The 144,179-nt window shown below is 36.4% G+C and overlaps 1 protein-coding gene across 1 annotated transcript; it reads right to left on the bottom strand.

Moving 5' to 3' along the window:
* Positions 1–45,502: 45,502 nt before the first annotated feature.
* On the bottom strand, positions 45,503–139,279 carry ST8SIA4 (ST8 alpha-N-acetyl-neuraminide alpha-2,8-sialyltransferase 4). The gene is made up of 5 exons (XM_008513820.2): positions 138,375–139,279; positions 131,920–132,051; positions 122,953–123,210; positions 97,092–97,385; positions 45,503–49,823 (listed from the first exon to the last, which is right to left on the bottom strand). The coding sequence occupies exons 1-5, from the start codon at positions 138,485–138,487 to the stop codon at positions 49,541–49,543; spliced, it is 1,080 nt and encodes a 359-aa protein (XP_008512042.1). The 5' UTR covers positions 138,488–139,279; the 3' UTR covers positions 45,503–49,540.
* Between the last annotated feature and the right edge of the window lie 4,900 nt (positions 139,280–144,179).

Raw genomic sequence — 144,179 nt, 5'->3', positions numbered from 1 at the left:
GTTGCAGCAATCGGAAACCATTGAGATACAGGCTAGAGATGGATCTAGATAGAGGACAGAAGTCCCTGACACTGGGGAAGTGGTTAGGGAGACATAGGTACAGAAATAAGTTGGGATGAGGCAGTTGGTAAAATGCATAACTAAAGCCTCCTTATTTTAACCATCTTAGGAGAGGAGTGTTAGTTTACCCAAGCAGTTTTGCTTTTCAAGCAGTAATGGGTGACCCAGTGAAAGATACTGAATTAAACATACTACAGGGATGGTTTGAGTTAGATCTTCTTCTTCGGGACCAGTATGGTTCTTAGATGGCACACAGAACTCTACCATGGCTTTGGATTGCATTTATGGAAATTTTCTAAATCTCCTAGTGCTGGGACACGGGGAGGGAGGAAGTAGAGACAGGCGCAGAAAGTGGGCAGCAGTGCTATTCGGCTATTCAGGCTGGCACCCAGAGCCTGAAATGGGAAATGTGTGGGCTCTGAACCTATTTTTTCTCTTCCGGATGCTTTCTGACCCTCTACTTCCATATCAGCCCAGTAGGGTTGAACACATGCCCCAAGGAGATCCAGGATTTGTGCATAAGAGTTCATATTTCTCCTTGACCAGGCTGCTGCCCGGAGAGGAAATCCTGGGAGGCAGATCATTCTCCCTCTCCAGCACAACATTTCTTTTATGGAAGTGCTTGAGATCAGGGCACCAGAATGGTGCTAACACACTAATTTAGCGTGAGTCCCATTCACCTTACACAAAGCATAGAGATACTTCAAATGCACTGATTGAATGAAAATAAATATCTAAAACAAACAGACAAAAACTTAAGGAAAAAACCACCTCTATCATTCATTGTAAATCTTCATCAATAAATTATTATATTTCCACTGGATCTGTTAATTTTGTAATACATTTCAAGGTTAAATTGTTGGTAAATTCCTAGACTCTGCAAAAAATATTCACCTGAGGGAGACTCTGCTGGGCACCGTGATGAAATGCTGGGGCTGTGAGTGCAGCTGCAGAACTCTTAGAAGCTGAAACCTGGGGGCTATTTTTCCGGACCAGCAACTCTCCTTAAATGCATTGTAACTGGGCAGGAGTTACACTTAGTACTACGGTAAGTTAAGCATCTGCTAGGATGTCTCACAGTTTTTTCCCATAAAGAGATGGTTTGTGACACTATGTTTTGAATTGAAATTTGAATTGAAAAAAACACGTTTGATGTTGCCCTGAAATATATTTCAAGGTTACTATGACCACGTGTTTTATGTATTTGTTTCTTTTTATTTTATCTATATCATTTATTACATATGTCCAGAATTTATGCTAACAAGATTTAGAGAGCTTTGATTTTTTTCCTCTGGAAAAAAATAAAAGGCTTGAATAGAAGATTGAAGCAAAAAAAAAGAATCTGTGAAGGCAAGGGTGATGGAGTCAGCTATAAGCAGTATCAGGATGCTCAAAGGTGGTCCATCAAGACTGCCTCTGGCCCAAAGTGATGATGTGCACCTGGGGAACTTTCCATGGGTTCTGTACTTTAATCTTATTCACGTGGCCCTAATACGGAGGCCATAATGTGTCCTATAAGACTAGACAAAGGACCTGGGTTTTTGAAGCATTAATACAGACCCACCCAAATCACAGACTCTTTCAGCCGGAAGAGTATAGAGAACCCATTTCTGCTAAGTAACATTTCAAGAATCAGATGAGGTCGAGTTTCTGCCACATAACCATATAGCCTAAACACGGGTCATGCAAATAAGCTTTGTTCTGGTTCTGGCCACAGTTCACATGGTGAGTGGTTTGAGGGAATTTTGACATAGTTGAAACATCCAGGCATAAGTTATTTTTATTCAGATGTAAGTAGAATCAACCGCTCTAAGAAAAATAGACCTTAGCTGTCAAAAAAATTACAGGCTATAAGTTGCAGAATAATATTAATTCTATGTTGCATTATATGTCTCCCTGAAAATATATTTTAATGCATACCAATATTCGTCTCATAACCGCCTTAGGCATTAGTTTTATTTACCTGGCTCTCATAAGCATTTCAATTTGTAGCAACCAGGTCATAACCAGGTCAGCTGGGTAAAGAAGTCAAACCCATATGAAGTATAAGCGAAGTAGTTGGGGGTGAATGCTTAGTACTCCAAAACATGGATTATTACAGGTTGAATGAGTAAGATGCAGTAAAGAGTTAAACTTATGGGTAATTTAGTTCTGTTGGTACTATATTCTAAGAAATGTTGGAAATAAGGAAAGTTAAAGGCTGAAATATTAATGATATTATACTTTTACATATATTGCCCACTCTTAATTATCTTGACTAAAAAGGTATTTTTTTCTACTACATCAGAAAGTATCATTGTCATCTAGCAACATGATCAAAAATTAATTTTAGAGGCACAACTAAACCAAGCTGTGCTGTAGCTAAAATCGTGGAATGGAAGGAATCGGACACGTATCAGGGAAAAGGGTAAAAGCTCCATAATTTTTCAAGTAAAGCAGTCAGTTCAATTAAATATCACTTAAAGGGCTTTCTTTTGAGACGAGCTTCTTTATCTTTAACCTGACCTTCTCCCTGAGCATTTGTGTTTAAATTGTTTATTGATACCATGTATGATAAAGGTCACAGCTAGTAAATATGCTCTACTTCACATTATACATCATGCAGGTCTAATGTTTCTGACCGAATCCCAAAGGAATGAATGTTAGTCACAGAGCTCAGCATTAGGAAAATAATTGGATTTGTCTGCTATGCAATAGAAAATGATTTGAAGGACAAAGAGGGCTAATAGTTTGAAAGGCCAAGTCAGAAAGAGAGTCGGTTTTGAGAGTGTTTGATTCCCCCCCCGCACCCCGATTGTGCCATGCATCTACAGAATGTTATGTGAAATACGTGGGCAAAGATCTTAAGTCAAGAAAAGGAGAATCTTCACAGTTTTGTCTCAATTTTATGGATATTTTAGACAAATTCATTTCAACAGAGGAAAGAGAGAAGGGAAGATGGAGTGACTGTCCTTAAATGGACTGAATATGTCATTTCTTCATTTTATTTTGCAAGTAGCATAACTACTTCTGGATCCATGGCCCTGTCAAAAGGATAAAAGAAGGACCAGCCTATCAGTATAAAGTTTAGTTGGGACTGTGTGGCTTCATGGAAAAATAGAGTTAACGGTTGCAAACTTACCAGGTTAAAATCAGAGAACCATTTGATTTTCCAGGATATTACAAACTTGAGTCATTTTTTATCAGCTTCTAAAATGTTTTCAGCATACACTATGCTCCAAGCACAATTCTAAGCATCTTACCAGTGTTCTCTTAATCTGTTCAAAAACCCAAAGAGGGAGGTGAAATAATATCCCTATTTTATGGAGGAGAAGCCTAGGTCCAGAGTCTAAGTAGTTTCCCAAGATCACACAGCTAGTGGCAGGCACAGGATTTGAATTCAGAGCCTCGGGCCAGGTGCCTTCCTCGCTGGGTTTCTGATCCCCATGTCTAGTACTCATCATTTCTCAGTGCTACATCTAGAATGCCTGAGAAACACTTCCATTCTCAAAAGTCCTGTAATTAATATTGCTAGAGCTGGAATCAGTCTTTAGAGGCGTTCATAAATACTTCTAAAGTAAGGAGAGAAGTCTGCTCCTCACTCCTTGTTTTACCAGTGGAGAAACAGGCCTCACTATGTCACAGTAAGGTTAATGACAGAGAAGGAACTAGGACCCAGGACCCAACCCATGTCTTAGGACCCACAGTGGTCCCTACTCTTTATCAACTGATATTTCTTGATGGTTTCCTATTTTCAAGGCAGTGTGCCAATATAATTTGCTTCATCTCATCCATTTCCTCTCAAAACACCATGCATATCTTCAGACAAACTTTACGCACTTTAATGATTTATTGGAAATCTTCTCTTCATCAAAAAATAGGAGCCAAATTTTTAGCTCTTTCTTTTTCAGAGCAGTCATCATAGTGGGCACATGGTAAATGTAGGTGGACTGAGTGCAAAGTCTTCGGAAGGAGACATGCAAGGCAGCCTGACACACACATCTTTGCTCTCACCTCGCTCTGAAGAGCTTACAGTAATTGAGCTGAGATTCAGCTTGATCCTCCCTCTTTGAATCCATTTTCTTACCTTCTTCCCACTCCACCCTCATTTTCCCAAAAATGATAAAATGTATCCAGGGTGACTTTTCCATGTTTTAAACATTTCTCAAAATAATCTTAGGAACATAATCATCATAAGACCCCTATTGCCCCAATTTGTTTGTGATTATTGTTATAGTATTATATAGTTTCCCACATCCCCTAATAGAATAGAAACACTCCAGAAACTTGTTTTGATAACATTACAGCATTTTATAAATATGCTACACAATTGAGGAGCCTAGATAGACTCGTAGGTCTTCTTCGACAGTAAAATATCTATTTGCACTATTGACTTTTCCTTGACTTGTTTGTATCTTGAGGAATAATAGCCTGAAGGCTAGGGCTGAAATGCATTCATTTTAGTAACTAAAAAACATAGTGAATGAATTTTGACCTTAAAATATAAAGTAATAACAGCAATGTGAAGAAAGCATGTCCTTATTGTTAGTGGAAAAATTATATTGATGTAAGTATTAAAAGGTAAGATATATTTTTTACTCAAGATTTTCTTTAAACATCAACCTTTTTGAAAACAATCTTAAAGGTGCCCTTTGGAATTTCTTTGTTATTCTCTTTGTTACCTTTACAAGGTTCTTTCAGAAAGTACCAATTTTATTTTAAAGTTTTAATCAATATTTCACAGAGTGAAATCTTTTTCTTTGACACAATGAGTTATCAAAGCATTTTTTCTTCCCGAGGCAGCAGCTTTGAGCTGTGACTGACAATAGATCTTGTGGATACTGTCCATGTCGAGATTAGATCAGACACCATGGGGATTCATTTTCATGTTTGTAACTCTTAAATCAGCATAAGCAATACACAAATTCCTCCATTCTAAAGGTGAGTTTTTCCTCAGTGGAATGACTATTGCTGATCATATTTGATTTTCATTATTTCAAAAACAACATACAGCTACACAGCTGGAAATTGTGTCTGGCTGTATACTTATCTGACTATTTCCTTCTCTTTGAAAGTAGTCGTCTCCAAAATCACAGTAAAATTTTCCCCTTAAGATATTGTCTACAGTTTAAATAGCATCACTTTAAATAGCATATGCAATTAAATCTTTCGGGTAAAAAATTAGTCCTCTTTCAACACAAACTCCTCTTATATTCAAAAAAGAAGGAGCAAAGGATGGACTACCAGCTGTTCCTGAATGCGGAAGTGACATCTTGGGGCTAAGTTTAAACCTGAAAATAATTTCTATCAGTCTTTCTCTCTGTCGCTGTCTCTCTCTTTTTCCGTGTATTTTATTAGCTGTTTTCTAGTTGTTTTTGTGCCAATAGAAGGGTTTTCTCCATTAAGACACTGAGCAGGGTTATGGTACACTGGCTGAACGTGGTCTGACATTAGACTTTTAGGGGCTTGAATCCTGTCTCTGCCACTTACTAGCTGTGTGATGTTGGACAAGTCACTTAAGTTCTTTGAATTTCGTATTCCTCACATGTAACAGGGCCTTACTCATTGGCCAGGCAGAAGGATTTCATGATTTAATCCATGTATGCACCTAACCCTGTTCTTGACCCACGATGTGTGTTTATACATATTATCGTCATTGTTATTTATGTGGTAAGTCTGATGTTTACAGAGAGAAAAACATTTGCCTAAAAATGACTCATACTTAATTAAGAAAGGAAGAAGAATTTATTTTCCCCAAATTTCCCCTCATTTTATGTCTTTGAATATTTTACCAGCTTTTTTCCAATGAGATCTAAGAAGTAAAATGATGTCGCTTTTCAAGAGTAGAAAGCAAATGGGGTGTAACTAATATGGCCTTCTGGGGGTAACATTTTAAACATGGATTTTCTTAAGCAGTCAATATTCTTTCAATATTAGATAACTTCAGATTTTTTATGATTTCAATGTTCTGTGACCAGCAAATCAGGAGTCTTAAAGAAAAATGCTGAAGCTGGTAGGTTCCAAGAAAAACATGCAGTTGTGCAATGAGGGAAATTTGCTTCTGATCCAGCTTATACAGCTTTAGGCTCTGTTAAGGGAGGTAGTGGCTGTCTCGGTTACTGATGACCATCTGGATGCTTCCTTGCCTTATAAGAATTGGGTAAGTAGAAGATGAAGTCATTTTCTAAAGCTTGGCACATTGCCCTGCACTCTCTCCACTCTGGCCATTCAGACGGTGGGCACATATGACCAAAAAAGGAAGTGTGATGCTGACGTGAAAAATGGGGTTAATGAACCACGAAGATGCATAATACAAACAAAGCCATTTCAGCAAAGTAGAGTTTGCATCTTTTGCTCCATAAACAATGAGCATACACTCCAGAAATTAGCCAGCTTTTAAAATTTTAATTGCTTTGAAATGTTAAGTGGATTGTAGGTATTTACTTCCCTGTTGAAAGCTGAAGGGAAGTTAATCATCAACAGAACTTCTTGGACAGGAAATTTTTCTACATCCAGTAAATTCTCACACATGGAAAATGTTCATATATGATTTTAGTATTTTTAACTAAGGTCTAAATCATTCTTTTATATAATCCTATATTTAAGCCATTCTATGCTGTAATTTTCTGTACAATAATTCCGAAAATATTCAGGGAGCTGGTATCCTAACTACATGAATGACAGAAATATATATATATACATATATATATATAATTTTTTTTTTTTTGAGGAAGATTAGCCCTGAGCTAACATCTGTTGCCAATCCTCCGCTTTTTGTTGAGGAAGGCTGGCCCTGAGCTAACATCTGTGTCCATCTTCTTGTACTTTACATGTGGATGCCTGCCACAGCATGGCTTGACAAGCAGTGAGTAGGTCCACACCTGGGATCTCAACTGGTGAACCCCGGGCCACTGAATTGGATCACGTGAACTTAACCACTGCACCACCAGGCTGGCCCTGACAGAAATATATTTTTAAAGAGAAAAGTATATAATATAATTATTTGGAGAATTAAATGCTTATGGTGAAGGACTGAAAGAGTGTCTTAAGTAAGATCCCCTTCTACTCTTTGGCTAGAATTATTCCTAGAACTTCTCTTCTATGGGAATTGTTATATCCAAAGTCACACTTTCATTTTCAGAATGAAAGTTTTTCTTTAAGGATGTGCAAGTGGATTAGAGAATGGCCCTCTTTGAGTTCTAAAGTCCTCTAAAAGAATGGTTTATTCCTGGCATGCATAACCACCCCCAGGTGAAAAACAGCCACTTGTCCAGGTAGGTTAATCCAGATGAGCTCCATTCAAACAGAAGTTTCCTGTTTGATCCTAAGTGAATTACCTGAAGACAAGCTTCCAAGTCAGTGGTAGTCAGAAATTAGATTAAAACAAACAAACAGAAAACAACCTCTCTACTGTTTTGCCCTCAACCTCATCTGTCTGGAGAGTATGTTTCTAACTCACACAGTGTAAGATGAGTAAGGCGACATCCTTTCATGGGGACCACATGCAAGTTTATGCCACACGGGCAGGTGCCCACAAAGGTGAACAATTGCCCTCACTCTGTGATGCTCAAGTGTAACTACCATTCTCCATCTGCAAATCCTCTGTCTCCCTGTGGTGCCTGGTCACAGAGAAATGTTACTAAAGCTTGGAATGTAACTGCTTGTAATAGAGTCGCCCTGGAATAAACTGAGAAGCTTTTTATCCTCCTCCCTGGCAGGCATATCACATCTTCTTAGTCCAGGAGTAACTATCTTTGAACCACCGTCCATCAGCTCCTAAAAACGGAAAAAAGAAAATATGACCCATGGATTTAGCTTACATTATGAATCATGTTGGTAAAACATGATCTGTGTCTCCAGTCCAAAAAGCTATTTAAAAAATATTTAGAATAAATTACTAAGGGAAACTATAAATGTATAAAATTGTTGAATATTCTTTTTGAAAGAGTATTACAATTTTATCTTTGAAAGAAAGGAGACTTTCAGAAATAAGAAAGTATCTGATAAAGAATTTTTTTCTGTGGATAGTTTTTAGGGGTTCCTGGTGTGGAACACGTGTTGAAGCGTGTGAGTAACTTCTCTGTGTGAACATACAATGATGTTGCTGTTGGTTTGGGAAAGGATGGATTGCTATAGTTCCGCAAAGTTATGTTTTATGTCTTCGTGAAATAAAATTTGAAAAGCCAGTGGCTCTTATTTTTGTACATATGCTTGAAATTGTGTTGTGATATGCTACATTAAAGGAATCTTGTATATTCAATAATACTTAATCATATATGGAAGATTCATGTGTGTAACGTATGTATCTTGGTAGCTTCCCTTTCTCAATATTTTTTTAAGACATGTACACCCCTGAGTGTTTGTGCTAATTCCCTAGTGATAAAACCTGGTAAAAGTTATTTAAAAATGCTAATGTCTGTGTAAAAAATGAGCCCAGGTAACTTTTAATTGGTTTGGAGATATTGGACTTTTTTAGATTTTTGTATGAAAACTGTGATTGGAGTGCATTGCCCTTCCCTGGATGCCTGTGTCACTAGCCAGCGTTGCTGATAATCATCTACCGGGGAACGATTGCCTTGTGCTTGTCCACTCTCAGGCCTTCAGTGACATTTATAAACACCTATGATTTTGCCCTTCTGTTCACTCTGAGGGCAGGACTCTGACTCCCTTGTTTACCAGTTTATACCCTAGAGACTCACATAGTTCCTGGCATGTAGTAGGTTCTCAAAGCCTATTTTTGAGTGAGTGAGAGAAAGATGAGTGCCACCCTGGCAGCTGATCCCTGAGAAGCCTACACGTCCACCAAACTATGAAGAGGGCGCTGAGATGAATTTCCTGCTATGCTTGCAGCAGCTCCATCCGCCAGGCCTCAAGTTCCTTCACTGTCATCCAAGATGGAATCCTGATCGTCTCTCTTCTGCCAGATTCTCAGCGGACACAGTTTTGTACTCCCTTAGCGTGACACATCCTTTTCCAGCTTCTAAACTCTCTTCTATGGCTTCTGAAATCTATAGTCTATGGTTAACAAACCCTCATCAAATCACAATCACTGTCTAACCAAAGAAAGTTAACTTTACTTGTTTCCTTTAATTGACAATGCCTTTCCCCTTAAACCATTATTTTACCTTTCAGACAAAGGAGTGCATTGTCCCACACCCCACTTCCCTCAGTGTTGGGACGTGGGTGGATTGGACATTCTCTTCATTTCCCACTTGCAGATAAATACTCCTCCATTCTCATGGAAAAATCTGCATCTGTGGTCATAGATATACTGTAAAAGATTATGTAAGCATATTAATGGTGCAAATCTCCACATGATTAGATTTTTATTTTCTTTTATCTGTAATTTTCTTCACTGTTTGAATTTTTAATAATATGCATGTATTATTTTGCCCCCCAAAAGCTACTTTTTTGCTTATGTTTGTCATTTTATTGAGATGTAATTACACATAAAACATTGTGTAAGTTTAAGGAGTACGTGCTGAATTGATACACTTATATATTGCAAAATGATTACACCATTAGCTAATGCTTCCATCAAGTCACATAATGACCATTTCTTTTTTGTGGTGAGAACACTTAAGATCTACTCTCTTAGTATCTTTCAAGTATGTAATACAGTATTGTTAACTATAATCAAAATACTGTACTTAGATCTCCAGAATTTATTCATCTTATAAGTGGAAGTTTGTACCCTTTGGCCAATATCGCCCATTTCCCCATCCCCCAGACCCTAGTAACCACCACTATGCTCTGCGTTTCTGAGAGTTCAACTTTTTAAGATTCCACATATAAGTGAGATCATACAGTATTTGTACCTTTCTGTCTGACATTTCACTCAGCATAATGTTCTCAAGTTTCACCCATGTTGTTACAAATGGCAGAATTTCCTCTTTTTTTAATGGCTAAATAATATTGCATTAATGCAATAATATTGCATAATATTATACCACATCTTTTATATCCATTTATTACTTGATAGATGCTTAGGGTGCTTCCACATCTTGGCTATTGTGCATAATGCTGCAGTGAACAGGAGAATGCAGACATCTCTTTGAGATCCTGTGCTCATTTCCTTTGGATATAGACCCAGAAGTGGGATTGCTGGATCACATGGTAGTTCTATTTTTAGTTTTTTGAAAACTAGTGGATGCACCAATTTACATTCCCACCAACCGTGCACAAGGGTTCCCTTTTCTCCATATCCCCATCAATACTTGTTACCTCTTGTCTTTTTTTCTTTTTGTTTGAGGTAACATTTGTTTATAACATTATATAGGTTTCCGGTGTACAATATTGTAATTTGACATCTGTATATACTACAGCATGCTCACCACCAAATTCTAGTTTCCATCCCTCACCAGACTATTGGCCTACTTTACTCATTTTGTTCTCCTCCCACCCCCTCTCCCCTCTGGTAGCTACCAATCTGTTGTCTACTTCTATGAACTTGTTTTTGTTTTGTTTTTAGTATTCGACACATGGGTGAACTCATATGGTATGTGTCTTTCTCCATCTGACTTATTTCACTAACTGTACTATTCTCAGGATGATAACCGTTCTAACAGGTGTGAGGTGATATCTCATTGTGGCTTGATTTGCACTTCCTGATGCTTCATGATGACTAGTACCTTTTCACGTTCCTGTTGGCCATTTGTATGTCTTCTTGGGAAAAATGTTTATTCTGTTCCTCTGCCCATTATTTATGTTTGTTTTTTTCTAGTGAGTTATATGAGGTCTTTATACATTTTAGATATTAACCCCTCATCAGGTCTATGATTGGTAAATATTTTCTCCCATCCCATAAGTTGCCTTTTAATTTGTTGATTGCTTCTTTTGCTGTGCAGAATCTTTTTAGTTTGATGTAGTCCCAGTTGTTAACTTTTGCTTTTGTTGCCTGTGCTTTTTGTGTCGTATCCAAAAATCATTGCCCAGGAGCTTTTATTCCTATGTTTTCTTCAAGGAATTTTACAGTTTCAATCTTATGTTTAAGTGTTTAATCCATTTCAAGTAAGTTTTTGTGAGAGATATAAGATAGAGGTCCAATTTCACTCTTTTACATGTGGTTATCCAGTTTTCCCAAGATCATTTATTGAAGATACTGTCCTTTCCCCATTGAATATTCTTGGATCCCTTGTCAAATGTTAGTTGGCTACATAAGAGAGGATTTATTTCTAGGTTCTCTATTCTGTTCCATTGGTCTCTGTGTCTTTTTTTGTGCCTGGACCATAATGTATTGATTACTATGGCTTTGTAGCATCGTTTGAAATCAGAAAGTATGATATCTCTGAAGCCAAATACCTGAAGGTTATTGTAAATATTCCACTATAACATAGTTATCCTCTGACCTTTTTCCCAACCCAGACACAGATGAAAAGAAGTTAATAAATAACCTTAGTCCCATTTAGATATATTCATTGAATCCAAATGCTTGCTTCATGGCCCACAAGTAAATATAGCTTGCTGTCTTGTATTCTTCTCTAACCAAAGGGGTGACTCAGGGGTCACAAGGATTTTTGAGCTTGTTTTGCAAAGGAAAAAGATGCCTTTAAGGAAGTTATAACCACCAGATGACCAGACCCCAGCTGCCACTGACATCAAGAAGTCTGGTTGCTCAAAGGTCTTTTCTGGAGTGAAAGAAACATGGGTTCCTCTCTGTTTCCTCAAACTCCTCCTCTAAAGCCATTCAGCCCTATAAAGATGCCCTGCTTCCTTCTTTTGTTAAGGCAGATCTGAGAGAACCTATTCTTCTGCCTTCTCCTTTTGGCTAATTTGAATAAACCTTTCTCTACCTCGAAGCACTGTCTCAGTGATTGGCTTACTGCCAGATCAGGCACAGATCTTAGATTGAGAAGTTCAGTATCACCTCCAGCTTTGTTGTTCTTTCACAGGGTTGCTTTCCTGGGGGTTTGCCTGTGGCTGCACAATCTCCCTCAGACACAGTGCACTGCAGTGGAGGTCAGTGATAGGGGTTGGGCTGGGGGCATGCAGGTGCACAGTGACCAAGGCAGGGAGCAGGCCAGTGACAGAAGACAGGGCCTGATCTGCGGCCACAAGCAACTGTGGGGGTCCTCACTGTTGGCCTGCTCTCCTGTGGCTGCACAATCCCCCCACCCCTTTCCACTGCACACTACAGTGGAAGCCAGGGATGGGCCTCACGCCAGTGGTGTGCAAGTGTACAGTTGGCAGGGCTAGCCCCGAGTGTGCACAGGACAGTGGGGGTCAACCATAGGGGTCTAGGTTGGCGTCTTACAGTGCCTTACACTTGCACAGTCACAGAGGTCTAAGCTGATGGCCAGTGTAGTTCCAGCTCTGGCGGGGGCAGGGAGGAGGGATGGGGAGGGACTCAGGTGTCTGACATCTGCGAATGCGAATCCCTGTGGTGTGAGAGCTGGTGAAGTCTGCAGGGTGTCTGTGACAGCTGTGCTGGCCCTTGGTTCCTTCCTCAGTGGTGAAAGCCGCTGGGTTTATCTGCAGAAGATGTCACGGTGAACCACACTCACTCCTACTGTGTGGCTGCTATTGGTAGCCTCTGCTTTTCTTCCTTGTTCCTAGCTTCTTTTATAAGTCTCAGATTTGCTAGTCTGGGTAGAATAAAACGAAAGAGGGCCCTGAAAAGCTGGACAAGCTGGTCGCTCACCTCTTTCCTGGTGAGGAGATCCCATGCTATCTGGGAAGCACCTTCTTGGCACTAAGCAATGCCAGCTTAGGAGATGGGATGATGCTGGCAAAATGATGCTGTCTTCCTTCTCTTCTTATGCAATTATTCTCCGGGCTTTTGCTCCAGTGTGTTGCAAAAATTTCTTAAGTGTACTCCAGAGTTTGGCCAGAGCAATTTTTGCTCATGGATAGCTACCTAATTGTTGACTTTTGTTGGGAGAGGGAGGCTGAGGTCTCCTATGTTTCCATTTTGGTGACGTCACTCTCAAAAGAGCTGTTTGGAAATAAAAGAATTTTCAGACTATTTCTAGCTTATGCTTTTCCATTATACTATCTTTTACCTCTTCACTATTTTGCCTTGCCACCAGTTATCACAACTCCTTGAGGACTCTAGAACCTGGATTACCATATTCCTTGCTATCTCTGTTTCTAACATTATGGTAGATAACTTTAGTAGCCATATGGAAGATCCAATTAATATTCTAGTTTTACAATCCTTAAACTTCTCAATGATATTCATCTCCGTTCTACTCCTGTCACAAATTTTCTAGGACCAAAGATCTCATCACCTGAACTTTTTCTCTGAAATCCTAAATTGAAATACTGCATGACTTAGTACAATCTTCTCCCTTTCTATCTTTCTTACTCAGTGTTCATTGTAAAACCTGATCTTTGATTCCATCAAGACATCCAGATGTTTTTTCTCTAGTCTGTCTGGCCAAACCTTTCTACAGCACGAAAATCTGCAGCCATGTTATCTGAGTTAGGGTCCCAGATATTCTGATGATCTTCTATTATCATAATTATTGGTAGTATTATGTTTATACAGTTATATTCATTGCCTAATACTTCAACCTGTCATTTCCCAACATATTCAATTCTTTTACTCTATTTTCTCCATCATACCACCTGGAAAAGCTTCATCCTGGATCGGTCCCATTATTCATTCTCTATCTCTACAAAGAAGCTGCTTAAAGCTGATGAAGGCATTGCACTATCAAGTAGATGAGTATCAATATTAATTATGATCCCTACATTACCTGGGACCTAATAATGCTGAGGAACCCTACTCTACTTTCTCTGACACTGGCTTCAGCAATAGTTTCAATGTTCTTCTCTTTTTCATAAACTATAATCCTACCATATCTGAATATCATGTAGTATCTCCATTTATTTGAATTTATATTTGCGTAAGTGCTGGTGTTTGTGAATTCATATGTGTTATATATGGTTATGTACATGCTTGTGTGTGGGTTTCTATGTATGTAGTTCAGTTTGTATGTTTGTGAGATATTCCTGTGTGTGTGTTGCTATGGTATCATCTTAAACTTTAGAGAGAAATAGTAGCTATCAACTTACGCCACCAAGCTTATAAACCTGGCAGTATCCATACTCTTTCTTCTTTCATCTTGTCCCACTATGAGAGTTCATCCTACTGCTAAGATGAATCCCTCCATTTCAGCACGGAATCTCATTACTTTCTTTCCCTCAGGAGCCCCATCTTACACAAAGTTCCTAAGGAATTCTATTCCTTTAGGTAATTAACAGGTACAATATAAGAAAAAAATGCTCTTTGATCAAATTAGTTTGGGAAAATATTGGGGTACATAAAATCAAACAGATCTGCCACAAATTCATAGGGATTTTATTAAAATGCCATTATATATAATGAATGTCCCAAAGGGGAACAGTTTCATGTAGTATTACCCAGATGTAGAATGTGAATCAAGGAACATTATCACAAGAATATTACCACCCCACCCCTGCTCTTCAGCCTCTCCATTTCCACTGCCATGTTGACATTTCCCGGTCTTTTTAATACAAAATAACAAATGGTGTGCCAACTTGCTTCTCTGTCAGCAGGCTTCTCTTTCCACTTACAGTCAAATTCCACAAAAGAGTTATGACTCTCACTGTTATAACAACCTTCCTCAATCTGCCTTTATCTCCACTACTCGGGTCCCCAGTGACACTGCAATACCTTAGTTAGAGTCTTCCACTTGCTGAGTGTAATGAACAGTTTCAGGTCCATATTTACCTCCCAGTACCTGATGATGCTGTTGAACACCCTCAGTTTTGTAAAACATTCCTTTCCCTTGAATTTTTTGCCTGCCTTCCACTCCTCGATAAGCTTGAGCAATTCTTCCTTCTATTCTTACACCGTACGAGAGTGTTCCTTGGGCTTATATTGCAGGAGATCTTCTCTCCTCCAGTTAGACGCTTTTTATTTCAGATAACCCATTATTTTCCAAGGCTTTACATAGCCCCATGTGTGTCGATTTCCTAGTTTGTATCTTTAGCACAGAACCTTCTTCTCAGCTCTAGATCCATATATACAACTACCTACCAACTGCTCCCACTTGAGTGACTCTTAGATACATTATGTTCAACAACTTCAAGATTTATATCATCGTTCCTTAGCTCCAAACTATTTTTTCTTCTAGTTTCCTTATGAAAAACATACTAGCCCACAAGTCAGCCACCAGGGTATTCTTGATTTCTCCACCTCCCCTCTCTCTTCACCCTGAACAATCAATTTCAAATTCCTATTGAATCTACTTCTGATTTATTTCTCAAGTCCATTATGCATTTCAATTCCTACTACCAATCCCCTAGTCCAAACCATTGTCAAGGACAAGTAGATTTCTACACACCCTAAACTTGGCTCATCCTCCCTTGGTTTGGCCCTTGAAGATTCATTCTTAACTTCATTATCCTGGTTAAAATTCTTAAATAATTTCCCGTTGTAATTGCAAAACAGTGGCCTCAGGATCCTGGAAATTAATTAGCTATCCCTTATTACTAAAATTTAGGTTGTCTATTGGATGCCAATAATTGTCTGAATAGAGAAAACTTCAAAGAGAATAGTTATCTTTATCATGAAAACACACAAAAAATCAAATACATACTTTCATTCTTTTAAATATTTTAAAATTAAATACCATTAAACCAAATGTTGTTTAGCCAAGATGCAGTACTAGGGCAATGATGCTGTAGTAATATTCTCCTGTAATGGGAGTGGGGGGAATAACAGCCCTGATTGTCGGGGAGAATCATTTTACAGAGGAGAGGACTGTTCTCCTCCTTCCCTTGCCCAGTGAAGAGAACACATAGATATTACTGGCTTTTCTAATGGTTCACAGTAGATAATGGAAGAAATAAAATCTCTGAAATGTCTGGTTACCCATTTGCCTGCAGTGGCAGCCATAGTGACGGTCTGGACCAAATAGCAGAAGACATATGGAATTTAATTGGTTGAAAACATAGCCAGTTATTTATTGAGCAGATGGTGGCTTGGATCCTTGTTCATTATATTTTAACAATAACTTTATAGATCAACATACTCAGTTTCCGCTGAAGACAACTTTTAAAACTTTAAAGGCCTAAATGGTAATCTGCTCACTTTTATGCTATTCATCAAGATTATAACATTTCTCTATGGGTGGACTCATTGGTTTTAAATCTCTGGATGAACTCTCAGGGAAGGCAAGACTCATTCCCAACATCTGTGGTCTCATTCACAGTAACTTGAAAAATTATGATCCTTTTTGTCTCATGCCCTCATCAGAAATAGTTCCATTAGAAGTAAGAGAGGAAACTACACTTTAAGTTCCAGCTTGAACCTTACGTACTCTGTTAGGGTTCCCCAATGATGTCCCCAAAACAGGCAATCATGCCTCCCACTGTACCACCATCCTTTATAGTTCTCACTCTCTTTTTTTTCCTTTAATCACAGGACTGAGATTATTTACCTATCTTGCTTCTCCATTAGTATATGATTTTCTTAAGGAGATGTATTCTTCACAGGAAGAAATGTGATATATTCTTATCATTTGTATATCCAGAATCTAGCACAGTAAATGACCGTACTAGACACCAAATAATGCTTTTGAATTCAATAATTATGCAAAAGTTTTGCATAATCCTTATTACCATCTCTAATAGTAAAATGTTGCTTACTTGTTAATGTTTTCTTGGACTATTGGAAATTTTCTTTTTAAAGGTTGAAACTTTCTAGAGCTTACCAGATTAGTTGAATTTGTGGCTGTTTTTTTTTTCTGGTGTTAAAAATAATACATAGTGTTCATTCACTCAAATCCCCATATACACTTAAAGAGCAAGCACCTGTGCCATATCAGGCACTGTTCTGGGTACAGGGGATCCGGTGTGAGCATGACTGATGAAAGTCCTGCTCCCATATAACTTACCTTCTGGTGGAGAATAAATAATAAGCAAATAAATTTAAAACTACATAATATAATGTCAGTTAATGATAAGTTGTAAGAAGAAAAATAAAGCAAGGCAATGTGATAGAGAAAGAGTGCTGTTGTACATTAGGATGATCATGAAAAGTGTTCTTTGATGGGGTGGAGAGGCTGTTAATGAATTTGTTCAGAAATAGGCAAATACATAGGAAAAACAGATATGGGAGCAGACTTTAAACAGACTAGGAGAAATGTGTTTGATACAACTTTTATTTTGGTAGCTTCCTAGGGCAATAGTAGACAAGCACCCAACAAACAACCCCCTCTCCCCAAAAAACACAAACACACGTGATGGATGTCACATAATTTTGCTTAATATAAAAATTTAGACTTTTATAGGAATAAGTTTATGAGCAAGTGTGATTATTTATATAGCCTTTCAATAGTCTCTGGTTTGCAGCATTTAGCTATAGAAAAATAAAGCCTTCTCTGACAAGACATTATGGCATTTCAAGATTCCTCTCTGCTACCACCTCCAACAAAAACCCTGTATGATTTACTATTATCAGTTATAATTCCATTAAAAAAATACATTTCTGTGTTCTGAAATGGCAGCATATGTTCGAATATTTGATTCACCAAAAGAGGTACATATTAATTCACAGGCAGTAACTCTAAGTTACTTTTTAGTTATTGTAGTCAAACAGCATGGGTGTCCTTGGACAAAATAACAAAGAAATCAGCAAACCAGAAAAGAAACTCTTTCTAATACAGAGGGAAAAATAATAGACATTGTTTGACTTTTTCCTTAATATAGATTATAATTTGGCTTTGGAGAGCCTCATTAATAAAGTATTTTTGCAGACAAGTTAGAAAGGTGATTTTCTGTAAATCATTGGAAAAATAAAAAATGAATGCTATAACTATGGCTTCCATCCATGCATTATATCATCTATAAGCTCAGGGAAGCAAGAACTGATTAGGGCTCCTCTACACGGGTCATTAGTTAAGCAGAAAGCATGTGGCTAGGAAAGTCATTTGCTATTTTTTTCTGGTAGAATGTTTTCTTAATGCCTGGTACAACCTAGGTGACAAAATGGGAGCAATTTTGACTTTCATTTTATAAAAAAGGAAAACAAGAAAGGCCTTAAGAGCTGTCATTTAAAAAAATTTTTTTAAGCCCACAGTTATTCAGAAAGTTTTTACCATAATTATTAAATAGAAAGAGGAATCCATTAGCTAACAAAGAGATGGGATAAATCCAAACTGATTACTGCATAAATACAATTTACCTTAAATCCCGAAAGAACAAAGGCAATTTTGCTAGATGAACTACCCTCTCTCTCAGGACTATTTTTTTAATTGCTTCTTGTTTCACAGATAAATAGCGTCAAATAAAAAAACCATAGATTTGCTTATTAGATGTCACAATTGTGAAACAATGTGTTTAAAATTGAAACGGAATCTTATTAGTTGTACTAAAGTTCCATGCACACTTCTTACAGAAAAGTGTTTACTAGATTCTGAGGACATATTTCTTTTTCTTAACTTTTATGTAAAATTTCTTTTAGCATAATTCTAGTGAATTCAGTTCATGTCAGAGCAATAAATCTATATTAAGTACTTACTCTTTATAAAGCACGATGCTAGATAAGATGTGGGATATGAAGATACTAAGACTTGACAGCTGGCCTCTAAGGGATCAGAATCTAGTGTGGGAGAAAGAAGTTTAGAGCAATTAACCATAAAGTAAGACATCGTGTATTAAGTGCTGTAATATAGAAGCTATGTGACAGGAGAGCAGAACAAAAGGAAGAATTAATTCTGACTAGGAGAGGGAAAAGATTCCTGAAAGTGATTTTGAGCCAATTCTTTTTGAAAAGCTCAGATTTTGATAGGTAAAGGAAAGAAGAAAACTTGGAGACCTACAGGAGTTAATGCATACGATGAGAGGAGCATAGAGTCTTCCGGAGGTTAGGACGCTGAGAGCCAGGGAGGAGGTAGCAGGAGTTGAGGCTGGAAGGTGAGGTTGAAGTTAGTTCATGTAGGACTTTGGACACAAATCTAGAGTATGGGCTCTATCATTTAAGTACTAGGAATCCACAACAGGTTTCTAAGCCCGGTAGAGCACAATCTGGCCTGTGTTTGGGAAGGTCAACTTGGTGGCCAAGAAAGTAATAGCTTGCAGAGGCAACAAATTCAAGTTAAAGAGTTCATTTAACAAATGATTAACACCATAGCAGGAGAATGTGTGGAGTAGAATCACATCACAGCTGTGGCCAGGAAAACATAAAGGAAGGGACAAATTGCCAGAATCAGTGACATGGGATCTGGTGGGATATATGGAGTGAGGAACAAAGGTCAAAAATGATTGTGGATACTGCGAGCATAATGATGCATTTAAACAAGATATAGACTGAGAAGGTTTGGCAAAGTCAAGGTAAAAAATGTATTTTTTTTTTAATATAGCAAGTACTTAAAAATTTGCTAGAAGTTAGAACGTTCCTGATGTCAGAGATCCTAAAGATCATCTAATCCAGTGGCTCTTGACTCTGGCTGAACCATAGAGTCAAATGAGGAGCAATTTTTTAAAAATCCTGATATCTGTATCCCCACTGCAAGAGATTTAGATTTCAGTGGTCTAACCAGGTGTTCTTTTCTTTTATCATTTTTTTAAAATTCCCCAAGTGATGAGAGTACACAGCCAGGTTTGAAATCTCTAAAATAATCTATCTCCTTTAATTTAAAAAGATATTCTCATATTCAATGAGATTTCAATCCTTTTGAAAGGCTTTAATTTCTTTCATCTTTAACCAGATTATGCTGCTGGTTCTTTTCCCCACTTATCTGATTTCATTTCCTCTCCTCTCTCTCTGTTCTTTTCATACATTTGTCCAACGAGTCCAATCAGTAAAGCCCAGATATTGTTTAAGAATTTGGAATTCAAAAATGGCTGGAACATGCCTCCTGCTTATATTAAATGTGTTTTCAGTGGTCACACTTATGGCTTTAACCACCGCATCTTTACGCTTAACTCTTAAACTATGTCCCTAGTCCAGATCTCTCCTACTTCCCAGCACTACAATTCCAATTTGCTTTCTAGATGTCTCATCCTGGATGCCCTACTGTCACCACACATTCAATATTTCTAGATTAAAAGTTACTTTCCCTCCAAATTGTCATCACTAGTTCCACAAATATGTAATGAGCATCTAACATATGTCTCGTTCATGCAAAACCATCCATCTCCTCATTCAAATTTAACTTCCAGAGTCATCTTTGCCTGCCACTTCTGTTGTGAGGATCCCACCAAGGCTATTCACGGTGCCATGTACAGCACAGGATTGTTACCAATTAACATTTCCTGAGGTCTTTTTAGAGGAAACAAGATCCTCAATTCAGGATCACTTTCATCTTTTTTTTCTTCATTTCTCACTCCCCCACCTACATCTAGACATCTAAACTGGAAGAATTTTTCTCTAGTCTGGAAGGTATGGCATCCTCCTCTTCCCTAATTTGATATTTTTCCCTCAAAGGTACAATTTATAATGTGATATTTTCCTCAAACATTGTATTACTAAACTTAGGTTTAAGGATACACAAAAACCAGAGACTGGCTGTTTCTTTCTTTTCCTCAAATCCCATCATGTGATGATGAACTCACTATTTCGTTTGGAAGATTAGGTGGAAGTAACAGGAGGGAAAAAATTCTGCAAATAACGCACTCTTCCCAGCTGTATTTTAATCTCTTTGTGCTTTGCTTCCTCATTAATAATATAATGATAGTTGCACCTATCCATCATGGTTATTAAAAGATTAATAAGAAAAATGAATAGACGACACTTGTTAACTCATCATTATTATTCTTTCTGATGGTCAAAGACTTCACCTTTGACATCTAGTTAACTGGTGCTATTTGTCACCAAAAAAAACAGTCAAAGAATATGAATATTTAGGGAAAAAATGTTATGAGTAGAGCTGCTACACGGATCATCACCAAAAAGCATCTCCTGCAATATTAGTGAATGGTGGTCTTTTTGGGGCTGAGTGGCAGGTGATTCTGGGCAACTAGATCTTCCAAAGCAATCCTGGAGGACTGGTCAGATGTTTGATTAATTGCTGTTTTTGAAGCAGAAGGAAGAGTATCACAAAACCATGAACAAACACCAGACTTCCAAATAAGCTCAAATCCAGCACAGCTCCCTGCCAGCCAAGGTGCTCAGCTGTAAACTGGAGGCACTTACTTGCTTTCTAAAGTCATCAAAGAGCTTAGCCGACCAGCAAATGATAACAATAAACAGCTAACCATGCATGAAACAAGAAATCAGAATTTTCTACTTGTATGCATGCTTAAGCTAGGAGAGATGCCAGTCAATGAGCTTAAAAAAAAAAAAAAAGGCCGAGGCAACTGCAAGATGGTATTTAGAATCTCCATCAAGACCTAGGGAAACGTGCCCAGTGCTTTCCATGGTGGAGGGAAGCTATGGCTGTTGGAGGCTCTGGGAAATAAGCTTCCTGCAATAAGCAGGGCCCCCTAAAGCAGATTCTAGCTGTTAAGTGGGGTAGAAGTGCCTTTGTTTGGTCAGGCAGAGACTTCCCTGCTGTGCTCCTGTTGGGATTTTTCATGCAAATTACAGTTGCCTGGGTTCAACTGCTTCCCTTGGCAAAGGGATTCTGAGGGCCTCACTTCTGACATTCTAAGTGCCCAGCTGAGTAGAGAGGACCACGAGGCACTGGAGAAGAGGCACCTCACTCACCTGGGGAGGCAGGACGGAGTGCGGCTCCTAGCTCCTCCAGATTCTGCGTTTAGCTCACAGTTCAATTATTTACTGAAAGTGAGGAAGAAAATCATGTGTTTTAGCCCTTGATTAAAGAGAAGATAATGTTTTGTTAGAAAAGTCAGCTGCAGAGATTCCGTCTGAACGTGGCTGCTGCTGCCGCTGAAAGGTTTTGATTTGGCTAATCACAGAGGTCTTTCTCGAATACTAACTAAGGATTCCAAGCAGAACAAATTCATTCCTGATGAAGTCTTGCAGCTGACAACGTGGAATAATTTGAATCACAGACCTGTAAAATTTGATCAGGATGGAATTAACTCTCCCGAAGTGCCTTGGCAACTCTATTTTCACCAAGGCATTGCAGAGACAGTGGGTAGCCAACGAAGGGCCATTTGCATCTACCATCTCGCTCAATGTCCTGCTGTCAAGAGGGATTGTGAGGGTCATGCCATAGAGAATATGCTTGCTTGACTAGGTCAAACTTAAAGATACAGTACAACACTCACACATTGTCTTCATTCCCATTTATGGCTCCATCATTTACAAAGGTGTCCAGACCTTTTTAGGATCCATTAATGCCAGGAACACCTCTTGGAGTGATGGTACTTTTACATTTATTGCCATCTGTGTAAAATATAATTTCTTCTTATTCCTCCTACACTTTATATCTCATACAGTTTAAAGAGTACTAAGTACATGGAGACAAAATTGGAAACTAGCGTAAAAGCATCTTCCCCAACCTTGAACTACACTGACCCCACAGTAGAAATTTTTTTTAAATGGCCTTGATGAAATATGTTGAATAATTCACTTCTGTTCTCAGAGCTTGCCGGTCAGGCAGTATTAGCCTGGCCTTCTGAGCTCAGGGTGGGAGTGAGGGGATGGAGCCAAAGAGGGGACAGTGACTCCTCAAGTTCCAGTTTAGTGGTTGTGAATTCTGCTGTTGGAAAAGAAGCAATTTGTACCAAGGCATTTCTTTTGTGTTTGCAAGAATATGTTAGAAATCAGTATTAGAACATTTTACTACAAAAAGGTGGAACAGCTGAAAAGATTCTTTTTATGTTTCATGTTATGGCCTGCTACTTTGACCTGCAGTGGCACCTACATTTCGTAGGCATTTGGTGATTCCAACACCAGGGGCCCAAGCACGTGTGGTTTGGACCCACTCATTTTGCAGCAGAAAGCAAGGGTATAACACTGCTGTATTTTCCTTTTTTGTCTCTTTCTCTTTCTTTTAAACTTTTTTTTTAACCTTGAAAACCCAATGATGAGACAGTCCAAAATGAAGTTTGAGATAGTGCTAGAAGATGACAGTCCGGGTAGGAAGGCACCAGTTACTGGAGAAGAGAAAAGAACAAGTACGAACAGCACTGTTGCTAATGATGCAACTAGACTGAAGCCGGAAGGACGTCTCGTAGCTGAAGTGTTCAATGGTGAAAGAAACGTCTGATGCTGTACCACATAAACAATTGAAATGCGAAATGTCAGAAGCACGAGCCAAGGTGAACTGGAAATTGTAAAGCGAGAAGTAGAAAGTTTAAATATCACAGTGCTTGGTGTTAGCAAACTAAAATGAACTGGAATGGGATGCATTCAGTCAGACAACTACAAAGTGTTCTACTCTGGAAATGACAAACTCAGAAGAAATGGAGCGGCTCTATATCAGGCAAGACATAGCACAGGGAGTTAGGGGCTCTCGTGCAAGGTCTGACCAAATTACATCAATCAGACTTCTGAGAAAACCTAACACAACCATCATCCAAGTCTGTGCTCCAACTATAGGTGCTGAAGAAGATGAGATTGAAAGATTTTACACAAGTATCCAAGAAGAAATTGATCATACACCAAAAGAAGACATGCTGATAACTATAGGTGACTGGAACACAGAGGTAGGAAATAGAGCGAAATCAAACATCACTGGAAAATTTGAACTAGGGGTCAGAAACGAAGCAGGAGACTGGCTCATGAATTTCTGCAAAGCCAGCAATCTGTCCATTGCAGAAACATGCTTCAAGCAACTGAACAGACAACTGTATACATAGATGTCACCAGATGGCCAATATAGAAATGAAATAGACTATGTAATTGGAAGCAGGAGATGGAGAAGCTATATTTTCTCTGCCAAAACAAGACCAGGAGCAGATTGTGGTACAGACCATGAACTGTTCATATCAAATATCAGAATAAAGCTGAAGAAGAGCACTAAAAGAATTGTCATGACAAAATATAAGGTAAACAACATTCCAGATGAATTTAAAGTCCACGTAAAAAACAGGTTTACATTGTTAAACTTAATTGACCAAGAACCAGAACAATGTACTGAAACCAGAAATATTATTAAAGAAGAATGTGAACGGAAAATGCCTGAAGTAAAAAGAAAAGAAAAATCAAAATGGATGACAGAAGAAACACCAAAAATTGTTAAGGACAGGTGAGAAGTGAAAGTAAAAAGTGACAAAAGTAGGGTTAGAATCCTGAACACTGTTTTTCAGCCACTATCATGTAGAGATAAACAGAACTACTATAATAACCAATCAAAGAGATAGAAGAAAACAATAAAATGGAGGAACAAGAAGTTTCTTCCAGAAGATTCAAGAAATCAAAGGGAAATTTAAAACTAGACTAGGAATGCTGGGTGACAAACAGGGAAGCACATCATCTGATCTGATGGGGAAAGTAAAGGAAAGGGGGAAACAGTATTCTGAAGATCTATACAGAAGAGACAAAAGGATGATAGATTCCTTTGAAGAAGATTCCTATGAGGAGGAACCACAATTCTAGAAAGGGAAGTGAAAGCTGCCCTGAAAATACTGGGAAGAAATAAGTTACCAGGGGTAGATGGGGTATTAGAAGAATTATTTGAAGCCACAGAGACTGAATCTGTCAAAATCCTAACAAGAATACACTAACAAACACGGAAAATAAAACAATGGCCTACAGACTAGAAACACTCAGTATATGTCTCAATCTCCAAGAAAGGAGATGCCAAGGAGTACAGTAACTATAGGACCATGCTCTAATTTCCCATGCTAAGTAAAGTGATGCTCAAGGTGCTGCAACACAGGGTTTTACCTTATATGGAGCAAGAAATGCCTGATGTCCAGGGTGGATTTCAAAAAGGGAGAGGCTCATGAGATCTAATTGCAATTTTTCGCTGGCTATTGGAGTGCTCCAAAGAATTTCAGAGGAAAGTTAGCCTGTTTTATAGACTACAGTAAAGGTTTTGACTGCGTGGATCATGAAAAGCTCTGGGCTACTCTGAAAGAAATGGGCGGACCTCGGCACTTGATTGTCCTGATGCGTAACCTGCAATGTGGACAAGGAGCCACTGTTGGGACAGAATATGCAGAGACAGAATGGTTTCCTACAGGCAAAGGTGGCGGACAAGCAGGGATTTTTATCTCCCTATCTCTTTAATCTGTACATAGAGCATATCATACAAAAAACTGGGCTAGACTCAGAAGAAGGAGGAAGGAAAACGAGTGAAAGAAATATCAACAATCTAAGATATGCAGATGATGCCATCTTACTGGCAGAAAGCAGCAATGACTTGAAACAATTTCTGCTGAAAGTGAAAGAAGAAAGTGCCAAAGCAGGACTACATTTGAACATCAAGAAGACAAGAATTATGACCACAGGGGCCAGCCTGGTGGCCGAGTGGTTAACATCACACGCTCTGCTTCGGCAGCCCAGGGTTTCTCTGGTTCGGATCCTGGTAGTGGACATGGCACAGCTTGTCAGGTCATGCTGAGGTGGCGTGCCACATAGCACAACCAGAGTCACTCACAACTACAATATACAACTGTGCAGTAGGGGAGAAGAAGAAAAAAAAAAAGAAGAAGAAAATTGGCAACAGTTGTTAGCTCAGGTGCCAATCTACAAAAAACATCATGACCACGGATCTACCTAGCTTTAACATGGACAAGGAAGACACTGAAATTGTTAAAGATTTTGTCTACCTTGGTTCAGTCATCAATTTAAATGGAGACTGCAGCCAAGAAATCAAGAGAAGACTGACACTTGGAAGGGCAACAATGAAGGAATTAGGAAAGATCATCAAGTGCAAGGGAGTGTAGTTAGAGACTAAGGCTGAGGTTATCCACACCCTCATATGCCCAATTACTATGTGTAGATGTGAAAGCTGGCCAGTAAGGAAGGCTAACAGAAAAAAAAATGGATTCATATAACATATGGCATTGGAAGGGATCTCTATGGATAACCTGGACTGCCAGAAAGATAAGCAAGTGGGTCCTAGAGCAAATTAAGCCTAATTATTGCTGGAGGCAAAAACGATAAGACTGAGGCTGTCCCACTTTGGGCATATCACGAGAAGGCAGGATTCTTTGGAAAAGACAATAATGCTGGGAAAAGTAGAAGGCAGCAGGAAAAGAGGAAGAGCAAAATGAGATGGACTGACTCCATAAAGGAAGTCACAGGCATGAGTCTACAGGAGCTGAGTAGGGCCGTTGAGGATGGGACAGTGTGGACACCACTCATTCGTAGAGTCGCCAGGAGTTGGAGCTGACTTGATAGCATGTAACAACTGCTACTTTTCCTCTTAGATATAAGGCACGATGAGGGAAGTTTCCGAGAAAGATATATTGGGCACAGGTAAGCAAATTTTAAAAGATGTATATGTGATGTGGTGAGGGTTCAGGATAACAGTTGTTTGCAAAGGAAAGGAAGATGGAAAAAGGAGTATCCAAGACAGATAGTGTAACAACAAATTACTGAGATTCAGAGGAATGAGGTACATAGGAGATTTCAGAGGACTGGAAGGTGAAGATGATCCAAGAAAATCCAGTATAAAAACTGCTGAATTTTTGCAACAAACATATTATATTTTATTGATTGGTCTTAAAATTTGCTAATGAGTGATAACAAGGGTAACATTCTTACTAGAACCAGGAGTCAAGCGCTTGACCTCATAGCAACGAACAGGCTTTCAGTTCCAGTTACTTCTCCAGTAGGATGACTTCTGCGTGTTCCCTGAGGCATGCAGAATGACACTGTGGGCTAAGGCACAGGCCGAAGGGTGCTGAAGCCTGTGAGTTTGATGTTTACTTACAAATGCGTATGAGAGTGGTCATGCTTACTGTTTAAAACATTCTCTAAATTCGAAGAGAATTCTTTTTAAACTGAGCTTTGCTTTTCTAACGTGCTGCAAACATTTCCAGGGTGGAAGTCTGCTTTTCTTTTGGTTAGGTTACAATCCATTCAGAGATAAGCATAGTGATGAGGAAATTCGTCAACTCATGTGACATATTTTCTTTTCATATTCATACTTATGTCACCCTATTTTTGAAGATGGAATGACCTAAGTAAAAAAATACAGTCTTTTCCCTATCACAACTCTATCCTATGGCTTAAGTTATTTTTAAAAAAACCTCTACTTGAATATAATTTTATATACACACATGTATATACATTTTATGTATATATGTTTATATATGCATATATAAGCGAACCATGTTTATATATATACAGGTATATATACATGTGGTTGTATATAACCATTTATATGTGTGAAATATAAGACTCATATACAGAAGATGCTGAATGAAGAAGCGTTTGTTCTGAGTCACATCATACTAGAATACAAAATGGAAGTCTGTATCCCTGTTGAATCCTATGTCAGCATTGATTTAAGGGAGAGAAGAATTCTTTTAATAAGTTTGGAAGAAATTTTTGCATGTGGTTATACTTAACAAATCACAATTTTTCTTTGCTTCAATTTGTTTAAAAATAAACTGTGGAAAAATGCACTGAAAATAAAAAGCTTCTTTAGGCAAATTGGAAGGCATTCCAAGTGCTATTCATATAAAATGATAGGCCCATTTTGTCTCTGATTTACTGGAACAATTATGACAAGTCACTTGATATCTCCGTGGGTTTAGAATATCCAGCTGGGAATGCAGATACTAATCTTGATGTAACTCAGAGAATTGTTCACATCTATCACTAATATCATGTATGTTTATAACATTTTCACATAAACATTATAATGGCAAAATTAAAAAGAGAATATTTTATTTTTCTGATATTCTCATGTTGAACCCAGAGATATAGAAATATTGATTATTAGAAAGATTTTAGATCCTTCAGAAAACGGTCAGTAAATGTTTTAAGAAATATCTATAGACTTTACAAATTCCTAGCAAATTGACTCTAGCCTCCATCACCACCTTCAGTCATGATAAAATTGCCAGTTTCATGGGATATATCTCGTCTCTTTAGTTTCTCTGTGGTTCTTGTAACCGATCACAGGCCCTTTCTTAAAACTTTCTTCCTTCAATCCCTGTGAAGTTGTACTTGTTTCTCCCATGACTCATACCTTCTTCATTTCCTGTTACAGCTCCTCTTCCCCATTCTGCTACATAAATGGGGCCTCTGCCAAGATTCTGGTCTCTTTCTACACTTTCCCCCTCATATTTTTCATATACTCTCATGGTTTCAAATTAGACTACTAAGTTGAAAATTTCTTAACCCATTTCCTTAGCAACAGACCTCTCTTATGGTTCCAGTTCCAATTTCAGACTCTCCTCCTTAACACCAATGCCCTCTCTAATTGAAACCTCTAGGCTCCAGATCAATTCATTCAATGCATTCAACTGACTCCTTACTAGTTCCATCTTAAAATCAAAAAAATCTATAGCAATTCAACTTATCACCCAAAAAGCTCTGGATTTACCACTCTCTCAATCTGATCCTTTTCTGGTGTTCTTTCCTCAATGAATTGTATCACCCTCCATCTTGTTTCACAAACCAGAAACATGGGAATTATCTTTGACTCAGCCCCATATACAACACAGTCCAATCATCATTGTTGATTTAATCACAGCTACCATTGTCTTTCCCCATGCTACCACCATAACCTCCTGTTTTCTGCACATAAGCACTTTTTCTTCTCTACTCTGTTTTCTTTACTGCAACTAGAATCAAGCCTCATTTCCATTCTCTTCATTTATCTGAAATTTTATCCATTCTTAAAATCTCAGCTTATAGTTCACTTTTTCTTCAAACTGTCCCATGATTCCCACCAACCCTTGGATTTTATTTTAGATTTTAAAGTAGAAATATGATGGCAAGCTCTGTGCTTTGATTACACACATTTCACAGATGTGGGATCTAAGGCTCAAAAGAGAAATGATATACCCAAAGTCATCTAACTATTTGGTAACAGAGCAGGACTTTGAAACCTGGATTATGTGACTCAAAATTCATCCTTGTCTACAATACCACTTCCCTCAATGGTCAGTCTTTTCTCTAACATATTAGTGTTACTAATATGATACTTCTATCGTGCTTCCAATCTTTCATATTTCCACCTAAAGTAGAAAGTTCTTGAGAGACGGACCATCACTGCATTCACTCACTTAACAAATACTTGTCAATTATGTACCCAGCACAACATGAGGACCTAGGAACACAGTGCTGATATGTCAGATTTTAGCCTGTCTCCAGCATAAAACACAGTGTTTCAGGGGATCTTCTGAAACCGTCATCTATGGTCTTTTACAGACTCTCAACCACCGACAGTCCTTCCTCCCTCTGAGTGACCTCTGACTTTTCCAGCCCCAACTACTGTCCTTTCCTGTTTTGAGGCTACTGTGTAAGTGAGGCCTATAGAGTGAGCACAGCTAACTCATGAGTGAGTGTGACCTTAGGAGTCAAATTTCCTGACATTGAGTTCCTGCTTCACTCTTCACTCATGTAACCTCAGATTCCTCATCAGTAAGATGAGGTGACATTAATACTAAAGACTAAATAAAGTCATTTACAGAAAGCTCTTAGCAGGACACATAGCACAGAGTAAGCTTTCACTAAATGGAAAGAAATTATGTTCTTTTTATTGTCTTAAAAAAATAGCTTGCAGATGATTTAAAAGTTCTATTTGTGTATGGTTTTCACACAGAGTGGTGGGTTTTGTGTTAATTGCCTATCATTATCTCAAAAACCCCTGGGGGTTTATAATGTAATCTGGGAGGAGATAGAAAGTGCCGCAACAAGATGATGTTTAGACCGAGTTTTGAGTGACGAGCAAGAAGATGTTAAAGAGATAGGGGACTGAGAGTAGAAAGAGAATGAATAGGATGTGGAGGTGAGAGTGAGTTTGGCTCTGTTTAGGAATTAATCTTAGAAATTTGTGTATGGATTTCTAGAAGAGGGAACAAACTGAGATGGAAAAGTTACTTGGGAACAGATAATGGAGGGTTTTGCCAAGCAGGTTAAGGAGTCTTGAATTATGTCAGAAGATTGACGGCATTATAAATAAGGAGTAGAAAATCAGCTTTGTCTTTGGATCTGCCCCTGTGTGAGAATGGAGTAGTAGGGTCAGGGAGACCAGACAAAGGATCCTGTAGTTGATCCTGTAGGTGAAAGATGAGAATATCTCAGACTATAACGGCAAAGGATTGGAGAGAAATCTATGTATTCAAGAGGTGTTTAGAGTTATAACCAACAACATTTGATTATGTGTAGGGAATGAAGAAAATAGATGACTACATTTTGGCTTTAGTACTTGGATGGATGATGATGCCACTTGTTAAGACAGGAAACATCATAAGAAAAAAATGGGTAGAAATGGGGGGAAATGTTTAGCTTTTAGTGTGTTACACTTGCCAATAAGCAGTTGTTGTCTGAGTCTGGAGGTGGGGAGATAAGTCTGGGCTGAAAGATCAGCTGAGAGATATTGGTATAGGGAGGCCACCGAAGCCATGAGAAGAGAGGAGAGTAGACAGTGGGAGAAGAGATGAGGATTGCAGCTCACCTGTATTTAGTGACTTACACAGGACCCCTCATGTGTGGTTGATATTCAACAAGTCCAAAATTGATTAAGATTTGATTAAAAAAGAAGAATATAACCTTCTAATTTTGAGAGTCTTCTCAGTGCAAAGATAGACTTCTGCAAATTAAAATTTTTAAAGTTTGGTATTAGCTTTCAATTTGATTTGGTCTGTCACTGCCAGGTAGTAGTGGCTGGCGATGGCCTGACTTCCTGCCATAGCTTTAAGGGAAGAGCACTGAGGCTCCTTGCCTGTGGCCTGGGACACAAGAGCCTAGCAACAGCTCCCTCCAGGAGTGGCTGTTCAGAGAAAAATCTGTCCTCTTAAAAGTAATAAGCTTCTAATAGGCTTATTATTTAAACCTTAATAAGAACTTCATGAATAAATGGGCACCCAAGAAAAATCTATTTTGCTTTTGGCTACTGGAGTCATAACGGAAGAAAAGCAGAAAGAAGAAATAATTCAAGATTCATGGAAAGCAGAGGAAAATTAAATTGTGTAGACAGAAATGACAAGGTAACTAGGTCCCTCAGACTTGAAACACAATGTTAATCCTAGCCTTTGAGGCTACTCATATTTTAGTGATCTTGATGCCATCATCATCACAACAAATATTTACTTAATTGGAATCCAAAGTTTCATTGCACACCAATTTTAATCAAAAATCATATTACCTGCATATTAACATCTTTTAAAATATTAGGAACAAATTAATATTTAAATGGTGTCAGGTTTTATGTGCTGTCCCCGGAAATGTGCGGCCTATGGATTATCCCAGCAGAATCACACCCTTCCTGTGCAATTGTGTCCTTTCTGATCTGATTCTACGCAGCAGAGGAGCTCCTTCAAGGAATGCTCTGTCCCTAAGCATGGCTAAGCACCTCCTGAAGGCAGCTTTACCTCACTGAGCCACCTCTTCGGGATCCCTCTGTGCTGCTTAACATTTTAAGGATTTCTGTGAATTGCTGAAACAAATTTATCTTCGATGTAGATGTGCTTATCTAGGACTTACCTCTTGTAGTAAAATGCACCCCCTACCTATGCCTGCCCTCCTTTTCTAATGATTCACAGAACCACTTAGCATCCAGCCAGGGATGGCTGAACAGCTTGATTAAATTTAACCTTCTCCACTCGCCTGAAACTGGCAGATCTCCCCTTAAAACCTCCTGGAGCTCCCCTGAAACTAAGACTCTCAGGGGCACTGAAGTATAGCTTTGAAGTGATAGGTGACATTCTGCTGCTTATTGTGTTTTCATACAATGCAGCCCTTGACCATGTTGTCACTTCACATGAAGGGACTCAGATGGAGAGCAAGTTGACTTTTGCTGTCTCCTCAGAAATGAACAGGGGAGCTCTCTTTGGGAGAGTGAGATCTTGAATTTTCTAACTGGATTGAGCAATACTTCACCTGGCTGCAAACTACCATATGCTGCACGCTCTGCAATTGCCTTTAAACTTGCTAAATGCATTAGAGACTGAGAACCAGCAGTAGGAAAAATGTGGTAGATGAAATGAAATCTTTTTCACACTGCCCCTTTTATTATTACGTTATAAAAACCAAGGCTCAAAATAGATGGAGGTAGATTTATCTTTTAATGAAAATCGCCAGGAGGTTTGAAGTCAAATATTCTTATCTTTTTCTCACGTCTCCAGCGCAGGGCTCCTTTGCAGTGCTGACCTTGCAGTCTGGTCCTAGAGGGAGCTACAATGAGATTGTGGACTGACTTCCTTCAGAAGGGACTTTTAAAAGAGACAATGAAGCCCGCATGCTTCCTTTTAGGCTCCATTGTCCAAGGTTGTGCCTGTCAGCTTTTCTGGAAAGCGAAGTTCAGGGGCATTGTGTGCAGCAGACAGGAGCAAGTTCTCAGGACATTGTTAGCAGGCTGGCCTCAGCTGTTCAAGAGGTGACTGCAGCGCCTACAGGCTTCAGCGGGTACCCGAACTGCAGGCTGGAGGCTGGGCGGGTTTATACCACTGGGTCCTTTTGTCCCTTCCCGCGGCGGGGGCACTGCCCAGAGCAGCTGAGGAATACCAGCCAGGCTCCTCAGCACTCGGCAGGGCAAACGCCTTTTCCTACTGTCATTGCAGCCTCATGAGCCCTGAAATGGGCTCTCAGAAACCTGATTAGTACAAGAGTGATTTTCCCACTTGTTTCCTGTCTTGAGTTTTTCTTCTTACGTAAACCAGTGGGGAAATAATTTTATGCTTCTCTTTGTTTTTAGTTCCTTTGTGCCTGAATTGCAAAGTTCATAACAAAGAAGAGGTCAGGTGTTGGTGCTGGGAGGGATGAAAGCAGAGGCAAGAAGCAGAAGTAGGCAAGGGAATGGCATTTAGGGGAAGATTGTCGTCAGTCAGCGTTTCCACAAATATCTGTAAAAAGATCACACTGGGGAAATACAGTAATGAGAATTTAATGTCAAAATGATTGTAATTTTATGCCTAAATACACTCAACATGACAAAGAATTCTCTTAATCTTAATTAGAAATAGGTGGGGGCATTGTAATTTTTTCCCACAAACTGTATATCTCCTGGAACTAATCACCTTCCAAGAGCAATAGATAATAGAAAAACACGATTGCATCATATGTTCTGGAGAACGTAAACAGCATCCCACTGATTTCTTAACTCCCTGAACTGGAGCAGCATCTCAATCTAGCTGGTAGTAATTAAAATGCCATATATCTATCTATCCGAATGGAAGCTTTTACATTTTACGTCTGTTACTGTACAGTCACCTTGCTATGAATGAATTCCATGTGCAAATGGCAAAGCAAGCCTGAAGAACTGATTCGCGTAAGTACTTTTCCATGTATTAACCCTGAATGAAAGTCTCAATGAAATTCTGTGCTGCTTAACATTTTAAGGATTTCTGTGAATTGCTGAAACAAATTTATCTTCGATGTAGATGTGCTTATCTAGGACTTACCTCTTGTAGTAAAATGCACCCCCTACCTATGCCTGCCCTCCTTTTCTAATGATTCACAGAACCACTTAGCATCCAGCCAGGGATGGCTGAACAGCTTGATTAAATTTAACCTTCTCCACTCGCCTGAAACTGGCAGATCTCCCCTTAAAACCTCCTGGAGCTCCCCTGAAACTAAGCATTGTTAAAGAGATTTCTCAGAAAATGAAAAATAAATTTTTCTTTCCTCCTCTCACTTAATTTTTTCCTATTCTAAGACACACTCCAACTTAAATTCAATTGGCTCCTGAAAATTATGTTCATAACTGGATCTGATTGAAAAAGTTTACTTTATCCACATTAGTGAAAAATATATAAAGATCTTTTAATAGTGAAAACTTATAAACTAGAATAATAAAATTAAAGCTGGAAAAGAAAAAAGCCGAAACCATCCGTGTGGGCACAGGTTTTAGTACGTGTGTAAGTTGGTGTGAAATGAGCACCCTGTCCTCCAATCTGAGCAACACACCTGTGCCCTGTCCTTTAGGAGAAGGCCTATGAGACAAAGTTAGAAGACTCCCATGTCTTAGATACAATTAGAGGAACATATCTGACACCATGGATGAAGAAAAATTAGACATTTTTAAGGAAAACAAACTCTATTTTGTCTTACTTGCGCGGTGAAGTTCTGTAACTGACATCACAAAGTCTATATTTACTGTTTGTTGTTTTGTTTTATAGGGTGACCCATGATAATCCAAATTGACTAGTGGTACCACAAGGTTGTTGAGAATGTTTGACACAGAGGAGGCATCTTATAACCCTTTATTAAAAGAGTGAGCAAGTAAATGAATGATAGCTTGAATTTAATTTATGATTATGGTGTGAGAAATTTATGAAAATGTGAAAGATGAGCTCAACATTTTTAAATGTACAGCTTTAGATACTTTTTTTAATGAATACTCAATGTTCCACTGAATTCTAATATACAAAATTATGAATTTTAGTCATAAATAACGGGTTTGTTGAATTACACATAGGATATTTTCCCACGTTAGTCTCTTTATTGGCAATCAAAATTACAGATGTGAATATCATGGTAACCCTGAATCTGTACATATTTTTTAAATGTTTCTTTTCTTCAAAAACTGTTTTTTGAGCATCTACAATGTGCCAGAGACTGCGTAAATGCTGAGAATAAAGCAATGAATAATAGAAACTAGCCTTTCTGCCTTCTTAAGGTAACATTCTAGTAAATGGAAGTAGATCATAAGTAAGAAGTAAGTAACATAGATAACAGATAGTGATGAATGTTGGGGAAACAGAGCAGGAAAGGAAGATGGGTATAAATTTAATATAATGTAATTAGGAAAGGCCCACTGAGAACGTGACATTTGGGAAAAGAACAAAAGATGGACTGAGTCATGGAGATATCCAGGAGTGGAGGGAACACTAAGGACAGCGTATGGTAGAGTAAAGCCTCTGAGGCAGAAGAAAGAGTGACACTTCAGAAGAGCAGCAAGGAGGCCAGTGCGGCCGGAGTAGCGTGAAGAGGAACATGGTAGTATGCGAGGGGTCAGTGCCGCAGGTCATGGAGGGCCACTGTTAGGTCTGACTTTATGTCTGAATGAGATGGGGAGGTAGGTACTTCACCCTTAAATTTCCACTGCTTGGATACATAAATGTTATCTGAGCATCAAGATTCATTTGTCAGTTACTCCTTTGGAACATGAATTCAAAACAAGGTTAATCCCCAAGACTTCAGCTTTCTGAGTCAGGAGGAAGGGTTTGATTGTACTTTGTCACATAATTGTCCATATTGTGAAGACTTACAGGAGCATGAACGTTTGATGAAGCGCACTGGAATTAAAGCAATGTAGACCCAGTAAATTGGACCCAGAAGACCTACATGTATTTCCCATACTGACGATCATCTTGAAAATCTCAAGACAGGCTTCTTGGTGCAGTGGGCTGATAACAAGGGTGGAGTAAAGTGGGTGGGAGCCAATGCCCATGTGTCCAGGCCTTCTTCCCAGAGCCAGAATCAGGCTGGACACCTGGTGTCTGATTCTTCAGGAAAGTCTGGTGACCAAGGGGAGGAAGCACTTGCTTGGCAGTGACAACTCAGAACAAAGAGAGCAGCACTTCCTTCCCACTGAGCCCTGGAGTCTGACTTTAGAACAAGACGTGGCCAGGGGCACCTGTGTCCTGGCACAGCTACAAGGTCAATATGGAAAAGCACTTTTCAGCCTCAAAAGGGGTCCACAACACCTCCCCTTCAGATGAAATGATAAGCATTCTAGACCATTTGTTGGTTGTTTCTAATTTTTTAAATTTGTACTTGAAAATAAAGTAATTTAGATTTAAACACATGGTGAAACACTTTCTAGCCCTTCAGACAGAAAGCACAGAGTGTTTGTGGTCTGAGTGTGATGGCCAGTGCCAGGTTACTCAATAGGAAGATAATCAGCATGAAAAGGACACAATTTTAGGAATTTGATAATTGATTTTAAAAATATAAATCCATCTTGGAGATTTAATTTATTTTCTTACAATTATTTTGCTACATTGTAGCATCATAGTGTTTCTATTTTTGATACTATATGGAAGGACACTATAAATTTTTGGGGTTAAGTTCTCTAAAGAATTTACTTCTTGCCTGGCTGGAGATAACTTATATTACTCTCTCAAGCTGCAAAGATCTTTCTTTGCAGATAACCTGATCAGGTTAACATATATAATGCTTCTCAATAAGATATTTTGAGATTCTGCTGAGCAAATTTTGGTTTGCAGCAATTTGCGGCATGAGAACAAGCTAATACTGCCTAAAAGAAATAGTTAAGCAACTTGTCTTGAAAATACAAATGTGACAGAAAGGATCAGGTCAACACTAACGGATGATTAATAATTAACTCATTTTTACATTATTTGTATACTTATTATTTATTAAATATCAAACACTACAGTGAGAAGATAATTTCAAACTTCAAGCATTTTCATTGTTAATTACCATCTTTTTGTAAAATTAAATACATCCTCAACTGTAAGATTCTATAATTGTAGGTGAAATTCAAACAAAACAAATCTTTCAATTAATCTATAAACATTACCAATGCTAAATAGCACTCTGACTTTAGAGATGTTAGAATATTAAAATATGTGCACCTAGGAATCAATGGAAAACAGTAATTAAATAATTTATCCAACTAAAAATATCACAGGCCTACCATGTGCCAGGTACTGTGAGAGGCACCTTAGCCACAATAGACAGGACTGATACAATGCAATCTCTGTCCCCAAGCAGTTAACAGTTTTGCAAAGTAGAGAGAAAACTAAATAAGTGATAGTGATAAAGTGAGATGGCACTTTTGATATGGGAAATGTAGATTAATGTTTGATCTGAGACCCAAATGCTAAATAAATGCTAGCCAGAGAATATGTAGTGGGAAGGGGGTCAGGAAGGGTGTTCTAGCTAAAAGTAATAGACCAGAGGGGGTAAAAAAAAAGGATGGTGCTGGAAAACTTGAGTATGGCTGGAACATACTGTTTGGCTCATAAAGTTTAGTGTCAAGAAATGCAATTAAAGAGACAAAAAGAGACAAGTTATTAAAGGGTTGAAAAGCGAAGAGTAATAGAAAACTATATTTAGATGTGTGATAGCCATCATTTAATACAGTCAGGGTCCTCGGCACAGTAAGTACATCTTCTCCTTGAGATGCCCTGTTTCCTTCGGAGTGAATGAAATTAAATGTTTGTGGTAAGGAAGATGTTTTCCTGGAGGATTAACCTGTAATTAACAGAACTCTTTGACCTGAGACGTACAGGTGTGCAGTGTGCACTCAGAGCACATCTTGACGCATGCAGAGAAACTTTGGTTTTGCATCTTGAAAGCTGCAGGCAGGATCTTGTCTGAAAATTATTCTTTCACCTGAGTATTCCGACAGGACTTTGAAATGTACATTCACACAATAGAACACTAAATAGGAATGAAAGTGAACCAAATAGTGCTATGTGCATCAACATCAATATAGCCCATAAATATCATGCTAACAGAAAAATTTAGTGTTAAAATGATACATAACGTATGATTCTACTTTCCTTGAGCTTAAACCATGCATAATAAACTACATATCATTTAATCATATAAACATGTGGTAAAATTATCATGGAAAATCAATTGTTCTATATTCTATTTTATTATGAATATATGTTGATATATATGTTAAAGTTTCTATAACTTATTTGTTATGAGAAAGTCATGCCTTTGCAACATTTCTAATATCTAACATCCTCAGTGCATGGTACATTACAAATTCTTCTCACCATTAAAATTGTTTTCTATCAATGATCATATCTTAGCATGTCTAAGTGTCAGACTCTATGTGGTATCATAACTCTCTCCAGTTAACAGATAACTTGAAAATCACAGATTTCACAGCAAATAAATGAGGGAGAAAGGACTAGACCAGGTCTTTTTGTCTGTAGCCCTGAGCTCCTGCCTGCATAGACATATCCACCTTACGTAACACCTGCAGTCTATCAAAGAAAGAATGTCTTGAGTTGTGCTCTCTGAGTCAATAGTCATTGGCTCTATACTGCCACTGAACACTTTAAAAGTGATTCAGGGAAATCTAGGAATTCAATATTTTGGAAGGAGTCAACCTATGTGCCCTTGATTTCTTTTTCCCAATCAAGGCACTGATTTTGATAAAACAAGCTTCCTTGGTTGAGAGTTTTATCTGCTTCAGAGCTGGGCTATTCAGATGATTAAGTTTTAGGCCTGGTCCTCAGCTTTCTCTGCTTTCCCACTTCAGAGGAAGAATGTATCTCTGTGAACTCCCAGGGAGTCTCTTTATTTATCTTTCATATGGCTTTTCAACTGCCTTGTAATTAGCGATAGCTTTTTATTATGTTTTTCTAGGGCATCAGTTATGGTGCTTAGTAATAGCCACTCAATCCTATTGTCCTTAAAATTACTATAGGGGAAACCCTACACCTGTTATATGGCATTGGTTTACTATCTGAATTCACTGAGTGAGGATCAGGCCTATGAGAGTCTAGGGTGCACACATAAGTTACACAAATAGGTGGTTCAGAATTACATATCAACTACTTATATGAAACCATTGTTTATCCCTCAGCTCACACCTATGGCCTCCTAGGGGGTTCCGTAGGACCAAGTGACGGAGAGGGCAAATTCAAGTCTGGTTCTCAGATGGGTCAGCTTAATAAATTGATGTAAGCTGAAAATGTACACTTGCTGTAATTCAGCTCAGTCCAGGTGTAGTCCTATAAGACAGTGGTGAGAGGAAATCCTCCTAGTGAGCAGAGCTGGGCGTAGCATCCTTGGTCATTCACTTTGTATCAAAGTGGCAAATGGTTTGACTATTTGGATAGGGACCTAGACAGACAAAGATAGGAAGACAGAAAAAAGGAAATCTGGAGCATTATATGTAGATGGATTTGAGAAAAGGCACAAAGTTTGTGGATTATTGTGTGTCTCACATTAAAGTCTAACATAGACAGAAAGCCTCTATCGCAGAAGAGAAGTTCAACCACCAGGTGGACAAGATTGCCCATCCTGCCAATGTCAATCAGCTCATTTCTCAGCCAGCACAGTGTTGATAAAATGGACCTTTGAACAGGTTGACCCCGGTGGTTGAAATGGAGCTATGCATGGGCCTAGTAGTGTGGGTTCCCTCTCACTAAGGTAGATTAGCTATTGTCACTGCTGAATGTACAACCTGTCAGTGACAGAAACCAATGTGGGCCCTCAATATGGTACCAACTCAAGTTGAACAATTTGGAGGCGTGTTGAAATGATACGAGGTGAAATTCTTGGACCCTTTCAAATTAGACCCTTTCAACTCTGGAGGAAGCAGCAACTTAACCTTGCCAAAATTAACATAATTCTGGATATGGATTTGCTTTCCTACACACAGTGTTTCTTCCAACCTTACCATCCAGTCTCTTAGAAATCCTTAATTCGTTGGAATGGATCCTGCAAATTTCCTCAAACTAACAAAACAATTTTACAGCAAACATGGTGAGGCAATGGGTGCACTACCATTACCATGGAATCTATTTGTCTCACTACACACTTTATCACCACAAAGGGCTAACCTGTTATAATAATAGAATGACCTCTTACCTGCTCAGTAAAATGACAAGTTCAGAGCCAAGACACCACGCAGGTGGTATGCTGTCATTTAAGATGCATAATATCCATTAAACTAAAGGCCATTATATGGTGCTGGGTCGCTAATATCTAGAATATCAGGCCCATAACCAAGTAATAAAAGTACCATTGGCTCCTCTTCCCATTATTCTTGTCAATCCATTTTGGAAATTTGTATTTCCTGCACTCACAATTTAGACTCTGTTAGATTATAAGTCTTGATTTCTAATGGGGGAATGTTTCTTCCAGGGGACACAATAAAGATCTCACTGAACTTGAAGCTAAGATTACCACCTCATCAGATTGGGCTGCTCATTCCAGTGAGCCAATAGGCAAGGCAATGAGTTATCATACTTTCAGGAGTATTTGACACTAATCAAGACAGAGTTAGATTTGATACTATACGATGGAGAAAGAAGCGAGTATATCTGGGACCCAGAAGATTCACTTGGTATCTCTTGGTGCTTTAGTGCCCAGAAATAAATGTTAGTAGACAATTAGAGCAATTAAGGTCGATCAGGGACAACTCAACTAAGTGCTCAGACTCCTTGAAAATTTAAGTCACTTCTTAGTCAAGAATCCCACACTAGTTGAAGTGAGGGGCCTCTTAAGAAAGAAGGAGATGATGAATACCAGTTGTGACTTGAGATGATTTACAGATGGTGGGACTATAGTTGCCAAACTAACCCCTTTTATATAAACTCTTCTGTAAAGTTGACAGCCATCTAACAATTTGGAGAGTTGCTTATGGACTGGAATTAATGGAGGGCACAAGCTTATTCAAGTGGTGCACTAGAAGGACTATATTAAACACCCTGTCCACTACCCCATGTCTTTTCTGTCTCACCTCCCATTCCAGTCACTGATGCAGCAAACAATATGGTGCAGACTGTACCTCAAGTCAACTATGCATTGCCTTTCTCGTGTACTGCTTGGGTTCTTTGGCATATGCTTTGGGACATCTGTGGGAGCTAGCTCAGAACTCACATGTGCAACCCAGAAGTTCAGGGAGTTTATGACTCATAGGAAAACTCTCAGTGGGGAACAGGGTCTGGTGGGTAATTGCTTCCTCTTTACATCCCTTGAATCCTGAGATCCTTATCATAAATTTCCTCAGATAGTCCAAGTGAGATTGAGCACTCAGTATCCATAGAAGCAGTCAATTTAAAAACATACCTTTATATAGGTTTTCTCTCCTTTCCTGTTATGCTTTCTCTATGTCTTAGTCCATTCAGCCTGCTGTAACCAAATATAACAGGCTAGGTGGCTTATAAACAACATTTATTTCTCACAGTTCCGGAAACTGGAAAGTCGAAGACAAAAGCACCAGCAGATTTGGTGTCAGATGAGGGCCTGCTTCTTGGTTCAAAGACAGCTATCTTCTTGCTGTGCCATCACATGGTGTAGAGGATGAGGGAGCTCTCTGGGGTCTCTTCTGGAAGAGCTCTAATCTCATTCACAATGGCTCCGCTTTCATGACCTCCCAAAAGCCCCACCTCCAAATGCTATCACATTGGGGATCAAGTTTCAATATGTGAATTTTGGAGGGACCCAAACACCTGGTTTATAGCACCCTGGTTCCTCACTCTGCTTCTTGCAGGCATTTGCGCCAATAGACTATTTGCCTTAAAATTCCTATAAGCTCTGTTTTAAAGAGAACCTACACTATGAATATGACATGAATGTACACATTTTTCTATAAATAGATTCCTTAATTTTATTATTATCTCCACATGTCCATATATCTGCCAGTTTACAAAGCATCAGAATAGATAAGATCTCTGGAAATGGGGAGATAAAAAAAGACTGAAGAAAAGTTGTACAGAAACACGTTTTAGACAAAAGAAGGAGCCTACAGAGGAGAGAGAAGCATGGTTATTGAATGAGAAGTAATATGAGAAGACTCACGTTCTACGTCTTGGAAAGTTTGGGTAGGCAGATTTTCAAATTCTGGGAGTATCCCAAAATCAAACTTAAAAGTCGTGATAATTCAGAAACGTGTATTAGGGTGACAGAAATAAATCCTTTTTAAAAGTCATTACTTGAAAGGAAGTACAAGACATTTTCTTTGATGGTTCATTCCTTCAAGCTAGAAATGCAAAGTAAATATTAAGATAGAGATATTTGGGAGTGGAGGGTCTTGTATAATGGATAATTTCAGTAGGTCTGCAGCCACTTGGTCTTGGTGTAAGTGCTTGGTTTAGGGTGGACTTCAGTTTTCTTTAAATTTGTAATTCAACAATGGTCCTGGGGAAGAATGGTCAAGAGAGGGAGTGGAAATTGCGTAATTTCCATAAGCAGAGATTTTGAGTATTTCAGTTTTTTAGGGTGATGGTTTCTGAAACTCTGCTGTTTAACTTACTACTACTACTATTAATAATACAAACGCAGCTAGTTTCTGTTCTTGGGGTCTTCTGGGTTAATGAACTATTGCTTGTCTCGATTTTGCCACCTGACTACAAACTATGCTTGGTGTAGCCTGCATCTTCTGCCCGGCTTCCTCTCTGCTGCCCTAACTCCCTGGGCTCTCTAGGAAAGGAATACTTGTCACCATAGGATATGAGTCTTTATTTCCTTGTAAGTCTCTTCCATCTAAATTTTGAAAACCAAGAGGAAAGACACACCTCATGTTTAGTAGACTGCTTAGTAGATAGTATTGATAAATGCTGGATAAATGTAATCATTTTACAAAATGAAGTATTTTTAGATTTTACGCACCATCAAGATTTGAAAATATACATATTAAATGAATTTATAAATTCACATAATAAAAACACGCCATCAGTGTCTGTTGAATTAAGTAAAATTACCCATAAATGAATGCCTAGTATATTGATAAAAAGTGAGACTGAGAACTATGAATACAGAGAATTATTATAACAACTCACGAGAACAGTAACAATTCAAACAATGACCAGAGAAAAGCCAAGAGTATAGTATACTTATATTTCTTTTACTAAGCCTATGTTTTACATTTGAAGAGCTCAACAAATAAGGTCTTAAAGTAAAATAAAGGCTCTTATTTTAAAAAGGAGAAATCTTGGGGCTGACCCAGTGGAGCAGCAGTTAAGTGCACACGTTCCGCTTTGGCAGCCTGAGGTTCGCCGGTTTGGATCCCGGGTGCGGACATGGCACCGCTTGGCAAGCCATGCTGTGGCAGGCGTCCCACATTTAAAGTAGAGGAAGATGGGCATGGATGTTAGCTCAGGGCCAGTCTTCCTCAGCAACAAGAGGAGGATTGGCAGCAGATGTTAGCTCAGGGCTAATCTTTCTCAAAAAAAAAAAAAAGGAAAAATCTTGACTTAGTAGAAGAGTGTTCAGAAACACTTCTACATATATGCACATGGTGAACATCAAACAGTGGAGCCTACATCTACCCTGTTAATTGTTCTGTACTTGAGAGACAAATGATTTATTTGAACACAATAACCTTATGCCCAATCACGGAGATCAACTAACATAGACTCCAAAGCAGAACGATTCCAGTGGTAGCTATCTTTCCAGGAAAACATCTGCTACCAGCCGAGTGTGTTTACATTTTGGCAGCACGGGCAGATGTGCTCGTAGACAGCCCATCTGTGTGGTGACGGGAGGCTGGAGCTAAGGAAGCTGCGCTGGACAGACAGCAGAGATCTTAATGTAATATACTGAGTTATTCTAGAAAATGCAAAGTAGCACTTCATAGCATTTTTATTTTCTTCCTGTGCTGTTAATGCCTTAAAGCTAATTTGTGTGCATTGCCTAGAATGAGCACTAAAGCTTAGGTTTGGGACTGCTCTTAGGAATGTAGCCAGGGTATGATTAATATTTTAGAAAAGAGTAATGATTGATGTAAAAATTAATATAAAAAGTTTAGAGAATAAACAGATATATGGGCTTAAATATTTTCATATTTGAAAATATTATTAAAATATTTTGATCTATGAGAAAAGAAAACACTGAAGAAAGTAAGCATCAACCTGTCTAACTGAAGCTCTCACTTGTTCTCTTCTCTTGTATTGTTTGTTATATTCAGAAGTTTATTCAAAGTAGGTTCTGTAGAACATAATTTCATACTTAATACAAGTTATATATAAAATTATCTATGACTTTTGAAACCATTGAAATTTCTTTCTCTATGCAAGATTTCTCAGATCTTTTTCTGTTAATGTATTTTCTGAATCTCTAAGGGAAAGGTACATGGAATTGTCACTCACGGAGCACACTTTTGTGGAGCATGTCCTGGACTAGCATTTTCTGATGTTTACTTGGGAAATTCTACTTTGGTAACCGAGTCAGAAATCAGCAATCTGGAGGCAAGAAAATTTTAAAAAGAGATATTTATATTGGCATTCAATTCTTCCCAATAATTTATTTATCGAGATTCCAGAAATTGAGCAATCGAAAGACTGAAATCTATCTTTCAAGAATGGATCAAATCATAATTTTATTCTTATATCTGAGATTATGCTTTTGCTTTCATGGGCTTGTGCACGATGAAGCTAGTATAAAGTGGAAAACGTTAAGCTGCCCCCTTAATTTAGAGATTGGGTTACTCTCATTCCCAGGAAAAAAGGGAAACCAATTTAAAAGAAATCAATATAAAATGGATAAACTTAGCCATCTGCAGAAGTTCAACCTTAAGATATTTCTGTAAATAGTTACTAATGGAGATGAATGAAACATCCAAATTCAATCAAAATGTTTGTATAGGAACCTTATAATTAGACTTTAAAATAGCTGTAATGTAATACATTTTGTATTACTTCAAGTCAGATTCTAACATAAGAGTAATCCAGCTTACATGAAAAAAATATCTGAAGAATCTGGAGCAAGAATTGGCAGTGTTTATGCAGCACCAGCCAGGGGGACTGCCACAGCCCTGGAAGGAGCAGATCTCGTCATTAAAGATGATTGTTCTAATTGGGGGCAGGGGTTATTAGACTGTTTCAAAGTCTAAATTATATATCCCTCCTATATACTTACCTATATTTTTGATCTGTGCTCATTAAAAGTAATTTATTTGCAAAGTTAACTTTCCCAGGGAACTTCTTGCCAATTAAAGAGGCGACATCAAAATGTGATGGTTAAGACAGTGGACATTGAAGTCAGACAGACCAGTAGGGTTCAAATCCTGGTGCTCTCATTTCTGAGCCGAGTGACATTTAGCAAGTTACATAACCTCTCATTTAATCTCATCTGTAAAGCCAGAATATTTTCAGTACCATCTCATAGGCTCATATGAGGTCTGATTATATCCCAAGAATAGATGGGAATGACCATATACATCTTCGACAGCAAAAAGTAATTATGCAAATATAAATATGATCTATATTTGTTAACCTTTGTTAGTGGGTTCACTGTTGGTCTCTAGCAAATGTTTCAAAATCACAGAATGGTAAAAGTGACCTCATGGAAATAGAGTTAATAATTTCTGGAGAAAATAGTGCAGAGTCTGAAAAGATAGACTAGCCACTTATAGAAAGCCATGAAAGAAGATTTAAACATGCAGTTTTTCAGAATCATCTCCTAGAAGATGAACTGCGAACAGTAGTAGCAAGTGAATGCAATAGCAGTTGAAATCACAAGTCAAAGGGCAGCCATAAAAATGTGCAGTGTGTAAGGAGCGATTGGCCTCTGCAGACATGATGCTAGAGTGACCCACTGACAGCGGTCAGTAGGAATATAAATTGGATATAAATGACTGTAACTTGTGTAACACTCCATCCTCTCAACCACAAACAGAATGCACCACACAAAAATTGTTAAGGATTTCCCAATGTTCACGGGGCTTTTGACAATGCTCAGATTCCCATGCATACACTTTAAAATAAATGGTTTGCCAAATCGCCAATGACAAGGGCTGAGAGGCAGGGATGACAAAAGCACTAGCTAAAGCTTGTTAAAAACAATCACCTTATATTGATATATAAATTGGAACCGAGGGTTTGAATATAAGAGAGAAGAGAAAAATTGAAAAAAAAACAGAGATTTAATTTATTTTACAAATGATAAAACAGCAACACCCAATTGCTATACATAAACAATAGGGGAACAGTGTTGGACAGCATGAACTTGACAGAATAAACCTCAGTTTTCAATTCCACAAATGATATAAGAAATACTCAGTAGCAATTATTCTGTGCAGCAGCGCTAGCTCTGTAAACTTTTTTTTTCCTGCTATATACATTTGAAACACTTGTGCTTTTGCCTACACAAAGAAACAGTATTTATTGAAAGGTGCTACTTCAATGGGAGACACAGGGCCTGGAGCCACAATCTGAAAACTAATTCAAATACATTGCCAGCTTGAAGACTTTTTTTTAAAAAATTTTCTTTTTTTTTTAAGATTTGGACAAACTAGACCCTTATTGTAACTCTAGGTATGAACAACATACAATTCGGTTATAAAGCAGATCTCTCTTAAAGCAGGTTAGTAACTGAAGTCTCAAAAGAACTTTATTCTAAAGTGGTCTTCTCTCCAGAGCGCTTCAGACAGCAGCCCCTGAAGATGTTGGCGTCACACAAATCTAGCGTGTGTATATTACAGACTCAGTGTGTATACACACAGATACACATATATAACATTATATATATGCATCACACACGTCTATTTGTACTATATAGGTATATCTATAGCACATATATAATAAAATATCTATTTCTAGGTGGGCTTTATTTGGATTTCCTTTCATCAAATATGAACAATAACCCTCTTTCACTCAATTTTTAAACATTGGTATATTGATAATGTCTCATGGGGAAACTTTCAAACTTGTAGAGGAAACAGCTAACTGTACATCACTCCTCCTACACCCTTCCACAATTATAGATACTCCCAACAACAACCACACGAAAACAACTCCTTTATGAACCAAATACCACATTGTGTGCATTATGACTAACTGGCTCAATTAGAAATAAATTACTTTGTTCACCCTTTTCCTGTGTAGTAGCTTAATAACTAGTTGGTATGTACACTACCCATAGCATTATTTAAATAAATTGCTTCTGTAAGCATATATGTAGAAATTCCCATTAGCAATTGATATACATTTCATATGATATACAATGCATAAAGACATTTGAATGCCCAGCACTTTCTTTCAGATAGAAAAACTTCCACAGTAATTTCATCAGTCCTGTGGGCTGAATCATCAGATTTGCCCAGAAAAATCTGTTACTGATTCATTTTTTTATTCCGGCAACTTAATATTAAGCATGGAACAGGCTGGGTAATAATGATGAAAACGTTTCCATGGCCTATTCATGTCAACAGCACAGTAGCAAACATGTTCTCTAAAGGACAGGAATATTTCACAACCAGCTGCCTGAGCATTGCCAGGTACAGGGTTAAATGGTGAAAAAGAAATAAAAAATTAAAGCTCTGAACATATGATAGTCTCAAAAGAAAACACTCCAGATATTTCAAGTATGTATTTATAATTTGATTTTATCATGATCTCTTTGCACCTTTATTGGTTAAATCTCAATTCTTTTTCTCATTCTGCTGTTAGCCTTTGCTGACCTCCTTGCGCTAGCTTTGTCAGAAGACCACAGCGGATTGTGAAGGGGGAGTGTGGATGGAAAGGTATACTGCAGGGAATGAAATGGTCTTGTACAGTGTGTCTTCTTTGAACGCTAAATGCCTTTAATTGAATTCAGTCTTGAGTATTGAAAGTTCCCTGAGATGAACAAAAGTAGTCTCAGTCGATACTGAAGCCCTTTTTATATGCTGAACATTTTCAGAACTGGGCAACGTATTTAGAAAACACAAAGCATTGGGTAACAAAGCAATGGGAAGCTAAAAAGGCACTACTCAATGCATCTACGAGATAGACATCAACGCACGGAACAGTGAATGGCAGTGATGCTTTTGCTGTGGCCTTAAAATTGTTTAAATGCATTTGTTGAAAATGCAGTAAAAATGTCAAGGTACCTTGCTGCTGCTTTTTAAGACATAGTTTGAATGAATTCTGAGATGGATTTTACCTAAAAGAATTTACTTGTGACTTCAAAATATCTATTGAATTCAAATGAAAGACTCTTCAAACAACTGATCTGCAAGTAGTTGAATTTAAGATTCTATAAATCACCTACTTTTGATTTGTTAAGTAAATCAGACTTTTCAACTTTACATTCAAAACATGTACCTAATTCTTTGAAAATTTCCAATAGATAAGAGGTTAATGATAAAAGTTCATCATGTTCTATTTATTTTTAGCTAGGCATCTCCTTTATGCATTCTATTTTGTTTTCTTAGAGACACATGAATTATAAGAAAATATAGTCGTCTGTATCCCAAGGTTCTACTGTATTTTTAAAAATAATGCCAAATATTATTAATATACTGAGAACTGCACTACTGTGAATATCCTTTTCCATGATAATATGTATATACTCCATGCTATTTATTCTTTTTTCAGACTGTCTTTCCTAAGAAACAAAATGTACATACTCCCCATGCCATTTCTTCTTTCCTCAGACTGCCTTCCCTAAGAAACAAGAAGTCACCTAAGTGGTTTCAGGCCAAGAGTAGAAGTGGGAACACAGTGCTTCTGCTTTCTAAAGAAACAATTTACCGTCAGAATTACCTACCAGTGTAGTACAAGTTACCAGAAAACTGGCTTATTAGTCAATTCTGTTACTTGTTAAAATTTTAAAATCATTTTATTAATAATTCCATGTGCTTCTTTGAAAACACATTCACGTGATAATGTGAATAAATTTAACCACAGAAAAAATATTGATCAATTTAATCCATTTGAAGTGCAAAGTATTGACACACAATTTCATTGTTAAACCTCTTAAAATTGATCATCTCTGTTATAGAAACAATACTCTCTTCATCTTGTTATTTCTGCACTAAGACAACAACAATAATATAAAGAGCATGCCGATATTTTCATTTGAATAAAGGGGGATATCAAAGAACTGGCAGTCACATTTCAGCCCTATGAGTCAAACATTTATTCTAAGGGGAAAAATGGTTCCACTAAATTATCATGAAGTGTAAAAGCTGGGGAAGTCTTCCTTCAAATAAAAATAAAGTTTGAGTTTGGAAAATTTAAGATATCTAGAGACAGCTTTTACATTAGTAACATAATAACATATTAATATATTCTTTTTATGAAAGGAGAATGGTTTGTTGTGTAGTATAATCTTTGGTACCAAAAGTACATTTTTTTCTGCGCACTTTACCATCTCAGAGGACATAGAACATCTTTCCTTTAGAAGGGTTCAAGATTACTGAATGGTATGGTTTAGCTGGTACCTTCTACACCATTGGAAAAAAATCTGGAGGTTTACAGCCGTGCAAAACAAAACTTTTTTTACAAAGTCATTGTGTGTGATTGCACCTTAAAAAATATAAGAACTTTAAAAATGATTACTTGAAGGTTATCTCATTCATATTTATCTCAGAAAGGATTTCTAAGCAGCCCAATACCCAAACCAAAAGAGATTCCAGAAGACAAACAAAAATAGAAAGCAAAACATAAAATTCATGATCAGACTCAAGAGTCCTGACTGAAGGCATTTACTTGAGTTGTTCAATCTTATGAATTTCACTGCTCAAACTTATTTCCATCTTGATTTCTGTGGACAAGGATGGTTTGATTTCCCCAAGGGCTGAGTTGTGTTCCTGGGTTCCTCTTCTAATGTGCTTGGCGTTGCAGTGGCAGCCCAACAGTGATGAACACATTTGCTTCGTTAACTAATGGCGAGTGCATTGTTGGATCTTGTAAACACTACTGATTATACATTCAAACTGTGTTCTCAGTGGAAGTGGCACTTACTAGGACCCTTGAAGTCAAAATATTTGATTTTTAGAGCACTTTGCAGGTATTTCATCAGCTGGTAGTGGATTTGTCATGAACGTCCTTTATCACCTTTCAGATAATTCGTGGATGTTGAAACCGAGTCTTGTTTTGGATCCTATTTTCAAATCTTAGGAAGCATCTTCAGAAAAGAAGTGCATATTCAGTTTGTTTGTATGGTTTCCAATGTGCTTTATTGCTTTACACACTTTCCTGTTGTCAGTTTCAGAGCTCCTCTATTATGTAGCACATTTAATGTTTTGAATTCTAGTGGCATTCTGTGAGGACTTGCATTGGAAAAGTACCTATATTTTAAGTCATCATAGTAATGATATTTGACGGCTTTTCCATTCAAATCCTTAGGGAATGGCCAGAATCCATAAAGGTGAATTTCGTCACAGAATCTTGTGGCGAGTGTATACATGAGGAGACCTGTGCTGGGTCTTTTGATGGGAACTTTGTTTGTCAGCCAGTACCTAGAAGAAAAAACACACACACAGAAGAGTTTAGAGAAATATACAAGATAACCCATAGCAAATATACTATATAGAATTAAAGTAGATGAAATTTGAAAAGTATCTTTATGAATAATAATCCAAAAAATGCTGAAGGAATAATATACTTCTTAAGAATTTAGAAATTTAATGTATTTATTTTATTTTTTTATCTTTTATTTTCTTGCTTATTTTAGAGGTCATATAAATAGCCAACGGACCTGAAATGTAGATAAATATTACTGTGGAATCTCGTATTCAAAATGATTTAGCAATAAACATTTATATAAAATAGAGAGTAGAATCTTCTCAGAAAGGTTAAATGTGACCAGAAAAGTCACAGTAATTGGGCAGTGAGTAAATGTTTCTCCGAGAAAAAGAGAATTTGAAACTATGCCTATAGATTTTCAAAATCTCTAATGTTTCAAGTAAAAATCTAAACAAATTAATGTTTTGCCTGCATTATAATAACTGACTCATTCAACTTCAATTGTCCAAGTCACATTTTCCTAAAGCTAATTGAAAATATTGCCTCAACCCACAGAAGAACCACATTAAACAAATAACATATATTCGTTAACAGTTCACCACTTACGCAGCTTAACATTTTAATGGGTACAATACATTCCAATGCTGATAAATATTTTATATTATTCACTTTCAAAGGCAATAAAACACTCCAAAATGTTCAGATGCATCATTGTTGCCAAACTCTGTTCACCTGAATATCATGCAAAGTCACAGGTTTTAATCACTATGGGGCTTTCCGATACTTCTTGGCATATTCATTTTCTTATATGGAAACAGCTAAAAGAGGAAGGGTGTGGATTTTCTTTTACTTTCAAAGTTGTATAATTATAAATAGAATAAAGTTAATAAATTGCTTGTTTCTTAATTTTGTTTTTATTATTATCTCATATTAGGAAATTATATACCCTGCTATCCAAATGTAAGGGGAAGACTATTAAATTATGGGCATTGCTGTATTTAAACACTTGCCTTAGATTTTATATAACATTATTTTTTTATCTTTAAAAAATGGTTTATAAAGCTTTCCAAGAGAGATCAAATACATCCAGACTATTGAATACGAAAAATCAAAATTTTATTTTATTTCATTTGGTTAAAGAAATATTGAATTTTCAAACCTCACTACAAATACGCAAAACAGTGAAAATATACTCAGCCATTATCATTCCTCTTTTTTTCTTCTTTTTTTCTCCCTTCTTTGAACCAAGATTGACCTTTCAAACTTTCTGTTTTTCTCATTGGGCAAAGGCCACGTGCTGAATGTCTTGAACAATGTGAAATGCATCATGGACCTTTTGTTATCACAAATGTTTTGAGAAGGCCTATTCTCAGTAAAGAAGATTTGCAAGGAATTTTCAGAGAAGAACATCTGAGAATTTTCTGTCAACCCGAAGGTAGCCGAATGAGTAAAGACCGTAGCACACATATTGTTAACATCATGAAGAAACCACAGACATTGATTCCGCGTAAGGAGCAGAGTTAAACTAGTTTGAAGGCGTAGAAGAGACTGGAATACAGCCTGGAGCTCTCAGCTTTGAGAAAGCAGGTGTTCTAAACATGAAATGATTATTATAGAAAATGAAGGTTTTGTGATTGTGATTTGTGTGTGGTTACATGTCAGTTGATGAAGTTGGTTAGTTTAAAAAAACGCATTTATTTGTGCATTTTTTAAAGTGGGTGAGGCAAGTTCAAACTGAGTCAAAAAAATGATTACTTCCATCAGGGAATGTCAATGATTGGGAATAGTTTGGCAGTATGAAGGTGATTCTGAATTATCTTATTCCTAAAGTGAGAAAAAAAAATAGCTAGCATAAAATAATATAATGCTATATTATTTGTATGGGGCTCCAAGTTCACATTACATGTGACTTGAAGATCACATTATCAATAAACGCTTTCCATTTCCTAATTCTGGACATATTTTCTGGAAATCCACTGAATTATGGTCATTTATAGACAAAATATCAAAGGAACTTCCATATATAACACAAATAGGCAACTGTAGTATTAGAAAGAAAAGCTAAAGGCGAAATTATTGGGCTGAATGTTTCAAAATAGTATGGGAGATGTACAATCACTCATTTTTTCATCCGGGCACCATATGAGATATCACAAACAGAAAATCAGTGAGGTCATCTTCTTATCCTCAAGTACCTGACATCTACAAGGGAGCAAGCGAATGAGCCTGATAGAGACATCAGCACATCCAGAAGAAAATGATAGAAGAATATAATTATTGGGACAATTCCTGACTCTGTCATGTGACTTCAGGGATGATTTTATGGAGGAGATAAATTTGTGAATTTTTTAATAGGGAGGATATACTTAGGATATAAATTAATTAATATTAGTAGAAATAGTGTTTTGAAAACTAAACTCTGATCACAGAGCATTCTATTTGAGAATAATTGGTAGAGAGGTTTTAGGAACTTGTATTCTTTTAATCTACGGCTAAAATACCAGTAGTAATAAACTTTGCTTTAGAAATGTTAACAGAAGAATAAATTAAGCTTTGTGATATCTGGCTTGTAACAATTCAAACGATTTCAAAGAAAAATAAACTACCCATTTGTCAGGACAATTTTGAAGAAAAAGCACAAAATAAACGCCATTTATCTTATTGATTTCTAAAAAGCGTTACAGGAAAATAGACCCTAACAAATGGCATTGATATGTAACAGATAAATTGAAACAAAACCTTAGAGCAGGTCAAGAACTAAGGTTACAACTGAAAACATTCTGTGAAATTAAAAAACACTGGAGCTGATGCAAATGCAATCAGCAAGAGTTTAATATGTGCTTATTATAAATCTAGTGTGCTCGAAATTGTATAGGGCAACCTAAATTACTGAGATTCAGTATCTGCTCAGGAACACATGTGAAAAGGACAAAATGGACAGAAGGACAAAAATGGATTTTATTTTTAAATCCTACTGGCATAATCAGTTAGATAATATCTGTCACCTTTACAAGGCCAGAGTATAATTTTAAAATCCATATCTGAAAGTATCCACTTAAATACAAGCTGACATTTAAAAACTACAAATTTCTTGTGAGGCATTTATCAAAAATATATAGAATATTAACTTGTGTTTAATCCTAATTAGGAAAAAATTGAATTGAAAATAATTCGTTGATAAAATAATGAACTATTCATACACTAACTCAGTACAAGCCGTTCTAATTTTTATCTCAAATTCATATCTACTGTAGTAAAATTTAGGAATGTTTTCAATCAGCAAATAATCTAGTTTCCACAGATGTATTTCTTTTTATAGAAATTGGTTATTTTAATTATAAAATCAATGTGGTCTCCCTATAGAAAATTTGAAGAAAAAAGAAAGGAATGAAGAAGAAAAATATTACCTACAATCCAACCACATAGATAATTATTGTTATAATGTGCTGCTTTCTTTTATTTTCCTGGCTGTTTTGGATCTGACTATATGTAACAATCATTCATAGACATATATAGACTCTTTTTTCATCAGTTAGGCTAAGCTTTATTTCAGATTCTATTAATTCCCGCCCTTCCTTTCTGCTTTAATGTTGTAATACTCTGTTTTGTATGAAACAAACTCACCCCGGATTTTATGTGTAAATTGAACATTTCTAACTTTCTATATATACAACAGCCTCCCTAAGCCTCACTACTTGCCAGCATTGAAGCTCTAGTCTTGCTAAGCCAGAAGTCTTATCCACTCTTCTCCAACATATCAGTCCCATTTCTTACTTCAAACAAATGACACGTGGAATGCCTTTACCCACCAAATCGGTGTGTGTAGAAGCCCATATTTATGGTCACAAGACATGGGTGTGAATCTGCGCTATAATGCTTCTGAGTCCTTGGGAAAGCTACGTCACTTCCTTGGATCTCGGTTAATAATATTTAGCATACAAGGTTGTTATGATAATGCAAAAGAGACAGTAAATGTGGAAGAACATAGTATAAAGTTTGACACATGGTAAGTAATATTAGTTGAATTTCAACATATCCCACAACTCATTCTTTTTTTTTTTCAGTTGTACATCTTATATTTCTATTTCTGTGGTGACACCCAAAGTCTAATTGCTGTCCGTCACGGTACGCATCTGCCCTTTTACCCTCTTTGTCCTTCCCGTCTTCCGTCCCCTCTTCCTCTCCCATAACCACCAATCTATTCTCTCTATGTGTTTCTTTGTTGTTATTATTGTTGTTTTTAATCTTCCACATATGAGTGAAGTCATGCGGTATTTGGCTTTCTCCATCTGACTTATTTCTCTTAGCATAATGTCCTCAAGGTCCATCCCACTCACGCATCCCACTTCTCTCTTGGTGCCTTCTGTAACTACATATTGGGTGGACAATTGTGGTCATGTAATTTAACCTCAATGGGCATGTTGAGAAACAAAAACATTTCATTGCATGGCTTTGAGGTTTCCTCTATCTATAAGATTCTATTGCCATTTCAAATCTTCTCCCTTCATGAAACTCCACATTCCCTGAAACTGTGTGAAACACTCTTGGTCCTGGTCTAATTCCTCCTCATCATCCTGTTTCCCTTACCTTCTTTCAGGTTTCAATATATTGCAAAGCAAAGGATGGACTTAATAAATGCCTGTTAATTTTAAAACTAGCAATATGTTAGATTTTTATTTCATAATAAAATTAGATAAAATCTACCTGATGAGCCAAAGTATATGATTATTTCAAGCAACCAATGTTTCAAAAATGAAAGCAAAAATGTTATATTTAACAGCATTTAGTATACTTACGACAGTTCACACTCAACATATTGGCAAACAAGGAATATTAATTTGTAATTATATTTAAAAAAAAGTTTAAAAGTTTAGAAGTAATATATTTTGTCCTTTTAAAATAACATTATTCTTCCTAAAATCAAACATGAAAATTTCCAGAAGAACTTGAATATAGAGTATGGAATCCCACTATGCCAACAATTTTAACTTAATATTATGTTACATGCAGAGTCCAGGAATTCTTTTGTCTGGAACGTGAGATAAAGTACATAGCACAAGGTCCCTGTGCACTCTTAGTTCAGAGGATTCATCTCTATTTCTCCCCTCATTTTTATCATCTCACGACTGAGCTTTGTACTTGGTTGCACGGGAAAATTCAGTTAAGGGTAAATAATACAGCTTCTGGTTCTAAAACATCTACAGAAGTCTGAGATGTTATGGAAGAATTAGCTTTGTATAATTCATCTTTGCAGAAGATGTCTGCATCTCCCCGATTCTACACTCCACTCCCCCAAAACTAATTCTTTTATAATATCTGAGTATTATACACAAATTTTCAGAGGTTCTGTCCTCCAGATTTGTCAATATGTTGGCTCATTCTTAGGAGGAGTCTATGTGCATAGGCTATAAAATATAAAACTTGAAGCAATCATCCCTGGACATATTGAAATGGAATATCTGCTGTTTTCAACTGTTCAAATAGTCCTTTATAGTGGTCCCAGTCTGCAGCATGCTACATAACATGAATTCATTTTTTAAAGTGCATAAAACTTAATTTTGTTTTTAAAACTGTTTTGGTGAAGTTCATGCTACCTTTTATGATTATGACATGGTTTGTCTTGCCACAAAAGTAGGGTTGGTGACAACTTCTTTAAAAAAAATGGAATTTCTAGCAGAGCAGTCACTGAGAATAATTCAGTCCACCATGAGAAACAAAAAGTGATAGATGTTGAATCTCCTTCTCATGTGAGGCAACAAAGGGACAGACAAGCATATTTAATGTGATTTAACAAGCTAGGAGTAAACTCAGGAGTAAAAAATAAGCAATTTATTAAAAGGTAGCAATGATAGTACCAATTTATTGAATATTTATAATGGGCCAGGGACAGTGTTAAGAGCTCTTTTTGTTCACTTAATGCTCACCACAAACCTATCAATAGATATTATTTCACAGCGGAGGACACCGAGGCTTGGGGAGGTTGAATAATCAGTTTAAGGTCATGCAGATTGCAGGTGACAGGACCAGGATTTAAAGCCCCATAGATCTGGCTATGATGATTTCAATTCTAACTAAAATGGAATTGGATTCTTTAGCTTCTTGAGAGCACCCAGCTTGGAATAGCAAGCCCTTGGGACCATTCTCAACACAGAGTTCATAATAGGGAAAAATAAAGATCTGTATGTATTTTGGTGATTAACAGTTCAATGTCAACCATGTTTTACATATGGAGCTTTTTTGGCTTTTTGGCTTTTTCAAAGGTAAATAAAAGCTGACCAGTATATAGGACCCACTTTTCCCATAAACACTCTCCAAAGTGTTTGAAGTCAGAATACGATTTTATAGTTTCAATACAGCACTTACTTAACCACATTGCAAATGCCAAAGGCAGTGATGCTGTATCAAAGAGTGGGAATTTCCATGCAGATTTTCAATAAGCCTTCTTAAAGTATTTTAAGTGTTATTAAAATGAAAACAGGAATTTGTAACTTCAAGAGGTCAATTGGTGAATATTTTTTTTCTGTGTCCTTTGTATACAGAGCTTTGTAGTAAGCAGGTGATGAAAAGAAAACAGAAAATCCTTTCTGCAGACACCTTTTGTAGCATATGTACAGAAAATGCTATCAACCCTCGTAAGCCCAATTCATCAGAGGGATAGAGGACTCATGGAATGGTGAAATTGGTGGGAATATTACTTTAGGCCCAATTATCGCTAGATTCTACTTGGTACCTATTTATGTTATTTGATGTCTACTATAGGAATCAGGCTTTGACATTAACTTTGAGGGCCAGCCCGGTGGCGCAGTGGTTAAGTGTGCTCGTTCCACTTCAGCGGCCGGGGTTCGCCAGTTCAGATTCCGGGTGCGGACATGGCACTGCTTGGCACACCATGCCTGTGGCAGGCGTCCCACATATAAAGTAGAGGAAGATGGGCATGGATGTTAGCTCAGGACCAGTCTTCCTCAGCAAAAAGAGGAGGGTTGGCAGCAGATGTTAGCTCAGGGCTAATCTTCCTCAAAAAAAATAAAAAATGAAAAGGCTTTGAATTTCACCCTTCTTCCTTTTATCTGGCCAGGTACATAGTCAGGTTGAGTGTAGATACAGTGTTAAGAAACTCTTGATGTACCTATACTGTATAGGATTTATAGTCTCATATTTTATTGGTGAACATATAACTCTCATTATTGTGATATTAGTAATTCTATTTCATACTCACAGTTCCAAAGTACTTTCACATGATCCTTAGAAAACCCTGTGATATATGCTATAGTATATATTAATCGTCCCTACTTCACAGAGGATGTTGTTAATAGCTCAAGAAGTAAAATCACTTGTCCAATTTGCTCAGCCAAGGTGTTGTACATTGGTGTGTTAATAAATGTTTAAGAGCAGACTCTGACTGGATGAGAGAGAGAGTTGCTGACTTGTACTATTTGCCAGTTTCTGAAGTGTAAATGTTCCCATTATAGATGATTTCAATCTACTAACCTAACATCAGTGACTACTGCGTTGGGAGGAGATGGCACAATCAGTATTGCAAGCCAGCACAAGTCAGCTCCGGTGCATCACTGGCTGTCGAAAAAGATAGAAAACATTCCTCCTGACCTTAATGCTGTAAGGCTTGCACAAGAAAATTCAACATTAAAGAACTTCGCCTTTGAAAATTTTCCATGTAGTTATTTTACTCCATTTGTAAAGAGAAAAGATGAGGGTATAACTTGCATGTTTGCAAAAGATAGCTTCCCTACATACTAATAAAGAAATTTAACATTCTTATATAATGAAAATAGAAAGAGATGAGTGATGCTTCCATTTTTATCTCTTAGGATATTTAGCTCAGTGCTGGATACACAGTCGGTGCTTAATGATTGCTTACTTAATGTATTCTTGCTGGCATTTTAGAGATTTGTAGTGTTAATAAAATGGAGCATACTCATGGCTTGGCAATCTCTGAGTGACAATATTCAATAGTGGGAAAGCTTTGGAACAGCTGGAGTCTTGGCCTTGCTTTACCTTTAGCTAACTATACGATCTTGGGCAAGTCGTTTAAACTTATTCGGCCTTAGTTTACTCACCAACAAAAAGAGATTCTTACTGTGGTTTCTACTACAACTAAAGCTCTCATTAATAAGAGGTCACAAGTAATCTGAATTCAGACCGAGAAATGTGAGAGTTCGTCCAGCTGTAGCAGTGGTCTGAGCTTTATGTCTTGCTCGTAGTGTTTAACCACTCCTACTTTTACAGAGTGGTCTGACATAACACGCAGCAGTAACATGATAGAGCTGTTCAAGAAAATCATCCTTGCTGAAAAACTGAACATCATTTCTAATTTCCTGTGATACTTGTCACTAGAGGACATAAAATTTTCTCTACTTACAAATTCATAATAAATTGATTTTTGATTATCTAAAAATTATAAAATAACCCTTAATAACCTCAAAGATAAAGCTAATGAAAGAGAATGATTTCATGGGAAAATGGAATCTTGCTGAGAAGTAAGAAAAATTAAACTAAAAGAAACAGAGGGCACCTGTTAGACTTTGTTTACCATATACAGAAACCTGATTGGGATTTAAATGGGTCACTCCAAAACTACATCATATGTTGGTTAGATTTTAGTGAAGGAGAATTAAAATAATAATTACCATATAGATGGATTCTAACTGTATTTAAGAAAATATCTTTTGGAACTTCTCAAAGATAATGCTTAAAAACTTGAACTGGTGTGTGGGGGCTATGGCAAAAAATGAAGTAGATGTAATGCCGCAGGTTTTAATGACCTTCTCTTTTAACCCAATTGAATTCTGAAAGAAAACTGAAATTTAAAATGGAAACTGCCAGAATGAGGAATTGGTGATGTCCAAAGTGAAATACTGGAAACAGAGATGGAAGCATAGAAGGGGGTGCTCTTTTGAAGTCTGATCATGGAGTCAAAGGAGGTTAATGCCTAAGTGCCTTGTGTATGATCCTCCTTATGATCAGATTGCTTTCTGAAAATCAAAAATTATGGAAACGTTACATTTTTTCCTATTAAAAGAGAGCAGTGAAATAGTTTTTCACAGGACATGGAATCCCACAAGAAAGAAGAATTGAAAGCAAGTAGGGGTAGGTAATCCTAAAACTTAGCAAAAATGGATTAGATATTGGAAGATGAAAATGATAGCGGTGCTTTATCCATGCATATTTTTCATTTACATAAACATTTATTGCAAGGAGGCACTTAGAGATTATACTTCCACATACCCCAGCCAACATCAGGACAGTTTCCCAATAAAAGTCCATTTTACTATGATAACAAAATGTAAACAACTCTTCTAATGGTCTGACAATCTCATTTTAGCTTGATTTGGACTATTTACAAATGGATATGCCCAATTTACATCAATAAGTCAGGTTACATTAACCTTTCAGATAGGAGTTGTGCTAAAATCTATTTCAAGTGGAGTAAGGACCAACAAATGCGATCTATAATCCATTCAATAAGGTAAAATGCTTGCTGGCAAAATGTGCAAACTAAACATCAGCCAAAGATTAGAGCCTTCTCAAAGCTCAGTGAAGAAATAGAATCAAGACAGCCATAAGCAAGTTCAAAGTATTCTCTGAAGCTTTTCCGACAAGTATCAAAATAATAGCATTTGGGGAAGTTAGTCAAATTTATACCACTATTCTCTATTTTTATTCCTGCCATAAAGGGTGTGATGCTGAAGGGACTGCCCATTTTAGACAATTGCCTTGTCCTTGGCATAAATTTATCACGCAATAAAGGACTTTCTATAAGCACATAAGTGGAGAAAGGGGTTTCCAGCTGAGGGAAAAGCCCCATAAAGGAATATTCTGAGGCAATCCCAGGGATGCAGGCTTTGGGATCTGAATTATATTCCAAAGTACCTATCATTAGAAATACCACTGCTGTAATTCTGCTCTGCAAGATTAATTAAGGGATAATTTTAAATTTTTATCCCTGAAATGTTGAAGGGCTATGAGGTGATATACAATATTTTTCATTGTCAAATATCAGTAAATACTTGGGCTTTTTCCCCTCTAGATGTCAATCTCTATTTGGTGAAATCCAAACTAATGGAATTGATGATAACTTTTCTCCTTTTTCTCTTTTTAGCCTCATTTAATGCTGATCCCTTCAATAAAATTTTAGGCATAATCATTTAATTTATAAATCACATTTATAAAATAGTTCCTGAATGAAAGGCTATTAGTAGATATTTTTTAAACAATAATATTCATGTTCTCCTGAGGGAATAAAACAATCAGAAATACAGCTGTAAAGATAATTACATTATGTAATATACTATTCTTTGCAATAAAAAGTATGAAAGTGAAAGCAGTACTACAAAATCAGGCCATTGTGTAACAAAGTATACTTTGCCTGACCCTTGTCCCTATGGTGATGTTCGCCATAATATTCAGTTAAAACGCAATGTTGAAAGAATGAAGTTGGACTCCTTCATCACACTATACACAAAAAGTAACTCAAAATGGATCATAGACCAAAATTTAAGAGCTAAAATTCTTAGAAGAAATACAAGAGTGAAGTACTCTGACCTCAGGCAAAGCCTTCTTAAATATGAGACCAAAAGTGCAGCCAACAACAGAAAAAATAAATTGGACTTCATCAAAATTAAAAATTTTGCGCTTCAAGGATATGATCAAAAAAGTGAAAAAATCCACAGAACGGGAGAAAATATTTGCAAATCACGTATCTGATAAGGGACTTGTATCTCAAATGCACAAATAAATCCTACAATTCAATAATAAAAAGAAAAATCAACTTAAAAAATAAACAAAGGAATAGACATTTTTCCCAAGAAGACATACAAATGGCCAATATAGATATGAAAAGATGGTCAACATTATTAGAGATCAGGGAAATTTCTCAAAACTACAATGAGATACTTTTTCACACCAACTAGATGATTATAATAAAAAAGACAATAAGTGCTGGTGAGGATGTGATGCAATTGCAAACCTCATACATTGACAGTGCCTGTCTGTGAGAGTAAAATGGTGTAGTTAGCCCCTTTGGAAAACAGTCGGGAGCTTCCTCAAAAGTTTAAACATAGAGTTAGCATATGATGCAGCTAGTTCACTCATGGTATAAGATTCTTTCCTCAAGCAAACTTTAGTTAGGCTCCTCTGAGCCCTCTTCTCAACTGGGCCTCTACTTTGGCCTTCTATGTCTATCCTTGCTGAGTCCAGTTTTAGCAAGAATTCTGCCAAGTTAGTTTAGTGAGAATCATTCTGTCCTTGATATCTGACCACCCTTGATAGCTGATCAAATTCCTCATCCCCATCTTTGATGTCTAAGTTCTTCACCTATCTTTAGCAGAATCTTGTTAATCCTATTTAGCAAGAATGTCTCTACCTCTGATGTGTTCTCTTGTCAATTTTCCATCCTTCACTCTCCTCTTTGGCTATAAATCTCCACTTCTCTTCGCTATGTTCGGAATTGAGTTCAGTTCTATACTGAAGTCTCTTTTGCGCTATTGCAATAGTTTCTGAATAAAATCTGTCTTTACCACTTTTAACCAGTGTCTGACTCTGTTTCTCTTTGACGATACTCAAGAGAATTGAAAACATATGTTTGCACAAAAACATGCGCACAGATATTTATAGCAGCATTATTCATAATAACCAAAAAGTGAAAACAGTCCACATGTTCATTAACTGATGAATGGATAAATAAAATGTGGTATATTCATATAATGAAATATTACATGGCAATTAAAATGAAATAATAATACATGTTACAGTATGGATGAACCTTGAAAACATTATGGTAAGTGAAAGAAGCCAGTCGTATCAGACCACACGTTACTACATGATTCCATTTATATGACATGTTTGCAAGAAACTAACCCGTAGAGACAAGAAGTAGATTAGTGCTTGCCAAGAGCTGGAGTTGGGGATTCGGGGGAAAATAAGGAGTGACGGCTAATGGGTATGGGGTTTCTTTCTGGGTGAAGAAAATATTCTAAAAGTGATTGTGATAATAGTTGCACAACACTGTTGATATATTAAAAACGATTTAATTGTATACTTTAAAAGTGAATCATATGGTATGCGAATTATATATCAATACAGTTATTCTATAAAACAATGCAATATTGAGCGTCTATACCTCACATCGGTAAGCAGATAAATTCCTGAGTCAAACATTATTTTCTTTTAATATTATAAATCACTTACAACTCTCAAAAATTAAAGAATAGGGAATTATAACCCTAAAGAAACTAAAGAACAATTTTAAAATCAAGATATCTATCATCTACTTATCTACTTATATCATTCATTTATACATCAGTTATATGAATCAACTCTTTACTATTATAATATTCCTCAGAATGAGAAATGGAAAAAATTAATTCAGAAGCCAGTATAAAATTGGCTTTATTGTGTTGTTCAACTGAGCAGCTTTGGTACGATGGAAAATTCTAGGGCTTAGAATGAAGTCAGCTATCAGAGAATGAGCTCTGAGTTTCATTTGCTTTGTGAGACTCGCTGTTCCTTCTCATGTCTCTGTTTCAGTTTCCTACTCTATAAATGTGAACTAAAACAACTTACCTTCTGGGAATATTGGAGGAATTGAAAGATATGATACAAATAGCAATTCACTGTGAATTATGAATATATGCAAATGACATTTAATATATCATGCTGATGCAATCGTATTAGGAAAGGTCAGGCACATTACTTATAGACATGTCTATACAAGACTCAACTAGTGATCCTGAGTACAGTTTAGTTTAGTTCTTGTTTTTGTTTAAAGAACTTGATGAGTTATTGCTTGCATTATACAACTAGTGCTTAAAAATCATCTAGCAAAACAAAACAAATGAACAAACAAAAAACCCAATAGTTACTTCTTTTAAACTTGATAAATTTTAAAAGGCAAGGAGAAATGATCATTAGGTTTCCATCTAGATGTGAACTATACAAGTCAACTGAATATAGCAATCATGAAATTCACATAAATTTAGAGGCACTGCCTAAAGACAACCATTTATTTCATACGATTTGTTTTCTTTTAGCTATACTGATATAATAGAAATTCAGGAATTAGAATCACAAAACTTTTTTTCCAGACTCTTTGAATAAGAATACAAGTTGATGGAGATAATTAGCTCAGACTTCATAACAATAAACTTATCAAGAGAGTGAAACATAACTTTCTTTAAAATGAAAATGTAATTGAAATGGCTTTTTGTTGTTGTTGTTGTTGTTCAAGAGGAATATTTCCATAATAAAGACTTTCAAATCACTTGTCTGATGATTGATACTACTTAGGGGAAAAAAAATCTGAAGACAGGCAATCTGTGGGAGTTGGTTTACAAAGCATGTGTACAGTATTCTTGACCATCTGTTTCTCTTTGTGTTAGTATATTCACATAATATTGTTTTGTGTGCTGACTCAAACTTCATTTATAAACTTTCTTAATGGATGAAACATGCATAGAGTGCAGAAAGCAGGAGATGAATCTGGGGAATACACAGGTTCAGAAAAGGTGTATACACTACTGGAGAATAAATTACATTTAAATTTGGAATAAGAGTGATTAGGATTAAAATACTTTGAAATCTCACACTGAATTTCTAATGATCTTGCTTAACTAATAAAACACCTCTAAAATGTCTCAATTGCTCTCTTAATATTCATCCCTTCAAATAAAGAGGATAAATGAAATTCAACACCAAAAAGACTGCAAATCGTTAAAATTCATGGGCACTCTGTAAGAACTGTCCAGAGGGCCCCTCATTTTGTACAAGCATGAAAACAAGCCTACAGAATTCCTTAATTAAATAAAATCTACCTAACGATTTCCTCAAAATGGCAGCCTATGTGAGAGAGTTGGTTAATAAGATGCTTTACTAGCTTATTAGAACCAGTGTTTATTTACTGAAGGGGAAACAGGAAAATTTCTGGACTGGAGTGGAAGTAGAAGAAGCATAATAAATATTATAGTTGTTTTGACTGGGTTTAAGTCATTGTATTGAATTTATTTTGAAATTCCAAATATAATTTAAAAAGGGCATGAGATCTCATGGTTTCAAGAGAGGGCAAGGTTTACAAAAGCTTTCAGGAGGGTCTATGAATTCTACCTGAAAATAATAGCAACACTAAACTTTCTAAGTTGGTGATGTTGAAATGTAGTAATGAACACAGGAGGAACAAGTGCATTGATGGCTGTCTTTGAGAGTTCACATTTCGGTTATTAAATTCTGTCTAGCACATGGAGTTTCCAAATTGCTAAGTGTTCAAGAATTCAGAGTTATCTAATCTAAACAGTTGCCAATTAGTTTGCTCTCATAGACCTTAATTTAAAGAAAGTTGAAATGCTCACTATGCTCTTTCCATGGCTAGAATTATCAGGTCAGGGACAGACTCTGAAAGTTCAGGGCAGTGACTGAACTGTAGACATTGAGTGGTCTTTTAGGACTGGTAACTGGTTGTGGTGAGGAAAATAAGTTATATTATTTACAAATGGAACACCAATGTATAAATAAATGTGCATTTTAGAGCTACAGAATTAAGATCTATCTGCCTTAGGTAGTTCTTTCTTGTCTTTTTTTTTTTTTTAAAGAAAAGAGCATTTAACTAACTTATAGCTTATAGAGAGCTTTCTCTAAAACTGAATTGCCAGTAAGGCTCAATTTAATTTGAGTATATTAATGTCAAAAATATAATTTGTAAAATCTACATAAAATGTAATTTGGCAGGAGAAACAGATCCTTGCAGAATAGTTCATTTCCTTCTCTCTTAACGTTGCATCAGCACTTGCTGCATTTCCAGAACTCCAGTTCTTTGAAAAGTATTCTGACCAGAGACGAACACAGGCAACTTGATACATACACTAGTTAAAAACCCTCTTTTCAAAATGTGATGGAACTTTGGTTGCTTTGGAATGACCTAAAACTATTTTTTACATGTGGTTCTGTAGACTAAGGAAACTGGAACTACACTGCAACACTAAGTGATGATCTTTCAGTTTTTATTGTCACATACTCTGGCCAGTTTCCCTGCTCCCTATCTTGTCCATCTTTAAGAGCTGACTACATATTCCAATGTGGGAAAACAGTGCTCTTTTTCAAACCAAAGTTCTACATAAGTTTCAATCTCCAGATGATTCATCAAAACAAAGCTGGTTCAGAAAGGGGAAAAATTACAAATTGCCTACATCTGTTCAACCTAAAACATTATTCATAATCTGCCAGTGATGATGGCTAAGCCATCTGGGGAATATGATAGGTGTTTGGGGGAAAAAAATCTGTCACAGTGCAATGAAGAAATGACACGTGTGAAAATTCCAAGGTTACCTCACAGTTCAGTGATGGCTTTCAGGTATTTTGGGATAGACAAGTTCTGAATTTATATACACACAAACTAGAAACACTTATCTACTAAACAATTTCAGATAGTAAGCGTGAACATATTTGTCAAAGAAATTAATGAATTATTGGAATCAAGAGTTTCTGAGATAAACAAGTGAAACAAATTATTACATGTATGATTAGGAAATAGGATTTTTCATTCTAACTAATAAAGTGAATCTCTATAAGCATACTATTAAGTACGGCTATATATATAGTTTATGTCATACATTATATTTACATATATATTATATATAATACATTAATATGTAGAAATACATATGTAAATAAACAATATAATGTATATGTAAATATATATTGCTAGTTTGCTATGCAAATATATATATACACAAACATCCCATAGGTATATTACAATTATTTAAATATCAGAATACATAGTTGACAATATTGCCTAAAATCAAAACTAATTTGGGATAGCAAGACTTTTTTAACTAGCGTTAGTTGAATCAAATGTTTCTCTCATTTCCTTTTTGTTATTAGAAGGAAGCCTGTTGGGTGACAATGTAGATCTGCACAATTCCTGATAAAACTCTGCCTAAGATGAGGGATTTTTGTTATGAGATGTATTTCAATCATTTTCATCAAGAGTTTATCAAATTCAACAGTGAATTTGGTACTTGACCCTGTTTCCTACTGTTTAGAAACTTTTAATACAAAGTTAAAAGAAAACAAATTTGTTCTCAAATTGATTTATTACCACCTATTTGGATACACCTGAGGGACCACGCATGTTAATTCTTTATTAGGAAAATGCTCATATAATCACTAATCTTATTCATGAGCTTCTCTTGACATTAGTGGTACAAGTTAGAAGTTATCAAATTCTATTATAAATTTTGGCGTTAGTGCTATAAATTGATAAAAATGATGAGCAAAGAACTAAATATGAAATAATTCTTTTAAATCTAGATTATGGAATCCTCTCTTTTTCAAACAATTCATTGAAACACCTCGGGGATCCACAGCAATTTTGTCTTCATTGAGGAAAGAGTAAGACAACTGAATATCTTAATTCTGTAAGGCTTCCAAATATTTCCTGCCCCTCTCAAATAGGGCCGAAGAGAATTATTGAACTAGTTTGCTCCCAGAAAATGCTCAGCAATCAAAGATAAGAAGAGGTACTTGGGTCACATCTACTCATCTGTATATTTAGTGTAGATGATCCTGTTGAAAAGATCACATTCAAATGGGACTGGAGCTGTGCATTTGTATTCATTCCACCATGGAAACAGTTTGAATGCTTTCCTCTGGAGACTTATGTGTCTCAGCGACAGCTGCATTGCCACAATATGCTGAAGTGGCTCATCTCGACAGGTCATATCCTGGATTTCACATTCTGAATGGCAGCTGGGATGCCAGAGAGTTTTCTCACAGTGCGTGGGCCCTGTGTTTAATCACACCCTCCCTGGCTTCAGAGACAAGCTGCACGTGTGGCTACAGGCCACTCTATGAAGTCCAAGATGTACCTCTGTTGCTCTAGTTGCTCCCTAAATAGCACTGACATTCATGGCTGCAATTTCCGTGGCTCTAAAAGAACAGTGTGGAGTGCTTTTGAAGATGACAGATTTCCTGTGCTCCACGATAGCACTCTTCCCTGACACCACGTGCCATGTACACTGTTGGTAAATAGTGGTTAAGAGATTCAAGTTTCAAACTGAAATCTATATCTACATCCATTTATCTATGTATTTACAGAAGTAAAAATTAAAACACCCTAATTTCCAATTCTGGACATCTCACCAATCAGCAAATCTGTGATTTTAACAACAAAACATGAGTCCACTCCCATTAACTGGAAAGTAAATTACCTGTCCTGGGTGAGTCCTTGCTTCTTTCTAGGGGTGAGTTTTCACTTCTCAAGTTCATTACCAACTGGCGCCTACACAAATCAACCACTATGCAAAATCCTAATGAGCTGATGGGTGATAAATTAATATGTGCTGACGTGAGGAGTATTTCCCTCAGCCTCTCAGGGTCCCTCTTTTGTGCCAGGCAAGCAGTTTTTCAGAGCATTCAGTCAGAGAACCTGAGAGAGAAACTGTCTGCTACTCCTTTGCAGTCTCAAAGCTCCACTTTTCACACCTCGAAAACTCAAAAAGCAATACCGCTTTGAAAACCTCTGAGAGCAGCTCATAATGGAATCAACAGTTTTTGTGTTAGATGGAAACATAGGTTGAGTTTAAGATTTCTAAGCACATCTTTGCAAAAAGGCTCCTCTCAGGCCAAAAGCCGAGATTGTGCCCTAGATTTTCTCATTTGTAGGGCTCCAGAGACATCTAGGGCCATGTTCCATGATTAAAACTTCAGTTTGCCCGTCAAAAATCTAGGTAGAAAGCTCCAGAATTCTAATAGAGGAGGATGAGCTGTTTGCATGGTGTGTGGCAGATCCTTAGTCCACTGGTGTCACTTCGAGTCAAAAGAGGCAAAGGCCTTCAGCTAATTGAGCAGGGGAAGAGTTCAGTTTTTTCAAAGGCCCAGATTCCTGTGAAATGTTCTTAGCAAGCCTGAGACTGAGGAGAATTTCCATTAGCTTAATTATTACAGTCAGGAAAAGAAGAGAGCCCTGTCAGGTGACCTACTATGCAATGCTGATGAATTCTGATGCAGACAATATTTGAGCCCAAAATACAGTACAATGATCCTCCTATGGACAGTGTGGGAATACGGATTTGTAGGTATAAGAATATTCCCAAGTTACAAATCGTTACTCATGAACTACGAATATCCTGCATGTAGAAATATCATTGTATGCCCTCACACCCACAACCCTATGTGCTCTGCCCTCTCAGCAGAATTACCAGAAGGGTCCTAGTGAATTACAGAAGCTGGTGAGACCCTGAGAGCTCTGTGAACCAAGCACCCCTCCCCAGCACTGTCTCTCTCCCCCTTCAAAGCAATTATCTTTAGGCCGGATGCCCTCTTCTCTTTTTTTCTCTCACGAATTATAAATTTAACCTTAATCCTTTTTTAAACATAAGCACATATATCCTCTTTGATCCATTTTTCTTGACTCCTCCCTACTGTTGCCCAAATGCTTTGATAAATCTTTCCATTTACTTGAAGTTTATTCTTTGCCTTAATTCTACTTTAGGGCACTAAAGAAAAGGTTGAAAAACAAAGGAATTGACAGTGACAAATCTATAATAGGGAAAGGAGAGTCATAAGTTAAACAGAAAATGGACGTAATAAATTACTTGTGTCCTTAACCTCCAAATGCCTGTACACATCCTTTAGAATTACCACAATGTTTCTCTCTAGTAACTCATTCTCCTCTGAGTAAAACTGATTTTTCTAAAGCACAATTAAACAAGATAAAGAGATACAAATTCTTATCTATTTATTATTTATGCTGTACTATTAATAGTGTAACAGTGATAGTTTTGCAATCTTTGGCCATGAATATGCAGCATTAGAGATAAGGAGCTTGTGTGTCCCAGTCTAAGAGTTTAGCTCGTTATAAAAATTATAAAAATGTTGTATGAGATCTGTTCCAAAGGGCAAGCAAGTGAAAGGCAGCAGAGTTTAGCAAGCTGTATCCCTGTACAGTAGTTATGGGCACATTGGAGTCAGACTGATGGGTTTCAAGGCCCAGTGCCACCACTTACTATGTGTGCTTGTACAAGACATTTGATTTCGTTGTGTCTCACTGCATCATCAATAAAATGGGGATAAGATTTACCTTATAGTATTGTTATGGAGACTAAGTTAAAACTTGCAAAGTGCTGCAAGCAATGCCTGGCACATAGTTAGGACTAGACTATTTATCGTTGAATAAAACAGCCAATAAGGAAGCAATTTTTGAAGCTCAATCCATTTCTAAGTTAGAAACTGTGCATGTGCAGCAAATATCTATATAAAACAAAGATTTTATTCTTCTGAATTTAGGATATCCTTTCAAAACCTCAGTAGACCTATTTTATGCCTTGTAATATCTTTGGATGGTAACATATCGCAATGATGCTTGTGAGTTTAGGCAAGAACTAAGGGATACTTCATGAAGAATGACACGGCAATTCATTGCTATTTTCAGTGAAGATACCCTTTCGAATGGTTGCATTATATTGTCTACATATGTGTGCATGTGTGTGTATATGTGTGTAGACATGCAAAAAGCATATGTGCACAAATACAACTAAAATTAATTTCAAAAAAGATACAGACAAATGATTTCTACAGAGGATTAAGTAAATAATCATATCTATTCGTATAATCATACTTACATATGACTTCAAATATAATTACTATTTTTTATTATATTTACTTAGGTTGTAACTCTATGTACAGTGTTTTAATAACAAATTGCTAAAATATAATGTGACCAATACCTCAGTTCTTAAAATTTAGACCCAAAGGTTGTCAAAATAGATCCTACTGTGAATACATATAGGACCTGATTCAAGTGTCCATTGACAACTCTCCGTAACAGTGTGAGTTGAAACTCAAGTTGCTGGTTTTACCAGTGGATCATTAGTTACATTATACAATTATATTTATCTGCATAAATTAATTTTGGAAAGATTTCCCTTCTTTCATTTATTGCTCCAGTCCCCCAGCAACCACTTAGTTTTGAGGGTCCATTATTTACCAGGTACCCTGCTGGTGAAGCACTGCAGAACAGAACAGACACAGTCTACCATCCTGTAGAAAGTGACAATCTCCATCCCATAACTGAGCACCCAGTGAGCTGTTTCCAAGCCAGGCAAGGGAAAGCATGGAATGCCTTGAAGATGCCAGATCAGGAAAAGCTCCAAAATGTGACTATAAAAATACTAGGATTATATCGTATGAAATTAAATATTTCCCAATTCTACAACCTCGTACCTGGATTCTTGAACAAGTTTCTTACTCTTTCTGAGCCCCAATTTTTCTCACCATAAAAAGAGACTTATAGAACCTACTTGCTATGAGGATTAAATGAAAAAATAAATGTTCAGTAAATGGAGTTATTCTTACTGCCATTGTCCTTCCTCTCGTGCAGAGACACACAACTCTTCACCAGCATATCATCCCAGCTCCATCCTACTTCATCACATTCACTTTTCCTTCATTTTCCACTATCTCTGCTCCACTGCTTAAACTTCCAGTCAAGCTGGAGTCCAGTTCTTAGCTGGAGAAAGTGTTCCTTGATGGGTCAGGCCCGATCATCTCTGAGGAGGCCCCAATATAAATTACTTCATTTTAAAAACTCTTCTCATCTCACTATTGATCTAACTTTCCACAGATTTTTCTCTTTTTTTTGGAGGGGGTGACAGATGGGTAACATAGGAGTTGAGACACGATGGGAATCCATATAAGCAAATGAAAAATATTTGAGTATGGTCTCAGAATCTAGAACTATAACTTTGTTTAAAACATTGATTCTGGAAAAGACTTAGAATTTCTCTATGGGTTCTAAACGGAATCCAGTTTCATTTAAACACTACCTTTGTCTAAGTAAATACTGGCTATCGGTAACAGAGACTTCACGTTTGGATACATTAAATGTGTTGTGTTCATTTACACTTAAAGCAAGAGCTTTGATACAAATCAGGCCACACTTTAGGTTTTATCCTTTTTTTCTTTTCTTACTTAACTCCATATGGACTAAGTTTTCCTTTTGGGTCTCTGCTGGGGCACCACAATTTTTGCAATTATACCTAAAATGTGATACTGTATATCTGGGACATATGCCTGAGGGAAGCCTTCCAAATTCTTAAAAATATGTTGGGGATATTTCAGTATCACAGATGTTTCATTTTCAAACATGCTTGGACCACTGCAACTGTATTAATGAGAAGAAAGATCTGCTATTCCCATCAATGAAGTGAAGGAAATTGTTCTTATTTTCAAAGTGTGGCTCTCCTTCTTTCAGTTAATGTAGGTTAGTGCACTAAAGCATATTGCAGTATTCTGAAAATTCAATATGCTCTCAGCTAACTTCCATACCTTTCTCTTTCCGTCTCTTCTTGCTTCTATTGGCCTGCTTTAGACCACCATTAATTTGCACACCGTGTAACAAATTAACCTCTAAAATATTCTTATAGGTTCCAGTTACCCAGTGCAATACTAATTTTATGAAAGTACAGCTCTGATCTTGTCACTTCTTGCTCACAAGCCTCTACTGATTCTCTACCTTCAAAACAATAAAGCTCATTACATCTTTCAAGTCTTTTTAGAATCTTAGACTAGTCAAACCTTTTAGTAAATTCTCTCGTTGTTCTTATTCAATACCTACTTTTCTACTCTAATGATTTTGTTCATCCTCTCCTCTATGGGGCAAACAAGTTTCATTTACCCTGCTACGCTACCATCTTCCATTAGGGAAATCCAATTCACTATTCAGGGCCTGGAATGCCTCCTTTACTGAAATATCTCATGATGTACCCTGATGAAAGTAATTCTTCTCTTTATAGCACATTGTTGTATTCATTCATTCATTTCATATTTAATCAGGTGCTAGACACTGTGCTATGAATTCAAAGGTTTTGTTGTATGTGTTGCAAATTTTATACACTCTTATTGGTTAACACATCACCTCAAAGGCAAAATTGAGAAGGCTTGAAGGGCAGAGATTAAATTAATTGATCTTTACATCCCTGGGACCTAGCAGGGAATTTTGCATGTAGAAGAAGACAATGCATCTTTCTTAAAGTGAAAATTCCTAGCCTATTGTGGACTTCTGGTTCAGGATAAATGACACAGAGACTTTTTGGTGATTTACATTATTCTTTCAGCTATTGTAAGTTGATCTCTAAAATAATTTTACTGGTTTTATTGGATGCCAAAATGAATACCTAGTATAATAAGTTAAATTTTTGCTTTGATCCATATCCATTGTAAAAGGTAGTACAGAATTGAGAGGAAGAGTACAGATTATGGAATCAAGCTGCTTCACTTGGAGTCAGGCTTTGCCTTTTACTAGTTGTGTAAACTTGGACAAACTATTGACTAGTTCCTTCCTCAGTTTCCCCATGTGGAAATGGAAGTAATAACAGAACTAGTTCACAGGTTGTTTACATAGTGTGAAAATCACCTTAATAACGACTAGCACATAGTGAGTGTTACATTAGTGTTAGCTAATATTACACAGGCTAGCCCTGGTGGCCTAGTGGCTCAGAGTCTGCTCTCTCACTGCCGAGGCCCTGGTTTGTTTCCTGGTCAGGAAACCATACCACCCGTCGGTTGGTTGTCATACCATGACGGTATGTTGCTCTGATGCTGAAAGCTATGCCACAGATATTTCAAATACTAGCAGGGTCACTCATGGTGAATGGGTTTCAGAGGAGCTTCCAGACTAGACAAACTAGGAAGAAAGGCCTGGCCATCCACTTCTGAAAAACTTAGCCATGAAAATTTTGTGAATAGCAGTAAAGCATTGTTTCTAAAAAGACCAGGCAGGGTTCTGCTCTATACAGACCCTGCTGTATAGAGGGTCACTAGGAGTCAGAATTGACTAGACAGCACTAACAATAACATGACAAAATACTATATAATGAAATGATTGCAAAAATGCCACCTGTCTTTACACATGCATTTTCTCTGCCTGAAATACTTCCTGCTCATCCCTGGCATTGACTAAAGCATCAATTTCTCCAGCAGGTCTTTTTCTTCTAATTAATCTCCATTCTCACTTCCTCTAGCAATTCTGCTCCCTCCCCCTATCATGGAACTTATTACACTTTACTGAAATTTCCTGGTATGGATATAATCATCCAAGTGGAGGTGAGAATTCTGTCTGTTTAATCCAAATTTGCACCCCTGACTTAGCAAAGTACCTGGCACATAGCATATATTCAAGGAAAGTTGAATGATTAGATGAAAGAACTAAAGAAAATTGAAGTTTAGGAAATCAACTTAATCAAGTGAGTACTAACATAATAATAAGGAAGATTACTATAAAATGCAATCTAAATATATATACACATATAAAATGTATTCAGGTCTATGTTTAATAGAAGTAGAATAGTCAAAAAACAAAAGACCAATAAAAGGAAACAGAACATGAAATCTGATAGTGACAAAAGGAGCAATTGTTAGTTCATGGGGCGTGGAAAGAGAGTAGAACAGTTTAGGATTTAGCATTTCTTAAAACTTCACTTGGATATTAAATATAGTAACCTCATTGTTATCTATCTCACATAAAAAAGAAATGTCCTTTTTGTGACAATAGCTGTAATTTGGTATCTAATGGGGACATTAAAACATAGCTGCTGGAGGGAATTATTGTGACATTTTAATTTGATGGCTTTGAATGCTTAAAAAATATGCTTTCTGCCCTTAATTTTTTTTCTCATTCTCAAGTTGTCACTCCTGATGAAACTGACCCATCCTTCTTGTATTAATTTTTTCAAAGCCATAAAACAAGGGAGAAATGAGAAGAAGTCTTGCAATTTATATCCTTAAATTTATAGCTGCAGCACTTTTCATTCTAGACATGATACTAATTTGGTCTTTTCAATTTGTACACAAAGTTCTCAATCACAAATTCTAAAGAGATCCATAAGTTCAGATCTATTAGCAAGTGGCCATTTCATTAACCATACAAAGTGACATTTCTTTCTCAGATTATGTGGTATCATAAGAATACATTTGGTCTTTGTCTCCAGTTCCTGGCACAGAGCTCCTAAAACACTTGGCATTTCCTGAGTGGTAGGCATGTCTTTTGTTATTCATAACAAGTGCCCTTTCAATTACACCTGAGTTTATATCAATGAAGTGACTTAAGTTGGGGCCCCTAGATGCCTCAGGACTGGGGCTAATGATTGGAAAAGCCAACTGGTTAGAAGGTGAGAACTTTCAGCCCCACCTCTGACCTCCAGAAAGGGGAGGGGGTCTGGAGATTGGGTTATAAAAGCTCTTGAACAAGGAGATTCAGAGAGCTTCCTGGTTAATATACCCACCAAGGTGATGGAAACTCTTAGCCAGCCCCCTTTTCCCATTCACCCTCACCACACCCTGCCATATGTGTGTCTTCCACTCAGCATTTCCTAAGTTATATCCCTTATGATAAATCAGTAATAGCAAGTAAAGCACTTTCGTGAGTTATGTGAGTTGTTCTAGCAAATTATCAAACCTGAGGCAGGGGTTATGAGAACCCTTGATGTATACAGAAGTACAGGTGGCCTGGGACTTGCCACTGATGTCTGAAGTCGGGGCAGGCATATGGGACTGTGCCCTTTAACTTTTGGGATCTGATGCTAACTCCAGTTAGATTCTGTCAAAATTGAATTAAATTGGTGGACCCCTAGTTGGCGTCCAGAGAACTGGGAAATTGGTTGTTGGTATCAGAAAACACTCCAGAGACTACCATATGGCGAGTTAGTCAATTGTTCAGGGAAATGATAGATATCTTGACAGCCAAGCATGGTTCTCTATTTATTTTGAAAGAAGTTGCCGTTTTTCTCAAACATAACCAAATTATATGGGTAAATGAATAAGAAAATGGATAGGAAAAAGCATTAATGTGTTTTAAAATTCTTTTTTTAAGTCACAGTAAGTGTGGCCACCAGAAATTGGAACACGTACGATGCTATAGAAGGGGAATGTTGGCCAATTTGCTTCATGCAATATTGACATTACTGGTAGTTGAGGTAAGTTTCATATTCATTCATACCAAATTCTCATCAGAAGTTGTACTTATCCCTCATGTAAAAAGCTTAAGATGAAGTTTAAAATAGAAAAAATCATTACGGATGCTGTGGTTGCCAATTAGTATTTCAGAAATAACATAGTAAAAGACAATAGAGATTTACCAACACCTAATGTAGAGCGGTTTCATCGGCCAAGTTTGGAATGGATGTGTTTCCTCTTTTGGGTATGCATTAGACATATTTATCCATTATTAATATGCACCAAAATGGAAAGATAAACCTCAGATGACTTCAAACCAAATTGAGAGAGATATAGAAGTAGAGAGGAAGATAAACTCAGGCATCTGGAGTGCAGTAATTTCTGATATCAGAGTAAAGCCTAAGATGTAATTTCTGGGTCTCCTATTGGTTTTTCTAGCCAAAGTTTTTATTTATTTCAATATATTTTATTAGAAGCAACTGCTATTAATTTAAATAAACCAGCAGAAAGGGGGAGAAGGGGAAAGAGGAATACCTGGAGAGAGAAATGAGTTTTTCTTAAATACCCAAAGGGTAATTTATTGAACCTGTTTTTTACTGATGCATTAATTAGAGCTAAGTCTTAGCACTTACTGTGTGCCAGGCACTGTTCTATATGCTTTACATGTAACTCACATGATCCTCTCAGCAACCCTGTGAGGGAAGTACTTTTAATAACCCCATTTTATAGATCAGAAATCTGAAGCAAGATGAGAATAAAGAACTGGCCCAAAGTCATAGAGTTAGTCAGCTGTGGAACTGGGAATTAAAAACCATCTCTCTCCAGAATCTGTGCCCTAAAAATTATGTTGAGCTGAATCTCAGTAATGCTATTAATTTGGCCTTGTCATTTTTAGTTGGCATTACATCAACTTCAAATTTAAAAATTAAACTACTAAAAAGTAAAATGTGACTGAGGATCCAATACCGCATTTTATAAGCTTTCTTGCGTATTATTCTGAGATTAATCATTAGGTGTGTTGCATTAACTAATAAAAAGAAAAACAAGAGAGAAATTGAAATTCTTCTAAAATCTATTGGAAAAAAGCTTAACATGCTTTTCTCAGTTAAATATATGGTACTCCTTACTAAGTGTAACCTGGAATTAAACAACTTTCACTTTTCTATGGCAAATGTTAAATCCCATATTGACTTCTTCAATTTGTCAAAACAAAGTTATCATTCCATATCTCTGAAGGGGACAAATAGTTTTTAGAAATAAAAAATAATGTAAACAATCAACTTTAACTACACATAATTAGAAAAAAAGTTTCTAGAGAAGCATTTTATCATCTCTAGATTGTATTTTACTTAGATTTGGCAGAATAATGCTGATACTTGGAAAAAAATAAAATCCATCAGAGAAAATTGCCACTGTTCTGTGCTGACATTAAAATGGAATACTTTGAAGACTTAATTTCTAATTTCCAGGTAAAATACTCCCATGCCAGTTATTGTCACTATTGACTTTACTCACAGGCACTCTAAAGGAAGACTGGGGAATTTTCTCATTAGTGCTAAGACACACATACACCTTAATACGTGAGGAAAATAAGATACCATTGTGATTATTAGCTCTACTTTCCACTTGTAACAGCTGGGTCATCATAAGTGTTAGAGGTGCTTTGAGGAGTCAGTGTTGAACTGATTTACAATGAAAGAAAGAAAAAATACAGATAGATAGATAGATAGATAAATAGATAGATAGATTCCTGTAGCTTTATTTTCCATTCCACACTCTTTCTTTAAATTTGGGGAAAACACATAAAACAAAATAAGTCAATTTATATCTTAGTCTTATGCATCCATTTCTACCCCCAAATTCTGTCTCAAGGATAATTCTAGAATACTAGAGCACCGTCTATTTTACCTTTTTCTTATGTTAGTTTTTTCTTTCATAAACTACTCACCCCAAACTCAAAGTCCTAACCTTCCCCAAACAATTGAGCAAAAGAGATTATTTCCTTTTTGCCATGGATGGAGAACTATAAATAACAGAGGATAGAGTTCAACAACTGTTTCAAGTGATTCTCCCAGGACAACACACTCACACGTTCTTCCATTTTGCCAGTCTTTTCACAGACAAAATAAACTAAATGGGGTTCATACATCCCCATTTATTGAGTAGCAGCAACCTTTCACTAGTATTTTAATATTCATCTCCAAATCTTATCTTTGCTTGCTTTTCCTAAATCAAATATACATTTGCCTTTTTTCTGATTGCTTCTTTCACCCAGATAAGACAATTAATGGAAACAAATGGCACAGATTCACCACCTGGAACATTTAATAATTCTGTGGCACTGGGCAAAAGAGGTGAAATATTTCAGATGCAATGGTTACAATGGAACCACATTCAACTATAAGAATCAACTATAGGAATGCGTTTAAGAGGAATTAGATGAATTATTTTATTTTGCCAGCACTACTATTTTATTTTGCCAGAACAGCTCTGTAAAATCACAGTTTTCTTGACAGAATCATTCCCTTCAATTATAAGAGTAAAACTGCTAGAAGATAAAGTATTGATGAACTATGTAGGATCTCAAGTATTGTTGAGAAACATTTGGTTCTAATTCTCTTTGCTGATGAGATGCTTTTTATAATGGAATGAAGAAGAAACAGTATTTCAGTGTCTTAACCTAAAACACCTTTGAAATAAAAACTGAGAGTTATAGTAAAACATCACAGATGAAATTAATTTTTATTTCCTAAAAATCCAAACTGCTACTTTGTACACATACATCTTTTTTCCATTTAGAAATGAATCTTAATCTGTATTAATAATTAGTTCAATGAGTTCAATAAAATACTACATTACAGTTCTGGAACTAAATATAGAATTAGATGTACATTAAGTGGAATACACACATCCATATGTACATATATACAAACATGTATATATGTTATAATATTTTAGTATTATCAAGCATTAAAACTTATTTCTGTTTTCTGTATAAAACTTTTACCAAAAATTATTTTTTCTTTCTATGTATTTAGTTATGCTAAAGGAAATTACTAATACAATTTTACTTTCTCAGATAGGTTATTATCATTTTTACTAATATCATCTTGGTTTTTATGAATAGTATTTAAGAAATTAAATTTTTCCAATAGAGTAAGTAAACAGTCTTCTTACCTGTGAGAATCAATGTCAAAACTACAAAATTTCTAGAATAAAATGGAAAATTTTAACTCCTGTTACAATGCTTTCAAGCATTTATAATAAAGGAATTAGTATATAAGAATTTTGCCATATCATAACTATTATTAAGAAGATTAGGAGTTCTTACATTTTAGAAAAAAAGATGAATATGTAGGTAAATAATAATAGGTTTAGAGTAAACATTCATTTCTGACAAGCATCATAAAACTTGACTGCCATTCAACAGCATTTAGCCAGGCCAAACTCATTAGCAGGGTGAAGAATTTGAGCACTTTTTCTCTAGTCAATAATATTCAGAGACTCCACTTCAGGGATTATTAAATAAAACACCCTTTATGCATGCTTATATTTGATCAGCATAATAAACCAAAGAAATGAATTATATAAAAGTTATTGAGTTTGCTTTTATATATATCACTGTTGTCGGTGCATTTGTATTAGCCAATCTAAACTATGATGACAGATAGAGTAAAAAAAGAATAATTCTAATAAATGAGACAGACATTTCTGGTAGAGTTGCCAGTGTGATGGAAAGGTTTTCATTTAATAAGCTTGTATGTTAATGGCTTGAATTTCTCTGTAACACAAGCAAGAATCTCCTTGATTCACAAATTTATTCTGGTGGGTTGGAGCTATCTCTTATTGGTTCACAAGAGCCATTGTTAAACTTTCTTGAATTTTATAAGCTGGCTGACATCTCATCAGTAGCTTGAAATTGGACGTGGTGGGAGTATTTACACTATGGAAATTGACAAATGCTATAATCCTGGTTTGTTTGTTTTCCCTGAGAGCTGATTAATAAACATTTATTAGCATACCCTACTTGAAAAGAACCTCCACTGGTGAAATGCTGCGTAATTTTCTGCAACTATTTCACAGTTTCATAAGCCAATGACGAGAGCATGACATGTGGTGTCAACAGATAGGTGTTTCAGACCAAGCTGCTACATAGAGAGTCTTAGTAAGTCACTTAACCTGCCCAAATATGCCTTAATCTCATTATTTTTAATGAGATTAAATGATAATCTTTGATTAGATGCTATGCAAAGTCTTCTCCTTTCAAAGACTGCCTGAATAAATTACCATACATGTCTATAACTCATTTTCCTCCCAAAAGGTAGAATAATGAACTTAATGGTTAAGAACTGGATAAAGCAGAAAACCAGGATGAGTCAGGCTGATTGTTAAGATGGAAGAGACAAAGGGGTACATGGACTGTGAGGAAGTGGATAACAATGCCTAGACCAGAGAAGACGGAACAACTCAGTTCTGGCTCACAGTTCTCAAGCAGAAATAAAAGTCCAGTACTGCCAGATCTTCTGATTTTTTTAAAGAGTCAACAAGAATCAAAATTTTTAATTTAAAGCTCTTGGTTCCTAAATGCTGGCCACAAACCTCATTTTCAAATATCTGTGTTGTTAAATAGGTCAGTAGACTGGAATCAAATTGTTAGTCATCAGTTGCTCCTCTTATTCAATAATGAGAAAGAGAAACAGAAATGCTAATAAGGTGTTTCTACAAGAGAAATGAAAGGAATCAGGGATTTTAATGAAGATCAATATCATATTACTTAGACTGCTAACAAAGAGGTAAGTAAATGCAAAATAGACACTAAATAATATATTAAAAATTCTATCTTGACCAGAAATAATATCTAAATTACACTCTTCTCATTCCAGTCCCAATATCAGTAACTGATTATGGTCGGAACACTACAGGGAGCACTAAAGAAAAAACCCTGCTAAATTCAATATTAAATTAGTCACAGTACTACAAGTCATTTGCTTATTTAAGAACGCAATTAGTTTAATCTGAATTAAAATAAAGACTTTTTGGAATTTCAGAGACTGAAGTGTAAGTCAACAACATTGTAGTTACTTAGAATACGTTCTGTGGCATTTTTTTCATGTCTATCCTCATGAATATTTGCTTTGTATAGAATAATAAATGCAGACAACAGAAAACAAAATTGTCACTAGGTAATTTCAGCAAACTGTGAAACAGTGACATTCTGATTCTAACACTGTCATTCACAGTAAACTTCCCAGCAAAACTATTTAAACCCTGTTGACAAAGTTTGCTCTAAAAACAGAGGATTATTTTTTATTCTTATAACCTTTCACCAACTTAGAGTATGTAAGAATTCCTATTTAGTTATGATACAAATTTCACTTGTTCTCTGGCCAAATACATATTTTAAAGTTCCTTATTGTGTTTCGAATTTCATTTAAAATAAAATACTTCAAATTTAGATGGTTTCAGCTTTACAAATAAGATGGCACACCACCAATCAATTTTCTAGAAGAGATCTTGATTTTGCTCTGCAGATGTCAGCTGAAAGCCTGAGTAGATGAATGAACTTGAGTTTAATGAAATGCTTCAGAACCCTGCTATGTCTCTCTTAGAGTTTTTAAAAAAACACAAATATTGGAATTCTATTTTAGAATGACTTAAAAACTTGTATTGGAAGTTTGGAGTATAAATCCTTAGCTAGATAGGCAGTTTATTTAGTTGTTTCCTCTTCTTATCTGTGAAAAATAATCTTTTTATCTCTGGCCAGGAAACACAAGCCAGAAACAGCCTAAGATTTGTGACAATTTATATCAATAGAAATGCATTCACTTTCTGAATATCATTTTGGCAAAGGGTACAAAGCTATATAAATTAATAGGTTTCATTATATTGAAAAATCATACATCAAAAGGAATGCTAAAATGGCACCAATATTGTCATGCTAATAAAGCAACACTCTTCCATAGAGATATTGGTGGACAGTGAGCTGCTCCTGGAATCAGCGATTCTGGCTCTGCCACTGAGTGTCTACTTTTGGATGAGACTCGGCCTCAAAAGCCTCCTTTGTACAGTGAGGGGTTTAACTAGATTATGTCAAAGGATCATTAAAATCTCTTCAATCTGTATTAATTACCTATTCATAATATATTTATATATTTTAGGATAATTATATCATTTTAATATTATCCCTACACCTAAAACCTTTTTTTAACTATTTCTGACCCTGATCTTTCACATTATGTTCTATACAGTTTTATTAGTGAGACACAGCAAAATTATCTGATGCATATAACGAGAGCTTTTAATGCTTTTCAGATGGGTTTAGATTTTTCTAAGCGGTTATGAATTTCCTCGCACCTTTCCAACATTTTCAAATATTTCCTACTTATTTTAGGGAGGATTATAGGGCTATTTTTAAAGAAATCCAAAGCAGAGGATACAGTTGCTTGATGAACATATATAAGTACATGGCTATTTTAGAGTCTTTTTAGGGTAAAAGATGGGGGATTTTCAAAGAACTACAAAACTTGTTTTCAATATATTACTATAGTGGAATAACGAACAGGTTATAAAATGTTCCCTAATATCATCAACCATCAGTTTGGTTAGAAAGTCCCCAGTCATACCTAAGTGTTAAAAGGTCCAGAACTTAGAGAGTGCTTGCCAAATTCCCCTAGCAGTTCACATCATGGTGAGTCACAGCGCTTGGGCAATGCGAAGTCATTTCCTGATATGATAACTGCTGGTGAGGAAACCACATGGCCCCCATCATCTCCTGGCCACAAGGGGCAGCAGCACATTTGAATAGTTTTGTCTGGCTTTGAGTCTCTTTCCTAGTCAGCCTGTTTGCTCTTGTAACATTCCTGTCCCCAGGTTATTTAACAATATAAGAAAACCAATCTCCAACATTTTCCTATTACATAGATCCAAAATAGTAAAACAAAATGAAGAGAATTTGTCTACTGTGTCACTTTTTTCTTTTGTAATTGCTTCTTCCTGTTTTATTCTCCAGTAAGTCCTGGGCCTCCACCTAGTCTATTTGCAGTCATAGTATGCCTCCTCATTGTCACGTTCAGTGTCTCACTGCAGTGAGAGATACAAGTGCTCAGTTCCTGTGCACACTGAGTTAAATGAGAAAACCAGGATAAGGGAAATGTCAACCTCTGTATATCACGGTGGGGAAAGAAGAGAGATTCATAAATCTATTTGAAAATAATTTTGTCCTGTCACCTTGAATTATTTCTAAATAGGTTACTCATTTCAGCAGTTGCATGACTGTTTCCTTTTATCACCTTCCAACCCTTTCTAGGATAAATTTTAACATGTAGAATCATTGTTTGGATCCTGAAGCTTTTTGTAAATTGATACTCTGACTAATATTCACTTTTTAAATCAAGCCATAAGGTATTGGAGTCATTTTATTTAGTTTTTTCAAAAGAGGACTATTATTCAATATTTAGCTATGATACAACTTGTGAATAGGTACTACTATAAATTCTTTTTTTTTTTTTGAGGAAGATTAGCCCTGAGCTAACATCTGTCGCCGACCCTCCTCTTTTTGCTGAGGAAGACTGGCCCCTAGCTAACATCCATGCCCATCTCCCTCTACTTTATATGTGGGATGCCTGCCACAGCATGGCTTGACCAGCAGTGTGCGTAGGTCCGCATCCAGGATCCGAACCGGGCAACCCCAGACCTCCAAATCGGAACGTGTGAACTTAACGACTGCGTCACCAGGCTGCCTCCTACACTATTGTATATTCTTGATCTATGCTTTTAGCTGACCTTTAGTCCTGCTTGGGAACTCTTCTGGGCGGCTCGACTCCATGACCCCACTCACATATCCCACTGGAGGTATTCCAAGCATTTGCCAAATCCCTTGAATTAGCATTCCCAAATTATTTGTCACCTCCTGATGTAAATCTCTGGGCTATGAAGGCGGTGATTCTATCACTTGAGGAAGCCCATGCTTTTGTTACCTTCTTTGTAACTTCAGACCCAGTCCAGCTCCTGGCACAGGGCGCACTCTCTAAATGTTGTTGAAAGAGTGAATGTGCAGAAGCACATCTATTCATATTTTCCAAACATGGAATGATGTGATTTAAAGTATTTTGCTGCTTCAATATAGACTTTTTTAATGAAAAATTCCGTATTTCGTTTTTTATCCTTTCTGATGGGAATGCCATGCTTTGTGCATTGCTAAAATATTTGTATGAAACATATTCTGTGTTAATTATTTCCCGTAAAATAATCAGCTTACTTATTTTGAAACTGACAGCAATTAGTTGTAGGCATCTGTTCTAGGGAAAAAAGAAAAAGAGAAAATATTTCCCAGCTGAATAGACTACAAAATGTGCTTAGCAGCATTGATGCTTCCTAGTAGTGACTTTTATTAATGGAGACCTGCTGAAAGATTATTTGACTACAATACATATGGATTCCGCTAAGTATCAAATTCTTTTTTTTTGTAAGATGGCTCTTAAGAAGCAAAAACAAACATAAGAGTTTTGGGAAAGTGCCCACATCTCACCTCAATTTAATTTTATTATTTTAAAATAGGTACTGCCAAACATTTATAATGACTATACAATTTTCTCAAGGACTACTGAGAAACAGATATTTTAACAGAAGATCAGCTCATCATATTGTAAAAGTTTTATATGTGGCTATAAAATTATTTCTGCAGGAAGTTTACAGAACTCTACTGACAGGAGTAAGATCATCGATGGAATAAAATGCAAAATCATAACTTCAGCTGCAAGTAATAATTTTACTTTAAGTAAGATCCATGGGAGCAACGGGAAAAAAAGAAGTTAGCTCCTATTAGACTAACTTATCAACAATATTAACAGTGTAATATAGAAGTCCTTGTATTTTAGATTACATAAAGAATATCCAGATGTCACATGATTGTTTTAGCTATTTAATTTCACCCAAGGTTGTAACTGGCACAAATATCATTGGATATCTGAAACAAGGAAGCTCTAAATCTGAACTCAGTTGCTTGGTGCTATAGCCTAATTAATTTTGCAAATTTCTCTGAAATTGTTATGAAGGCCAAGCAAACTCAGTCCATATAATTGATTCAGTGGAATCTATAGAAGCCAAGTACCTAAGAATTCCTAATTACTTTATTACACTATCATTGTATTACTTTGTTTATTTTTTATAGAAGGAGAAATGGATTCTTCTGATTTTACCAACTCTAGAGTGACATCAAAGGGCAATATTTTCTTCAAGAGTGTGCTTTACATGAGTAATTACAGAATGGGACAAGCAAAACGAACCATGCCTTCATTATGAAAACAACTTCGTTTTGATAATGAAAATCTATACTGCTTGAAACAAAACCAATTTATTCTTGGTAAGAAATTAATGATAAGATAGCAACCGCCAGCACAATCTCTCTCTGCAACACATTCCATTTGACCATCAGTATGGTCACTGGATGATGGTTTGGAAGATAAAAGTGGAAGCAGGGTAGAATTGAGTGATTGTACCTAAGTTCTTAGCATGCTAGCGTTTGACTCTCCAGGATAATTTAATCAGGAAATATAGCCAAATAATATCTTGCTGAGGTAATGAGGTCTTGTGTTGAAAACTCATGCGAAAACAAGAAAGCGGCAGGCATTTAGCCAATAAAGAGCAGTGACTAGTAACCTACGGTTTTTTGGTACCAACCTTAACCGCGATGCCTAACTTCCTGATCCAGCTGAACAAAGGTGCACAGGGACAGAGCAACACGAGCGCAAAAATCAGCAGCGCTGCTGCTCCCACATCTTTTCTACTTCTTACTCCCCAAATCTCCAAAGTCTATTCATCGGGACTTTAGGATTGCTTTCCTTTAATCACGACAACTTATTTGTCACTAAGTAAGAATTAGCTATCAGTTATGCATACCTTACTATTTATCTAAGTTATTTTATTATCTCTGTCCTGAACATTTGAAGTTTAGGTGGTTATTTCTCATTGAGACTGAAATCTGTTCAAAGCACATAGGAGTAAGGTCTTTTGAGGAATCCTTCACGGCACATACAAAAATTCTACCATATAAGTGGAAGCTTAATTTATCAACAAGTTGTAAAAATGTTGTATAAGAAGGCTAAAGTTCTTATGATATGATGGAAACTATCCTTTCTTAAGAACTGAGAAAATACCTTAGGATTTCACTTTCACTTAGGCAGCTGAAGTGACAGTCACAGTATAATACCATTTGGAGGAAACAATTGTGACAAGGAACACTGATCTGAAAAAACAGTATAATAATTTCCTACTTATTTAACGTGATTTGATTGTTTTTCAAAATGAACTATTGAACAATATTTCCCACATGTATCGACAAACATATATTGTGTGTAAATATAGTCTTCAGGAAACCATATTGAACCACAAATGCCCTATTTTGAAGGGAGAGCATACTCACTTATGAATGCATAAGAGAGAACATTATTCAGCATATTAGTGGGGAACGGAGAATAGCCTTGGCTGTTTGGGATGCACATTGATGAAGAGAAGCTGGCAGCGGTATCAGACTCAGACCACTGTGATGTGGCTTCCCTTGTTACTAGTGAATATTGGTTTTCACTAGGGCTCTACAATTTTGATTCTTCTCTTTACCCTCTGAATATTTTTCTTGATTTATTTCATCCATGGGACATGCAAGTTTAAATGTCTTATTTCTGAGAAGTCAATCCCAGGTATATGGCTCCAACCAGAAACTATAGGAAATAGTACTTCCAGCCTGCCCCTGGACAATAAGCTTTTCAATTCTTGGTTTTCACATAAACACAAAACTAAAAGAAATTGTCAAAGGGACTTCTTAAAAATATTACATAGTCAAAGTCCTTATTCTGGTACAATATGTTTATTTACTCAGATTTTTCAGTGTTTTGGGGTTAAGGCTGTCAAGGAGAGAGAAAAAGAAAGAGAGACGGATCTTTACTTGAGCTCTTGCCAATAGGAATCATGGTGTGCTGGAACACAGGCCTTTGACATATGCAACAGACCTTATTAATAACTTGTTTACTACATGAAAATGTGAGTAGTCGAGCCCTCAGCCTTTTGCCTTATTCTCTTCTCATATATTATTGGTATCCTGAGTTGGCATTTCAAATATCTATAGCCATGATCTGGAAGTTGTAGCCTGAGGTTGTGATCATCTGATCAAACATATTAGGAGCTAGAGTCAGCCAACTGAACTATAATCAATCACATGGATACACCTAATCTGAACTATTTCCTTCAAGCTAAACCACATCTAAATTATTCTAGAGAGATAAGAAATAGTAAATTTTTAAAGATTTATGGGATACTTGATTCAATAATTTTTCTCAACAAACTCAGTATCTAATCATGCTCATTGTTTAAAAATTCATTACTATATATTTGCTTTTTATTTTAAATTCACAACCAATTATTTTAATGTATATAAGAAGTCTCTGAATGTAGTAATTCCCTAGTCATCTGGACTTAAATTAGAGTAGCTTTATGCAGATTAATTCAATATGAATTTTGCATGTTGATCAGTGTTCCTCTTTTTTCCTGAAAGGTCAGAGAAACAAGGGAATTTCTAAGGTTATTTACGTACTTTCTATCGTTCAGTGCAACAGTGGGTCTCGTAAGCAGGAGGGCAATAAAACAACCAGAAGCATGTAATGAATATAACCTATGAAATAAATTCATGAATTTTTCCTGTAGTTCTTAATTATGGCAGTGTAAACCTTTGTACCTTTGTTCTGAATACTAAATTTCAGTCTTGGAATTAAAAAATAATGAAAATCAATTTCTTTCCCAGCCAAAGTGTTTAAAATAATCACTCTTCTTCTAGAAAGCACCATAATAGATTAATATTATTTTTTAAGTGAATAGATTAATCTCTCTTTATATACAGACTTTGAAGATAAAAATCAAGAGGTAATACCAAGTTACTAAATTATGGAACTAAGGCAACTTTCTCAGGTGCCCAGGATGAATTTGTAGATGTTCAGTCTGGATATTCCCAAGTGTCACACTTCATTATTATGATCCATTTTCTTTTTAATCAGAACTTAGAACATTCTAATAACACCTTATGCAGGTAAAATTTAGTAAGTCTTGGGTTCATAATTCTGTGGATACTGGGCACAAGTTGGTTCTTGATATATACCAGTTGATTAATTAGTAAATTGCTGGGAAGACAAGATATCCAGGTTCTATCTTCATTATTTGAGATTCAAGCCTTCCTTATTGGCATGGTTTCCCTCTGTTCCAGCATAAGCTTATGGTGAATTTGATTTCCAGAGGTAACTAGATTGATTAAAAAAAAAAAAAATCCTTTTCTCCATTCTGCTTGCTGCCCTGCTTCTTTGATTGCTCTAAAGAACTAATTGTGAACCAAACTTCAAAGTCTTTCTTCAGCACAACTTTGGCCTTTTTCAAACTCCATTCTTCACCCCTTTGCACCTGTGCCCCAGCCTCCACCACAATGAAAACAGAGCTTTCATGCTTCTTCTTAGGTATATATAGAGACGAAAAAATCAATCTTTGCTCTCATGGAACTTACAATATAAACAGACAGAAAACAAAATGAACAATAATCATACGTTCTGATGACTGTTCTATTAGAGACATGCGCCCTTTGTGAAAAGAATACAGAGAAAAGACACCCGGATCAATCTCAGAGACAGGGACAAGAATGAAGAATTGTGCCTAACTGGAACTTACTTTAAGCTGAGGCTCGAAGGAGTGGAAATGATCCAGGTGGAGAAGAGAGAAAAATGCATGCCAAAGAGAAAAACCAGCATATGTCAATGTCACTGAGCACCATGAAGGCTTCCCCACTCCTCAAAGACATTCTAGATACTTTGCAGAGCCTCTTAGTCTCAATGAGAGAGAAATAAGAATTGCAAAGCATGTTGGCCAAGGGTGCCTGGCAGCTCTGTTTCCCATAGGTTCCTGTCTGAGCCATACACCTTTGAATGACTTCTCAGATATAAGTTATTTACATTTTCACATTGCATAGTGAAATACGAATGATGGGAGCTGCTAGGAAATAATATTGTGACTCAAGGGTAACTGGGTTAAGATATCAGGAATACTGCAATGCCAGAAGGGTGAATATCCGAGTCCCCAGTAAGGGAAGGAATATTCCATCATGGAAATATCATGAGGTTTAAAAACAGTATCTAGCTAGGGGCTGGCCCCCTGGCCGAGTGGTTAAGTTCGCGCGCTCCGCTGCAGGCGGCCCAGTGTTTCGTTAGTTCGAATCCTGGGTGCGGACATGGCACTGCTCACCAGACCACGCTGAGGCAGGGTCCCACATGCCACAACTAGAAGAACCCACAACGAAGAATACACAACTATGTACCGGGAGACTTTGGGGAGAAAAAGGAAAAAATAAAAAAATCTTTTTAAAAAAAAAAACAGTATCTAGTTATTCAAAAACATAAAGAAGGATACATGTTTTATAAAGAAATATTACAGCTGTGTTGCTCATTGGTCAAAATAGAAACCATATGGAAATGTTTTTGGCATAAAACTAAATTTAATACAAGCAAGTCATTTTCAGAAAGCATTCGTGGCGAATGTCTCCATTTTCAAAGTTGTTTTTTAAAATTGCTTTTCCTTATGTGACTTTGAATTGATTCAATACCCCAAAACAATCCATTTGATTAACAGTGATAAACTCTAATTTTGTGAAGCCTACTAATGATCTAGTTCAGCCTATACTTTTACTTGGGACTCTATGGGGAGCCTAGTCTGATTTAAATTGGTCTGCAAGCACACACCATTCACGTGAATTAACTTGCAGAGGATCATCCTAATTTTATACAGCCTTTTATCTTTACACTCATTTAAAATGGACAGATTTTCACATTTGAAAGATGAATGTAGTAACTAAAGTCTGAGAAATGGTATTTTTGTGTTAGTCTTAAAACTAGACAAAAAGCTGATGCTGGAAGATGTGTGACAATACAATCTGTTTATTTGTTAAGAATCAAAAACAATCACACTTTGTAACAAAGCAACTAATGCGTGCCTTTTTTCTTTTTTAGATAGACTTGACCAATGAAATATTTCACAACAGAATGACAGCTGCACAGATAAGAGGTGAGCTAGAGATGTCACTTGATTTGATTTCTGCCAGGCTAGTTATTCCTTCCTACATTTAAATCCACAAGTTAGGAATTTTGACCTTGATCATTACATTGTGAATTAAATACTCAGCTAGTTTATGGGCTGCCTGCCGAAAGAAAACCCTGATCAACGATCCAGCAAAAGCCTGGGAAACTTAGGAAGGTATATTAAATGATATCCCATTGTTCAATATAATTTTATTTAACGACAAAAATGGAGAAATAAGTATATTGCTCATGAAATATGAATATTAATTAGAATATTATCATATATTCTGAATAAGAGGAAATAATTCAAAAGTTATGTAGTCACTTACAGTAACGGTGTAAAAGAATACTTATCCTCTCAATGCAAAATGAAATTACCAGGAATAAATTCAAGATAGCACAGCAAACAACAACAACATAAATCTAAAGTGGGAGACTTTTGCTATATATTAAGCACAGTAAAGCCAATTTTTGAATATCCCAAATGACAACAAGTTGAATATGAATCAACAGTGTATCATCATTATAAGAAAAGTCAATGTATTCTTGGTACGGTGTTTGACATGCAAAAGGTCTGGCAAAGCAACTTGCGTGGAATAAGTTCACATACAAACTATATTATATAGTATGTACATAACAGTTGTCTTATATTAAATATTTGTGTAAAGTGTATATAAAATATTAATGGTATGTTAAATATTGTTATATGCTGTGTGTGTATGTATATAGCATGTAGGTTGTGAAAATAAATAAAGGAAACCTCACTTAAAATGGAGTCCGGAAGCCTGAAGGGGGAACGCCCACCTGTACCACTCACTGCAGCCCGAATGACCAGCAGAAAGAAGGAGGATAAAAGCTATTTTGACAAGAGAAGATGTTAATGGCATGGAAGTTTCATCTCCTGCCTTTAAGAAAACGAAGATCCCTCCTTGACCCAGACGACACACTAACCACCACTTGCAGCCAACGAGAAACCACACAACCTCAAACTCCTGTTCTTCGCCAATGAACTTTTGTTCGTAACAACCCTCCCCAATTTCCTCCTAAAACCTGATAAAAGCTGACCTTCCCTTTGTCTCTTCCGGCTTGCCCAGGTTTCACCACAGCTTGCGTATCCTGAATTGCAATTTCTCTGCCATTCCCAAATAAACCCATTTTTGCTGGTAAAATAACTGGCTGCTTTATTTTTAAAGTAGACATTACATACTACATTTATTTTTCATATATGCAATATTTAAACACTACTCCAGAAATAATTTTCCAAAATTTGCATTTATAGAAAGAGTCATGCTTTCTTAGAAGTTTAAGAATTGTAGAAATTCAAAGAAAGAATAAATTCAATAGATTAAATGGCCCCATAACAAATATATATACCTGTATCTTCCATATCAATCTATATACATATATACATACATATACATATTTGCATGTATATATGTGTTTGCTTGTGTCAGTGTATCTTTTACTATAAACAGGAAATATTTAGTTGAGGGTGGGTTAGCTTAGTTATGGTTTTAAAGAATATAAAGAATATTTAAATTTCAAGAGAAATGACTTTAAAGAAGGAATATTCTAGTAAGCTACCTCAATTATTGTGAGGATCAAAAGTTAAATAAAAAGTTAAAGAAGACATTCCTGAGGATGTTTATGAAAATTAACCACAAATGTTTACTGTGGCTGTTTGAATATTCATTTGAGTAAGAGCAATTAAAGTATAGAAACAGGGAAACTTGGAGCCTAAAGGAATATGAACAATTATTATATCAATACCCACATTTCAAATGATACAATTCTGAGACTCAAGAATGTAAATAGTCTTGTCCACGGTAAATAGTCTTGTCCACCCATAGGAAGGGTTTGTTTTGACCTTCCTCAGAAAACAAACTCCCACATAAGTCTTGAAAATTCTCTAAGCCAGTGTTCTCAGTCTGCATTAATATAAACACACATTTTAAAGAGAGTAACATTTTCTCAGAACCTACAAAATACATCTGTGAACTCTAATTTGAGAAACATTGCTGTAGGTCATAAAGGGTATACCAAGCATTTCAAATAAAACTTCTTAATTTCAAGCAGATTTAAAGCATTCACGTAGTCAGTTTACCTCACACTAGCACATTTTTTTGGAGGTTGTTAAATTATCCTTCAAACAAAAACATTTGGGAGATTTGTCAAATATAAGGGTTACATATGTATTCTTCACTGAAACATAAAGAACAAAAGTCACAAGTAGAACTTGCATAAAAATTTTCAAAATCTGTAAGAACTAAATTTACCCCTTAAAAATCATTTTGGTGAAGATATTTGTTTATAAAATTGTTGGATAACTTTAGAATTATTAACTATGAGGGTGACATCACAGAACATTATGTACTTTTATTTATCTTAATAATCACCAGTGAATCCTCAATTCAAGCGTTTACTTTGATTAATACAAAGTATCAGCTTATTAATTTAATGAGTATAGTTCCTATTATATGAATACTGATATTAAAACAAATTGATAATTAGACTGTTTTGACAAAATAGGACAAATGCAATATTTTTGTTACAGTAGAATTAAAATAATAAAACTAATGGATCATATAAATTTATAAAATTAAGACAAATATTTTATTTTTGGTTTAAATATTTTAATAATAGTTTATAACAATAGCCGGGAGCAAAGGATTCAAATATAAATGTTTAAATATTATTTCCAGAACTGATTATAAATAAATTTAAAGTTTAAGTTAATTAAGCTCTTAAATATAAATATCTGAATAAGAGCGTTATGATAAAGGATTAAAAAAATAGAGAAGAGCTATGAGAGCAAACTTCCCAAAGTGCAAACTTCAAAAAAAATTTCAGAAGAGTACATATTATTCTAGCCTACAGCTAACAATCTATATGTAATATATTTATGCATATAAAATATAACTTTAAAAAATGCTTATTTATCTATGTATCTATTTCCTGGAAGAATTCTTAAGAAATTATCTATGGTAGTTGGTAGTTGAACCAAGGATCTACTTTTTGCACTGCTTGATTTTTTTTTCACTATGTTAAAAAATAAGAAAATAAAATATAACAATCCCACTGAAAAAAGTACTTGGCTATTATGAATCAAATTATAGTAATTATTAAAATAGGACTTTTTTACCTAACACTAATATTTTATAAAAATATATTTTGATATGTCATATAATAATTAAAAATTGTATGTTAACTTATGTAATTGGGTTAAATTTTTTTTCAGGAGATTTTAGGTTGTACATTGATACCTTAGCTTGTACATTATATTTTTATTATAAATGCATAAACAATTAACCGACTTTCTTATCCTGTAGACACATTTTTAAAGTTTCAACAAGTCATTTTAAAATTTAAAAATCTCCTCTTCACTCTTAAAGTCTTACAAAAATTGTTCCATTCTTCACAAGGCAAATTACGAAATAATAATAAATATATGTAGACATGTAGGGCTTCTGAAGAAGTACCAATGAAAAGCTTGCAATTCCAAACGTGCTTAACACATTCATGTAGTCTCTTAAATTTGTAATTATATCTTTTATTTGTCCCCATTAGATTATGCTTTCATTATTTTGTAAGATTATTTTAAAATTAGAATCCAGCTGTATTTTTTCCCTCTTGTTTCACTTAATGTGGCTTGTGAAGAATGACCATAAATTAAAGCATAATCTAAGAATCTCTCTGAGTTATGTGATCGATGGCTATATTTCTACAGTTTTTTAAGAAACCTATAATTAAGTGGATACTTAAAGTTAGTAAGCCATTATAATGTTCAGAGAGGGAAATGTTTAAATAATGAGGCTGGACAATATGAAAAGTACCTAAATGATTCTCATTGTGATCAAGAGTCATTTGCTTTCCAGATCACTTAAACTTTCTACTTATAACTGCAGTACTGGAAAGGCCTTCATATTTTAACTTGGTGACTATGTGTACCCTAACATGCATGTGCTGGGGGCTGTAAGCCTTTCATGAGAGACAACAAACTCCAGTAGTCCACGGAGGAAATGAAACTCTCTAACCTATTTTCCTGAATTGTATTAACCACAGGATTTCAGAAATGTAAGACAAATACTTAAAGAACAGAGCTTTGGGAAATTTGCTCTTGCTTTCATATCATGTGAATCTTCTTTGCTTCATCAGCGCTCACACTTCCTTATTTTCCTGGAAGAATTTTAGTAGCTTTGTAGAGTACAAACATGATGTTGAAATGCTACATTGCATGGATTAATATATTAATTTCATTAATTCCATAAGTGAATTCACCTTTCACATACACCATGTGTACAAATTTCCGATGTATTTGAAAGGTGAAAGGGAACTCTAGAGCTGCTTTTTATATCCTGGGCCACAATTTAGAACTCAATCACTTGACACATGGGAGGTACTATGTAGATGTACGAGCAGGAAAGTAGCAAGGTGATTTCTTTTTGTAGTATTCAAAATCAGTCCTGTCAAAAACACCTAAAGCACAGTAATCAAAAGAAAGCATACCATTAACTTCACCAGAGGTCAGAAGTTTGGCCTCGTTGCTCTTTGCAAGAAAAAGCTTAGGAATTAGTCAAGTAGTTTATATTTATAATAATTATGGAGAAAAAATGGATAAGACAAAACATAAAAGGAGAATATTAGTGAACTAATTATTAAAAAGCTCTGTACTTTCTGTGTAAAATATCTGTAAAAGCCTATATGAATTCACAGTTCTTAATCATATATACTTCTATCAGGATTCTAACTTACTGATATTGCTCTATTCAACCAAGCCTCTTGTTTTGTGTTTTGCTATTAGCAGTAAATGGAGAAATATAAACCAGAATCTAGGAACAAAAGTACTAACTCTAAAGTTTATATGAGAGGCAGAAAACTCAGAACAGTCAACACAATGTTGGTGGAGAAGAACAAAGTCAGAAGACAGACACTACCCCACTTCAAGTCTTACTATAAAGCTACAGTAATCAGGACAGTGTGGTATTGGTGAAGAACAGACAAATAGATCAATGGAACAGATAAAGAGCCCAGAAATAGAGCCACATAAATATAGGCAACTAATGTTTGAGAAAGTAGCACACTACTATAATGGAGCAAAGAAAGACAGTCTTTTCAACAAATGGTGCTGGAATTATTGGACGTCTACATACACAAAAATCAATCTAGACACATATCTTACACACTTCACAAAAATTAACTCAAAGTGGATCACAGATCTAAATGTACAATGCAAAACTATTTATAGCAGCTTTATTCATAATTACCAAAACTTGGAAGTAATAGGCGAATGAATAAATAAACTGGTACGTCCAGACAACGGAATATTATTCAGCCCCCAAAACAAAGGAGCCATCCTCAGTAGTTTAGTGGTTAAGATTTGGCACTCTCACTGCCACGGCCTGTGTTCATTTTTCAGTCAGGGAACCATACCTCCCATCTGTTGGTTGTCATACTGTGGTGATAGCATGTTGCTGTGATGCTGAAAGCTATTCCACCAGTATTTCAAACACGGCAAGGTCATCCATGGTGGACAGGTTTCAGCAGAGCTTCCAGACTAAAACAGACTAGGAAGAAGCATCTGGCCACCCACTACCCAAGAAAATTGCCCATGAAAAGCCTATAAATAGCAGCAGAGCATTGTCTGACACAGCACTGGGAGGTGAGAGGATGGTGCAAAAAGATTGAGCAGGGTTCTGCTCTGCTGTGCACGGGGGCACCAGGAGTCAGAATAAACTCAATGTCACTAAAACAACACCAAAAACGAAATGAGCTATCAAGTCATGAAAACACACGGAGGAAACTTAATTGCATATTACTAAGTGAAAGAAGCATATGGGAAAAGGCTACATACTATATGATTCCAACTTTATGACATTCAGGAAAAGGCAAAACTATGGAGACAGTAAAAATATCAGTGATTGCTATAGGTTATTGGAGAGGGAGGGATGAATACGCTGAGCACAGAGGATTTTTAGGTCAGTGAAATTTCTCTTTATGATACTATAATGGTGGATATATCTCATTATACATCTGTCAAACCCATAGAATGTACAAACTAAGAGTGAACTGTGGTGTAAACTATGGACTTTGGGTGATAATGATGTGTCAATGTAGGTTCATCAATTGTAACAAATGTATGACTTTGGTGGAAGATAGTGATAATGGGAGAGGCTGTACATGTATGGGGGCAGGGAGTAGACGAGAAATTTCTGTTCCTTCTTCTTAATTTTGCTGCTAATCTAAAACTGCTCTAAAAATAATCTATTAAAAAAAAGTACTAATTCAGAGTAATCTTAAATTTTCTTATTAGTTTCCTATAGTCAAGGAGTACTTCAAAGTATTTGTTTTGAATCTTAAAATGCTACCGCTTGAGTGTGTGTATATGTGTATGTATGTGTCAGTGTGTGAGTGCGTAAGATAGGACAAAGTGACATCTTTCAGTTTTTCTTTGAACCAAATGATATCAACATTGACAAATCAAAAATTAAGATGTGTTCTTAGCACAATGCATTATAAAGCTTTTGTTAAGAACTCATCATTTTCTTTCAGAGTCAAATTGTAATTATCAGGAATCTTTGTAACTTAAAAAAAATTACTGACTTATCCTCCAAATGAACTTATTTTATCTTACTTTGTTGAAACTTCATGTCAAACATCAAGAGAATGCATGTTGAATAACCATGATCTAATTATAAGAATGCAATTTAATTGTGTGCCGAATAACACATCCAAGAAACTGTCCCGAGGATTAAACAAGGAAATGGTAAATCCTTGAAGGGAAGCGTCTCAACAACAAAACAACACGAAAGCACTTTAGCCCAGTCCCAATTACAGTATAGGAAGCAAACTATTTTTAACTCTGGGTTTGGAAACCCTTTTCTTTTAGGCCTTCTGGCCATTGTATTTAATAGAGTCCCTGAACTTGCTCTTCTTTTCCACGTCCACTGATTCTGCCCTACATCTTTACCATCTTCTGAGTAAGTTAATCAAAAAGCTTAATCGGCCTTCATACCTCTAGCATCTCTCCTTGCCAGTGCAGAGTCTGCAGTTACAAGATTTACTCTCCTAAACTCACACATCTAACTGTGCTTAAAACAGGATAAAACTGATTCTCTCCCCAGCTAGATCACAAGTTATTTTTCCAGTGCTCCACAATGGACTCCATTATTCCACAAGTTTACCATATGCTTAATTATTTCCTTGCCTCTCTTGGCTGTAATGATGCAATTACATTTCTTTCTGTTTAGTTTTCTCTCTCTCTCTTTCTCTCTGTCTCTCTGTCTCTGTCTCTTTCTCTCTCACGCTTTGTCTTTTTTTTCCTGAGAATTGCTACTTTGTTTTGAAAGTCTAGTTCAAATGTTAGACTTTTAAGACTTTGCTAGCCTGAGGGACAGATCCTACACTCCTGACAATATAACCCCTTACCGTTTGTTTATGCCCTGGCTAGTTGTACGTGCCTCTGTTTCCACCAGAAAGCTTACGCATTCCTTTAAAGGAGTGGTCAGTTGTTGTTATCTACAGTATCTGACACGCAGTGGATATTCAATAAACATATACATTATTGCTTATCTTTGTGTTGTGTATTTTACTACACACTTAAATGTATGCATGACTGTGTCTGGTCTTTTAGTCATTTGACACTTTTAAACAAGAGTCTATTTCTTAAGTTTTTCTCCTGAGCTTGTGTTAATAAAAGGGAAATGTTGACAATTCATAAAAATGGCATCTGTGACTTTTGGGGAGAAGCATTAAAGCATATTATCTCAGCCAGCCTTCTCTATCACTAGTAGGTCTCTTAACTACAGATGGGGCTTAATTGCTCCTCAAATACACCTAACATTTATGCTTGCACAATATTGCCCATTAGCCATTGAACACTTCTGTTGGTAGTTTTCTTACCCCAAATTTATCAATTTTACTATCAATTCTTATTACTCTTTACCACAGCAAAATATAAAAATCAGTAGCTTGTTCATGAGAAGACATAAATAAGCTCCAAGTTCAAATATTTGCTTTTTCAAGACAGAGAATGAGCTAAAATAATATAGAACATAAACAAAATTCAAGTTGGTGAATAGAGTAGCCATTATAAAATAATGGAAACGTACATCCGTTGGGAGATTACTGAGGCTCCTTCCTGTCTAGGGAAAATGTTTGGTTATGTGTTCCATTGTGCCAAGGACAGACTGGTCCTTTCCAGACACTTACCCTCTGACAGCATGAATAAGTCTCAATGATGGATAGGCAGTTCGCACTTTCAGTTTATTCTTAAGGATTAACGCATTAACCCACTCCACGTGCTTCTCTCCTCCTTTGACCATGAAAGCAGGGATCCAAAGGACACTGTCATTCAGCATGGAAAGTCTATGCACAAATTTTTCTCTGTCACTCTCATTCCGAAAGCCTCCAAATGCTCTTTGTACCACTGATGGATTCATGGTAATAAAATCTGATTTAGTTCCCACATCTGCAGCAAACTCCACCACAGGGGCTAGATTACACCTGAAGAGGAAAAAATTAATGGACATATGAAAAATAAATATGAAACATTCACTCCTAAAATGGGGTGCATGAAAAGAAGAATGGGGAACGAGCATGTTTTTTCCACCACGTAGAAAAAAATAAAGATAATCTATCTGGTAAAATTATATTCTCAATAAGTCACCACATATTCAAGAATATTGTCTTCAATAAGGATGCGCACTCTTAGTATAGGGCTCCAATTGTTATTTACATTAATTCAACCTGCTGTTCTAGAATACTCTGTGAAGTTATCTTCATAAAACCACGTAATATGAATTCTTAATCAGTGCATTTATGATGGAAAATTCACAAAGGCTCTGTTGCCATGCAGTAGGCAATCTCAGCCACATGCTGTTCTAGAAGTCAGTCAAACACATTAGACCTGATATTCCAATCTGCACCACCTGCCAAGCTTAAGTCATTGCAACAACTTTATAAACGTTAAGTAAGTGAAGATGGCTTTTCTGTATCCTAAAGTTAACTGAAAAGTATAATTCTTTATAATTTTCCACAAACATATTTGTATTTACCTTCTATAGGCCTAAATAGGAAAGAAAAGTAAGAAAAATAGAGTTATCATTTTTTTTTTTAAGATTGACATCTGAGCATCTGTTGCCAATCTTTTTTTTTCCGTTTTTCTTCTTCTTCCCAAAGCCCCCCCCCCCAGTACACAGTTGTATATTCTAGTTGTAGGTCCTTCTAGTTCTGCCATGTGGGATGCTGCCTCAGCATGGCTTGATGAGCAATGCTAGGGCCATGCCCAAGATCCGAACCAGCGACACCCTGGGCTGTGGAAGCTAAGAGGTCACGTCGGCCTTCTGTGGAGGAGAAACAGAATTTGTTGTCCTGTTCTCTCCACTGAAGCTCCAGGGCCTCACAAAGTTCCTGGGCCTGAATTTATTCTTGGAACCTGATTTCATTCGTGCATTATGAGAAAACACTTTGATTTTCATCTTCAAGCAGTTTGTGATGCTTCTTTGATTTTGTCACATGGGTCTTCAGACACTAGACTTAAAAAAAAAGCTTTTTATTTTAAAATATTTTAACTTACTAAGAAAGGCAAATTTTACTAGTTGATAAGCAAAAAATGAAAGTTTAAAAAAACAAGAGTTTGCTGATTTGGAAAAAATCGTTTGAATCTATTCAATCTACACCTTCATGAAAACACAGATACCCACAGAATTTCTTTTTCTTTTCTTTCTCTTTCCTTATATCAGCCTTTTAAGAGGAAGGAAAATAAACTGACTTTTCCTTTCTGCATTTTTGCTGATTTGACACCATTATGACAGTTTTTCACATTTCTCTTCCTTGTGCATTTTATCACATTAATTAAATTCTCAAACAAATTAAATTTAATTAAAAAGTAAAGAGTCTACTCTGCTATTAAAAATACTGGTTTGTATAGCCTTCATTATCTCTCTTAGTTAATATATCTTGTTACTTCCTAGATCTCTCACAACATTTAGCTACCACAAAAAATATCTTTCATCTCACACAGTTACTCAGTCTGTACTATCTAGGATGAGCTACTGAGAGAAAACAAATAAAAATTAACACATCATATTACTTGGGAACAATCTTTTCAAGTTATATCTTTATATATATCTTTCTATATATCTTTAATTACGCCTACTATATTATATGGTAGAGTACTTATTTCTCTCTATCCATGACCCACACACTGTTTGAGATTAGATATTATTCTTCCCCATCTCAGTAAAGATATTTTGAAAGGGTCTGCCCCAGAAAAGAACAGCTACACGTGCACAGAAGCCGAAGTGAAGATCTTACTGTGGAACTCATCAAAGACTGAGGACATGATAATTTTTACAGTCCTAAAATGCACTCCATACCAGCTTTAAAAATAGTCTAAAATTCTGACCAAGCTGATTATAAGATGAATCTGGATGCTGTGGAGAAAAAGCATTCTCAACATCATTATTACAGACACTTCTCCTTCCTCAGGTGAAAAATAAACAAAATTTGTTAACATTACAGTTAACATGTTTCTGTCGGGGGGATGGCTTCAGATACATCTTTCTGCTATAAGAATTCCTCGGTAATTCTTTTCAGAGGATTTCTACTGTAGAAAGATAATATCTATACTTCATTTTCTCTATAATTATAAAAATAATCAGAGCCAAACCAGTTAAAGAGAGCAAAAAAACATTCTACTGAACTGTTTTTTCAGGAAAGAAAACCAAATCAATTACTTTGTGCTTTTCATTACTTATCACATACTTAAAAACCCCTCCACCCCCATGTTTGCTAACACTCGCTCTTTTAGGATTGACTCAGCATGTTTCTTAAACATGATTGTCTGGCCATCTGTCTTTTAAGAGACAATAAGGTATTCATTAATAAAGTTGGGTGTCGAAAGACAGGTACTTTCCACTTTGGAAGCAAAAGGAAACTAACAGTATAAGAATATTTCTGGAGAATAAGGTTGATCTGGAAGACAAACCAACAGAGTTGACGCAATCAAAGAATGCTGAGTGACTGTGATGCTACCTAAGAAAGCACCAGGAGATCCAAGAATAACCAATTTCCGAGAGCCTTACCGTAAAGCTTTTATGACCTAAGCATGGCCCAATTAGGCTTTGTGAGGGATGGAAATAGGGGTACAGAAAATAGCATGACAGAAGGACACACTGCAAAATATAATCTATGTTGGCTCTAGGAGTCCGGCTTGTTCATCTTCCTTGGAGTGACTATGTTTACTTTTTCACTGGAAGGGAAGATTAAAATCAGGTCCCTATGTGGCCAGTAAATTAACTCTGTGGTTGAGTCAGATATTTAGTCAAATAATTAGCTGAATGCCACATAATCAGGGCAAGCATTAAGAAAGCCAAAATAACCAACCAGCTGTGTTGCACTCCAACAATCCTGCCGTCTTGGTGTGAACTTCATAGTGTTACTACCAGCAATAACTGCTGATTGAGCAAGATTATAAATAGATTTGCAATCGTACATTCTTCATCTTTCTTTTTAAAAATCTTCTTAGGGGTTATAACATTCAAAAGGATCCAGAATGTGTAGCAAGAATTTATGAAGTAGCACATTATTTCACATGTTATTCTCAGTCTCATAAAATTGAAAAGTGGCCAATTTTTAAATGATGGATTTTTAGGAGTCAAAACTACTGAGTTCATAAGAATCTTTAATACACTCAAGCTCTATTTCTTTAGCCAAATTAAATTTTTTGTATTGTCCAACTATTTTTGGCATATCAAAAACATGAAAACATATGCACAGAATTAGGTATGCTGGCCAAACTCTCTGTGTACTCTAAGATGCCCAAATTTAAATTTACTTGTGTTTATTTTCCATCATTGATTAAAAACCTGCAGGAATGCAGCTAGCTCCACTGGTACTTCTAGACCTCTGAAATTTCTTCTATCATCTCACAGTGGATGTGATTACCTCTCAACACCCTTTATATGCAAAATTGAAGGGACTTTCATTTATTTCAAGGCTATATAAATTTTTTTCAATTCATATGGAAGAAACGCTTATTTCATGTTGAACACCTCAAGATCACAGAATTCCCTAGGAAGACATATCTCTTAAATTTGTCAATATTCTCTGCATTCCCTTAAGTTATAGCTCAACAGTCTAAGATACAAGGAGTTCCCTCTTTCAATAGTTCAGCAGATATGTCTTGAGAGTTCATTGTGCAAATACTATACCACGTGCTCAGAACTCTTTTTCCAGCTATTTTGCCATTTGTGCTATTTTGCAATGATATAATCTGGACAAAATATAATCTTGACAGTTATTACTAGTAATATCAATAAGATAATACTCATTCACTTAGCCATGTGTTTATTCATCCCATGCGCGTATTATACATTTGTGCTAGCTGTAAAACTAGTCATCTGAGTTACCTTGAGGTAATACCTGTGCTGTGATACAGGAGGTTGTTGATTACATCTTTATACAAACAATGTAGATTAAATGAGAAGAAAACAATATCGAGTAGATTATACATTAAACTCTAGCCTTTCTCACCATTAGTTAATGTTCAGACAAGTTCCAAACATACGATTAGCGTCCTTTTTCTCTTTTGGCCAATCCCACTGTGTATTTCTCTGTACTAACACTGAAACCCCTCAACCCAAACCATCACTACCAGTGAACCACATTTGTTACTGACCATGAAGTGGGAGATAGCCTCTTCTCTTTTCTGCCCCCACAGGAAACTTATGGTTCCTGTCTGCTCCCATTCTGTTTTTGAGCTTGAAGAGCCATGAAAACAAAGAATCTGTGATACCTGTCTTTTTTTAAGCTTTGTGGTTACCCTCTCAAAATTGATAGTGGAAGCTGAAACATACAACCTATCTGTCTCCCCGACTTTCTTGAGGCGAGGGTAGTAGGCCTCAAATAGAACTGAAACCAATAGTTTTTGCAATACTTTAAGGTAAGAGTAATATTATCCCCACTTTAGAATGAGGAGCTAAGGTCAGCATGGATAAGGAACACGTCCAAGGACACAGTGTACATATAAGAAAAGCACGGCTACTTTAGAACGACTTCAGGACAGGAGCTTTAAAGGACACTATCGACACATGTGATTCTTCAAGAATTGGAGCAAATGTCTAAATGTTCATCCTTCACCCCAACCTTCCTGTAGCAGAAAGAGCGCTTCACCAGTTAGTCTTAGGTTTTAGTCTCAGACTCCCAGGACTGAAACATATTATACAAGTCCTCTCAGCCGTGGCATTCCCCAAATCCTGAGCAGTTATTAAACAAAGGGTTTTAGGTATCTAAAACATAAAAAACAATATTTACACCTCAGATCTCTTGAGGGGAAGGACTTTCAAAATGCTGGTAAAAAGGTTAAATTGATGTGACTCTGAAACATGAAGCACAGGATTAATAGTTGATTTATATGTTGGATATCATTATGTAGTAAACAAAGGGTAAGAAATAGAGACGCGACATCATGCTGAAGATTTGCATTTCAGTATGGTGGATGCGCACAAGAAGACACACACACATCACATTTTATGCATGCTGATAATTAAGGAAATCCTCAACTTGATAGAAATAAAAACAAATGACGCTTATATCATGAAAATAACTAAGTGACTAAACAGAAGAGGAAATTTTTTCACAAACCCAGATTTGTTTACATTACTGGCAAAGGTGAGAAGAACAGTGTCATATTATTTCTAGGGAAATCACAGGACGGAAAAAAACACTCAAATCCACTCTAGACGACAAAGATCTGAATACCAAGAAATATGTTAGACTATGTCATTCCCATACTTTAGTCAAAACCAAAATGTAGTCATTGGGCAAATTTGCTACAACTACACAGATATTATTTAATAACAATTTTGAGGCTGAGGGGAAATCATGCCAAGGAATGGATATATTGTGCTTAATTCAAAGAAAATGTTAAATATGCACCTAATATATATCTAACTTTTGCTTAAACTTTGAGGAATGACAGGTATTCAGTTTAGTTTCTGCCCTCAGGCATCTTTTCAACAGTAGCTGCAAGGGCCTTGGCATTAACATCCCAATCTATGTGACCTCAGGCAAGTAACCTAACCTTTCTGAGAGGCAACTTTTTCTATGAATGAGGCTATTAATAGTGATTGAATTGCTTTTGAGACAATTAAATAAAGCAAAATATCTGAATTTCCTCTCAGAATTGCTTGCTTAAAATTGTTAATAAATATTAGCTCATGCTCATCTTTTTACATGCTCTTTCCTTTTACAACCTATTGTGAGAGGCAAAAGAAATGCATGCAGGCAAATCAAAGAGCACATCAGATAGAAAGAAGTTACTGAGCAACAGTGTAGGGAAAAAAAGATTTATTTATAGAACATTGAATAAACCATTTTGCCTGGAATTTAGCCCCCTGTCTGAAACCAACTATGGCCTGAATGATTGATTCAATGGTTGATTGCAAACATATTGAATATTAGAGAAAACAAATTTGACCCCTTAAGCAACGTGAAAACTTGAAGTTCATAGACATGGCCAAGTGTACTTAAGACAAAGAATACAACACAGGTGTGCAGGAGAAGTCAGAATAAGGTTCTACAATTAGAACTTTGAAATAGTTCATATATAAGGTAGTAAGGTCTTTCAATATGACAGTGAGAAGAAGAGATAAGTTTATTGAGCACTTATTATGTGCCAGAAGTTGTTCTATTTGCTTTGCATGTAAAATCACAGGCAATTCTAGTAATAATCCCATGAGACAGGCACTATCCTTATATTTCCCTACTGAAGAAGTAACTCACTCATGGTAAGTTGTACAAACTCACATAGTTTATAAGCAGTAGAGGCAGGTTTTAAGCTCTTAAACGTTGTGCACCTCTTAATGCCTGTGAATGAAAAGGAAGAACTAAACCACGGAACAAATTTAGAGACCTTGGTCACAAGTTCAGTTGCATTTGAATGTGATAACAACTGTGGCTTTTATCTTCTCATTGATTTAATTGGTTCACATGCATGTCTGGTCTGAAGGTCTGGTTGGCTAGGATGGAGGTTTCATTCTTCCTCACTCTCCTGCGAGCATCTCTCCATAAAGATCAGGTCTTGAGTAGGAGATGATAATCCCACTACACAGAGAGTCATTCCTAGCCAGAGATTTCTAAATAAGCTGTGCACCTCTGAAAAGCCACCAAAGCAAATAGACATGAAAATGTGAAGAAAAGAAAAGGTTGATCCTGAAATTTCTTACCAGTGGAGTATGGAAGAAAGGTGAGGTGATTAAAAGTAGAAGTACACATTCTAAGGAAGGTAAGGGGGAGAGAAAGGGTAGAAGGGAGGGAAGAAAGAAGGGAGGCAGGCGATACCATTTAAAAGGGTAGGACTAATATTCAGAACATGTGAATTCACTTGGAGATTCTATAGTAAAATTAGTGGATTACATTCTCTTCTCTAAAACAGGGAAATTGTCCTAGATGAGAATGAGAAGTAAAGTTTACTTATTAAGTTTAATTTTGAAATAAATACATTCAACTGTTTAGGTGTTTCTTCTCTTTGTCTTCTGGAGATTTATTTCCTATTAAAAAGTGTTCCCCCACTATGAAAAACTACATATAAACAAATGCTGAAAGGACAAATCTCCTTTAGCACTGGAACTCAGATCGTTCTTAAAATAATGAGAGGATACTGAAGTTCTCTCAAAATATTGAGAGTACTGGAAGGCTATTAGTAACTTTCATGAATTTAAATGTAATATAAATATTACATCTAATATGATATAAAGCAATGGATTAAAACTAAAGCTTAAAGGTGCAGAGTTAATCCAAGATTGCAGCTAAGGACTAAAATTTGACTCCATAGACCTCTACCTTAGACTCTCGTGATTAACTCCAGCATAAGAATAGTCAAGAGTCTAGGAAATCAGAAAGGGTGGTTCTGGTCAGAGATTTTCATTGCGATTCCACATTTTGATCAAGCTCAAGTTTAGCATTTATCATCCTTCTCCTTGGAGTCCACTTAATTTTGATTGCTGTGACTATTTACAAGTTATCACCTGTTTTTCAAGAAAGGATACAAAAATAGGGGCCGGCCCTGTGGCACAGTGTTTAAGTGCACACGTTCCGTTTCGGCTGCCCAGGGTTCGCTGGTTGGAATCCCAGGTGTGGACATGGTACTGCTTGGCAAGCCATGTTGTGGTAGGCGTCCCACATATAAATTAGAGAAAGCTGGGCATGGATGTTAGCTCAGGGCCAGTCTTTCTCAGCAAAAAGAGGACTGGCAGCAGTTAGCTCAGGGCTAATCTTCCTCAAAAAAAAAGAAAAGAAAGGATACAAAACAAAAAATAGAGGAAGGGGTAAAAGGAATAATGGAAGGGGTAAAAATTTGCAAAAATATGTTTAAAAATATATTTTTATCAATTAAAATAAAGTCTCACAGCCTTTGGTTGTCTCAACGCACAGTTGTGTGTATTAAGCAACATAGAAGGTAAGAGGTTTAACTGCTATTCTCTATCTGGGGCTTGACAATATATTTATAAAAGTTTATAAACTTCATGAACATGTTCAAAACTTGACATTATACTACAGGAATTTTCAAATAATTTAAATATGACCTATTTATTTCACCCTTTATCACAATTAAGAACTTATATATGATTGTTTTCTTTTTTACAAAAGTGAATATGGATATACATAGGGTAGTAAGACTAATATTTATTTGAATTATTACAAATGTCATGTATCTTGAAATTGCATACAGAATGAATACTAAGCATACTCTTTAAATCTTTCTCTGTAATTAAAAAAGGAAGGATCATTTTTATTTTTCTGAAGGGAGTGGGAAGAGAAAGTTCTGGCAGTTCTTGAGAAATTTCCTATTCACTGTCCTTGGTAAAAATTCATGATTGGTAGATATCTAAGGCAAGGGGGTGGGAAACCAAGCAAGAATTTTTAGAGTGTATTTTCAGGCACACTTGTCAGAATTAGAGAACAGGACTACCCCATCGATCAGTGGTTGCTGAGCAGTTACTACTGTTTTACAGAGAGAACTGATTCAGCTTGAAATTTATGTCCTTAAAAATTATGCTGTGCATTAAAAAGAAGGAAACAGCATTCATGAAATATTATGGCTGATACTTTAATCACCCATGTCAGAAAACCAAGGCAGAAAAACCATAACTTTTTTTCTTTGCAATCCATGGTGTTGATAAACTATGTACAACGGGGTCATTACAGGGGCTGTGGGAAACATATCTGAGTTTTCTAACTTCTAGTGATTACACCACCAAATTTGTCACAGTAACATTGCTTTGACATTTAATTTTCCTGTTTAAGAAAGTAAGAAATAAAAATATTTGATTTGTCATTATAAATTATAAATAATACTTTTCTTTTCATTTTTTTTGAAAGTACAATCCAAGGTTGAAAAATGATTTCTAACTTAGTATATATGATTTATTTGACAGTTGGTCCTAGAAAGAGTTGGTATAATGCCCAGAAGATTTAGGCATTCTGATATCAATCAAGCATTTAGAAATGTATCGTATCATGAGTGGATAAAAATGAATGTTTTATTTTCTGATATCACAAGATAGGCCAAGGCAACTTCACATTCATTACATTATATTTATTTTAAGTGGATCATTCTCATGTTCTATTTTAGTAGAAAGCCACATTTTGACTTGGCTGAAAGGCCTTGATCTCCATAATTCTACCATCCTCCATGCTTGGTTCATTACAAAGCCCTGAAAATTCCTCTCAGAAAATTTCTCCTGAATATATTCTTTCCTCTCTATGCCTATGGATAGTTCTCAGCTTAGCCACCACCATGTTTCTTTCAACTATTATTGGAATAATTTCCTAATTAATTATTTTTCCAACTATTAGCTGAATCCATTGGTCCAGCTAATTGGTGGATCATGAATTAAATTGGGGGTCATTGATCAGCAATTTTTAAAGAATGAAAAGAATAGCATGGATTATAATAGAAAATGACAGTGGTCCTTGCACATAGTTTTATGAACACTTGTTTCAGCTTCACGTGCGCGCGTGTGTAGCAATAGTAGCAGTGGAAGCAGCAGTAGGAGAATGTCATGATGTAAGTTCTATTTCTCATTATGCGTCTTCATTAAACAGTATTGACAAACGCTGTTCTAATCAGTTCTTTAACACAAGGACTCCAACTGTAGTATTCTCTGTTTCAAGGATGTCATTATCTTATTAAAACACACATTTGATCATGTTACTATCCTAAGCAAAAATTTTTTCTGATATCAGTCCAGGGTTTTCAGAACTTGTCCCTACTCTTGCTTTCCAGAATTTTCTCTCTACATATCCATTGCCTATCTTAGATCTGAATGGCAACAGACTACTCTGTGTACTTTTCTGTCTGTGTTCCTTTATTTATGATGATGTCTCTGCCTGAATGACCTCCCTCTCCAAGGCACTCTAACCTCCAACCTGAAAAAGTCATAATTGCTCTTAAAACTCAAAGGTTAATATCCACTGAAATGCTTTACATGATTTCTTTGTCAGAACAAATTGCTTCCGCTGCAACATTTAAAATATTTACTTGTTTCTTCACTCTATCATTTATGAAACTCTTGTCATATTTAGTTGCTTGTATGGAGTTGATATCTTTAATGAAATTAGTAGAGCTAACCATAATAATAATGAGAGTTACTCTGTGTATGTGAATTGAGAACCTATTTACAATGGCATTTGACCTGTCAGTCTGCTATGTGCACTGGTGATGCTTGAACCAGGTCCTGAAAACATATAGGCCTCTGTACCAGAGATTAAGGTAACTAAAAAATGGGTAACTTTGCTTAAATATTTCCCCATTTAAACAGACAACGTATTCTGGGCTTATGATTATAAATGACAAAGAAAACAATTCTGCTACCGGGCTTGGGCCTCCAGGCTGTCAGTTTGCAAGCTCTGCACTAAATCTTTTGATTCCCTCTGCCATCACTTCAATTTTCATTTCTAACATGTTAGTTCTGTTAAACATGTTAAAGATTGTTCCATTACAAAGTTAACATAGTGTGTGTTTTGGAAGGTGAGCTAAGGAAAACAAAAGGTACTAATAAATATATGTTAAGCTAAAAACTGCCTTTTAACTGCAGTTGTTAACATGTTTAAATCTCAGAAGTTGTGCTAATTAAATTAGACCAAATTTGAAAAAAAATCATCCTTTTAAATTGGAATTATTTAAACTAAAACAAGAAATAGGATCTGTTCCAATGGTGTGCCTATTTTAGGTGACTAATGTTTTCTGTAAGCAGAGCCATCGTCATTCAAAATAAGTTAGGAAACTAGAGAGATTCTAAAGGCTGGTAATATTCTTTTACTCTGATTTTTCAAAGCAGCTATAAGTCAAAATTTACCCATAAGAAGATCTGGTACAAAGGGATGATAAGTGGAAAAAAGAAACTACAATGTTTAGTATGCTTCTAATTGTTAGGATCCCTCCCCCCTTTATTTTATTAAAATACAAGAATTTCAGTTTGTGGTTTGTAAAAATGAAACTCCCAGTTCTTCCATAACCAAGATAGCGTTCTGCTTTTTGCCGAACATTACATAAAATATTGAGATACGCTTAAGTCTATTATACGTTAAAATTGCCCAAGACTTAGAAATCTTCTCACCGGGTAACTAAAGAAGAGATCAGAAATACCTTTAACATAAAAGGCACCAAATTAAGCATTCCAAATATTAATAGTTTTCTTAAATTACATGTAGAAGATCATGCCTGGAGAATTTGAAGCATTAAAGTAAAGGGCCTGGAATGTGTCTACACATGTTAGAAAACTGAGTAGGATTATTATTAATGATCTCAATCATCGATGCTGACAAGCAAGAAAAGCACAGCCACACAGTACTTTGAGAAGCTGATGTACACAAAGAATAGGGCAAGAATATCCATAAAAATACGACATTCCTGGAAAGGGAATTATTTTTTTCTGTCCCAAATAGAACTGCCTTAAAACTCGCTTTCATTCATTTTTATAATTAATTCCTTCTGTCTCCCTGGCAGCAATGCTTTATTCCCAGCTCTATTATTACTGTTACTGTACTATTTCATTTTTCTTCTCTCTATGTCTGTCTCCTCCATCATACTGCAAACTCTAAGAATACCATGTAATTTATCTTTATATCCCTAATACCTACCAAATACCTCAGAACTTGGCATCTAGTGGCTGCTTGATTACTGTTTGTTAACAGAAGAAATACTTGTTGAATTAATGTGACAACAAATTAATGGAACTACTGCTTCCATTTTTAAACTTCAAATAAATGGATTTTTAAAATTTTTTAAATAGGGCTGGCCCTGTGGCCGAGCGGTTAAGTTCGCTTGCTCCGCTGCAGGCGGCCCAGTGTTTCATTGGTTCGAGTCCTGGGCACGGACATGGTACTGCTCATCAAACCAGGCTGAGGCAGCATCTCACATGCCACAACTAGAAGGACCCACAACGAAGCATATACAACTATGTACTGGGGGGCTTTGGGGAGAAAAAGGAAAAAAATAAAATCTTTAAAAAATAAAATTTTTAAATAACCATATTTAGGAGGCATATATTTATGCCAAAGGTTATACTGGCACTCAAAAACTGATTATGGGATTCTAATTTTGAACTTATTCCCCAAACAATTTATGAATTACAGTAGAAAAATCACTCTGAACTCTTTATAGGATCATCATGCTTTTGACTCAAGACTGTATTGTTCAGTCTGATTGTTTATTTAATTCACTAAACATAATAAGAGCTATCAGTTACTATCTTATGCCAGGTACTATACAGACTATAAGGAACATCCAAATAATTGAGTATTAGTAATTACATTTTACAAATAAGGAAAAAAAACCCTTCAGTTGACAATCTTCAAAGTTGGGAATTGAACCCAACTTTGAATCTAAAACATCATGAACCCAAAATTTATTGCACAATATTTATATTACCTTTCCCATCCACACTCTGGATTTTTAACACAACTTTTAAAATTAAAATTGTTTTCATTCCCAATTTAAAGACATTGTTACAACTGAAACTTCACAATGGTGTAAACTATTACAACCTCAGTTAAAAAGCCCACAAACATTATTTGTGTTCACTGCATGAAAAAATACACACACACAAATAAACATTAACAATCAGTACCAAAACCAGAAGTTAAGCTAATTCTGAAGTCTCCCTCTAAAAGATAATCACTGTTAACATTTGGTACTGTACTGACTGCTCATACTCTAAAAAGAAGTTTCCAATAATGGCATAAGTCAAATAATATACTGAAAAGATTGCATTCTGTGGTTCCAAGAATTTTGGTGGTTGCCAGTGAAGTAGATATGGGAAGTGGGAAGTCTTATCTCCTAGAAAAGCATCAAGGTCCTTTCCCCAAAACTATACTAAATGATATTGATTTAAAACATCCTCTCTTCCTTTTGATATTCCTTGTGTGTACTGGTTCTTCTTTACATATTCTGCACACATCATGACTTCCCAAAGCCCTGACCTTATCACATTGACAATTATTTGTATGAGTCATTAAAAATAATCCTTCTTTTTCTTTGGCTTAAAAGTGATACTCATCTCCTGATTTTAAGTCTCAACATTTGCTTGCTTACATCAGGAGCAAAGGCAATACTCCTGGACCAAAGGAAACAAAAAGCCAGATTAGAGGATTTAGTACTAAGTGGAAAAAGTTATTTCCATCAGTTGACTCATGAGGGAGGAAATTTATTCATAAAACATGGCAACCAGAAAGAAAAAAAATTCAAACAACAATGCAAGTTGACAGGACCTATTCTAAAGTGTCTGTTGAATTGTAAGAAAATAGAATCATAGAGCCAGAAAGCAATTTATGAGTCCAACTAGTTCAGCTGCCTCACTTGGCATATCAGGAAACAGAAACCCAAAGTGGCTTACATTACTTGTTCAAAGTCACACAGCTATATATAGCAGCAAAGCCAGCAGGAGGAGCCAGGTTTCTGAACTCTCAAATGAGTATTATTACAGTTCATGGAGGAATACGGACTGCTTAGCAACAATGGCTTTTAACTGCAAATATTTACATCTTCTCAATACCTAGGTCACAGAAATAATTTTCACACCACAAGTATACTACACATATGTCAATCCTAAGCCATCAGAAGGAAGACAGATTTGTATTTATTGAGTAACTAGTTTGTGCTGGGTTTATGCTAGACACTTTCACACATTATCTCGTATTATTTCTACATCCACAAAAAACAGAACATAGAGATTATTTTTTTCCTATTAAATGTGAAGAAACTTGGGCTTAGAGAAGTAAATAAATCACCTGAGATTAAACATACATATTAAATGGAAAAGCTGGAACTTGAATTCAGATCAATATGATTTAAAGCTTCATCTCATTGGATTAAAGTGCTAGCTCCCTTGAGAGAAAAGGTCATGAGTCTCCTACTCATTCATCTGTCTTTAGAATATTTTGACATACTCTTGGCACACAATAAGTACTTGATAAAAGAAAAGAATTCTCAAAAGATGGTCCATAGACCACAATTGGAGAAACTACTCAACACTATAAAATCAGCTTGGTGTGTTTTTATTTTATATTTCTTGGATTTCAAAAATTTTTTCCAACTTTATTGAGCTATAATTAACATAAAACATCACACAGGTTTAAGGTGTACAACATGGTGATTTGGCATACATATATATATTGTGAAATGATTGTCAGAACAAGGTTAGTTAATACATCCATTACCTCACGTAGCTACCACTTTTGTGTGTGGTTTTATTTGTTAATCCGCTTGTTTTGTTAGCCCCTACTTTGAAGAATGGCTGGTACCTTGTGGAAACAGCAGATATTAAAATGGCATTCCCTCTTCTATCTTTCATGCTAAGTCATCAAAATTTGAAATGTACCCTAATTAAGACAATCTCTCATTGGTCTTCATGTTTCACAGTAAACATACAACTTCTCAATCTAGTGTAGCACTGACTATTATTTCTAATTGAAAAAGATAAGTGTTTCCAATCCTTATTTGAAAATAAGGTATTGGACTTCAAGTAGAAAAGTTAAAAAGCTCTATTGTTGTTCCCTGCTCCAATTTACTGTGTACACTCAGAAAGTCACTCTAACTTTCAGTTCTATGGAAAAATGTAATTTGTTAACCTAAGCCTATCTCAGAGGTACCAATGGGAACCAATTTGGATTCTTCAAGATTCACTTTCTGTCATCCAAAAATGGTCACTTTTTAAAACACAGCATTCATGTTCATTATCTTTTGCACTTTTCATTTATCATACAATTCATATCATTCCTTGATTTTCTTAATTTGCCGTCCACATTTATCCCCACTGTCACTATCTCTGTCCTTCATTACCACCACCTTTCAACTGCTTTCAGGATTACCATCTTTGTCCCTCTTTAATTTATGTATCACCTAGAAATTTTCCTGAAGTTTAAATTTGACCATGCCTCTCCTCTACTGAGTGGCTTCATGGACTATCTGCAACGTGAAGTCCAACCTCCTTAGCAAGGCACAGTGGACCCTGCATTACCTCCCTCTCCAGCCTCACCTGCTTCCAGTGACCCCCACAACCTTCTATTCCAGGATGCTGAAAGATCATAAGAAAGATCAAAGCTATGCTACGTAGCGCTTGAAACAATAGGTACTGAAAAGTTTGTTCGTGTTTGGCCTTGGAGGACATATTTTGGGCCTACGTCAATTTACAGGTGAGTTTGATAGTTGAAAAATAACAAATACTTCAAAGCCAAAACTGAAGCTATATTTTGCAAATCTATAGAAGGACTAATCAACTGCCCATTTGCTAATGCTCATTTGTTGTCAGGAAAGGATGATCTCTACAACTTCACATTAATATGAATCATACCCCCCAAGCTTCCTTGATCATCTTACTCTCTCCTCTGACTTAGATTTCATCACATTTTGTTTCCTCTAGTTTCTTCCTTATTGGGTGCTCTTTGTCTTTCCTCTCTTTGATTTATTTATCATTATGATTCTTGCATGTGCAAATATGCTCATGCTTCTAAACCTCTAAGTATGTTCCTCTCCTGCAACAACAACATCAAAACCTCAACAAGAACAAAAAAATAAACAAACAAACCAAGAAATTCTAAGGATCTTTCTTGGACTATAAGATACCATGTAAATCCTTAACGATCCTTTATCATTTAAGCTCAACATACCTTGCTATTGCACCTTTCACATTGTTCCTCATTATGAACCTGATAGTAGAGTAGTCCCAAACTTTGTCTTATCCTAAGACTATGGAAAGTATTTGTCTTTGTGCTCACTGGTCCCTTTGCCTTAGATTACTCTTTTCCATGTGTTGAATGACTAATCATCCAGATGTATGATGATTTACTTGCTCTTTCTTGTTGTGCATTATAAAATGCCTTTATACTTAAACAACTGTTCACATGTGGATAGGTTCCTAGAACTGGAAATGATGAATAAAGGAATACACTATTTTTAAGGCTTGTGAGATATTATCAATCTGATTTTTGGAAAAGTTGTATCAATTTACATTTTTGAAAGCATTTCGTTGGAGTGCCAATATCCATGCAATTTTATGCAACTTTACACTTTACAATATTAAGAATTATAAAAATCTTTGCTAGATTGATAATGAGAAATTTTATCTGTTTACAATATTTCGTATTTAGAAAATGGAATAAACATTTTAAAACCATGTTTTAAAATTTAAAATAGTTTGTTATTGTTATTTCCTTTAAAAAAATTATATCTTGTATCCAAATATCTTTTTATCCAAGGAATGACATGATTGAAATAAAAAGTTAGAACCTTACCTCACATCACAATCCATAACAAATTGCATATTTAATTTTAAGTTAAATTTTAAAAATCATAAATATTTAGAATAATATGAAAATTCTGATTTATACACAGAACATGAATTTTATGATTGAAGTCAAGAGAAATCACAAGGATAATTAGCTCTATACAACTAAAAAATTTCATAGATCAAAACTGTGAATATTCTGTAAAAATAAGGTAGAAAATATATGCAGCAAATATCACGTAAGCAATGTTGCTATCCCTAACATATAAAGCAGTAATTTTAATCAATAAGAATTTTTAAAAATCTTTCTAATGCACTGGACCTGGATTCCTACCAGAAACTTAGTTGCTTGCAGTTAAAACATTTGAGTTTAAGAACAAATATATTTTCTGTGAAAGTGGAGGGGGAAAGAATTAAGGCCATTTTTGTGAATGTAAAGAAGAAGGTATAATTCTTCTTTCCCAGAAAAGAGGCTATTTTGCTATAAAAGAGTTAGCATTCATAGAAGGTCAAGAGGATGATTTAAAGTTTGCCATAAATTATCCACCAGCGGAGAATCGAAAATTGATTGAGTTATAAAAATGCACTGTATCGGGCAAGGCAAGTCAATTCCTCCATCATTTTCTTTTGTGAAACATATCATTCCTTCTCTTAGGAAGCTAGATCAGCACAAAGTAAAACATTTTTATCTTATTACTTGAGTTTCCTTAAGAAATATATATCTTCACTACAATTATTTCTAATTTTATGTGCTCAGATTTTATAGACAATCCTATCTATTTGAGCAGTGTCCCTGTGACTTTGAATTTCATGCTATCTAATATGTTATTCATCATCAACTATATACATATTTGATAAATTTGGGGAAAGTTTGTCTTCTTGTTTATAACAGACAAGGACAATTTGCATTTCTAGTCATTGGCCACGGCTATTAGGAAATGCAGAGACAAATTTAATTTTCAATTATAACAGTTAACTCAGACAAGATATGTTTTAGTATCATTCATCATTAATTTAGCTTTATAGCTTGTGCATTTCTTTACTATACTATTTCCTATCTGATACTTAGAAAAACACTTTGAAATGATAGGCCTATTATTATTTTCACTCTACAGTGGGAATGATGGTGTTCAGAACTCTAACACATTTGTCCAATGTTACTTTTACAGTAATTGTCAGGAACCCAGCTTTTTTGATCCCCAACATCTAAGACATTTCACTATACTACTCTTCATAGTTATGTATTTTCTTAGTAATTGTAAGGATTTATATGATCTTCGCTTATATATGACTCCTCTTACATATTAACTTTGGAATTCAGTGTTGTATAAATTCTAAGACAACAATACTTAAACACAAGCCAAATTTTTCTCAAATCCTACAATAATTTTTTCATTCAAGAAATAAATAGCATATACCTCAATATATCAATTTAGGTGCTAGATCCTGAAGATACAGGCTAAATAAATCAGACACAGTGGGGAGTTCCAGCTTGCCTAGAGCATATTGTCTAGGCATATTGAGATGACCAGTACCTCTCAAACCCTAATCCACATAAGAATCACCTGTCCACTGTGACCAAATGCATATTCTGACTCAGCAAGTCTGGTGCAAGTTCTGAGATTCTGTATTTCTAACAAGCTTCCAGGTAATGCCAATGCTGGTAGCTCAGAACCACAATTTGAATGGCAAAAATTTACTTACATAAACACATTTATATTTAAATGGATATTTTAATTGATCTCTCATTACTGTTCTTAGATTCTTAGGGAAAATATATGAACCAAGAGGAAATTAGGAGGGAATTGGTCAAACATGGCAGGAACTGAGGATTTTGGTTAACAAATGAAAAAATGAGCAAAGAGAAGAAAGTGATCTAGGCTAAAGGGAAGATGGGGACTATATAGAATGGAGAAAAGGGAGGTCCAAGGAAAAACTAAATAAACAAAATTAAACTTGAAATTCCAACTAGCCAGAACAGAAATAAGAATGTTTTGCTGGTCTTAGTTAACCATTTCTGAATCTCTCAAGTCATATTCACTATTTGTAGTATCTCTGTTTACCCAGGGAGAACTGGCATTTGATGGTCGAAAAATATCTGTTGCCAATTGCAACTGTCAAATAACCCCTCACCCAGAGTCCTCCATATAATATCAGGGACAGTACGCTGTGAGGCCAAGTTGACAGTTATCAGGATGGACACAGTCTCTCCTCTATGGAAAATCAGTCTTAACAGGCTGTCGGACATTTCCTGCAATCCCTGGATAGCCCAGAGAACGGAAAGAACGCACCATCAGTCTTCCACACCAAGGTGAGGGAAGAGAAGAAAAGGGAAGATGGAACCTGGATTGTTTTCCACCATCCCTCAGCATCAATATTAGGAAATATCTGAATATTTTTCCATTCTCATTAGAAAACCACCATTGTTAAGCTTATGAAATTCTTGAGTATAGACAGTAGCAATATTAGAATGTGCTTTTTTGTAAATACACATGGGAGTAAATTATCTGAAACACTTGAAAAATAACTGCAGGAAAATTTAAAAGCACTTTAAATATTGTTTTGCAAAATCCAAAGCAATTTTCACTGTTAAATAGTTGTATTCTTTAATGTAAGATATACGCTTACGATAATTTTACAACCATACAAAGTAAAAAAAAAAAAAAAAAACCCAAGAAAATATTCAAAAGAACTTTTAATCAGATTGCATGAAGGTAGCTTTCTAAACTTGTTTTCCTTTGCCTATGGTGATATATAAAAGATATATGCTGTCTTCTAAACTCTAACTTTTTGAAATTTTACAGCGTACTTTTAGATAAGTAAGTGTACGTTGGATAAACTCAGGGCAGAGATTTTGTAGAGGCAATTCTGTCACTCACGGCTCTGTGAGTAGGTAAGTTGTAACACTCTAAGTAGAGAGAAATAGTTTGTACAATAATCTCAGTTTCTAAATTGGAAAAGTAAAGTAAAGAAAGGGCTACAACTTCATCCAATATCACCTACGATGAACTCTGCTTGGACCCTTGGACTCTACACTGGGCGATGGTTTTCCTGTGCAGCACTGATCCTCTCTCTCCAATATTTAGCAAATGGCAGGCCATCCAAATATAAAATATAAAATTAATATCAGTAGAACAATTTCTCTAATGTTTACCAGTTCTTTTAACTTGATTAAGCTTTGAGCACTATCATTATTCTTCTTCACGTGGCACTAAAAAGAGTTATTGAAGTTAAATTTGGCTCAGAGATGATACAATTTGGACTGTTCCATAAACGGTATGTAAAGTATAAAAGTGGGTCCAACTATCCTACAGTCCAGCTAAAGTCGAAATTACCATGCTTTTTAGACTGAGTGGAATATCGCTCCACACCTTGTAAAGATGACTCAGTCTCTTAGTGGTTTAACTATTTCTACAAGTTGTGTAGCTATCTGGTGTGTTCCAGTTAGTGTACGGCAGGCTGCCAGACAGTTCATGGCACTATACTGTACCTTATTAGTATATCTTCTTAAAATGTATTGTGTGTGATATCTAAAGCATAGTTATCTATGTAAAGTTATTCTGAGATACTTCAAAGACTTCAGGTAAAATTCTGAATTTGAACAATCTCACTCAGTACTAGAAGCAAATATTTTGTAAATCATTCTACATAATTTGAAATAACAGAGCTTGCTATGGACTAATATTTTAAATTTATCATGTGTCTTCAGAGATTCTTGTTTCAATGATTATTCCTGACCCCACACAGCCCCAGGCCTCATTTCATGAAGGACTGTAAAAATATAATTTCCATAATTGTGTTCCTCTGCTGCCCATGGGTGGCACTCATAAAGGTTTGTTGAATGAACAAACTAATATAATAAATTATTAGTACCTTTGAGAAAATAATTTAATGTTTACCTTTTCCTTTTTTTAAAGATTTTATTTTTTTTTCCTTTTTCTCCCCAAAGCCCCCCAGTACATATTTGTATATTCTTCGTTGTGGGTCCTTCTGGTTGTGGCATGTGGGATGCTGCCTCAGCGTGGTTTGATGAGCAGTGCCATGTCCGCGCCCAGGATTCAAACCAATGAAACACTGGGCCGCCTGCCGCAGAACGCGTGAACTTAACCACTCGGCCACAGGGCCAGCCCTTAATGTTTACCTTTTAACAGATTATTTTCATTTTAAATGACCATAAGAATAATACCAAACAAAGGTGTTTCAGTGGGTAGAATTATAGGTAATGCAGCACCTGATGGCAGGATTTTAGAGAACTATTTGTGGAGACCTCTAAATTTACTGGGCCTATAAGTACTTGTACAGAGGAGTGTTTCACAATTTTAAAATCATATATATTTTCCTTCTTTCTTTCTACACACATCAATACAATTGATGCTAGAAGTGTAACATTAGTCAACTGAATATTTGGAATGTCTTTTTATTAGTTAATAAAACAAAGCTATTGTTAGGCCTAAAATTGCACTTTTCTTTACTTAAAAACACCATGGACATAGACATTATTGGATAAAGGAAGAGCTTATCCCAGAGAGGAAAAAGAGAATATTGGAGATAAAATCATACACTCCACAGAACATTCTTTTATATAGATCCTGGACTATGCCTCCTCTGTGGATGCAGAAGCACATAAAGGGAAGTCATGGTTTCCTCCAGTTTCAAGATATCATGTCCAGAAAATTCAAAATGCCTATCAATATCTGAAGAATTAGGTCTAATGGATAATATTAAAATAATATTTCCTCTCCCGTCACTTGTGACAATACGGATGGAACTTGAGGGCATTATGCTAAGTGAAAAAAGTCAGGCAGAGAAAAAAAATACCGCATAATATCACTTATATGTGGAATCTAAAAAAGCCAAACTCATAAAACAGAAAGCAGAATGGTGGTTACCAGGGGGTGAGGGGTGGGGGAATTGGGGAGATGTTGGTCAAAGAATACAAGCTGCCAGCTGGAAGATGAGTAAGTTCTGAGGATCTAATGCCCAGCACTCTGTGATTATAGTTAACAATACTATATTATATACTTGAAAGTTACTAAGAGAGTAGATCTTATCTGTTCTCATCGCAAAATGATAATTCTGTGACCTGATGAAGGTGTTTGCTAACGCTATGGGGTAATCATACTGCAATATGTAAGTGGATCAAATCAGTACATTGCACCCTTTAAACTTATACAACCTTATATGTCAATTATATCTCAATAAAGCTGGAAAGATAAAAATCACATTTCCTTTTTTGCCCCCATTTTTTTTTCTTCTCAAGAAAATGCCAGAGTAAATTAGTTAAAATTTTGCTTATCTGGCGCCATATGACAACATCTTTAACATCACAAAAACTTTATCATCCTTTGTGAATCTTCCCTATCAGACAAGATTGCAGGTCAAGAGAACTAAGATATTTTCAACTTGAGGGAGTGACCACCCATGTTTATCTGTCTTAGCCAAGCTTCCTTTCTTGCAACATGGCATTCATTAATTGAGGAACCACGTACTAGATGTCTTGAGGGTTGCACATATGAAAAACACTGATCAAGTGAACATAACACTATTATCTGAATTCTGATCTTAGGCACTTTTGACTAAGCAATAAAATTATTTTTCTTATGTTTATTTTCTATTATTTAGGTATATATGTATATGAGACCTAAATTTTATAAATCAGTTCAATATTTATTCAGTCATTAGAGAATCAAAACTAGGCTTTAATTTATTTTCCTATCCTTATTATTATTTTTTTTACTTGAAGCACACGTAGTGATATTGATCAGAGCTCCTATTTTGTGTAATGTCCCACAGAAACCAGCATTCAATTTAATTGATTAATTGACAATACAAATAGCCACTGAGAGACAATCTCTTCTAGAAGAGGAGATGCATGGCAATGTGTATGTGTGTCTGTATTTGTGTATAGCTACCATTATTTGTGTAGACATATGGGCACTTTTCACAGGCTTATTTTAAAATATTTGTGTGGGATTTTAAAAATAATATTATCCAAAACTACACTTCAGGGGCTAGCCCCACGGCCCAGTGGTTAAGTTCAGCACGCTGTGCTTTGGCAGCCTGGGTTTAGTTCCCAGGTGTGGACCTACACCGCTCATCACTGGCCATGTTGTAGCAGTGACCAAAACAACATAGAGGAAGACTGGCACAGATGTTAGCTCAGGGAGAATCTTCTTGAAACAAAAAGAGGAAGATTGGTGACAGACGTTAGCTCAGGGCGAATCTTCCTCAACAACAAAAACTACACTTCACAGGACAATAATGCCATGTATATGGCCTCTGTCTTCCTCCCCCAATAGGACAACTGTTTAGAGCAAGAGATTCCTGTTTGCATGTAATAATGGTCCTGGTATCTCACTAAACAAAGAAACAGCATTTCATTTCTTCAAAGCCCTTGCAAAAAAAAACAAAGGTAAAGTTTAGAATTTAATTAATGTTGAATGGAAGATTTTATCTAAAAATAACATTTTGGTTTATAAAGTTAGAGGTCAACTTGAATGTAATACCTGGCTGAATCTGATCCTTGAGGGGTCACTGAACTAATTACTGCCTTCTGCAAGCAGACCAGGCATAATTTATCTCTCCCTTAACAAACTTACTATCTAACAGGAAAATTGAGAAACAAACAAACAAACTGGGAACACATGCAAACAACAACCAAAACTGTCTACACCTGTGCAGATAAACACCCAATATGTCTCTGGGAAGTTGAGAAATTTGAAAAATTCTAAAGATTGTTACTAAAATTTATGAAATTTGATATGGATGGGAAACTATTTCAAGGAATGAGGCTTTGACTTAGTTTTAAGTCAAAAATCCTTCTTAATGTTCCAGGGCAGAAGAGACATATGTAAATAACAGAAGGCAACACATACTTGGGGAAGGAAAAGGTATTTGGCACACAGATGATGAGCCAGAATGCCATGAGAAAGACAAGATTTAGGAAGGATGGAGGTTTGGTATAATCATATGTCATTGGAGACCCTGGTGTCCATGAAATTCAAAGGAATGGATTTCCCAAGTAGCTATTACAAAACAAAGATGGTTTTTCTGCAGAGATTATTTGTTTCTAATGATAAGTGGACCTTTAGAAAGTTTTTCTTGGAAAATCAGAAACCCAATCCTGGGTTCCATTTCCCTAGAACATACTTTAATCTAGAATATTCCAACTTCTATTTTTGGAAACTAGTAAAAATGGGGGAAACAATTCAAAAATAATTATGGTGATCATTTTTATGGCTTCATTAAGATGCTCATCTTCATTTTTTAATATACTTCTTGGAAAGACCGCAACACAAGTATAGATTCATAGGATTGGTCACTATTGTGTTCTTGTGAAACAAGTGTTTAAAATAATCATAGTTTACAAAAGCATAAAGAATCTCTCGAAGTTCTGTTCCTAAAAACACTCTACCATTTGCAAATGCCCAAACACCAGGAAGTGACTTGCAACAAGTAGATGAATAAATTCTGGAAATCTAATGCACTAACTATAGTGATTACAGTCAACAGTACTGTATTATAAACTCCAAAATTGTTAAAATAAAACATTTTAATTGTTCTCACCACAAAAAAGAAGCGATAATTATGTGATCTGATAGAAGTGTTAGCTAACACTAGAGTCTTAATTTCAGAGTCAGAGGTGGTGCTGAACCTGATGGATTATCTAGACCTCAATGCTGAAGCTTAGAGGGTCAGAGGAACAAGGAATCAGTCACATTTGGATCCAGTATTTCTCCAGTACTAATCAACTTTTAAAATTCTCTTCTTTCCTTTGCAACAATTTCTATTATGCTCTAAATCTTTACTCCTTTATTCTCCATGCCTTGTGATTTTAGTCTCTTCAGAAATTCTAGAAGCCCTACTTTTTCTTCACAACCATACTTCACACAGACTTTAGGCTTTGAAGCTTATGACTTTCACTGCCATTGTCACTTCCTCAGCAAATATTTCTACCTCCTCCTCGGACACAATTCTGTTTACATATCTACATGTCGGCAGGGTTTTTCTGTCAGTCCAATCAATTTAAGAGTTCAAGTTTTTAAACGTTCAACTGATGTCAAATCAATCTCTGACCCTGCACCCAACTAGGAAACAGTAAGATAATAAAGTGTTTGTAGTTACATTCACTGTTATGAATTGTATTCACCTGATAGTGTTCTATTGTGATTTTTCCATGGCTATTAGTATTTTATGAAAAAGGTGTTGCCTATTTATGGTTAATATTTATATAATTAATTATATTTATTTTTAAGATAATGTTTCAAAAAGATTTTCACAGGCTGGATGCCAGTGTATTTTCAAGACTTTAGGTTATTTGTCAATGTGGCAAATCAGCATACTTTCCTATTTATCTTTATATGGTGCTATTTCATTTTTCAATATACAGGTTTTATTCATTCAGTGAATTTTTCTAAAAAACTAAAACAAGCTAAAAAATCTATTCAGATATATGAATAAATTAAAACCTGCTAATATTTGTGATGCCATCACAATTTTATTTCTACTGTTATGTTTCTTTCTGATAATCGAAAGTTAAACACGTGACTCATCAAATATCTGCCGACCGTCAATGAAAAACAAACAGGCGTGTTTAATTATGTGAGAAAACTCAAAAACTAAAATGTATGAACAGACACAAATACCATAAATAAATAGTAGTGAAGGCAATGTGGCCCATGATATTAAATATAAACTTACTACATTATGTTCTTAGAATCTAAATAATCTAAATAATTATCAGTAAAAACATAAAATTAATTTACATCTGTTACATCATTCCATAGTAATGTTCATAATCTTTATGAATAAATTAATTAATATAATTTATGAATATACAGTGAATTAGGGATATAATTAAGTGAATTTGTTCATCCACTAATATAAATAACTAATATAAATAATTAATTCTTTATATTAGTGAATGAATAAATTAATATTAAAGTAATGAATATAAAGAAGAAATATTAAGAAAAATAGTTTTCTTGTGTAAGTATTAAATCTAATAAAATTACTATTTAGCCAAAACTTTAAAAAGCTGGCATGAATCTTATTGCTGTAATAAGATCACCTTTTTTTCAATAATACAACAATTTTTAATTTTATGTTCCAGAGTAGATGTAAATTTGTATACTATACAGAAAAATATATCGTAGATAAATGTTTGAGCTTTCTATAATTCTTAATCTTAATATTAGATTTAAACATTTCTGCTAGTTTTCTACTCTGAAGTAAAATGTCTTTGAAGAAATTACTATCTTCCAGAAGAGAAGAAAGCTCACCTTATTACAAAATTGTGACTGTCGATCTCCTTTCCACATTCACTATCTAGCAGAATGCCAGAATTTCCAACCACTGCACAGGTCTTAAATCTCCGGTTTTTCATGGGTGAAACTTCAGGTAGGAGGCTATGCAGATCCTGGGAAATGTTCAGTGTCCGGCGCCTGTCGAGCACGTAGTGTATGACATCACCAGGCTTAAAACTGCTCTTGACCACTGAGACATCTCGTTCTGCATCTAGGAAACGAAGAATGTTCTTCCTACAGATGAAATACAGGCAAAGTTTTCCATTAGTGACAATATATCCAAGAACTGGTGATATCACTTACAAAGTAATGCATATGTTAAAATGTAAATTGGTAAATTATTAATCTTAAATTGTCAGGTGGTAGTCAAACCAACAAATTAAGTATATTCTATAGAATATAATTTAAAAAAATCATTTGCACATAGTTTCTCAATGATTTTGTAAATAGCTATAGTATATATCCCTACTTGTGGAGTAAAAAAAAGGCCCCATCTATCAAAATATATAGAAAAGTTCGTTTATTAAATAAAATACATTTGCTATGACTTGACTTTGCATAGCTAGATATCTGCTAGTTTTAATTAATTTTCTATAGTCATCTATTCTGTTTAATGTTGCCTACTTAAGATGAAGAGAAATAACTTGAACTTGTTTGAAATTATGCCTTAGTTAACTCTATTAAAAGGATTCAACTTCCCAATAAATTTATATACATTTATCCAAATTATGTGTATACTATAATTATTTGAAGAAGAGTTAAAACTATAGCATTCAATGTATATGAAAGTTTTCTTCCAAGCTCAAGAATCCGGGAAGTAAGACGGCTACATTAGAGGAAAAGATGGACAGATAGAACAAGAGGACTATGCATGACAGAGACAGCTAATTGTCCCTTAATATTCTTTCTTCCCTTCTTCCTTTGAGGATTTGAATCTTCCCTTCTTCCCTTAGTATTTTGGTACACGGATGCTCAGCTAGAACATTTCTTAGTTTCTAAACCCAAGCGCAGCTGGGTTTGGTCATACGAGTTAGTTTTCTTAAGTGGGATATGAATGGATCAAGTGCGTGACTATAGAAGAGAAAAATAAACTTCCAACTTGTCTGACCCACTGTATTTTAAGGTCTCTTTTTTATGGAAGTTTAGCCTATCCCACATCTAATAAATAAATTGATAACAGATGTGAGATGCTATATAGACATATATGCATATGCTAAGTTAGATGATGGAAAATGAGAAAACAGATATAGCTGGCTGGAAAGTTGGTGACCCTTGGCATGATACAGCAAAGCACCTGATAAAACTATTGTCTGCCATAATTTGGGAGTCACACCCTACATCTAATTAGCTTGTTGCTCTTGGAGAATCGGTTAAAAAGTGTTTGTATGTTGTTTTATATTGGTTACTCCTTTTAGCAAGGCGAAGAGGTGAAGCCAGGCATGAAATAGCCAAGTTGCAGGCTGAGATGGAAGGGAATGTATCTGGCAAGAGCCTGTAATCTAAATTGTGTGAGTCTAGTAAAGGGGACCTCGCAAATGTTTCTAATACCCCAGTTAGCAAGAGATACAACTATAAATCAGAGCCATCCCAGCAGCAAGAAGGATATTCCCTTCCCACCTAAATCTGTAGATTCAAATGACTTAAGAGTAGCTGCCACTAAGTTGAGGGAAAGGATGGATAGGCCAGAATAATTAGAAGTCAGACAGCTGAAAAACTATGATCAGAAGGAATCTGTGGGTGGGGTTATTTATACCAGGAACTAACTACCAAGGAAATATCCCAGGAAGCTAGTAAGTTTATGAGGGAATTATATTGCCAAAGAAACTATGAACCTGGCCTACAAAAGTCTGGGATTGCTTGATCCCCAAGCTACCAAATATATACCAGCCAGAAGCCATCTGAAAAAGCTCTCCTCTAGGTTGGAAGTTGGATGTTATTTACTGAAGTGCTTTTATTACAAGCTTGTATTTTCAGAGTGCTAGAAACAATGCCATTATTATAACATTCAAGATATGACAAATATATTTTCCCTCTAGTGCTATTATTATTTAAGCTCTATCACAGAAATCATAAATTTTGTTACTGAGCACGATGTATGACCTTCTCCCATCTCTCCACCAAAAGGGCAATTCCCCAAATCGCACTTACTAGCCAGAAGCATAACTAGCAAGGAGGGATGGGAAATAATTAAATCATATTTTTCCTTTTGTTTTCTTTGTTTTGGTTTGCTTTAAATAGGTACCAGTTTAATGTGTGGTCTAATTAGAAAGCCAAGTGAGTGAAACCTTTATTTGGCCAGATTTTATATGACAGGGATAATGTCCATCAGCTCTCTGAAAAGGAAAATATTTTTTGCATTTTTTTCTCAAATATTCAGATGTCAGATTCATAAGGAGTGAAATTTGTACAGGAAAACGTGTATAAACACCCTAAAAGTAAAATTTAAAATTTAACAGAAATACTATCAGACACAATAACAGTTCATCGTAACAAAAATACAGATTATTCAACAATAGAGTTGCCGGTGAAATCAGCAACTATTGGGCAAATGAATTGCAGAAAATTGAGAGATCTTTCACTGTGTTGAACATAACATGATTCTTCCCAAAAATTAACATCTAACATCAAAAGCAGCAATCCATAGAAACTTTTGTACACACTTACTAACTACCGTTTATTTGTTCAGTGAAGAAAATAAGTAATGCCTGACACCTGTATTTCAACAAAAATTTTTCATTTCCTGTGACAACGACAAGACTTGCTCTAAAACGAAGACTGCACGGATGTGGTCAAATCACCAAACTAGACGGCATCATCGTCTTCCTCTGAACATAATTTAAATGGGTTGCTTTAGATATTTGAAGATATAGCTCACAAGGAGGGGCATGTTTGCAAGCACGAAGTGATTAGATTAGAGGTCTAGATTTGAAAGAAGATTTTTTAGCTTGGAAATGCAAAAGGGAAAATCCCTTTACTTATGAAAAAGGTTAACACTTACATGCTTGTCAACTGATAGCAAGAGGGGCTTTCCAATAACAGCACTGCTGTGGTATAGAAAGTCAGCAGTAAAAATATTTTTGAGCATGAGTCTTCTAAATTCTTGAATAATGGAACATCTTTAATTTATTCACTCAGGGAAAATTGATATAAAAAAGTGGACTATAAGAGTTCAGCAAACTTTTAAAAGATATCACATTGTCTAACTCTTGGAAGAAAATAGCTTAATGAGATAAAAAGTTATTAAGCGCAGATGACACTATTGTATGTGTTCTTCCAATGCTGTGTTAGAGACTCAACACGGTGGTTTATTTTTTTAAATGGCAGCAGTAAAAATAGTAAAAGTGCTTTCCAAGACAGAGTTAAAAAATATCAATTCACATAGACATCAAAATATAAAAATATAAGTTTCTTAGGAGAAACTCAGAATGACTGTTAGTGGAGTATTTACTTTTTTAAACTGAAAGAGGCAGGTGGGAAAGGAAACCTTGAGTGGCTCCAGCGTGTTCTTTTATCTCACAGAGAACCAGATTTTTAGTTTCTATTTTAGGGCTTGAATGTATGGATGGAAAATTGTCTGAGCTAAGATTCCTGATGTTGGATGCAAGATAGAATGAAAATAATTACTACTGGTGAATAACATTGTGACTTCAATGATTAATATTTTTTGGAAACAGTAAGAAAAGGTTACTTTCTCTTTTTTCTCTCTAGCAGGCAGTAGGCATTTTTTAGATCATAGAGGTAATGGACTATAAAAAGTTCTGTGTATTTGCTAAGGCTAGTTGTTGTTCAGACTATGGAAAGAAGAAAACTAGTGCTTGAATATAATTAACTAAATGTCACTGGAAGCATGAAAATCTCTTGTACTTACATTGAACTGAAACAACACTGAGTATCACCAGGGACAACATATACTCTTTTGCTCACAAGATAATTGACATAAATGAAAAGAGTAGGTTATACAAAATTACTTCAGATTGAGATAGAAAGAAAACTCAATTTAACTTCTGGGTTTTAAAGAAACGTGAATCAATAAAAGCTAATGTTTAATATGCTGGCTGTGATGGTACAAGTTTTCTTAACATCAAGTTAGTACCAGAAATGTAAAGCAGGAGTTGTGTTTCCTGTGTCTGACTTCAAAGAACAACAACAACAAAGATTCCTTACTGGTCTTTAACTGTCATTTTGCAAGCATAATATAACTTTTGAAACCCCATTAGATAAGCAAACATCAAAATTCAGCAACTTTTAACGATAAAGATAACTGAAAGAATCTGAAAATATGTTTCACTTTCAGTAAGACTAAAGAACTTAGTCATAAAGATTATTTCTTGTAGGCAATGTTGACTTAAACCGAAAGGCCGGTTTAGACTGTTAAACTGACAGGAACAGATTCTATACAGAAACTTTTCAACTGAATTTTCAAGTAGAACTTCCCTTTCAACACCACCCGTCCCTTGAAATAGCAGCTGCAGAGTCCCGGAGAACTAATTTACTACACATTGTTTTCACTTGTGAAATGTTAAATATAGCTAACCCATCACCAGGTGCCACTCTTTCTTCTCTGTACGTTTCTCGTCAACAACAAGCATACGTGCTGGGGCAACTAAAATTTAATCTAAATGACATTGTTGACTCCATCAGCAAGTATGGTGAGAAAAATCTTATAGCTGGAATGCATTGCAAGGTGAGAAGCAAATTAGGTTATGAGACATATATTAGGAATCAACTTTTACAAACTTTTGACTCCAGACAAAAATCACTGAATCAATTCAATTGTTACTGACACGGTTTACTAAAGAGAAAAAAAAAGTTTAAGAAATGCCAAGTGTTTCATTATGCCTACAAAAAGCAGAGAGAACACACAATTTTTTGTCTCAAGAGATTATTTCCACAAGGCAACATGCCTCAAAGCTCTGAAAGAACATAACTTGTAGGTTGTTAGGGTTTCTGAGCTTAGGGCCTTAGCTGTTAAAAGATATTCTAGTATCAAAAAGAAAAATCCTGAACATAACCAAATGAAAGGAAAAATTGTCTCAAAATGCTTGAAGAAAAGCATTTTTTAGTTTAATTTATACCTCAGATGGCCACGTGATATTTGGCCCAGCATTGGGTAATACTGGGTGAATAATATCTTATGTTTTATTATTTTAGAACCAAAAACTATTGTGTACTCCCTAAAGATACATTTTAATAGGATGCATTTTTAGTATTAAATATAGATCTCTAAGAAATTGGTTTCATGATAAGAGCTCTGGTTCTATAGTCAGACAGGCCTGGCTTTGAAGCTTGATTCTGCCACTAATAAGCTGTGTGACCCAAGACGTGCTGTACTGGTCACTTACTGAGCAAAGTAAGTAAAAGAGTTGAATGTGGACCTTTTTCTCAAGTAATCAACAGCAAATTCTTTTCAAAGGGTAGGCACGTATAAATTTTCAGTTATGTTTAGTTAAAATGCAAGGCTTATCAATTTAAGAACTTTAATATATGTTGATACTAAGAGTTGAAAATATTTTTTCTGATTCATTATGATGTGCTTACTCTGTCCTGATGACCTCATACGTTTCTATACATTCACATTTGGTATCGTATTTCTTTAGGTAGTTGTAGTTCTCTGTAATTGTAATTCTTTGACACACGAAAAATGAGAGAAAAGAAAGAAAAGAAACAACCCAAAGATGGAAAAAAAAGTCAAGTCACAAGTGTTGGACATCACCACATAATCTCTCAGTACAATATTCACGGATTTACTCACAACATCTGATGCATCTTAAATGTGTCATTTCTTAGCTTACAATAATAAAGAACAAACTACTGCCAATAAAATTGAGCCTTAACCAAGTTATCTTAATTGTGAAGTTAGCTATAGAATACATAAAATCCCCTAAATCTTGATGCATCTTCAAAGCACAACGAACTACTATGTGGAACCATCTCTCTTAGACAGCTCCCAGAGGTACAGTTGCCTGATGAATATATATGAATCAATCCTTGATGTGCCTATGACAGTAGCAGAGTACATACAGGACTGAGAGAATTAGTAATAAGAAAACTGTGTCTACAAATGTAGGGAAAAAGCAATTTATCTTCAGTAACTGTTTCACATTTTAATGTAAATAGATAAATAATTTATTAGGAATGTCATAAGAGCATTATAAGTTTAATGAGATTTTTAAAATGAGAAATATTTGTAAGCATGGTTCAATCATGTAAGATCAAAAATGATTAGTTGTAATGTCTTAATCAAAAACTTCAAAGTAGAATTTTGAAAAGACTTGTAAAATATGCCCGCACCCACTCACAGACACAAAATAACATGGTTCTTCATAAATGCTATAGATGTGGGGAAGAAACAAAGAAGAATAATAACCCAAAATACTTTATGATTAGTTTCCAGTATGACTTAAGATAAACAAAAGCTAAGCTAACAATCGGTCATTTTTGTATTCTAAATTTTTTATTACAGATGTCAAATGATTAATACTCACTAGTCACTACTGCCATAGGCAATTAGAATTTTTATGAACTGTTTGCACATCGCACAATAATGATTTTAAAAGTTATTATTTCCTTATACGGAAGGGACAACTTTGTGGGTATTATTCAATATTTGCTCACTGTTTTGTTGTTTTCTTCTTCATCTGTTAAGGAGAACCATGAGAAAAGACTAACGTTTCACACATTTCATCTTATCAGCTGTTATAATTGAAAATAGGTCACCCTCAAAGATGTGACTGCAACCGCTCTTAATTTGTAAACTTGCAATAAGGAATTACTTGGGTCAATTTATGATTAATATCCTTAGCTTGAATATGTTAAAAATAGCAAAGTGTACCTGTGTAGCCTCATGCACATCCACAGTATTCATTTTTGTATAGATACTAGGAAGGCATAGCCAGATATATTAATTAAACTATTGCCAATTACTTATTAAATTTACTTAATTAGGCTTTACTTTATTTGATATATTATTTAGCATGTCTAGATATATTAATTAAACTATGCAATTTCTTATTTTACTTTACTTTCTTCCATTACTCTCCTTTTCCTGATCGGTACAGCCTTACCTAATTGGCTCTCTTCTTGCCAAATAATTCGATTTGAAAATTCTCTTTTGAGACATCTTTACAGATCAAATATTTCCCTTTTTAATCACACATACTTCTCTCTTTCCAATCTACCTCCAAGAAATATGAATCCTTACTCTGTTCTAAACTAAAACACACCTGTATTTATGACCCTATATAGTCCCACATCCTGTTGTTTTTCCTCATAATTATCTCATCTCTTATAGGATTTCTAAATTCAAATGTGGATATAGCAGTGTGAGATAGTGAGGCAGATATTAGATACTAGGTAGGTATCATGAGAGAAGGCATGCCTGGAGGTAAAAATGTCAAACTGGAGAGACCATGGCTAGTGTTGGCTTCAGCCAACTAGTCCTCAAAAGAAATTCAGGTACAGAGTAGTCAAATTTTTCAGTTTCTCAAGAGTATATGAAAATCAGTACTTTTATAAGGAATCTCCTAATTTTTAATATTGCCTTTAAATTCTTTTTCTAACCAGTTGAAATAAATCTTGCTTGCTGACCACATTACCCCCAGATGACACCAATTTATAAACTCTGTCTTCAGACTCTACTCATCTTGTACTCTGCCTACAAATATACAAAGTGCCCCCTAAACCGAAAGCAACCAAACATACACAACTTGACATTGCCAAGGTTTGATTCCTGTTTCCCTTTCCAGCCATGGCCAAAGCTTTAAACAAAATACTTTAACCATTCCTGCATTTCCCTGACACCCATCCCTTTTTAATTTCCAGACATTGTTTCAAGTATATTTCTACATGCAGTGAGTGCCTTTGCTGCAATGCATTCTTACTCTAAAGATGTGTAGTACATTTTTCCTTCAAGTGGCTTATAATCTACATTATATGTAGGTGTGGTCCAAGAAGTGAGTAGGTAGAAACCCAGACAAACAGATCAGCAGCTTATCCTCCTAACCACTAACTTACTCTTACAAAATCTGTGTTAATATCAAATCATTTAATAATCAACATTTTGCCAGTAGTAGAAAAATGCAATGGTATTACTATGTAAAGTATGGTTGTTCTCTTGAACTTTTAAAAAGAGTTCTGATTTACTGAAATGCTCTGATTTAAACATACCAACCAACACAGCAATGTAACTACAGAGAAAAATGATCTTGCTTCCTCCATAATTAGAAAGGTCTGGGCCTAAATTTCTTACTAGTAACAGGATTATAATTGAAGAAAATAAGATACAATGGGTATATGTAGGCAATGAGTTTGATTTCAAGAGCTTATTTCAGCTAAAATGCCAAAATCTTACAAAGAATAAACCAGTACTCTAATAAGCTCACTTTCTGATTTTTACCTATTTACGATATAATTATTGAGAATTTTATTACAGGAATTCACATAGAAATACTCATTCATAGAGTTAGTCAAATTTACTTATAATTGTCAGCAAAATAGGAGTTGAATAGACTCTGTTTTTATCTAGTGTGAGAAAACACAAGCTCAGTATGAAGACTCAATAGGGAAGTTAAAGATAATTCTCAAAATGTGTCCATCCTGAATAATAGAGCGAAGTATGTTAAATGTTAGTATTCTATTGATATTTAGTATTGAATTGAAAATTTAGCATTCTATTGAATATTTGGTACTTAATATTGAATATCTATTAGTTTGAAGATGGTATATTCAAAACTCACATATTCATCCTTAAATTTCTGACTGTATAAAGATTTCAGTTTTATGATTTCACATCCTTCAATGAGCCACATTAAGTAGAACTGATTCACCCTTTTATTAAAGTATTCATACTTAAACTATAAATCAAGCATTCATTATAAGTTCGCCAAGCCCAACATATTTGAGAACATGATGTGAAATTTATTATGCCTTATTAGAGAAACTCACCTTATTTCCAGGACCAAAGAGGAATTGATTTTCCAACCTTCTAGAGAGTGCTGGAAGATTGATGAGCCAGCCTTTCGAATGATTTTATCAGAACTATTGACAAGCGACCGACTCAAACACAGTTCACCATCTCTGAAACAAAACAAAAATGCCAGCTTTGTGAAAGTAAGAAGCATTTTGTCTAAGCAGCATAATTGATCTTTTGATTTAGATTACTGGTGACAAATTGTAGGTACAACTTTTTCTAGATGTTAGAATAAGAGGTATGACATGATGAAAGGTATTATAAGGATTAAGTGAGTACGACTTCATCAGGACAATCATTTTCACTTATTCTTTTTGAAATCAAACCATTTTCACGTAAAGAAAAGGGCTTTGTGGTATTTAAAGAAAAAAGTTCTCATCAAAGTTCTGTTCCCCTTTAGTCCCTCCCTCCCCACTATGTCTGGACAATAGAGACAGGATGTTTGGCCAATTCTCCTGCATCTGTATAATCGTGACTCCCAAGATTGTAATTTGATTTTCGCAGAAGGCATAGAGACATAGTGGGAGGAGCTTTTGTTTTGGAGTAAGAAGACCTTGGAATATCAGTTGATCTGGGCAGGGGTGATTCTACCACTTGCTAACCTTTATGTCCTTGGACGATGTTCTCTTTCTAGGTTACACTGGCCTTCCCTTACTTTGAAAATTGCAATAACATTATCTAATATGCAATGACTTTGTGAGGATTAAGTGGGACTCTGTATGTGAAAGTAATTTATAAAGCACTATCGAAGTGCTAATTTCTAAAATTACCTTGGGTCTCAACACATCCCCAGGAGACATTTTCCTGATAGTTGTTGGTGGTGGGGAAACAAAGATTGTAGTGAGGAGAAAATCATTTCATAGCCATTATTATTGGTATTTTCCACCACATAAAAAAATAAACTGTGCTACCCCTCCAATCAATACTGTCAGGCAAGTATATCATGTGGCATGGTGGTAGCAGCGGTGCTAGTGGTAGTGATGATGGTGACAGATACCTATGATAGCATTTATGCCACTAGGACATTTACAGCTCAACCAGTTCATTATTCAATAAACTATTTTCTTGGCACTTTATAGATGTAAAGCTCGACTCAAAGAATCAAAAAGCCTTCTGTTTACGGCATAGCCCTTCAATATCTACATTTATTCCTTTACGTTACCTCTTAACTTTTTAGAATCTCAAAAACATAGTTAAGAAGTGGCATGACTATTTGCTCAGTCACAAAGTCTAAATCTGTGTTTATTATGTAGGCAATCCTCTCCTACTATCAATGGAAACATGCCTGTGTAACAGCTGTTAGATGAATTCTGTAATTGGAGGCTTACAGTTTGTTATTTTGGTTTGCATTCTTTTTTAAACATGTTGTTCAAATTTGAAGCAACTCAAAGCATCATATGCAACTACTCCCTGTGAAATTTAGAACTCCATAAAAGTTAATATTTTAAATTATCCTACTGATGAAAATGATACATTTATATTTCTATGCACAGCTAATGATAATCACTTTATGGAGGTCATTTAGGATGCAAGGAAACACAGGATGCAATTTACTACTCAGTGTCCCAGAAGTCAATTTTTATATTACATATCTAATGATAATAACTATATATGAATGAAAGTGTGGATATACATGGAAGTTAACCTTCACAATTTTCGAGATGTGCCTTCAAAAGTATGGGCACAAACTCTCACCATTTCTAGGGGTAGGGATCTTTCTGGTCTTCATGTTGTTAATAACTGGCCTGTCAATATCTTTTCCTAACCACAGACTGCTATGATGATAATAATTATTTTCACCACCCCATAAACTTTTATATGAGAAGTAAAAATATACATGGGCTGGCATTTTTAAATCTCTGTGGAAGATTGCAGTACTGACATGTAGATTTATATACATTTTTACATGGCTGAATGATTGCTATGATGTACTTAGTTGTATGGAGTCTTTCCAGAACCTCTAAGGTTAAAAAACAGAGGTTTAAAAGTTTAGATCAATTTTATATTCATGAAATACTACCATATTACTCTGCTTTGAATTATTTTCATTGAACTGCTGATGAGCCAAATTCTGGACTTTTATCACTGGAAATAACTTTGAATGAAAATAACTACAACTAGTCACACTTCTTGACGTCAATGGAATTCATGTGTGAGAAGGCCAGGCTTAGTGCAATCTTAGGTCTGGAGCAAATTTCTTTGTATAAAGTTAAATGGGTCCCAAGGGATTTTTCAATTGTGACCTTGGTAGTGTTCTGTCTTAGAAAGGGCTTTTCCTTCCCGTGAATGCAAGGCATGAAGGATGTTGCCACCCCCTACTAGTTTCTCATTCCACATCAGACTCAGTTGCTAAACAGCTGCACTGACAACATTCCTCACATAGGGCTATATACAGGAAGATGCAATACCACAAAAGAGAAAATTACAAAACATATCAAGGAAATAATACAGCATAAAGCAATATATATTATAAAGTATTCCTGCTTATATGGAACTAAGACAAACCCACTTAGATCCGATACTATGTGATACTAATAACAGAAACTAATCATTAGTTATGTTACTAGCATTTACAGATATTTTTCTCTTTGAGATATGAGTTGCTAGGCATATCCCTACAATTTGTTCTATTAGCTCTGCAGTACATAACAAACATGATTAATTTTGTTTCATAAAATTAGGTCTCAAAAGCCCTGCATTCAACCCCACGGAAATCTCTTCATAACTTGGCTTTGGAATGAATGTGTTCCCTTTGGATTACATTACATTTCCTCCTTTATATAAGATTTTAGAAGTCATTTAAAAGACGAGAACTTGCCTCAAACTAAACCTGAACACAACCAGCAGGAAATTTTGTGTCTTCATTACCTAAGTGTCAAACAACAAAAAATAGAGATAGGATGTACTACCTTAACTGACTGCTTATGACTTTTAGTAGAATTCTACACGTAAATATGAAGTAAAATGCAGATTCTGAGTTTTCAGATTTACAGCAATGCGTTCTACCCTAGAAGACACTGGAACTATCTTTGCTGACAATGGTGATACTCTAAGTGGGAATGTTATATCAACTGTCAATTCTATCATGAGTTTCAGAACTAATTCTGGTGATCATTTAGTGAGCAACCTAATGTACACAAGTTAAAAAGGAGATCTCTAGATGAAAGAAAAGTAAGTTAAAAGTCTCATTTTTGATCAACTAGGAAAATAGTATGTGGCAAGTTTTAAGGAGTAACAATGAAAACAAAAGTTTGTATGATATGAAAGCTTGTGTGACAATTTTCAAATACATTCTCTCATTAAATGAGCATATCCACATCTTTTTATCTGTAGGATCCTTAAGTTAACACACTTCCAATTATACCGAAAGAACACACACAGAGCCAGTGAAATCATGGGCCAACTGTGAAGCACGTGCCATTTTCCCATTAAGAAAAAATGTCAGTCAGGAACAGACCACTTCATACCCCAATGCCCTTTGCGTTAAACTTTATTAACTAGTCATCATACCAGGCAATTCACAGGTTTGCATGGAAGGAAATAGCAGTTTTAAATGTGTAAGAATTACTTGACCTATTCTCTAATAAATTCCTTATGAAATAGGTGCTGCTAGTATTCCTCTGGAGCTATGAGAATGTGGATGGTTGGCAGGGAAGTTGTACTGGTGTGCTCTCTTTTTCCTTCTGCGTGGAATTCTGCTCGATATTGTATACAAGAAGAGTAATGGCGCACAGACTCTAGAGGGGACTCCAGTTAAGAGAGGGGCAGGTCGCATAGATAAAGAAACTGCCTGCCCATTGCAAAATGGTGGCAGTAAGGCTAAACATGCATCTAGGAGGATGTTCTAAGATACAAGGACTATGCAAGGCCCTTAACTGAATCTACAGCCCACACGCAAGGCACGCAGTGCCCCCCAAAGGTCAGAGACTGCCTCTCTTACCTCACTTTTGATTACTGGCCTGGGCTCTGGGGCCAAACCGCCTCTCTAGTTGACTCATCTCAAAGCTAGTACCTCCACGTGGCTTGGTTAGAAAGAGAGTCAATGAGACGATTAGATCTTTTGATGAGTCAACTCCTCCACCAGAGGCTCTATTTGCGAGTTGAAACGAAATCACAAACTAGTATCACAAGCTTTTCCACTGAACGTTTCATCCCAAGGGAAAAGGGAAAGAGCGCTCAGGGGGACCAGCTGTCCTTCTCGCATTGCTCCGGTCAGCGTCTGTTTCCCAGTCTCAGGGAGGAGTCGGCGCGGCCACAGCAGCCAGGACGCTGCGGGGCACCGGCGGAAGCGCGACGCCGGCAGCGGGCTCTCTGCCTCGCCCCGCGTGGCTGTAATTGCGGGGTTTAATAAAGGAGGAGGAGCCTGGTTGCCGGCTGAGCAGCAAAAGTCATTTTTTTAAGGGGCCTGATTCCTGCAATAAAGGCTTCCTCCTGTCTCCTCACTCATTCCTCCATCCTCGCTGCCAGCTCTCGGGGAGGAGGGGACAGAACCGGGGCGCACCTCTCTTGCTGTCTGATTAACTCAGGCGCTCGCCCCGCGCTGTCTCGGAGCAGCCAGGAAGAACCCGCAGCTCATCCTGACCAGGGTGCGAGCGAAAGCCCCCCGGGCCAGCGCCACTGTCACCACCACCGCCGTGCCCGCGCCGCCTCCTCCTTCTCGGCGCTGCGCAGCGCCCCCCGGCCGCCGGCGTCCAGGAAAGGAGGAATGTCGCCAGTGAAACGTGGGGCGTCCCGGGTCTGTTATTCCCCCCCCCCCGAGGGACTGGGGGTGCTCAGCTCCGTCTTGCCCTCCCTGAGGTTTAGGGAAGGCTGGGAGGGCGTCTGGGCAGCTGGCGGCGCCTCCTCTCGCTCGCCCCGCCCACTCCTGCTCTCCAGGGTCCCGAGCCGGGGCCCGAACCCTCAGAGTCCTGGCCGGGTTCGGCCGCTTTGTCTGGGCTCAGGCTCATCTTTGGAGCCCACCAGCCCGGAAGGGAACAAAGAGCCTCGACCCCCACGCCCCAGCCTCCGCCTCTCCCTCACGCGCCGGTTCATCACCTTCCTAAAGACCCCTTTGTCTGCCTGGGAATCACAGGTCTGGCGGGGATGCCCACACCCCTGCCCCAAGTCCTTCTTTTCTGACAATTGAACTGGGCTGCATTTTCAACGCACCCACTCCCTGTGTAAAGAACCTCATACAGTTTGGCATTTTTCCCCCAGAATAGACCATTTATAGATTTGGTGATGCATAACGAACATCAAGCCCATTCCTTATTAGCTTTTTCATTCTCTTCCAGTCCCTTTCGACTGTATTTCTTCTTAGTTTTCTCTAACATAGCAATTCCTTCTGTAAGGCTAAGACTGTATCGTGCTCACTTAAATGCTCATTACTTAGGGAGGAGCAGGAATATTAAGAAATGGAGTGCATGAAGTTTGTGTGTGTGTGTGTGTGTGTGCTAAAACAGCAGTCCTATGCCACACACACGCACACACACTACACACACACAGAAGCAAAGGTTCTCCCTTCGTTTTAATAAACATCAGGGAAAATAAAAACCAGACGGGCATCTCTGCCAGTGTGGAGTTTCCAACAGCGCACGCCTCCGGATGAGGGAGGATTTCGGAAACAGGACTTTGAACAGAGTTGACAACCAGGTTCACATCCTCAGAAAACGCTTCCAAGCTCTGTAAGCAACACAGAGTTGCAGCCACCTCCTGGGTAAACTTCAAAGACACGGAGGCCGGGGGGAGGGAGGAAGGAAGTGCGATATTTAGAGAACTTCGTGGGGCCGGGCGGGGAGAGACTGAACTCATCTAGACAAACTAAAGAAAGAGCAGAAATATAGTCTGTGCGAAGCAACAGTACCCAGTTTCTAAAACTGTAACCATGACGCCCATCCGTTTAACCCACGAAACAGCAAATGAGGAAGTATCCTTGGTTGTACTGGAGTTACTAATTCAAATTAAAATGCATACATCTACCGACGCCTAAGAAGAGTAAAGAACAGAAGAGATACATTTCCTGCTTTCTGGGCTTTACTTCAGCCTTTCAGAAAGCCAGCTTTCTCTAGTGCCTCCGTGCAGTGATAAGGCAGAGAAAGAAGGGCAATCAGATGGTGAATATCAAGAGAACTCGCTTGAGTTCTGCCCACGGATTAAAAGGACAAGGGCACACATTCTTTGTTGACACTTCTGCAGTGACTTCTCCTTTGGCGTGCGAGCCCCGGCGCCAACACAACCGTCACTACAACCGCACAGGGCAAGTTGAACTCCTACTGAAAACACGCTGTAGAGAAGCACACACACCACAACAACAGCCTTTGTTATTTAATTCATGAGACTAAACACACACAAGCTCATGCGAACACACTATCCCAGCCCTCACTCTATCATGTTCAGATTTCATTTATGGCTTGACTTTTTGTCATATCCTGAAATTAAGCTGTGCATTTACCCGATGAGTTGCGTCTCCTGGTGCTCCTCAGTTCTTGCTATTTCTTTTGTCTTATAAAAGATCAGGAGCAGACTTATCGTGCAGATTGTCCACCTCTTCCTAATGGAGCGCATCTTGGGTGCCCGGAAAAGTCCTGGTTGCCCCTGCTTCCTCACCTTCTCTTGGTGAGGCTCCGTTTTGAGGAGATACAGTCGACGGGAGGATTCTGTAAAATGCGAGGAGAGCGTGAAGCCGGGATCTCAGGAGCAGGTCGCAAGGGTCCTCTGCGGCCGAGCTCGCGCTGGTCCTCCAGCGCTGCCCTGCCCTCTCCCTCGCCTTTCGCGCCAGCTCTGCCCGGACACTCCGCGCCGCCTCCCTGGGGCTCAGGTTTCTTTGCAGATGAGACACCTTGTGCCTTGGAGGTGGCGGCCGCTTCTGCAGCTGGGTTGGGGGCGTCACTGGCCCTTCCCTTTTTCTAGCAGGGAAATGATGAGCAAAACCAGCCAATCACCGGACTGAGGAGGCGGAGGCTGCCGTTGCCTTGCTTTGCTGGCGGCTGCTTGGAGAGTAACGTTGCCGGCGCTGCCTGCGCTGGAGCCGAGAGAGGAAGCTCACAAGCTCACCGTCGTGCACACACTCACACACACACTCGCACGCACCAGCGCTCAACACCCTAGGGAGAGCGCAGCGTGCTAGGAGGAAGTCAGGTCCCCCTCCCTGGACACCAAGGCATCAGCTCTCCTGGCCAGGGGAGCGCCGAGATTGCCCGCATCAGCGCGGAGAGGGCATCTCAACTGGGGACAGATTAGAGAAGCGTCCTGCTCAAGAGATGCTTCGGTTAGAGCTGGGGGCGGGTTACAAGACGGGTAGCTTCTTTCAAGCGCTTTGCTAAACATACATACACTCGCGCACACACGCACATACACGCGCACATAGGCGCGCACACGCATACGCACGCCCTCCCAAGTAGAGTGAATGGGGAAGGAAGAGGAGGATGTTTTGTACACAGCTCAATCTGGAAAGTACAAATACACACATGAACCGGTTAGTCGATACTCAGGGAGGGTGGTGGATGACTACCCTGGCTTAGGATCCTGCGGGAAACAAGTGATGACAGAGGTGTCATTAGGAACTTCATGGATATTTATGTGACGCTTTCATTGCCACTTGGAAACTCCTCACGCGGAAGTCAAAGAAACTCCAATCCCACTTAAACTTCACTGCGGAGAAACAGGATTCTGCGAAAAGCAGCCACCAAGAACCTCCTTTTTAAATACACCCATACCCACGCGAAGGAAGGAAGGAGGGAAAGGAGGAAAGAAGGAAGGAAGGAATGAGAGAGAGAGAGAGGAAGAGAGAGAGAAGAAAGAAAGAAAGAAAGAAAAAAAAGAAAGAAAGAAAGAAAGAAAGAAAGAAAGAAAGAAAGAAAGAAAGAAAGAAAGAAAGAAAAAGAAAGAAAAAGAAAGAAGGAAGGAAAGAAAGAGAAAACAAAGAAAGAGAAAGGAGGAAGAAAGCAAGAAAGGAAGAAGGAAGCAAAAGAGGAAAGAATGAAAGGCAAACTCTTCTCCAAATAGTCTCAATCATGGGTATTTAACCTCTGACTTTCACACCCTCCTCCCCTCTACTGTTTGCCTTATGTCTATTGTATTGTGTGGCAGGGACACTTTTCTAGTCCTGGTTTAGAGTCTTCAGTCTGAGTACTCCTCCTCGGTCGTTTGGTCCCCGCCCTCACCTGGAGAGAAGCTTGCTGCTCTGATTGTATCACGCCTTGGTTTGGCTCCTCACAGCGGGGCTGGTGGGGATGGGTCAGAAGGCAACTCCAGCGTGAGACAGTATCTGGGAGCCGCAGTCAACCACTCTTCACCACTGGGGTTTACACCTCCTCAAGCCCGAAAGTGGTGAGGCCCACCACCAGTCCTCCGCCAGAGAGGGACAAAAGGGAGAGTTCTGAGTTACCCTTCCCCTGACAGCTAACGTTAACAGCCAGGACATTTGCTTAAAAACCCGGGGACCCCGCCAAGGTTTGCCCTTCTTCGCCTAGGGTTTGAGAAGTTAAGAACCTCTCATTTCTCCAGCCTCATATTCACAGCAGAGCGAACTAGGGGACAGGGTCTAAAATGCTCAAAGGAGCAAGTAATTATGAGCCTTTATTGACACTACAAGTGGCCCCCTGGGAGCCTTTCTAGTTTATTGATGTCTAGGCAAATCCAGCCTGCATTAATGCATCTCTATCACACTGAGTTCTCAACTAGCAGAAACTGCAAGAATAAAACAGCTTCTTATTTAAGTTACAAGGGAACTGGGCCAGGGAGCGGACAAGGCATGGTTAGGATGCTAAATTCTCTAGCTTAACTTTTGATTTTTAAACTGTAAACAAATATATTTTGTATTTTAAATAAAACACCACTTGCTGATGACAATGAAGTAATATGCATTACTTCATAAGTTCATCCAACATTTCTTGAGCAATTACTATGGGCTAGGCAATGTGTGAGAGCATGAGAAAACAGAGATGAATAAAAGATAGCATCTAACCAGACAAAGTTCACTCACTCAGAGGCGACAAACTGTAAAAGAAATGTTGCAATATGGAACCATAAACTAACAGCAGCAATTTGAAGTGTGTATGTGGTATGTAGGTAAGCTAACGGGTAGAAGCAGATGGAGTGTTTAAGTCATTTGGGAGCAAGGAGGGTGAGCTTCCTGGGGGAGGACACACTTAAACTGGGGTCTGCAAAGTTAAGGAGTAAGCCTGGTAGAGGGAGGGTAGGACATTGCAAGCAGAGGAAAGAGTCTGTGTGACTTCAGAGAGGAACAAAAGGAAGTATTTCAGTACTGTTAGAACAGGAAGTGGAAAGCGAGAGCAGTGGGACATAAGCTTTCAGTGTGGTCATAATGTTCTATAGCTCCACAGTGTCAACCATCTTCTCTAATGCAACAAGAAAATCTTTGAGAGGAAAGTGTGTTTAATTCACGTATTAAGCTTTAAGTTAAAATAGGGGAAACTATTCACTTGGCTCAAACAAAACAAAACAAAACAAACCCAACAACAACAAAACTAAAGCACACCAAGAACTAGTTATGGGAACACGTAGGACAAATTTAAATGTCTAAAAGAGAAAAAACAAGCTCTCCAATTGTATAATGCTGCTGTTTCTGAATTCTTTAAGAATAGTGCATTTTATATCGAGATGAACACTTCTGATGACTGGTAGTGGTTCAATGAGACTCAAGAGATTCCCTTCCCATATTTGGACAACTTTGTATTTAGAGTGTAATTTAGTGACATTTGTTTAATATTATTAGATTCATGAAATATGCATTCATAACAAATTGCCAAGTAAAAACATATATATGTATAGGCCAACACTTAGGCCAATTTGAGGACAGTATGGTTCTTCTCACTGTGCAGTTAGGTACAAGAAGTATAAATATCCGGAAAGGAGTCTTGTCCATGCAAGAGTCTTTTGGACTCACCTCCTTCCATTCAAATGCCCATTTTGATGATCCTGAGAAATTAAAGTTGTTCCTAAATTTCCATTCTATCTTTGGACTGAATGTTCCTCAATAAAGATAACTCATTTGTCTTTATTCAGCACAATTCTGCAATTACACAGTACCCTATGAATAAATAATGCAAGTAATGGCAGCTGGTTTTAAAATGCTACTTTATCCTTTAACTTAATGTAAATCATGTTTTAATTGCTGGTGGTGCCCTCAACTTTAGCTGGAAAGAAATGGAAACACTTGGAGTCTCATAGAGGGTTTTAATGGCCCATGACTTTTTTTTAAAAGACTGTATTTAGAGCGGTTTTGGGATTACAGCAATATTGAGCAGAAAGTACAGAGACTTCTCATATAGCCTCACTTTCAAGCGTGCACAGCCTCCCCCACTTCAACATCCCACACCACAGCAGTACATTTGTTAAAATCAATGAAATTACATTGACGTATCGTTGTCACCCTCAGTCCATAGCTTACATTGGGGTTCACTTTTGGTATTGTACATTCTGTGCACTTTGACAGATGTATAATGACACATATCCACCAAGTTCACTGCCCTAAAAATCCCCTGTGCTCTGGCTATTCATGCCCCTCCCTTCACCCCAGCCTGAGGCAACCACTCATCTTTTTATTGTCTCCGCAGTTTTGCCTTTCCTAGAAGTCATATAGTTGGAATTATAGAACACGTAGCTCCTTCATATTGGCTTCTTTTACTCAGTAATAAGCTTTAAAGATTTCTCCCTATTTTTTCATGGCTTGAAAGCTCATTCCTTTCAGCACTGAATAATAGTCCATTGTCTGGATATACCGCAGTTTATCCGAATACTTACTGAAGGACATCTTGGTTCCTTCCAAGTTTTGGCAATCATAAAGCTACTATAAGCATCCATCTGCAGGTTTGTGTGTGGACATAAGTTCTCAACTCATTTGAGTAAATACCAAGGGGAGCAGTTACTGGGAAGATTGATGTTAAGACTATGGTTAACTTTGTAAAAAACCTGAACTGTCTTCCAAATGGCTGTACTATTTTCCATCCCGCCAGCAATGAATAAGAGTTCCTCTTGCTCCACTTTCTCACCAGCATTTGGTGTTTTAGGTGACCGTTCCAATAGGTGTGTAGAGGTGTCTGATTGTTTTTTTAGTTTGCATTTTCCTGATAACATATGTGTGGAACATCTTTTCGTATGCTTATTTGCCGTCTTTATATCTTCTATGGTGAGATGCTTTCAGATCTTTTGCCCATTTTTAATTTGGTTGTTTGTTTTCTTACCACTGCATTTAAGAGTTCTTTTGTGTATTTTGAACAGCAGTCCTTTATCATGTATGTCTTTTGCAAATACTTTCTTTCAGTCCGTGGCTTGTCTTCTTATTCTCTTGACAATGTCTACACAGAGCAGAATTTTTAAATTTTAAGTCCAGTTTATTTATGTATTCAAGGATTCAATTATTTCTTACATTGATTATGCCTTTTACGTTGGATCTAAAAAGTCATCACTGAACCCAAGTTTGTCTAGATTTCTTCATGTGTTATCTTCTAGGAGTTTTATAGTTTCCCATTTTATGCATATATAAATATTCACATGTGGATGTCTACTTGTTTCAGCACCATTTGTTGAAAAGGTTATCTTTTCTACACTGTGTTGCCTTTGCTCCTTTGTCAAAAATCAGTTGAATACACTTGTGTGCATCTATTTATTTCTGGGCATTTGATCTGTTCCATTGATCTATTTGTGCATTCTTTCACCAGTATCACATTGTCTTGATTATTGTAGCTTTATAGGAAGTCTTAAAGTCAGGTAATGTCAGTCCACCAACTTTGTTCTCTTTCAATATCGTGTTGGCTATTTTGGGTCTTTTGTCTTTCCATATAAACTTTAGAATCAGTTTGTCAATATCCTCAAAATAATTTGCTGGGATTTTGAGTGAAATTGCATTGAATCTGTAGATCAAGTTGGGGAGGGTTGACGTCTTGACAATATTAAGTCTTCCTATCCATGAACATTGAATTATTTCTTCATTTATTTAGTTCTTCTTTGATTTCTTTCATTAGATTTGGTAGTTTTCCCTATATAGATCTTTTACGTATTTAGTTAGATTTGTACATACGCGCTTCATTTTTTGAATGCTCAATTTTGTTTTAATTCCAAATACCAATTGTTTCTTGCTAGTACTCATGACATTTTCATAATGAGAATGTTGGTGTATTAGTAAAGAATCTCCAGAGAAACTGAACCAAAAAGAAGTGTGTTTATAGATAAGAAACAGATTTATTTTAAGGAATTGATCATGTGATTGTGGACGCTTGGCAGTTTCCAACTCTAC

This window comes from Equus przewalskii, chromosome 13, assembly GCF_037783145.1.
Source record: "Equus przewalskii isolate Varuska chromosome 13, EquPr2, whole genome shotgun sequence".
NCBI classification, from domain to species: Eukaryota; Metazoa; Chordata; class Mammalia; order Perissodactyla; family Equidae; genus Equus; species Equus przewalskii.
The sequence above is the reverse complement of the archived record's forward strand: the minus strand, read 5'-3'. Positions and strand labels throughout refer to the sequence as shown.

Bases quoted from the DNA above. Each gene is read 5' to 3' on its own strand.
- ST8SIA4 (XM_008513820.2), bottom strand. From the start codon at position 138,487: ATGCGCTCCATTAGGAAGAGGTGGACAATCTGCACGATAAGTCTGCTC. The intron at 97,386-122,952 runs GTGAGCTTTCTT...TTTCCTCTTCAG, and splicing joins AGTCACAATTTTGTAATAAG to GTGTAATCTAGCCCCTGTGG. The intron at 49,824-97,091 runs GTAAGTGTCTGG...TTTTTCTTCTAG, and splicing joins CTTATTCATGCTGTCAGAGG to GTACTGGCTGACAAACAAAG.